At 43.2% G+C, this 143,811-nt stretch overlaps 3 protein-coding genes across 3 annotated transcripts; all 3 read right to left on the bottom strand.

Annotated features, from left to right (window-relative positions):
- Nucleotides 1-12,063: 12,063 nt before the first annotated feature.
- On the bottom strand, nucleotides 12,064-39,337 carry LOC149281764 (argininosuccinate synthase). Its single transcript, XM_089498954.1, has 14 exons — nucleotides 39,230-39,337; nucleotides 37,971-38,039; nucleotides 37,708-37,896; nucleotides 35,261-35,317; nucleotides 34,424-34,498; nucleotides 29,958-30,028; nucleotides 29,721-29,751; nucleotides 25,008-25,098; nucleotides 22,729-22,813; nucleotides 20,817-20,881; nucleotides 16,747-16,878; nucleotides 15,482-15,638; nucleotides 13,001-13,066; nucleotides 12,064-12,115 (listed from the first exon to the last, which is right to left on the bottom strand). The coding sequence occupies exons 1-14, from the start codon at nucleotides 39,335-39,337 to the stop codon at nucleotides 12,064-12,066; spliced, it is 1,248 nt and encodes a 415-aa protein (XP_089355080.1).
- A 5,645-nt stretch (nucleotides 39,338-44,982) lies between these two features.
- HMCN2 (hemicentin 2) lies at nucleotides 44,983-102,999 on the bottom strand. The gene is made up of 87 exons (XM_089498953.1): nucleotides 102,765-102,999; nucleotides 99,142-99,212; nucleotides 98,884-99,042; nucleotides 98,055-98,177; nucleotides 96,922-97,093; nucleotides 96,610-96,716; nucleotides 95,365-95,485; nucleotides 94,699-94,962; nucleotides 94,372-94,516; nucleotides 93,873-93,994; nucleotides 92,847-93,113; nucleotides 92,284-92,425; nucleotides 91,871-91,998; nucleotides 91,425-91,538; nucleotides 91,061-91,210; nucleotides 81,739-81,930; nucleotides 79,975-80,070; nucleotides 79,715-79,842; nucleotides 79,097-79,241; nucleotides 78,699-78,712; nucleotides 78,320-78,479; nucleotides 77,881-78,046; nucleotides 76,459-76,586; nucleotides 73,473-73,745; nucleotides 73,271-73,354; nucleotides 72,980-73,171; nucleotides 72,756-72,886; nucleotides 72,504-72,651; nucleotides 72,204-72,330; nucleotides 69,390-69,544; nucleotides 68,207-68,485; nucleotides 67,573-67,854; nucleotides 67,318-67,426; nucleotides 66,868-67,037; nucleotides 66,422-66,576; nucleotides 66,146-66,242; nucleotides 65,838-65,933; nucleotides 65,490-65,666; nucleotides 65,205-65,356; nucleotides 64,949-65,072; nucleotides 64,608-64,783; nucleotides 64,140-64,236; nucleotides 63,922-64,041; nucleotides 63,672-63,833; nucleotides 62,772-63,053; nucleotides 62,518-62,685; nucleotides 62,297-62,410; nucleotides 61,628-61,714; nucleotides 61,343-61,534; nucleotides 61,079-61,252; nucleotides 60,815-60,928; nucleotides 60,471-60,613; nucleotides 60,210-60,360; nucleotides 59,572-59,787; nucleotides 59,134-59,247; nucleotides 58,857-59,044; nucleotides 58,668-58,764; nucleotides 58,322-58,483; nucleotides 58,125-58,238; nucleotides 57,768-57,967; nucleotides 57,557-57,638; nucleotides 57,316-57,447; nucleotides 57,038-57,181; nucleotides 56,524-56,683; nucleotides 56,178-56,302; nucleotides 55,814-55,997; nucleotides 55,607-55,704; nucleotides 54,285-54,563; nucleotides 53,691-53,881; nucleotides 53,173-53,254; nucleotides 52,900-53,036; nucleotides 52,647-52,788; nucleotides 52,412-52,556; nucleotides 52,195-52,322; nucleotides 50,627-50,797; nucleotides 50,108-50,257; nucleotides 49,530-49,667; nucleotides 49,160-49,281; nucleotides 48,823-49,060; nucleotides 48,552-48,611; nucleotides 48,346-48,465; nucleotides 48,011-48,145; nucleotides 46,821-46,949; nucleotides 46,372-46,689; nucleotides 45,983-46,102; nucleotides 45,697-45,823; nucleotides 44,983-45,343 (listed from the first exon to the last, which is right to left on the bottom strand). The coding sequence occupies exons 1-87, from the start codon at nucleotides 102,997-102,999 to the stop codon at nucleotides 44,983-44,985; spliced, it is 13,389 nt and encodes a 4,462-aa protein (XP_089355079.1).
- A 10,982-nt stretch (nucleotides 103,000-113,981) lies between these two features.
- On the bottom strand, nucleotides 113,982-136,074 carry LOC149281762 (neuronal calcium sensor 1-like). Its single transcript, XM_089498912.1, has 7 exons — nucleotides 136,011-136,074; nucleotides 124,680-124,704; nucleotides 117,351-117,489; nucleotides 115,360-115,438; nucleotides 114,830-114,918; nucleotides 114,354-114,431; nucleotides 113,982-114,080 (listed from the first exon to the last, which is right to left on the bottom strand). The coding sequence occupies exons 1-7, from the start codon at nucleotides 136,072-136,074 to the stop codon at nucleotides 113,982-113,984; spliced, it is 573 nt and encodes a 190-aa protein (XP_089355038.1).
- Nucleotides 136,075-143,811: the final 7,737 nt, after the last annotated feature.

The raw sequence follows: 143,811 nt of genomic DNA, 5'->3' as shown, positions 1-143,811 counted from the left end.
TCCGTAGCTTTCATGTGCTAAACTTCCTATTGCCCCACCTGTGAAAATACAGCTGTCCTCGTCATTTACGGCTTTTTTTTTTTTAGCCCCGACAGCTTCTTGCCTTGGGTAAAGGATGCTAATCTTCTGATAACATCAGATACTTTGTCTCATTACTCTACTCCAGGTAAGTCATAGGAAAGGTAGTTTTCAGTGAAACCTCCTGATCTTTATCTCCTGATCCAAAAATAGGTTTCCCCTTAAAAAAACAGTGACTGTCGGCAGTATCCATTACGAGACCCCCAAGTGCGGTCAAGCTGAGCCAGACCCTTACGGAATAATCTCCCATATACTGCAAGCATATTCCTCGATTTTGATACATTGGATACAAGACCATAATCTAAAATTAGAGGATTTAGGGTCTTAGATGGAATGTAAGAAGGGTAGTATGTAAGTGGAACAGCCTCCCAGCAGAAGTGGTAGAGGCTAATACATATCTCAGCGCATGTTCGGTTTTAGAGCAGTAGAGCCGTATTATCCACGTTGTGTCGGTTATGGTTGACTCGTCGGGGTCTTGAAGACTTCCTTTAAACCCGTTCCGAAATAAACTGTCTGTTGACATAAAAATAAAAAATAAAAGATTTTCAATTTCAAGATGAAATTTTCACAGCGGGGAATCTGTTTTTATTTAAATGTTAAGAACTCGTAACAATGAGGAAAATGAAAGGAATTACACCGAATTGGACGGAGAAGGATAATTACCAGGATATGCCAGTTTGATGAATATCTGACATTACTGTCCAAGAGGTTTCCTGAATCAGATTACTTAAAGTGGGGCGGAAAATGACGGTATCGTTCAAAGCAACCTTGAGAAAATTATCAATTTTAAACAAAAATTAGGTTTTTATTGGAGACGGGTAATGTTCCCCAGGGCAACATGGCATTACTCTAGGTGTTATTGGGTTAAATCAGGATTCAGGACCCTCTGTGATCCCTCTACCTTGTGGACTTTTGGTGGCACAATGGACCTCTTCCACTGCATGACAGCATTACTCTATTTCCCTGACCTATGTATTGTTATTAGAAATGATGCATGCAGAGTTATGACATCATAACCTGGCTCCCCAAGGCTTCACATCAAGAGAAGAGGGAGCAGAGACAAAGCTGAAGGAAAGCATATCAAAGGCATCAGGGAAGAAAAGAGGGGGATCAAGGGAGGAAAGAGGGGCATCAAGGGAGGAAAGAGGGGCTTTTGGGCCCATAGAGGGACTGTGACTCTTAAAGAGGGACACTTGGTGGTGTGAAAGAATTGGTTAGTTTTCCTGCGCTATTTTCAATATATTTAAAGTTATTTTAGAAATAGGCGTAAGAAACCCTACATGACACGGTGAATACTGAAAGCAATAATACCCCAGTAAAAAAAAGAGGAACTGGCCGTGGTTACCATAGTTACAGACTGGAAGTGTGTTGATAGATTTTCTATTACATCATTGCTCCATTATTTTGTGAAAAGTGACATCATATGGCGTAGATACATTTCAGTGTTAATTGTGTAATATTATTGTATAACACTCCTTGCTATTGGCCATATGAATAAGCGGTGACCATCACAATCTACTTCGACAAACATGGGCATCCACAGAACCTTAAGAGTGCAAGTATCTGGAGTCAACCTCAGCGGTGACCTCTGCTCACATGAAGAGATCACGAACACCTGTGTTAAAGGGGGTAGTAAAGGGACAGTAAAAGAAACTACCACTGGAACGGGTAATTCTATACCCCTATGGAACACAATACAATGTATCCCTCAAAAGTAACAATGCAACTGGAATAAATGTATCCTCAGGGTACAAAAACCCATCCTAGATAACACGGGCTGATGTAATAAAGGAACCACCTCATTATATGTGTCCAAAAAAGTTCTATAAACTTTAAAAAAGTTAAAACACCTTCTTCTAATCCAGGCTCCGAGAAAGCAGGTAGAGAACCAGAACCAGAAGCAGAATGTTTAAATTCATTGCATGAATCCCTGCAATCACACAATCTCTTCCCTTTCTCCATACCCCATTCCCTCTAGATTGTCAGCTTATGAGCCCAGTCCTCTTTCCCTGATCTATCGGTCCATCTTTGTCCATGGGAATTGTTGGCGCCAAAAAAAAAAAAAAAAAAAAGGAATAATCTCTCATTAAATTATGCCCCTATTTAAGTATCTGTTCTAATCTAGATCCATTTCTGATGATAGCTGGAGGTGAAACTTTGCTCCCTTAGCCATATATATATATACACCTATCGCTCAAAACTTTGGGGTCTCTTCACTGTTTCCATGGAAAACAAGGAAATTTCTGGCTGTAACATAATTACAAAAGTGATTCTAACCATCAATTAGCCTTTGGAACACAGGAGCGATAGGAGTGATAAAGGGCCATTGGAACACAGGAGTGATGGGAGTGATAAAGGGCCATTGGAACACAGGAGTGATGGGAGTGATAAAGGGCCATTGGAACACAGGAGCGATGGGAGTGATAAAGGGCCATTGGAACACAGGAACGATGGGAGTGATAAAGGGCCATTGGAACACAGGTGTGATGGGAGTGATAAAGGGCCATTGGAACACAGGAGTGATGGGAGTGATAAAGGGCCATTGGAACACAGGAGCGATGGGAGTGATAAAGGCCCATTGGAACACAGGAGCGATGGGAGTGATAAAGGGCCATTGGAACACAGGAGCGATGGGAGTGATAAAGGGCCATTGGAACACAGGTGTGATGGGAGTGATAAAGGGCCATTGGAACACAGGTGTGATGGGAGTGATAAAGGGCCATTGGAACACAGGTGTGATGGGAGTGATAAAGGGCCATTGGAACACAGGAGTGATGGGACTGATAAAGGGCCATTGGAACACAGGAGCGATGGGAGTGATAAAGGGCCATTGGAACACAGGAGCGATGGGAGTGATAAAGGCCCATTGGAACACAGGAGCGATGGGAGTGATAAAGGGCCATTGGAACACAGGAGCGATGGGAGTGATAAAGGGCCATTGGAACACAGAAGCGATGGGAGTGATAAAGGGCCATTGGAACACAGGAGCAATGGGAGTGATAAAGGGCCATTGGAACACAGGAGTGATTGGAGTGATAAAGGGCCATTGGAACACAGGAGTGATTGGAGTGATAAAGGGCCATTGGAACACAGGAGCGATGGGAGTGATAAAGGGCCATTGGAACACAGGAGTGATGGGAGTGATAAAGGGCCATTGGAACACAGGAGTGATGGGAGTGATAAAGGGCCATTGAAACACAGGAGCAATGGGAGAGATAAAGGGCCATTGGAACACAGGAGTGATGGGAGTGATAAAGGGCCATTGGAACACAGGTGTGATGGGAGTGATAAAGGGCCATTGGAACACAGGAGCGATGGGAGTGATAAAGGCCCATTGGAACACAGGAGTGATGGGAGTGATAAAGAGTGATGAACGCCTATGAAGATATTCCATTAAAAATCAGCTGTTTCCAGCTACAATATTCATTTACGGCATTAACATCGTCTGTGCTGGATTTCTGATCCATTTTATGATATTTTAATGGATACAATTTGCCTTTCTTTCAAAAACAAGGACATTTCTAAGTGACCCCAAACTATTGAACTGTATGTGTGTATGTATGTATGTGTGTGTGTGTGCGTGTGTGTTTCTATATATATATATAAAGGAAAGCATGAAAATGAAAGTCAGGGAAGGGGAGGTCAGGCCAGGCTTAATAATATTTCTTAGAAAAATGTTCAGCCAGGCATTAACTAGATGTGGAGAAATCGCTATTCTACATCTCTAAAGAAAACGAATAAAAAAAAAAAAAAAAAAAAGAGAATTTGCTGGAAAAATTGTCCCAGTAGGTAGAATGGCTTTTTAAATGCTGTTGGGGGGGGAATAAAAAGTAAAGTGAATTACTGTGTAGATGACAGCTGCCATTGGCGGAGGTTTCTATTCCATAATCAGGCAGAAATACACTGCACTCGGTGGGCTGACAGCTCTGCGCATGAAAGGGGGGAAGCAGAAGAAAGAGAAGGGAGAGAGGAGTACTTTCTTGCTTTGACAGATGGGAATGTCCAGCCCTAATACCTATAATCCTTTGATTTTTCTTTGGCACCCAATCATTTTAAACTGTAGTAAGTTTTTTTTGGCATCAAACCTTCCCTGGCTGGTGATGAGGGGGCAGCGTATGTTATAGAACGTATTGGGGGAGTGGGGGGGATGTCTGAATTTTAAGGGACTTTGAGCAAAAAAAGAAAAAAAAAAATAGAATGTCATTTTATGCAATACTAAGGAATCCATTTTCTGTTTGTTTTTAAAGTTGTTGTTATACGAAGGTCCGACGACCCATGACAATATGTCGTAATGCGGCCATTATTCAAAAAATAATAGGTTAAAAAAAAATGACTACAAAAATCTAAAATCAATTCAAATTTTTACGCATTTATTAGCTGTGTGGTGCCTTTAAAAAAATCAAGACCCCCCTGTGCACATGCGCATTAAAGGCTCCCATGTTTTTTAGTTAGAGAGCTTTCCTGCCGCTGATTGGCTGCTTCAAGGAGCCAATCAGCGGCAAGAATCGTTGGACGGTTATTTGGGGGAAGGCTAGTTTTTTAAAGTGTTATAAACTTTTTGGAGCTTTGTATGATGATTACACAGAGACATTGAGATTTGGATTGGTACTTTGAATGAGATCTCCGTTTATCTGCCTTCAGGTTCTGTTGGTCAACTAGTAAGATCTCCTCTACCGAGTGTGAGTGAAGCAGTGAGTCCATCACCAACCGGCCTCCCTATGTATCGATGCAGTCTTTCTTCGAAGTCGATAGCTTTTATTGGGCCAGCTTAGAATTTGGAACTGAGACTTAAAGCCACGCAAGTTTTACTTTCTGGACCTCTGAAGTCCCTCGGATGAAACCAATCTGCTCTACAAAGAGAAAGCAGCTTGTAAATAAAAACGTACACGCTGCTTTCTCAGAATTCCAAGTTTGGTGTTTCTTTGATGAACCAAGAAGCTAAATCTACAGGGGGGATTTACTCCTGAGTCGTGTTGTTTAAGCCTCGGCCATGGAACTCCGCACCATGTGTTTAATCGGGATCGTTAACGATATTTGGGTCAATGTTTATGTCCTACTCTAACCGGGACAAATTTTGTGTATATTCCTGTCTCCCAAGGAGGATTAAATTTCCCATTATCCTCAGTGTTACAATTTTCTTATCATTCATTATTAATGACATACATTCATTACCTTTGTCAATACAAATTATATATCGTAATCAATACAGCCTCTCAGTTAATCCTTACCCCATTATATATATATTTTTGAGAGAATGCAGTCATTGGGACAAGACATTATCAGACTTACCAGTCGCTGTTATAAAACAATATTTGAAAATGTATAGATTTTAAATATAATAATACTATTTTATATTTCATATTCTGTTTCTTACTCCATTCCCAGGAGTTCTTGCTCTGAGCCCAATCTACTAAACAAACACCCTATCTCCTCATTATACCGCTTATGGGAAACAATAGAATGGCTCAGTCCTAATCACCCAGTGGACTCTAATGTTTTCAGGCAGCTGCATATTAGCCATTTGAATGAGTTCTCACTCTGAGTCCAATCTACTAAACAAATACCCTAACCCCTATAGGACACAATAGAATGGCTCAGTCTTAATCACCCAGTGGACTCTCTTACTAATGAAAGTCTATGGAGGAGCGGACTTTATTATCATGGCCATAAAGAAGCATGTCAGTGTGGTGACTGGGCAGGGAAAGTCACCCAAAAGTATCATTACATCTAGAACTAACTACTGCAACCTTTCCCTTAACCCGTTTCATTCTCAATGCTTTACCCCCTATTTAAATCTTAATTCTACTTAAAGTTGACCTTTCCCGAGAAATGGAATAATGGTCCCCATCAAGACATGGGTGGGATTGTGACATATTCTATTTAATGGGGCTGCATAAAATGAAAGGTGATGGGCAAATTACCCCCAAGAGTTGACAATCGAATGCATTTTGTGTTTCCAGGTACATATAATGCTGCGTATATTCCGACCCATGTTTTTTGTGTGTGCATGGTGGCCAGTGCTCTCCCAGCACGCGTGTTTGTTTAGATGTGCGCGTGTTTGCGGAAGCGGAGCGCTTGCAGGTAGCTGCGCAATTAGCTAACAAGTGGCTGTTTTGTGTAGAATTCTTTCCTGATGTGTTTTAAGTGGGGTTTTTTGAGTGGAAAATGCCTGTGTGACAGAGACAGACAAAAGGGGAATGCATTAGGTTTTATTGGTCTGCTTTGCACACATCTGACGTTAATCTATTAAGCAAGTTTTACTGAAAAAAAATGCTTAAAAAGAAGAAAAAAGAGGAAATAAAAAGGCATTAAAACGATTGTAGCCGACTCAAGCAATTGGATAATGGGCTGAGAGAGAGACCGAGCCGGAATCAACAGATGGGACCCACTATTCCTTTTTGCGAGATTATAAATATAAAATAATTGCCAAACGATCGTATTGTTACAGACATAAAGTGGAAGAGCTTTTTTATTCCCGAAGCGCTCTCTTTTCTAGTACATCAGTGAACGTCGCTCCGCGCTGAACCTCTCAAGGACGCCACTTTGTGATAAATAAAGAGGTATTTTTATTAAACGGTAAAGTCTATGCATGTCTGACTCAGGTGTTGCCAGCCCCCCCCCCCTCCATCGGATATTACTCCCTCTTTTATTAAGAAGAGAATAACAAATGGAGAGGGCAGCCCCTAACAGGTAAAAGGAGAGGATTCCGTGTAATAATCACAAAGAAAGCCACACATCGTCCCTTCGTTGGTGCGTTAACAGCGGCAGCATAGCAGCAGGGTTAAAGCTTATTTTGGCTTTTATTGAGCCTTTTGATCATTAGAAGGGGGGGGGAATTGCTTAATGCCCCGACTGCCAAAATGAACTTGCGTTAGGGGTTAATCTACTAAACCGTGAGTTGCAGGTGAGCTTTGCCTTCGCTATGCCTTATAAAGGGCCAGTCTTGTTGACCTTCTCTTGCAAAACAAAGGGGACTGAGAGGGCCCTGCCTAATGCATAGTCAAATTTTGATCTATACATGATGACTTTTTTTTTTATTAAAAAGGACATGCATTGGAAGTTTTTATAGTTTTTATAGTTTACTTTGACTCAATAGTCCCGCGCTGTTTAAAAAATATATAAAATAATATATATATATATAGGTATCTATCCTTAAATATCAAGGATTATTTTTAAATATGCTCATTTGACCCAATTTCTCCTGCTACATGTATAATTTTATTAAGGAGTTTACAAGCTCGAGCGATTGGCAAAAAGGGAAGGGGGCAGAATGGGGCTTATTAATTGTCTTTTGTTTATGTGGTTATTTACAAACAAACGATTGTTTTGCGATACATTAGAATCCGCAAAAAAAAGCAACAAATCAAGCGAAAGGGACGTTAAACCTAATAGCCGATGAGGTTATAACGCACGGTTGCTCTTTAGACCCCCATGCAGCCCCTCGTTTCGCCTTATGGATGTATCGATCTGTCCGCATGCAGCCTGGGACTCTCGCAGGTCAGAGGTTTAGGATCACATCTGTCCGGTGGCATCTTAAGGCCGGGCATCTACCCTGTCCGGAGCCTTAAAGGGGGAGACCTGAGTGTAGTCTGATACGGCTCTAGGGGACCGAGGCTGTAGGGCAGAGTGCCTGGGAAGAAGACGGTAAAAACAGATCAATAGCGGGATAGAAAAGCATGGCGTGACCCCGGTGACCCCGCCGACCCCCAACATGCTTAACGTGTGACAGTAAATCTCTGTTATGACTATCTGGGGTAGAAAGAGATAGCAACACAGATCTGGGATACGTGTTTATGAAAGTATGTTAAATGACTCACAGTAATTAAACTGTCTGGATGCGGTTAAGGAATGTCAGCTCTTCAGCCTAGGGATTTCCAAAAGTTCTTTTTTACTTCTTATGATAGGCTTATTTATTTTTGTTTGTGTTCGACGAATACAATAATGTACGTTTATGTATATTTGCTTACGTGCCGTATTGCCAACGACACACAACGAATCAATTTTTTTAGGGATGGGCTAGCCGCGTGTTAGGTGGCTGTCGTTTGTTAAATAGGATCAAGGCATATATGTAGTTTTGGTTACTACTTGGAGGTAGTTAATTCAGGGTAGTTATTGGTTCTCGATCCAAATCTCAAATTGAAAAAAAAAAATCAATAAAAAAAGAAAATACTTAGAAAACTTAATATGTACATTTTATTATAATGGAGACACATTAGACATCTTCGGAAGAATCAAATAAAGTCCAAGATGGAAGCATTTTAATAAAACAAAGAGCGTCAGAATTAGAGGACAATGTGGAAGAATGAGAATATTTTACTTTGCAGAAAGGGTAGTAGATTCCTGGAATAGACTTCCAGCAGAGGCACCACAGGAAAGACATTTTGGGGCTTACAATAAAGACCTGATGGATTTTTGTTTCGCTTGAAACAATTCATTATGAAATTAAAAAAAATAATAAAGTAATGAATTTAGTGAAAAAGTAATTCTAGGAGGGCAGAGCAGGCAATCTAATTGGTTCTTTTCTGCAGTCACTATCTATGTCTCCATGCAAACGATGGAGTGTAAGCTCTTGTGTCTGCCTCCTCTGCTCTCCAACATTGGGAGCTGTCTTTATTAGAACATGGCAAGGATAAGTAAGATCATTCGTTTGTATGTGTGCATTACACATGCACGATCACACGCATGTGCACGCTGACATGTTTTGCGGTTCCAACATGTAACATTGTGTCTTGTTGCGTTAATGTACAGGTTATCAATTCCACCACCAACCATCTTCATCCCTTGAAGACCCCGACGCTCTCCGAGAACCATCGTCGCCTGCGTAACACAGAAGTCCTGAAAATCTTACCTGTCTTCCATATCTGGAAAACAAGCCACCTTTCCCTTTCCACTTGCCCCTGGGGTCAGGAGGGCAGGTGAGAGGGGCTGGGAAATCTCAGAGTCAGATTAGTCCCGAGCGCTGAGTGGCCAGATGGACGCTAGTCTTTCTATGAGGTCCTTGTCATCTCTGTACACTGTAGTGTTGACTGCTGTCCCCTGAGGGGGTCGCTTTGTAATATGTGTGTATGTGTGTATTTACTCTGCTAAATCTCTGATCCCACTTAAAAGAGGGCAACCCCCTCCCAGGATGGCTTGTTCCACAGCCACGCGAATAAAGCCCCCTTTCAAGGAGATGGGTAGCAGAGCCTGAGAAGAGCGCTGTAGGCCACATCTTTGGAATTCAAGCCCATCACGTACAAAGCCACCTTGTTAAACTCATTCAAAGAACAACGTGTGACAGCATCTGTCGCTCCGCATGCTCACGGCCCTATTCCCAGAAATATCTTCTCAAATGCAAAAGTGTCAAAAGTATCATCTAGAACACTAGTTTTCTTTAGCTTTGTTCCAAAAGCAACCGTTTTCTTAGGTTTATGGGCCAGCGATAACTCTATGATCATTTTAATTAGGGAACGGCCAAGAAGATGGACCTTGACCGCCATGTTCTACAGCCCTGGCCTAGAATCTGAGAAAAAGACAGTTGAGGCACCAAGAACCAGATACATTAGAAGACCAACTGCAGACCACATCTGGTCATTATCTTTATTACCCATCGTGAAAAAGACCCCAATATTTACACACAGCAGGACCCTGTACTGGATGGGTCCAATGACGTCCATATGTTCAGCTTTAACGTTCTTTCACCGTAGATTTTAATGAGTGTCTATCCCTTTAAGAAGAAACATCGCTTCACTCCAATGAGCTCAGAAATCTCTGACTCCCGTTCCATAATATTGATCCATCCACAAAATATTGTTTCAATCAATCGGTGGGATTTCTAATTCATCAAACTTTGATATAGAACTAATGATTGCTGCTTTATTGTAATTGATACAGAATTTTTTTTTAACTATATGGGGGGGGGGGTGCTTTTATTTATAAAAGAATATGTTACCGTAAAAGAGTGACCCAGCCTGGTATGCCTACCCATCACACACATTTATACCCAGAGCTCAATCATGGTTTTATAGCCATTAATGCTAAATTGTGCTTAAAAGACCCAAAGACACGCGGAAAAATCCCTTGCGGAATCCCTGGTATGATAGGTCTATTAATTATCTATGTTAATTAACGATACTGCACGTAAAACCATTCCCCTGATCCAAGCTAGCCTTTGGGCCGCGAAGTACCGGAGCCCTGGAGGTTATTAATTAAAGGGACAGTAACCGCTTTATATAATTCCAATGCTGCATTTCGTGCGCTTACAAGGAGAGGGTCTGTAAGGTGCGATACGGGCTCTTTATTCTTTATTTGGCACCCAAGACATTTAATAAATGAACGCCACGCAGAAGAAAGGAGACGGCTTGAGGGTTCTCTAGGAGCCAAAGGGTTAAGTTATAAAGCAGCCATTGAAAAGGTGTTATATGGTTGACTGATTCCACTTTCATAGCAGTTGATTCTGAGTCTGTTGAGCATCGTGTCCTCTGCCCTCCCCACTCTCCTCTTCTGTAAGGACAGTCGAGCCTCCCGTACCGCAGGACACCCGCGGTGCGAGAGCTGCTCAGGAATATTAGCCTCTTCCACTAGAAAGGAGCCATTACCGCCGTGCAATAGACTATCACTTCCGCTAGGAGAGGCCCGCAGATGAGATATTGATCGATGTGACCCCAGCATGCCTGGCAAGCCTACAGATCATCCCGAGATCCTGTCTCGCCGAGGAGTGGATATCAGGACAGGTATCTCTCCGGCTTTTTGTCTCACTACAAAACCCACGACTCACAGCCAGGCAGGGATCTTGTCGGATGCTGGTTGAGAGTCTTGGGATTGGTAGAGAAGCAGAAGCGGAAGAACTATCGGCAAGACCCATTCTGTATGACTCAAAACCACCGCAGGTCTCCTTGTCATATACCTGGTCGCCTCCACCGATCGCAATATACGTCCCTGTACCCGATGGCACAAAATAGAAACATAGAATTTGTCGGCCCCGTTCTTCTGAATTTACCTTGTTTGTAACTAATCTCGTCCTCCAAATATTTAAAGATCTGAGGTTGGATATTTTTATACTTTTTAAAAGGGTAACGGTCACATTCAATCCAGAATATCTGAATCCGTGCCCCCACATCACGTTTTCATCAACAGCATCTGGTAAATCCAATGCATTAAAGTGGGATTCTAACGCAATCTTCCCTTGGGGGGGGATCATGGGAAGTGGCGGGAAAAAGTTTCTATGTATTTTTACTATTTACTATGTATCAATTAGGATAATACGTTTAAATGTTACATTTGACATCATAACACTTGCTTGGCAACAAAAGAAGAAGAAAAAAAGACGTTGGGAGGTTATAATATTTTATTTGCTCTACATTGTGTAGGTCTGTAAAGAAACAGAATATATTTATATATGTATATATATATATATATATATATATATATATACACACACACATACATACATACATACATATATATCTATACATACATACATACATATATATATATATATATAAATTCTCCTACATGGGATTCCTAAAGGGAACGTATGGATAAATTGCTTTAATTGTTAATTTTTTATTCTGGATATGCCGCAGCTAACCTTTTTTTTTTATCGCCTGGCCCAAAAAGGTATGATCCGCGCGTTTCACACCTAAAAAGAGCTAAGAAATAATAAAAGCCCTTAAATACCCCGTGAATGGGAAGTTCATTTTTTTTTTTTTGCCAATTCTTGCGAGCCATTTGAAGAGAATAGCATGACGCGCTCTTCCGCGTGTGCGTGGCTTGACACGAGCGTCGGGAATAGCTGTTTTCTGAAAAGGAGAGGCGGCCGGGGGGTCAGGATTTCTGTGAAAACACGTTGCTAACCTGCGATTTGCCGCAACAAAAAGATCTCTAACAATCACGCACCTCAATCAAAGCAATCGGGTGAGACTAGGAGGAGAAAAAAAAAGATAAAATTGAAATATAACAGAATGTGTCTTCTTATCGCCTCGCTGATTTGTTTTCTAAACGCTTTCATTGTATCGGAGACGTGACCTTCTTCTGTAAGCGGTGATATTCTTTTAACCTGAAAAACCCGGAGGTGGCAAAGAAAAAAAGAAAAGAAACAAAAAAAAAAAAGGCAAATTAACAGATGTCCGACTCAATTGATGTTAGAAGGTCAATGTTGGTTTTTTTAATGAGTGTTGCTCTAAAAGAGATCTATGAAATATAAGGTGTATAGGGCGTGGGGGGGTTATTTCATATACATATTCGCCTTGGAAGGTGATTGTAAATCGCAGATCGTTCTGAAGCTTTTGAATAAACCAATTAACGGAAAATGAGTCTTTTATGTTGATGCAGAAGATGCTTGGAAGATGTTGTCAGAAAAGGCTTTTATAGAGATGGTAAATATATATATACAGTATATATATATATATATATATATATATATATATATATATATATACTGTAGATATCAGAGCTTTTACTGGTTTAACCATTTGAGATACGTTTCCAACAAACTCTTTTTTGGGGTTTAAAACATCCATTTGGCTACTATATCAGCCCCAGTCGCTTAAATAGAAATAAAGCTAAACTTTTCATTAAATCTGGTAGAGAGTAGTGTAATGTCAAGGGAGGGCTAGTAAGGAGGGCAATTAGTAACTACCCCCCCCCCCCCGAGATGTCTGGTTTGGAGATTTTGAGCGCAAAAGTCTTTTTTGGGGCAACTAATAGAGAGAAAAAAACCCTAAAATTATAAAAATAAAAAATATTTTCATCTTTAGGGGGTCAGAGATTGGGAGGTAATGAGAGGGGGTAATACTTTACAAATGATGTGATAGATACCGGGAATTAAGTGAGGGAATGTAAGTATGTATAGTAAGATATAAGGCCATGAAGGACACAGGGATATAGACAGACTATATATATGTATAAAAAGCCACATAATACATAAAGCATTCCTCGTTACCTGACAGCATTAATCTTGATGAATCCAGAAGCATCGGAGGGCTCGTAATCTCCCTGCACATCCATACTGAACGGAAGAGAGAAGGGATCATTTGGTGAGTAAAGAATGGAAGGACGTGCTCAGAGGTGATCAAGTAGATTACCGACCTATTTACATCGACCCACTCTCATGCTTCACAAACTAAAATGGTCTTGACAGCTTTACAAGTTACTAGACAAACAGACTAAATCTTTAGCCTTGTGATAAACATAAGAATGTCTCGGTCTTAATCACCCATAGGGACTCCCTGGCCCATATAAGACTATAGAGGAAATGACTTCATTAGCATTGCCATAAAGCATCAGCTCAGTGCGGTGTTTGAGTAGGGAATGTAACTCAAATGTCACATGACTGGCAACAATGGCGGCCTCCAGGTCTGCAGATCAAGGTGCAATATGGAGGGTTGGAGTCCAATATGGAGGTTTGGAGTCCATGAATCTACACATAATCCACAACCATTCCTTTTCCATCTATCATTCTATTTTTTTTTTTATTTTTCTTTTAGAGAAATAATCTTCTCACCAGCCCCGTTCCATTTTTTTTTTTTTCCTCGCCCCCGTATCTCCACCCCGGCGCGCCGTCAGTCCCCGTTCCCACCCAGCGCGCCGTTAATATCGAACTAACTATTAGCGAGAGACTCGAAACATGGGAATTGCAAAACCAAACTGCTGCATAACCCCCCCCCCGAGAGCTTCTCCAACCCCTCCTCAATATAAATTACCACCATCCTTAAATTGTAGAAGAAAAAGAAAAAAAAAAAGACTTTAGAATGATTTTACCTCCCTTGACGGGAAACTAAAGTATGAAGGAAAAAAAAAAAGAGCGAGAGAGAGAGCAAGAAGAAGCAAAACCGGTGGCTTTTATTTTTGTTCATTGAAGTGATTGTGACCTGCTCTATAATTACGTTACTTTATACCCACTGCGCCGAGGCATTTCCACCCCGTGTTAGTTCTAGCAAGTAGCTTTCTCCCCCTGTTTCCCGTTATTCTGTCATTCAAAAGCTTTCAAACCAGCAATGCAGAAATGAAAAAAAAAAAGGAAAAAAAAAAAGAGAAAATGGTTGGAAACGCGGTGAGTATAAAAGATAAAATTCTCCTGCTCACCCTCACTTTAAGGGGTTTGTTTTTTTTCTCCTCTTTTCACTTTATTCATGGAGTCTCTTTAATGAGGAGGAGGGGGGTAGGGTTTCAGGAGCTTTGGGGGAAAAACAAAACAAAAAAAAGATGGAAGGATAAGGAAAAAAGAAAAGGTGGAAGGTGCCCGAGATAGTCGGGAAAGGAGATTGTTTGAGATTTGCTACCCTATCGCCCAGAAGAATATATATATACACCCCCAAGGCGCTATTACATTTTGGAAATCAAATCCAGGTTTTGATGTTATACTAAAATGAACAGAAATGTAGCAAATTTTATAGGAAAAAATAAAACTGAGATATCGGCGTCAAAGTCCAGTCCTTTCCCGTAATTCTATTTAAGGAACAATGCTATTCCTAAAGTATGGTCGGCCCGAGGCACTCATAGTGGGAACGGTCAGGCTACGGATGCGGTAAGGGGAGACATGTTAACGTTATGGGGTCCTATGCACCAAGAACTCTTAGACCAGCGTCCGTTTCTCTTGGTGGAGAGACATCCCGTGCTTTACACCTGGTAACGACTTCTGTTTTCTGGATAAAGCAGAAAACGTTGCTTTGGTTTCTTTCATTTGCTACCTCTTATCTGGATTGGGGCTTATCCACTAAACAGTGATATTTTTAGATAAGTTATGATAAGACGATGCATTTCATTGGGGAATTATTTACGACCAAACCCAGCCACTTTCTCTTGCAAGAAAGAGGTGATCCCTCATACTACATGCAGTTACAGAAAATGAAACATCTTATCGTAACTCACTGTTTAGCGAATAGACCCCTTTGATACACTGTATGTAGCAACTATGCTGATCTTTAATCGATGGTGAGCCTTATGTTGCCTGCTTCAATGACCGGCATACATCACAGAGTAAGTTCTGGATCACCGCTGTAGATTCAGATATCTTGTCCAGGTTTTCCACTGCCTAACATTGCTTACATTTTGCATAAAAATCTAGAACTGGAAACATTTACACTTGTGTTCTAAACTTCTAGTTTAATGTCCAATGAAATCGTACATCGAGTATCTGATCTAGTGATGCCCCAAACATTGGATTGAATGTTCCTTACAAGCTTCTAGAAGTAGCTAGTGGCCCTGTGACCCAACGTGGCCATCTCCACTCATTCACATGAAGACAAAGTTTATCCATCTATGTCCGGTTATATGAATGTGGTGTCCAAGTAGAGTCATCTCTGAACAGAAACATTATTGTGGCTTGAGGGCTTGCTCACTTTGTTGTAGGGTATATAAAGGATTAAACCACACGATACACCGAATATGAGTGATGGAACCTTCAAGATGGGTACGTTCTTACCTAACAAGTTCTTGGTTGTAGAGGGACTGTGGAGACTCTCTGCCCAGAACATAGACCTGTCCCTTTAGCACGGATACCTGCACCTTGCCTTCTACCAGCTCCTGGGACTTTGAGATACAGTCGCGCACAAAGTCACATTCGGGGCTAAACCAGAAACCTGCGCGGAGAAGAAAAACTAATAATCATCAACAACATGCATAAAGTGAACGAACCCAACATCCCTGTCTGCATTTCTGGAAGGTTTATCCATTTATTCCTAAAGTTTGTTTTTTTTGGGGGGGGGGGTTCGTTCTCTTTGGACGACAGAGAGAAGGATCAGACTCTAAAAGAAACATAATGAAGAACTGTAAAATCTACAATTCTGAGGTCATTCCGTGATCTTGGGATACATTTATTTGTAGCAAGAGTAGGGACGTACAATTAAAAAGGTATCCGTTGAGCTATAAAAAGCCCCCTGATTGTAATCATGACCAACTGGCCTGTTATTGTCTAAGCTGCTCGAGACTCAGAAATGTCTCATTGTTTCTGGAGATGTGTAAACCGCGTATAATGATCCCGCTTTTATTTATTTTTTTAGATCCGTTCCCTTCCCGCTAACTCTTGATAAAAGACGCCAGTCTGTGGGCTGACCTCGCGGCGTTATCAGGGTCAGGAATCAGGCCCCATATGTGCCGTTCTGTGCAGAGGACTCTTGCCAGGTGAGCTCACCTTCCAATGCATTCTCTTAAGGTAACATAAGTCGTCGCGGAGAAGAAAGGCTTCCGCCTTCATTCCCCGGGCACTCGGGGGGAAACGAATACTAAGTCGCATCTGTCCATGAGTCTTTTTTTCCCTAGGGCTGTACTGTCTATCAAAAGGCAGGCTGAACTTTCCCGACTCTAACGCGGGATATTTAAACAAGAGCCTACGGGATAGGGTGAATAACCCCATCATTATAAGGGCCGCAGTGGCTTTAAGTTAATAATCCCCCAAAAATCTAAACATGGCTGCCGACGTTAACCGATTTTCAGGAGTACTGGGGCGAGGTCTACAATTTTTGTAGATCGGGGCCGGAGATAAAGAATATTTCCATGCTTAAGACCATTTTTTTTTTTTTTGGGGGGTATCTCCGTACCTAAAAGTAGATAATTTTCATATTTTAACCGTGTGGCTACTACACAGTAAGAGCAAGGGATTCTGGGGGGAAAAAGGACATGTGACATCATAGACTTTTAACTTTTTTTTGTTGTTTTTCCACGTGGTTTGGCCTCGGAAGGTTGACGTACCGTTATACACCTGTTCTGAAAACCTCTGCGAAAGTTGCTGCTTTATTTTCCGCACCTCTCGGTCCATGGTGAACGTCTCGATGTCTAAGTGAGCTTGATACAGTATGGTTCCAGCCGGCGTCTCGTAGATACCTAGCCATGTTTTTTTTTTTTTTCGGAGGCAAAAGGGGGGGAGGAAAAAGAGAGAGGAAGAAAAAAAAAAAAAAAAAAAGGAGAATAGGATACATGAGGCTCAAATTGCTGGCAAATGACACCATTAATGAGGCTTGTGACAGCAGAACTGTGGTCGGACTTCATTCAGACTCAGCTTGCCGCAGAGTGTATGTGTCATTACCACCCTGCTGGGGGCAAAGACAGACCACTTCGCACCTTGCGGAGAAAATGTCTGGATTTCTCTTTTTTGAAGAGGCTGAAATGACAGGTTTCAGGAACTGATCGCTGCACCGTCGCTAGCCTACCGGACTCCCGCAGAAAGGCTGTAATTAAAGCCAGAGCGAAGGAGAGGAGGCATAGTCGAGAAGGGCCTTTAAATACCAGTTCTCTCTCCTACCCCCCTCCTTATCTCCCCTCCCTTTGCTTCTCCCCCCCCCCCACTACACTCTCACTTTCGCCCCGAGCCTAAGCGGCAAGAAAATAATAATATTTAAAACGAGAAAAGATTGGAGTGCCGGTGGATCTCTGCGTGACTGAGAGCGACGGAGAAAGGCAGAGCTAAAAGTGTCGTCTCTTCCGAGAATGTCTTCTCGTTTAGCTAAATGTCCCCGCTCTTGGTAAGGAACCTCAACGGCGGCCAATGTCATCATCAGCTGCCCAAAAAAATAATAACGTCGATTATATTGGCTAAAAAACCCAACTTGGAAGGCCCTCAGTATGCAAATTAAATAGAAAGTGCCCAAAAATGATAAAGATTTTTTTTTAGAAAAAAAAGATTTTATGGGAATATGAAGAAAAAAACTCGACGATGACATAACGTAGATTTATCATTCAAATTTCACAAACACACACAAAAAATAATTCTCTCACCCCCTGAGAACTCAAACTCCCAATACGGATGATGGGGATTTTAGTTCAATAATAAAAAGAGTGACTTAGCTATTCAACCCATGATCCTTATTTTTTTTTCTGATAATTTCCAATTAATCACCTACCCCAAAAAATACGTAAAAAAAATAAAAAATCAGTGGCAAGTTATTCGGTGACGCCGACGTACTGCTGAATAATGATATGGTTCTTGTTTCATTCTGTATGGTATAGAACATTGGTCTTAGACGATGGATCTCGTTGACGCGGTAGGACAGAGATAACAATTGGCTCCCCCCCACCCCGTGTGTTAAGGGCTACGGTACAGCAACCAAATGTCAACGAATGCGACATTTAAGGGGGTCGCCTGGGGAGATTTCTATTTCCCGTTGACCTGCGTAACATCTACAAAGCTTATGAAGGCCTACGGTGGTGACCGGAGAGCATGCGTTAAGCCAACTGCAAAACCGGCCTGCGGGGTGATGGTTTAGGATCATGAACTCTTCAGCGCCTTGGATATTATTCTCTCTACGAGGCTCCGGAAAGCCACCGCTGAAAGAACCCGGCACGGAATAAAGCGCAGGGGTCTACGGGCTTTGTCAACAACTGGAGCCACTGGCCATCAACTGGAAGCCAAGAATATTCCAGCGAACATGCGCGTTTAGATTCCCTCGCCGTATGGGTCTCTAGTACTTCCGCTGGGAGGCTGTTCCACTTATCTACCACCCTGTCAGTAAAGTAAAAAAAGTAACTAGAAAATACTTAGAAGTATTGATCGGGCCACAAGCACTCTAAACGTATAGCACTCTTAAGGAGTCAAAAAAAGTTAAATTAACCCTTTCTCTTTTATTTTTGTAGCCTAACATATGTTAATTCCAAACGTTCTATGACATTCTAACTTCAGTCTTTTATTCCGAGGGTTAAAAATACAGGAAACTCTCCCCACCAACGCCACCGTAAATCTTTGTTCTTTAGGCGGAATTAAAAGCCCAAACACCGCGGCTGCCTTCTTCTCTCCCACAGATTTAATTTACTTCATTTAATTAGGCCTCCTTCAGAGCAAAAACCATAATTTGATAATGAGGGTGTGAAAAGACACAATATGCCTCAAATCCATTGCAATTTCATCTGCCCCGCGTTCTCCGAATGCAGCGCGGAATATGCGCTCTATTGTTTCACGCTCAGTTACAAAATACCCGCGTCTGCCGGGACACAGTCGCGTCCAGGTGCCCGAAAATTGCTGCTCGCAACTTCTTTTTAACTCCCTTTTTGGCCCCCCCGAGGAGCAAGCAAGATATTTAAAGGGTTAATATCCAAGAACCCCACAGCTCAGCAATTATAGAGCAAGTTTTATGTTTTAAGAATGGAAATTCTATACGGTTACCATTTATATTGTTTTAGAATAAAATACGTAATAATAATGGTAACTGGAAGCAGCCATCTTAATTTTTGCTGCTCGGTGTAACTGAGGCACATTAAAAGAGGTTTATATAATTTGATATATTTTATATCATATATATATATTTATACATATGATATCACTCTTTGAAAAGGATTATATATATATACATATATATATATATATATATATATATATATATATGGACGGAATGATCTCTGAGCTTGCAGAATACTTAAGCTAGAAATCCAAAATGGCTGCCCCCTGAGGCCTCAGTTTAACCATATTTATCTGTCCATGTTGTAGACGTAGGAATGATACCATTAGGTTTTCATTGGTGCACATACCAAGGAACTCTTAAAGTTTACCCGTGGAAGGACAGCAGATAGAAATAGCCACGGGGCATTAAAGAGGATCTGTCACTTTTCACCAAACGCTACATTTTGTTGATTGGTTCGGGCAGCCTTTGTAAGGGACTATTTGGTCACATGTCCTCCGTATTAGGTAATAACGCAGCCCGGAATATCTGCTTTTTCACCCCTAGTTTCTGGATGTACAAATCCACAACGTACCCCAAACCACCCTCAAACTTAAAAGAAAAAAGCCTAAGAGATAACTTTGCCATCAGAAAAATCGCTTTTTTTTTACACTAGCCCCCATTATATATGTTTAGCGAGGGACCACGATGGATCGTTATATCGACTTTTAGACATGCAAACAAAATGGCTGCTCCACCGGGCAAAATGGCTGCCTCCTGCATCTTGTTTTATTTCTCCATAACTTTTCTAACATGTCACATTAACAAAAGGAATGACGGGGGGGAAATGTGGCAATTAACTCTCCCTTCTTTTTTTGTGTATAATTTTCCCTTTATGTGAGGAACATTTTCTCTTCCTCTGACAATTTACTAACAATACTATTTCCAAACGGCGCTCAGCCAGGCATTGTGAAAAGAGATACCGCCGTTTTATTTTGCGGCATATTTATGATTAGACTAATAAACATCAAAGGATTGTGTTTTCACACAAAAGACGGGGGGGGGGGGGTGAGACAGAATACATCTTTTTAAAGCGTGATAGGAAAATTACGTATTTAGGTAACATGTTCCGTTCTGAATGAAATCCGTCTTGCAATTACAAAAGCTGAAGAACCGCAGGTGAAACTGGACCTCGCGCCCTAAGTGCCCCAGACCCCCAGGCGGTCCTGTTGACCACAACTAAAACTCAGAACAATAAAACTTAAAATATAAAATAATGTGTAAAATGTGTCCAAATTTTCCCTCAAAATTGTTAATTAAGGTGAAATGTAAGGATCGGCGCTAGATTGACATGTAGAAGGTATTTGGTGTGGTTGTGATGTGGGTGTGGTTAAATAGATAGCACTACCCACATCAATCAACACACACCCATGGCCCGCCCATCAAATAGACGCCATGTTTATTATGGCCCAATATATTAGCTCATCTGGGCCATGAGCCGTTGTGGGATCTTTACATGCCTAAATTAATAGACATTCTATAATATCACTGATTGATTGTGAAAGTGGTTTGGCTTTTCACGATGTGATTAGGTACCCAAATGATGTAATAAAGTAACCTGACCTAGTGAAAAGAATCCCAAATGACTCCGGGAGATGCAGGAGATTTACTTACCGCGTGATTTCATTCCAATGTATCTGTTCTCCACAATATCAATCCGACCGACGCCATGTTTCCCACTATAAAGACACAGCTGATTAGCAGAGATTCATATATAATAATTAATTAATAATGATTGCAATGAACATAACGGTGACAAGCACCAGAATAACCCAGTCCAGTTACCCATCAATGCCCATAGAGCCAACAAAGCAGGTGGGCTTAATCATTGCCCCATCCACTTCTACCCATTTTGCCATCGCCCTTTTGAACTTAAACCATTCTGGGCCAGCCTTTGGACAGTCAAAAGTTAGCTCAGGATGATGGGAGCTATTGCTCAGCTACAGCTATATCACCACCTGTTGGCTTTGTCTTTACTGTAGACTGTAAGCTCTTGGGAGCAGGACAGTCTTCTCCTTGCGTTCCTTGCGTCTAATCTTACAATGCCACCAAAGCGCCACATAAAGCATTGGTCCACTTAACAGTCCTATGGCATATGTTAGTCCTTGAGGCCAGACATGGAAATACAATCATGTGATCCAATTAATTTTATCCAGCAAGCACTGTGCGGATCCTACTGATGGCACGGAATACACATATCCCTGGTCCTAAAGGGTTAACCACGCAAACATTTTATTCACTGCCAAAAAGTGAAGGTTTAGACTTTGCAAATATTCCATCTTTTAAAACAGCGTTTAAAGTGTAGGCTGTGTTTTCTTTTTATTTTTAACCTTTATTTTATTTTTTTTATTTTTTCTTTCTTACTCTTTTGACGTTTCAGAAGATTATGGACATTTACGGGGAATAAAGAGAAGGGGAGGCAGGTCTTCACAGCTTGATGCATGTGCCTAAAATCCATTACACAAACTTCTGATTTGTACGGAGTGAAACTAAAAAGCCATTAAACATGATCTAATTTATACAGCAAACCCCCCCCCCCCCCAAAAAAAACTGGAGCTTAGCCGGATTCCATCTCCAGAAGGGGGCGCTCATCACCAAACGCCGGAATATTAAATTGGTTTCTGCGGTAGGCAAGGGGGGTTAGGACTAATAAAAACCATGCAGATCCTTCAAGCATAAAAACTACCCTTATTCTAACATTTCAGAATATATCGTAGAGTTCCATAGGTTTAAAAGTACAAAAAATATGTTAAAACTGAACTGTTTAAACCATTTCAATATTTAAATACAATCTGTATGCTTTATTAATGTCATACATGGAGGGTCTTACTGCTTTATAGGGTAGTAGGGCATTGTTAGGAAGAACTAGGCAACTAATGGAACTTGGACAAGAGGTAGAATTAAAGCAACAGTTAGTAAAATTAGTAGCCAATTAGTAAAATATACATCAGCGTTACCCAACTGGAGGCGAACAGGGTGGACGTGTCCCTAAAGGCTTTTCTAGGGTCTCGGCCTGCCGTTGAACTCTCTATACTGTATTATAACACACCAGGTTTTTAATGGGGTCCTGCCCGGTAACATCTCAACCTAAAGACCAAGAGATGTTTGAAGGTGCTGAACGTTTTCCAAGATTGCCTTAAGACTCTTTCCTTCACTGCAGGTTCCTAAGGTCTCATCCCCATAACCACAGGTGGACTCCTCAGTGTCTAAAAGTATTTAGGCATGTCCACCTCGGCTCAAGAGAGCAGACATTGAGCTGAAGTGAGTAGACACTGTTGATGAGGTCCAGCTCTGGAGCAGAAGGTGGACGTTTTAGGAGATGGGTATTCAATCTGACAAAAATAAGACTTTTTGCAGGGTTATCTCCTAACACCTGAGAGAATGTTGGAGTATATTTACTTATCTCATAACACTTCAGAGAATGTTGCAGTATGCATTCTATAAAAAAAATATATTTTTTGGAAGGTTCTGTGGGTCAAGGCATTAGTTGGTACACAGGAATAGAACCATCTGGGAACGGACTTACGCAATCTCATTGAGATAGGAAAACAGTTCCAACGCAGACTTATGTCGTGTTCCGTCCTTAATATTAGTGACTTGCACAGGAACACCTGTGAGAGGGGAGAAATAGAAAAATACAAAGTGGGCGCCAGCAGAAGAGAAAAGACGTTATAGACGGAGAAACCCCCGGGGGACAGACCACTCTCCATTCAACTCTCATTACACCACACACAGCATTAAATGGATGAGACAGATATGAACTCTAAGTAACTTCTTAAATAGCAGGAGGTGGGGGGAGAGGTTACAGATTCAGGGCGAAATAGAAATGGCAATAAAAATACATAGCCCCCCACCCTCTGTCTCTTTACCGTCGTCCCGTCTTTCATTTCATACACTGTGAAATTGCTACCAGTCCCATTACTAATGACATTTCACGGTCTTCCATTGTCTTATAACTCTGTGCCTTCTGTCCCTACACTCGGGGATTTGAGTTTGACAAATGGGAACAGAGGGGGGGGGGGACTGGTGGCCCGGTTGCCCAGTGGTCCGCTTATACCTACCCACCCACCCTCACGTAATGTCTGTAAAGGGCGCCAGATCAGACCAGCTAAAGTTATGGGGCTGTCACCGCTCAATGGGGGTTGTCCAAGTCATCGGGATGTTACGGCCGCTCGGCTTAAAGGGGGATCCCATGAATTAATTATTACACCTTCTACGAGAAAAGGCAGAGAGAGGGTGTGGTGAAGGGTCCATGGGGTGGGTGATTAAAAAAAAAAGACCAGAAGAAGGAGAAGAAGAAGGGAGTATCATTTGGATGGAAAGGGTTTTGGGTAGGAGGGAGAAGACAGACCATGAGAAGAAAAGGCTTATTATAGTTCTGTAGAGTGAAATGAGCAATAAATGTATTAGCATCTGACAAGGGGTTGTTCTGGTACAAAGCAGAGCTGGGCCCGGTTTGCTCTTAATCTCCCATCCATCTGTTCTCCTTATTAACATGCATTGGCCTATTCACTGCCAATCACCTCTTAACAGGCTTCTTTCACTCTCTATTGCTATTAAATGTAATTCTTTGCAATAATGAACTTTAAGCTCCCCTCGTCAGTCTGCAGAACCTTTTTTTTTTTATTCCTCCCCCCCGCGAGTGTCTTTCTTCCAGCGGGTTGGAATCCATCCGTCACTGTTGCCCGAAGCAGGCTGCGCCCGGCTCTCAGCTGCTGATCGTTTTAAAATAGTCAATAATTAGATTAAAACTTCAAATAAATGAAGTGAGGGGCGAACGGAGAATCTTACGGAACAAGGTGAAAGGGGTTCGCCGTGTGGTTTTTTTTTTTCTCCCCTCCTCTGAAAGTAGAGCGAGGCTCTATTTTTCTGGAGGGTTTTTGGGGTAAAAATATGACTATCGGTTAACTACCCTTCGATAAAATAGCATTATTCTATATAGCGGAACCTAATTGTCTAAGGACTTGATACACCTGCGGAGATGATGTACCACAGACTATTCATTTCTAATCTTGGATACATCTTGATTGTTCCTGTTTGTATCTATTTAAATATTTGTAAATTGGTTTATAACTGATGGGGTATTATGAGATTGTTAGGATTTAAAAAAAAAACCATAAAAAATGGCTACGTTGTTTAAAAAGAGTCTTATGGTTAATGCAGAGCTCATCTTTACGAGGAGGTCTCCCGGAATGATTGTAATGGATGGAAGTCTTCAATCTCCAAGTTCTAAACCCTAAACCTTGATTAATTTTTTGTTTACAACCATTCCCCCCTTAAATTACCCTCCACCTCCAAAAGATGGAGATTAAACAGTGTGTTTGGAGGGCCAGGCAATGGGTTCGGAGTTCAAAATCACTCTGGATTACCAATAAATTGAGAATATAGACTAGGACCTCCGCCTTGGAGTTAGCACACCCGGCGTCCTGCTGCACAACGAGACGGTTACAGGGGAGATCTCCCTAACCAGCCTATTTATGCCATGGAGGCTCGGCACAGCCACCATAGACTTCACTAAAAGGCTCTGCGTGTCTTTAAGACACACTGCCCCAGGATATGATGTCATATGTCTACATTCCATTTCTTAAAGGTACGTTTAAAGGTTAGATTTGCGATGCCGACCACAGAGCGTGGCGGCTGGTGATGCTTCCCAAGTTCGGGCCAACGGCGGCTCCAATGGTAAATACATCGCTAGGCTTCACTGGCTAAACCAACATTATATCATCATCAACTACCTAATTCAGGAGTGCTGCCATCTCTCTATTTCTGCTGAAGATAAATGTCTATTTATCATAGAATACATACCTTTCTTGAACTCAATCTCCAAGACATCTGGAACGGCGGGAGATGTGGCCGGGTCTTTCGTTTTCACAAACAGTCCGGCCGGAGCGTGGTTCTAAGAGACACAATAAAAGAGTCACAACATGCCAACCGTCATGACCTCTGAAGGTACAACACGCACATGCAAAGCGTCTGATGGGCAAGCGGGTTAAAGCAGTACGCTCTAGCCCCAGGGAAGCGGACCTTAATCCACAGAGCTTACAATCTAACTTTCAAACTGCTGCACAAGTTAGACCGTAAGAATGGCAAGCAAGAGACAAGCTGGTCTAACATGAACAATCTCTATATGCCGCACATTAGCTCAGGCTGACGGACCGTCGGCAGCTCATAGACATGCAGCACAGTAGCTTATTCTGCAAAGATGGAAAAAAAAATGAATAAGGTTGGGTGACCCCAGCAGGTGCACTGCTGGAACTCATTCATACAGTGTCCTCGAGGTTAATACATCCAGGGGAGCAGCAAGGAACTAGGCAGAAACTCATCTAAAAACATATCAGCCTAATGCCAGCTTTGGCAGCCGTACAATAAAGAGGCGCTTTCTCTCAGCGCTCATCATTCACGGCCTTTCTGGGTTAGTGGCTAAAATCCGCTTTGGCCCATTTGACGGCTCGCTGTCCCTGTCTTGTAGGCGTGCGAATGCTTGTCAATCAGCCTCGCGCCCGACATTCCGAGCAGCGCCTATTTTCACAATGACAGTCGCCTACCCTGTACCGTGGAAATCGAGACAACGGAATGCGGAGCCCGACTTAATAGGAGGAATTAGTTCTCGGACAAATCGGGACTTTATTTTTTCCCCGGCTAAAAAAAAAAAAATGGAGGTATTAAAAAAAAAAAAAAAAGATACGGGTCGGTCATATTTCAATACTCGCCAAACGAGAATCGGGAGATTCTACAACTTAATACGTGATCATTTTAATCCTTGTCGCAGATGAAAGCCTATCTATTGAATCGTTACGTTGAGATGAAGCCTCTTTAGTGAATAACCCCAGACACATGCAGTCTCGGGCAGCTCTTGGAGTTTATAGAAATAGGCAGACACATGAAGAAGCCACCATCTCTGTACTTAGAGCGTCTAGAAGAAGACAGGGAGGCATTGAAGCCCATCTGAAGGAGGTAGCCCCGTAGACGGGGAGAAGTCGGCATCGCTTAGTTTAGTAAGCAACGCGTTTCGCAACTTTTGGCACACGATGTATGGGGGAATCCAAAAAAATTGCTTCCAGGAAGCCTCTTTACATATGCAAATAAACCAATCCCATTCCCGGGATCAAAAAATACCCTTATTATAACCCCACCCTAAAACATGACTTTTATTAGTATGTTTATTAAAAGGTATAACCAAAAAAAAGATTTTTAAAAACACCAGTGTCACCAGTCCTACTATATAAGGTATACGTCACAGTAAAATACTGTTGATGGCTGCTGTCCTAACAACAGAAATAATTCAATTATGACCAGTGACAGAGGCTAATTAAAAACTCAGACAAGTAGCCCCCCTGACATGTTTCGCTCCTCAGAGCTTCATCAGAGATAATAAAGATAAAAAAGAGATAAACCACCGGACTGATCGGTTACACCACAAGCAGACAGGGGGTTTATACCTTTATATACAGAATAATGTATAGAGTAATAACAATCATGGCTGGTGCTTTATATGACAAAGATCAAGAATGTTTTGGATTAAGCAAATGTAAGGATCAAAGCCCAGATGAGTATAGGGCCTCAAGGCCCGGGTATACTCTTTAAATATCAAAAATCAAACTTCTTTACTAGATACTGGAAATCGAAGTCCGTTAGCGTCTAACCCGACCGCGACCAGCTCCGTTACATCAAATAACCAAACAGAAATAGTGTCAATCGCTCTGGCGTTGCCTTTAGAGCAAGCCACGTCGGTTCCTTATTTATTCCCTTTTTCCCCCAAAGCCTTTGGTTGAAATGAGAAGTCACTGCACGCACTGTATCACAAGACTCCTATTTGTCTGACACCGCAGGGGGGCCTCTGCCACAATGTCATCTGGAAAGGAACAGAGGCGAAAGAAAAAAAATGTACCCCCCCACCCAAAAATAATAATAAAAAAAAATAATGAAATAAAAAGGATAGGAAATAAAAAGAAAATATTGGAAATGGGGATACGGGATGAAAAAAAAACAGAGAGAGAAAAGAGTGTGAGAGAAAGGGAGAGGTGGGGACACGTAGGGGCAAGAAATGATGAGGAAATGGGGCATGAATTTGGTGATGGTGTATAGCCGCTTGTGCCTTCAATGGCTTTATTCACCCAGTTGATGTTGTTGTGTCCAATAGTGAATGAACTCTTTCAAAGCTCCATATGAAGTTAAGGCAAGTAAATTTTCAGTCTTTCCATCATTAGAATGCCTCATTGCCCCTCAATTAGGTCTCATAGAGGCAGAAAATGACCCAACCATCTGTTTTTTGGGTCTTTTTTTTTTTTTTTTTTATAATCCCTGCAGATAGCCGGACTCCGCTTTGGGAAGACGAGGTGCGCGGAGAAGACGTGGGGGGGGGGGGGGGACGCGAGATCGAATTGGACAATTTAAGAGAGCGGAGTTTTTTTTTTAGTATTACTATTATTTAGGGTTTTAGATAGCGCAACCATATTCCACAGCGCTGTACAATGGGTATCAGCAAATATCTCTTAAGATATAGAGTGAACTGGGGAAAAAAGAACAAGAAAATGGTTTTTTTTGTGTTCTCAAAGCTAAGAAAATGGTGATCTCCTTTTTTTATTAACAATTTAAGAGCTGGTGGGGCGACACCAATGCATTGCACATCCCACTGGCTCTTAAATAGGTTTCTGCATCCACATTTAACCCACATCTTGTGTAATTATTCCAGTATGGCTTTATATTACACCGCCCCCCCCCATTGCGTTCTTAAATAGCCGCAAAATGGTCTTTTGATTGATGGCTTCCTATTGGTCGTAGCAAAGTTGCTATAAAAGTTTCCTTCCAAAGAGGCGTTTATATATATATATATATATAGACAGAATCCATTGCAATCATAGACTTAAGAGTTCAAAAAATAAAATTTATTAATTACTCCCCCCCTAGAAACTCTTTTGAATTTATTGGCTGGGAAGGGTACCGTTACCATGAATCCACAAATCAAATAAGGCTGATATAATTTTACGGTGAGGGTAGTAGATAAATGGAACAGCCTCCAATCAGAAGTGGTAGAGGGTAATACAGTGAGGGGATTTAAACATGCATGGGATCAGCATATGGCTCCTGAATCTAAAACGAGATTAAGGCTTGAGATGGGGGCTGAATAGGGCCGATCTGCCGGCAGATTCTATATATAAGGGGCCACAAGGAGTCTGCACAGCTCTACAATGGTACTGAGCCCCACAGAGTGGGATTAGACAGTAGCCCAGCTGTGTCGCAAATCACGTGAATAGTACATGTCGCGATACTCTAATTACAACGTCACAAATTGGGGTCCATTTCAGCTTTTTACGGTCTGGAATTCCGACATCTGAAATGTTGATGTTTTGATGATAAATCTCAGTTGAAGGCAAAGAGGAAGGAGGCTGGAGATGTGTGAAACTCCACTGCCAGGAAAGGGTTAAGATGCGCAGGCACTTAGGTTGCCAAAATGATCAAAGACTGAAATGTTTATCAAAATATTGGAACAAAGTGGATCCTTCCCTCTCTGACTGTTCACCTCGAGCTCTTGAAGCCTCCGTGTGCCCTTTGGGCTCATTGAGTCTGATTGATAGCGTAATTAGTGCTGATGGATGCTTTAAGTAGCTCTCAGTGGCTGTCAGAGCAGAACAGCCTGCTGTACAAGTTGTCTTGTTCGGAGGGTGGGCGTCCCACGCTACTCCTTTACAAATGTCTTTGCACCAGATTGCAAGCTCCTTGGAGCACGTCACATTCCAGGCAAATCCACAAATGGAGGAACTTTTTAGTGATTTGCCAAAAACCTCAAATAAAAAACCTACTGCTACACCACACACATATACCCCCAAAGACTTAAATACCCGGGGTTATTAATTAAAGCGTGATAAATGTCTCAAATTGTCTCTATTTTTATTATAAATCCTAATCATTAATATAGAATCCAATCCCAATAGGGTCCAACCTCCCTCATCACGCTTGCAGTAGTTGGCTATGGTTATGAGAATTCCACTGCCTTCTTTGCTAACAGTACCAAATTTGTGCTTGAACACAGGTGAGATAGCTTAAAAGAATGTGCCTGATCTAAAGCAGAATGCCTTGTATTTAAGCAGGGATAGAGGTACAGTGCCCAGCTCTTATAGCTAATGGGTAACCGCCAGTTCTATTCTAGAACTTCAATCCACGATGCTCAGCTAGCCATATTCACAGTGATTTTCTTTAGGATACAATGCATCAGGAGAGTTTCAGATCATTATTATTATTATTGCTTTACATAGCGCCATCATATTCCGTAGCGCTGTACATTGGGTAGACTGGACATAACACGTAGTATATAACATAACAATAAGACTTACAGAAACAACAGGCATGGAAAACCTTATGGGTCGAAGGACTTGCAAGACCAGGATTTATAGACAAATGTCAAATGATGATAGGAATTATAGTCCCTCAACAGCTAAAGAACCTGAACTTGATAAATATTGTAGTTATGCTACTGTACGACACACGTGAATATTCCCACATGGACATGATTTGGCTCACCTTTGGGTTCTCAAGAATTCCACCTTCGTAGCTGAAAAGAGAAAAAGAAAATATGACATTAAGTGGGTTATTTTATAAAATGTTGGGGTCCCCAACACAGAAATACAATTCCAAAGGGGAGGCTTGATGTTCACTTTCCATTCTGCAGCCATGTTTCATTTAGAAGGAGTTCTACTAGATCCACACTAATCGTCAGAAGACCACTAAGGGGAGATATTCAGGGGTGTAAGCCGTTACCTGATGTGCATGAGGTTTTCATCCATGCTCCATGGGCTCTTGGGTGTCACGGGCACTGGGATTCCATGTTTCTGAAGGGAACAGAGGAAGAAAGATTTGGTAAGATCAAGAAAGGCAGAGATGTGTAAGAGATGACACAATGTATAGATCAAATCCCTATACTGGAGGCATGTTCTACAACACCAGGCCAGGAGCTGCAGATTGTAACAATGTTCCCGATGAAGATACATCGGTGGGCAAAACAATTCTGATACATTTATGCGAACTTTGGTACATTTGAAGTCCAAATAAATGGTACCATCCATTCAGGAGATCAGCTCAATCCAGCAGGACACATAAAGTAAAACCATAAGTTTTATTCCATAACCAAGTGCAAAAATAGCAACTGTCTTCATCAGCCTGACCTAAGCACGAGGCTACTTTTATACATTAACAGGTGTGGAAAACCCAAGCAGAATCAGCACCGTTTCCCTACGTTCTGATCATTTCCAGAGCGTGATATACATTACTATGATCCCCGTGATCTCCTGCTTTGATTAAGTCCAAGATGCCCTTGTAATTGCCTTGCTGAGTTGTGTACAAGTGTAGAAACTCTAAGTCATTGGATAATGATAAAAATACTTGGTTGATTTTCCCTATCAGAGGAACAATAATCCAGATATCCTTCGAGCTTTGGCTTACGATACAGTGGCTACAACACTCCAAGCTCCAGTAGAGACTAAATCTTCTAGATGTCCTACCATAAAAGCAGATGCTAAGGGCCCTATGGATCTGATCATAGGCTTTACATTCCATTATTCGTATATAATTAACGATACTCATCAATTGTACTTAAGCCCCTTCAAACCTCCCTAAAAACCCCAAACCACCCCTGCCCGCTGCTCCTATGTATATATTACGGATTTTCCCAGTATTTATGGTTTCAGAAAGATTCTCCTCTATAAAGCCACGTCAGCCTTAAAACCTGGAGTGAGAAATTCCAATGCAGGTACCACCTTGTAAGATCAACCACTGCTTGCCCGCGGTTAATACCCCCTTGCTCACTTGACTACAACCCCCATACTTCTCTCCCACCTATCCACCAACATATTTCATGAACATTTCACCCAGGGGAAATTGTGCTGCTCTTGTCTATGCGACCCATTAAAAGCAACGCACTTTCCATGCCATCTAATGGAGAGAGACACGTATGTTCTCTTCGCATGGCTGTATATGGGATCAGTCAATCGTGTGTTGATTCTACATATGTACGCGCATCGAAATTCTCCGATCAAGGTATATAGGTACAGGTGAGCGGTCACTGAATGGTCAATGGATTCCATGCATTCTAAACACCGCCACAGAATGTCTGCGCATTTAATCACGAGTTGTGCACAAAACATTGCACTTCAAATAACATTACTGGTAAAATGTATTCCTCCCCTTATACACCAGACTGGGGAGAAACAAGAGAAAAAAAAGCGAGAGTCCAACCTTATCAACCTTCTCCACTCCAACTGCTTGGAAATACTCAAAATTGCTTTCTGTCTCAGTAGGACTTCTAATCTGTTAACAAACCCGAAGCCGGGGGGAAACGGTGACCAACTAAGGACCTAGGTGGGCCCCCATAGGTGGTCTGGCGTCTTGCTAAGGATGTGTCTCCATCACTGGGCTAGGCAGTGAAGGGTAAGAAATGTCCCGTAAATGAAGGAAACAAAGAAACAATTACTCTCCTTTTCATAGTTCTTTCCTTTTTATTAGGAGCTAACTAATGCCACCCACAACCGCAAAAGGCCCCTGGCTAATGTTTAGCCCGGAGATTGCCGCAGAAGCGTTCAGTCTTATGAGCTTCTCGTTTTATTTCCAGGACACCTCAAGCTGAAATAATAAAGATGTCACAAGAAGTGACTTCATTGTTCCGTCGACTTGTCTTAATTCTAACGCACCGCGGAGCTTTCCTTAAGAGCGATGCTCTGCAACGTCCCCCCCCCCCTCGTTCTGCACCCATACGGATAACAGCGACCAGAAATTCTAACCCAAAGCAGATGGCATATGTGAAATCTACCGCGGATTAATAATCATAACATTATATATATATATATATAAACATATATATATTTTTTCGTCAATTTATATATATATGTATATATATATATATATATATATATATATATTAAAATGACATTAGGATAAATATCTCCAGTGAATACAATAACCACACCGATGCATGTTGGCTTTTCTCATATATTTTTGCTCTTTTATATAGTTTTTTGGTTTTTTTTTTATTATATTTTTTATAGAATAATGTTAATTGGTGGCAACGGTAAAGTCTGGGGTATTTTAAAGCAAATGCCATATTTTTTACTTTTCTAGTATTTAGGGATAGTGTTTTTGGATCCAAGTGTATCAATATGTACGGCTTGGAGGAGAGAAGAGAGAGGACGAGATGGAGACGCGTAAATGTTATTTCAAAGGAGGAGAAATGTTGGAACACAAGGCCATAATCTAAAACTAGAGGGTCAAAGGCTTAGAAGGCGGTTTTACTGATTGGGTGGTAGATAAGTGGAAAGGCCTCCCATCAGAAGTGGTAGAGGGTAATACAGTGAGGGGGTTTAAACATGCATGGGATAGGCAAATGGTTCCTGAATCAATGATTCCACTATTGTCCATATATATATATATATATATATATATATATATATATATGGGTGCATATATAAGGGTGATAGGGTGAAAACTGCCCCTTTAGGGTATTCACTACTGGACGTCTTGCTGCATCTTTTAGCCCAGCATGGCCCCTGTCTGTCCGTCGTTATCCATAAAGGACACACGTCCGCTCCCGATTCCAGAAACACTTATAAAAAAAAAAAAAACTTTAAAATATATAAAATAGTTAAGGGATATTATTAAGTGTAAGATAGAAGTGAATGATTAAAAATTAATAATCTGATATAAATATATATATATTTAATGCTATATATTAGCGGGACGCCTTGATCGCTGGGCTGAATTGGGCAGAACTCCGATGCTCGGGAATTTGCTATATAAGCCTCGGAGCCTTTTCTTCCCGGCGGATAGATAGCCTTTTCTTTTAAATCGGGAAGAATGCTTTGAGATCCTGTTAGCAACCAAAAGGGTTAAAGGAAAGGGGGATAAATAGCCCTTGTGACCACTAGAATGTTACCGGTTAATAAATAGCCCGGGTGAAGTTAAGTGAGAGGCTTTTACTTCCCTGTGGATAGATCTCTGATAAATCTTTAGCCTCGGGGGGATTATGGGACAGTTTGGTTTCATCAGAAGACTGAATACCTCCAATTATTTAGGAAAAGGAGCGGGAGGGGGACATAGGTGAGGGAGCTGGAGGAGCCTCTTAAGAGAAGACAAGGATTTTGGAGATAGCGATCTCTCTAAACCCCCTTCTCATTTACAGAAGGTCCCTTTAAACACTCCAAATGATACTTTGTTTGCGCAAAAGAAAAGAGGGGGGGGCAGAAGGGATTGGGATATATTTCCTTTGAAAAAAAAAATGCAGCTCGGAGGCATGAATCTAAAGAGACTAACGTATCAAAAAGCTGGAGGAACAGAAGGAGAGGTGAGGGCTGGGGGGGTTGGAGAGATGGAAAAAGGGAGCTAGAGTTGATGTAACCAAGAAAGCAAGGACAGGTTGTCCAGTGTGGACCAGAAAACGCAAGTTTGATAACTAAAAGTCTCCAAAATTCCATCTCGATTCACAATGTGGTCAACGTGCCGGTGGGTCCCAAGCAGCTCTGTCCCTGGTGCCATATGTGCTAACATCCCCGGACTAGCATAGAGAATGCTTCATGCTCCAGTGGTTGCAACACTCAGGGACCTTCATTAGTTTTCAAGAGCTTGTTAGCCAATTAATAGCCCTCTTTGTTTATTCTGAATAGGTAATAAACACATGCTCAGGGAATGCCAAAGGGCAAACCTACTTCTGGTGATCCCCCCCACGCACAGACAACGCTTTCAGACACAACCTGCTACATCTGATGGGTTCTCTTTATTATTTAACCTGCAGGGGCTAAGCAGCCGCGACGGGGTTAGTAGTAAATTATACTACATGCCAAACAATGACTTTTATACTAAATGGAGTAAAGCAAGATGGAAACCAGCATTCGGAGAGGCAAAGGCAGTTGTGGTCCAGACTGGTCTATTGCATGAACCAACTCCTTTTGCACGTTTTTATTTTCCTGTCTTTCTATTGTATAAAAACATCCAGTGTAGCCTGTGCAGACTGGGGTCTGCTTTAGCCACAGTAACAAAGAACCATTATTCTCGATTCCTAAGCTGTAGAACGTCTACACTCTCCATCTTCCCTCTGCATTTGGCAGCGTACCAGATGGAACACGAAATGAGTTGATAGTAGCCGGACTATATCGCTGTGATATTAATAGCTGACACAACGATCTCATAAGATAACTCCATCATAAAGATGATGTCATAAGGCAGACAACTGCTTGGTTTACCTTTGCATAATCCATCAGGTCACTGCGGCCCCGGAAACGATTGTAAAACTCGGGCATTCTCCACGGGGCAATAATCTGCAAGGATGAGATTAAAAAAGAAGATTGAAAGGGAAGTAATACAGCAGTAGTGTTCCCTACATCAAGGGCCCTATGGGCTACATAGTCCCTGTGGCTTTGTAGCTGGTAAGGAAGAGTTACATCGGGTCACTCTAATGCATACGCTGGGACCCTTAGTAACTACTGGGAACAGGTCAAGGAGGAATAAAATCTACTTCCTTAAAATCACCACCAACACAGGATTCCTGTTAGGAAGACTTTGGCACAAAATCCAGTCTTTGTATGTCAATTGTATAAAGTGCTCAATGAATAAGGTAGAAAATACTCCATAAGGTTGCCAATAATAAAGGCACCTTTATAATTCTATTTTAAGCAAAAGGCAAAATATTCTTCTTAGAGAGGTTCTGAGGACCAAAAGTCTCAATGGGAAAGAGTGTCCCGAGTAACATAATCACTAGTCTACAGGAAACAGCGCCCCCACACACGCAGAGGCTGTGAAGTGCATTGCACCCAAAAAAGGAGCCTTTAAGGATTTCTCATAGAAGTATGTTCATTTGTCATATAATAATAATAAAAAAAAAACCAGAAACGTTTTATTAATTAGTTAATTAGTCGCACTCTCCTCACTTTCAGTACCAATTACTCAACGCCTGGTTCTAAATTAGACAAGTCTAATACTCTATTAGAGTGGGGTTCTGCATGTAACCTTACATACATTGCTCAGCGCTTAATGTGGCTTTGAGGGGTGGAAAAAAGACATTTTTATTTGCTGTATGTTACCTGGACCTCGGGGTAAAAGGCGTAACAGGTCAGCTCAAATCGAATCTGGTCATTTCCCTGCAAACGTAGAAGAAACAGACAGTTACAGATCAGGAGGATCGCTTCAATAAAACATTTTAATACATTCTCTGCGTTACATTGTTTAATTGCAGGACGACTTTGTGTTGATTCCAAATTATTCCAGAATAAATAAAGTTACTGCCCTGCTTTGTATATGCCCATGGGGTGAACAAACAATTACCTTAAAAACACAAAAATATTGATTTATTTGGAGGCGTTGACAAATAAGCCATTCATTACAATAATAGTTGATCGGCTTAATTTTTAAAAAAAATCTCTTCTAACACCAAATAACCACAAATAGTTGGGTTTTTTTACCAAGTTTAAGTTGGTCTTTGTCTCCCTCTGGTGGCCAAATACAGACATAGGCGCTATTCTTGCAGTGTAGCTTTAGAGACTACCTTGAAAATTTTTTAAGCTTTGAAGGTTTTAGTACCTGGGGTTCCAGGCTAAAAACATAATCCGATCTAAAATAGGGTTCCAGCCCTGTACCCTGAAATGTTAAACTTTTAGCAGTCCAACACAGACTCACCAGCTTCGATAACCAAATGGTTGTAGAACTGGTGCTAGATTAGTGGAACAGCCTCCCAGCAGAAGTGGTAGAGGTTAACAGAGCGAGGGGATTTAAACATGCATGGGATAGACATATGGTTCCCGAATCAAAGACGAGACCAACGATTAAGGTTTAATAAAGATTTTTTAAGGTGATGCAGAAGTTTCAGAACCATTAAATACTAAAGATTTTTGTTACAATTTTTTTCCGGCTTTATTCTCTTTGACTCCGTATCATATTTCTTACTAATTCTTCTTCAAAAAGAACGCTCCCTTTTCCTTTCATCTCAGACTCCACTCCTTAAACGGAGGAATCCCATGGGGGAAATTTTTTTTTTTCTCCTTGAGCATAACCCCATGCGCTGTATACAGTAATAACCCCCCCCAGTGCTGTATACAGTAATAACACCCCCCCCAGTGCTGTATAAATTAATAACCCCTAGTGCTGTATACAGTAATAACACCCCCCCAGTGCTGTATACATTAATAACCCCCAGTGCTGTATACAGTAATAACCCCCCCAGTGCTGTATACAGTAATAACCCCCAGCTCTGTATACAGTAATATAACCCCCAGCACTGTATACAGTAATATACCCCCCAGTGCTGTATACAGTAATAAAACCCCCCAGCGCTGTATACAGTAATAACCCCCAACATTGTATACAGTAATATAACCCCCTGCGTTGTATACAATAATATACTCCCCCAATACTGTATACAGTAATATAACCCCCAGTGCTGTATTTAGTAATATAACCCCCTGTGCTGTATACAGTAATAACACCCCCCAGTGCTGTATACATTAATAACCCTCAGTGCTGTATACAGTAATAACCCCCCCAGTGCTGTATACAGTAATACCCCCCAACATTGTATACAGTAATAACCCCCCAACATTGTATAGAGTAATATAACCCCCTGCGTTGTATACAATAATATACTCCCCCAATACTGTATACAGTAATATAACCCCCAGCGCTGTATACAGTAATATAACCCCCAGCGCTGTATGCAGTAATATAACCCCCAGCGCTGTATACAGTAATATAACCCCCAGCACTGTATACAGTAATATACCCCCCAATACTGTATACAGTAATATAACCCCCAGCGCTGTATGCAGTAATATAACCCCCAGCGCTGTATACAGTAATATAACCCCCAGCGCTGTATACAGTAATATAACCCCCAGCACTGTATACAGTAATATAACCCCCAGCATAATAAGGAGTCGGGGTGTTTTTCTATCGGGAGTCAGATAACAGAGCGAGAACTCAAACAAATGGCTGATATGCAGCTGCCAGAAAACATTATATTATGGGGCGAAAACTACACCTGTTTTAAGATGAGAAAATAGCGCAATATCTTTGAAGACTTATTTTAATCTGATATAAGTAATAAAAAAAACTGCTGGGAGTTCCCCTAACTGCGTCCAAGATTCTGTGATTGAAGCTCTGTAGTTTTGACGATCTGTTATAAAAGGTAACCATGTGGTTTTCATTCATTGTTGAAAAATAATATATTTTTGGAACCACTAAAATAAAACATGTACGGGCTCAAAATGCATTGTTTTAGGGACCGCCCATTGTCCTTAAGGGGTTAAATACAGAGGCCACAATGTATCAGAGACAGAGAAGGTCTACTTTGGTCCATCAAGCTTCTCCTGCTGTAAAAACTCAAACCTTAATCAGTCGTTGGTCTCGTCTTAGATTCAGGAGCCGTATGCCCATCCCATGCGTGTTTAGCCTCTACCACTTCTGCTGGGAGGCTGCTCCGCTTACAAGTGAACACGCCTTCACTCTTTAGTTCTCTGCCCCCCACACCTGCTCTTACCTTGCCGGTGGCTCCATGGGACACGTACTTTGCCCCCTCTCTCTTGGCGATCTCCACTTGCCTCTTGGCAATGCAGGGACGCGCCAGCGATGTACCCAGAAGATACCGGTCCTCGTAGATGGCATTGGCTTGGACCGCCGGCCAGATGAACTGTTCCACAAACTCCTGCCGCATGTCTTCTATGAACACCTGCGGATGATAGTGATGAGAGTTAAAAAAAGAAATAAAGCTACCGTATAATCTAGAATAAGTATTAGTATTACCTTTTTGGCCCCAAGTTTTAAGGCTTTCTTGCGCGCCTCCTCGAAGTCCTCATTCTGGCCGATGTTTGCCTGCACACAGATTTTCATAGTCAGAACCAGACACAGACATCCTCTACCACCTCAACTCCCATCATTCCCAGCAAAATGGGGACCGCTCCCAATAAGAGGTGCTTCCTTCACTCCTGATCGACGAGCGCCTTTTCACGCCGGCTGCCGAGACACACTTAACCCTTTCAACCTATGAGCACTGCTCACAAGTGTCAGTGATGTATATTGTCCATTGTAATGCGACTGGCGGTCCTCGGCGGCCCCCTGTTGTACTTTACGTATAGTGGCTGAACCCTTTAATGACCTATTATGAAGAGTCTATGTAGTTACTCGCCAAACTAATCTAATGCCGGCCCTTATGGAAACCTTGACTTGGCATTATTTAAGGATACGCTTAACTGAGTCACCTGCGTTCAAGCAGGGATATCAACCTTAACATACTGGAAGCAAAAGCACCAACTGGGAGTCTGATATATGATCAAAGCGGGGAGAATAGGAAGGGGTCGGCTCCAGACTGCGTGACCCCGAGAATCTGCCCACCTCACCCTGAGATTGGGGCAAAAACCCTGAGACTCCGGGTTAATTCTCCGTCACTCACAGCCGGCGACCTTCTGCGGGAGGTGAGAAGACAGAAGACCGTCGGCCAAGAAGGAAACTCTTATCGTGTTAGAGGAAGGGCAGGGGTTTGGCCGGGTCACCCCGCGGAATCTTAAGAAAACTCCGTCAGTGATTTGGGGAGAAATATATCAGTTTAGGATGTTTTTTTTTTAAGAGGCTCCTCTAGAACTGGAAGGAAAGAACCGGAATAGGCGCGTAGGCAAAGGAAACGCGCGCACGTCACTTGTAATAATACACACCCCGGGGCAAGCAGCGCGAGCCAGACGCTTCGCAACGAAGGCATTTCTGGACTTGCGTTACCTTCTCACACCCAGCCAGCTGACAGCGCAGCTTCCTCCCGAGACACAAAACCGCTTTCTGGTCAGACCGGGTCAAAAAACAGGTTATTTAACACTAGAATTTCCCGGGAAAAAGGAAGCGGCCGTTCTAAGAATAGGGCTGAATAATATTCTGCGTAAGGCCGGAGTTTTTTTTTGTTTTTGTTTCTTATACATTTTTTTGACAGGTTGTATGACTTTGGTCATTCTCGACACGATCTGAAACGGGTCATCAGCGACAGGAAGTAGCTCACCGAGCAGCAGGAAATAACTCACCAGATAGGCGATGACATCGTATCCCTGTTCTTTCAGCCACAGCAGAATGCAGGAGGTGTCGAGGCCCCCGCTGTAGGCTAGGATTACCGTGCCTTTCGCTTGGGACATGTTGGCTGCGGAAACAATAAGCTTAATAATGTACGGATACGTGTCAGCCAATCCAATTATAGTTTGTACATTTTGCCGGGATCACTTAATTGTCTTGTGGCATAAAAAGCACGCTTTGGTAGGTTGTTGCCATAGAAACCGAAAAAGCATCTGAAAGGTCTTCTAAGTTGTTTTATGTGATTAAACCTTCAGAATTAATACGTTGATTGATCTGGGACCGCCCACCGATGTTAGAGGGACCGCCCGCCGATGTTAGCGGGACCGCCCACAGATGTTAGAGGGACTGTCTGCCGGTGTTAGAGGAACCGCCCGCCAATGTTAGAGGGACCACCCACCGATGTTAGCGAAATCTGCCCCATTCTGAAAATGGAGGTATGGCAAGTGCGCATATGTAGTCAGCGGCCGCTGGCCTTAAAGCACCAGGGCCGCCTAATCATCCCCAGTCCTGCTCTGACGCTCACTAACAGGGGGGGAAAATACCTTTTATGCACAGCCCAGGGGAGGCCGCCGAGGATTACGGCTGTCTGGGCTTCCCCTGTAAACGGAGAGAACATCTCCTCAAAGGCTTTTTAAAATGACAGAAGTAACAACCGAATCGTATTACCTCTGTGACTCCGGGAAACAGATCAATGCGTTTGAAGACGGAACGCTCTGCAAACAAGCAAATAAATAAAATAAATCGGGGGCCGCTCTGGATTCCAGAACGTTCTATCGTCTGCGCGTTTCCTAATATCTAGCAGACAAGCAATTCATCATCCAGGTTACAGATGGGTATAAGAACAAGCATTTCCGTCGGGTTTATTTACTCTGGGAAACAAACACTATTAGCATATAAAATATACAGATCCCACTTCTGCTGGGAGGCTGTTCCACTTACCTACAACCTTCTGAGTAAAGTAAAACTTCCTTACGTCTAAGCCTCGGACCCTCTAGTTAGATTACCGTAGGTGCACTTATAGCATTACTTTTAACATACGTAGCCTGGATCTCCTTACTGCTCCCTCGGAGGTGTGACATCATAGCCCAGTGATGTCAGGGGCTGCGCAAGTGACCGTGGCACAGCTTCTAGCACAACTGAATTCATTTAGTTTTTATTTATTTATATATATATATATATATATATAGTGCCATCACATATAGTAGCGTTGTACAAATGAATCTACTAAAACTAGCTATAACTTGTGTGGCTTGTTTGAAATATTACGGAATTAGTCAAAGGGCGGATGAATGCACGATCCTGCTGGTCGGTATACTACAGATGATGTTAAATATTTACTAACGTACCATAAATAAATAAAAACTTTGGGATTTTGTAACACTAACGGCCTTGAATATTTTGTAAATATTTTTCTGATCGTAGCAAAGCCCCCCCACACCTAACTATTCTCTTAGCGACATGAAGATTCTATTGTAACTTTCATTAAATATATATATATATATTATAATATATTATATGTGAATACGGTATATATATATATTATATATATAGCTATATGGCATTTAAAAGTTTCATGCGGAGGTGGCCCGACAGGTTTTCCTCCGTCTAACTGCAACTCCCATCATCCACAGCCTGGCCAAAGGGTGGCTAAGTGTCACTGGGGTTGTAGTTCCACAGCACTTCTAGAGTTAATATTTAGCTGGAATAATTCCTAAAGCTCCGGTGCATTAACCGTTTAAGAGATGTGGGCGAAAACTTTAAATGGAGCTCATGTGTGATTAATGCGACAGAGTGGCGAGTACGAGCACGCCGGGTTATTAGCGAGGGGCAGTAGGAACTTAACGATCCCGTCTCGGATTCTTAAACCAGACAGAGAGTCTTTACGGCTTCTAAATTTTCCAGCACACAGGGTTAAAGAGTGGCCCCTCGGGGCCAGGTGAGGTCTTCATTGACGGTTGAGGATACGCTGAACACTATCAGGGGCCCATGGGGCCAATGTTAAAACCCCATGTGACATTTGTGATACAACCCCATCCCATGGAAAAAGTTGTTAATGCCCCAGGAACCCTTAATGCCCCAGGCACCCTTAATGCTGTTTCTATAGGTTCTGTGTACTGCAACTCTCATCATGCTCAGACAGACAAAACAAATCCTATTATGCTCAGCCGAAAAGCTAATTCCCAGAAGGATGGAAAACTGGTGGCTCGGCTGTTATTGTCAAACGTAAATAATTTTCAGCCACCATCCAATCTGCCTAGACTGAGATTTCCTATGAATGAGCGTTATGAGTTCCAGCATCCTACCAACTCTGCTTGGCGGTGACTACTTGCACCCACTAAGAATTTTGCATTTTCCTAGAGCTGCTGCCTGACATATCTAGGTCCCGAAAGGCTACTGAGAACCTTATTACAGCTACAAAGCAAACATGGGCCGGAGACGCAGGAGGAGGGCAGAGGGCAATTGGTAGGCAAAGGATAAAGCTGGGAGAAAGGCAGGGGGTAACTGGGAGAGAATGCAAGGGAAAGGGGTATCCCAGGTATATCTTAAAACAGACAGGCAGGTAATGGGTGGCTTTAGAGGTGGGAGACAGGGGGTCTTATGCAGCTGGGAGGGAGGGGGGTTATGGGGTATCAGGTAGCTGGGGTTGGGGGGGTACAGGGGGGGGTTGGGGGGTATGTGGGTACTCACAGTGCTGGCTGCTCTCTGTGCCTCCCGTGCAATCCCAGCTCCTTTACATAGCTGTCACTGCTGGGGAGGGGAGGGGAGGGGGTGGAGAGCTGACGTCATGCTCAGGTCACAGCGTCACACCCTCTGCACAGAGCTGTCATTGCAATACTGGCAGGGACGAGGCCGGGGAGGGGGGGACTGCACATATAGCACGTGCTCTAATTAGGGGTGCTATTAAAAGTCAGGAAGGCCACTCCCACAAACGGGTTTACTAGGGATCTAGTACAGGGGGTATGTATGTAGTATGAAGGGGGCAATTTCCTGGGAGCCACAAAAAGCTCCATTTATACTTTTTTATACTTAAATAGTAACATAAAGGCCTTTTTCTGGGACACAGTAGAGATCATGTCAAGTTAAATATTAGGGCTCAGATCAGAGCCATAAGAAACTTAGTGTTTTAACCCGGTGGATGAGGGGTTCTTCTGCATGAGATCTGGGGCCCTCCGAAGTCAGGGGCCAATATCACTCTCCTCCAGACAAACCCAATACACGGGGGCACGTATCCGATATCTGCATTTTGTTTCGCACAGAATATAGAATTTTGTTAAATATAGTGTTTTTTTTAAGACAAAAAATCACAGAATACACCTGGTGTCTGCAGAGCTTCTTTGGAGCGGCTCTTTGGGTCAGACCCTTCTTCTTATCTCCAAACGGAAAGAATTAGGGTAACCATATATTTGCTGTATACCTCTTTAGTGTATATGCGCCTAGAACAAGAATGATATCACGCCAGACCTTCCATGGACCCCATGTTCAGAACTCATCTCGCCCTCCTGGATTGTCTATTATCGCCCCATAAATGCGACGAGCCGCCGTGTATTTGCCCGTTCAGAGCGTAGGAACATTTGTCTGCGGAGAATCCGTTTTTGGGGGTGTAACGCCTGTAAAAGTCACCTGCGATTACGTAAATTCCCGTTACTGTTATAAAGTGGACAAAGAGCTGGAGAGAGTTGGCCGAGAGCAGCGATGAGGATCACAAGGTTTTGACATCCCCAGCACCGGCCAAAAAAACAGAAAAAAATACGAACGTAGATCAAACGGGACCACATGACGCTGTCCCGGGGGGTTTCGCAATCCATTGAGAATTGGGAAATAAGCAGGTGACTGCCCAGGACACGGGGGCGACACCATAACGTCCTTTCTGATCTTAATATCATTCAAACCCAATCTGATCAACAGCATAAGAGCAGCGAATAGCGGAATTAAAGATTTTACCGCTTTTTTACCACTTTTCCCAAATATGACATTGTATCAGATCATCGTTACACTTAAGAAACGCTTGGAATGGAGTTAAAAAAAACCCAAAGCATTAATTATGTATTAAAAGCCAGATGTGTGCATTCCACTTGTTATTAGCTTTAGAATCGTCATCTGTCCTATGCCAATTTATTATGGCATTCTGGGTTTCACTGCACAGTCTGGTGTCACTTTACAGAGAAGGTGGTAGATACATAGAAGAGCCTCCCAGTAGAAGTGGTAGAGGGTAATACAGTGAGGGTATTAAACATGCATGGGATAGGCATACGGCTCCTCAATCTAAGACGAGACCAACGACTGATTAAGACCAACGGGCAGACTAGATGGTGGTCCTTAAAATCAATGACGACTCAACTTGAGTCGAGAGATAAGCAAAGCCAAGCTCAGAGCTCAAAACGGCATATTTAATTGTATGTTTTACTGTTTTTTTTAACCTTGCGCCGGTGGTAAAAGTCTTAAAAAGCATGATTTATTGGCTTCATTTTTGGTTTTCATGCCCGCTGTTTAAAATCGTGTTTTTACAGGAAAGCTGCCTGGTTTGGGACCCCTATGATTTGTTTTTGGGTTTTTTTGTGTATCTCCATACTTGGTTCTTTAAGCTATACCATTATTATATTTAAATCGAAAAAAAAAAATGCAAAATAACCATGACATGTACATAACAAACACTATAAAAGGCTTTATTGTAATAAAAAAAATAAATAAGCCAAAACATTAATAATAAAATGAATTTTCAGAAAAACAGGAGCCTGATATCTTCTTCATTTACACGTAATAACTATAAAAAAATCGAGCAGTCTGTGATGGTAGAATGTTCATTTTGTAATACAGCTAGATAAGGGATGACTACTTCCAGAAGGCTGTCGTCCCGACACACTAGTGGTTTAACTCGTCCTATGGGGTGCTGGTGGATGTCTTGAGGGTAGCTACAAAAAATGTGGATTATTAATTCTTCTGGAAAGGGTTTGGGGGTCAGCAGCAGCGCCATTTCTAGTACTCCTGTTGGCAAAAGACCTAGGGTGGTAGCCGCACAGACATTGGTAAGGTCACATCTCCAGAAGACAGAGGTCGGAGTCCTTCAGATGCCGTCGAGTGCCCATAAGCCATGTCCCTTGTGGACTTGGTAACGGTGTTAAAATCACACTTGGTTAGCGTTGTAAAGTTAATGGCCGTCCAGTTGTCCAAGTTCTGTTATGGACCCCTTCCTGCAACCCCCGCCCCCCCAGGTTGATCACACTGAGGTGACACAGATGATACATTGTGTCTCTTCCATTCTCAATTGTCTGTCCTGAGTGAAGGCCACTGTCTGTTTGTTCGAAAGTCTCACATGATCGTTTGAGCGAGGCTTTTACATGTCAGCAGGTTTCAACAGCTCTTTTGAAATACCAGGTCGTCTGACTGCCAAATATCCAGCAGTTGTGTACCTTTTATTACTTCACTCACTACCGTCACCCGTTTCTCCCATTTTACCTTTTCCAACCTTTTTTTTTACACGTGTCCTCCTTCCATTTAAGCTCCGAGAGAATGACCTTCTTTCGTTCTGTCCGCTGTGGTGACCTCATCACTATTGGGCCTGCGGTTCAATCTATAGTCTTTGTTGAGATGATGGAAGATGTCTAATTATGACCTGGCATGGAACGTTCACACTGGTTGGCACCAAAGCGCACAATTAAGCATCTCGTAACCCCCCCACACCCACACACACTCAGGTGCTGTTGGGTTTTCAGTAGGGATATGGGGAAACAGAGATAAAAATGATGAAGATGCTTTGATATCGGATCCCCTGCTGTTCGTTGTGCGTCACCGCCTGGACCTTCATTCTGTAAACCCCTGAGTTGTCCAACGGCCTCAAACTGTAGATGATGCCGTGACCTCCGTCATCGCGGATAGCGAAATGGGTGCTGGAGTCCTGCTCAAGAGCGGTGAAGCTAGTCTGGTTTTGGAGAATGCCCCCCTCCGAGAAGGCGCTAAGCCGGATGACATCATGATTGGCGGGAATGCCATAAGGAAGAGTCAGAAGCTTGTATTGAAGGCTGTAGGGTCCACCAGAGCTGCAGTCTGATAGGCAACGCCGATAACAGGTCCTACAGAAAACATGGCAAAGAACGGAAAGCCAAGAATTAATGAAAGAGAGATATTTTCGTATATTTGCTGCAACTTTTGTAACACGCATTGCATGATTTCACGACGGGTTCCATCGATTCATCGGGAGACTCAGGTGAAATCGGTTTGGCCGGTTTGAACACAGAGAACATGGTTTGTTTTAATATCGTCCCAGGTGCGAAAAGAAACTCACAGCTCATCCGCCTAACGCAGGCTGGCAGCTGACACAAAGTATTACCCGCGGCACAAGTAGCCGCGAGGGTATTGTAATTAATTGCGTGTCGCGTAAATCATCCGGCAAACGGCGTTTCCTCAAATGCCCCCGGCTCCTTACCCCGGACTTGGACCTTTTGTGTACGTGGCGGGACACGGAGTATCGAGACACTGATACCCCCCTCTGGTGTTGAAGCACATCTGGTTGGGACCACAGCTGACTCTGTGCTCTGAACATTCATCAATGTCTGGAGGACGAGAGACAATCAAAGTAGCATCACGTTAAATCAAACTAAACCAATCTAATATAAGATCTGGCCCTGCTTGAACAAAGGTTGCTTTAATGCAAAAAACAATCTTGCATTATCGTGTTCTCATGTTCTTGACTTACAGCCCCAGGTACTTACCCTGGCAGTTTCTGTTGTTGGGAAGCAGCCTGTAGCCAGCGGGGCACAAACATTGATAACTGCCCTCTGTGTTTCTACATTCGTGTTGGCAGGGACTGCGCTGCTGGCATTCGTCTATATCTAAACGCAAGGAACACGGAGGTCACCACACTAGGCTTCTGATCTTTGTATCCAATGGTCGGGGGTATTTTTTTTACTTTATTCTGGAAGCGCCGTGAAAGATACGTAGCATTGATCCAGCAAAGTTGGAGTATTGGCAGCGGGGTAATAACACAGACAACAGACAGGGGAACAAACAGAACTAAAGAAAACCACACAAGATAAGGATTAAAGTAGAAGACATTGAGTTGACTTTGGTGTCTTGCCACAGGACTATGGCCCCTTCTCACCTGTACATATCCCATTCCTTCGCATAAACCCATGGGGACAGCGGGCAGGGTTGTTCTGCCCCATCAAGTTGCTGTTTTGGCTGTAGGACAGCCAGGTGTATATATTATTTCCATGGATTCTTCCATTGTTCAGAGCGTTCTCCAGTTGAGCTCCCGCATGGCCAAAGGCTGAGGTGTTTCCAAGCCTCTCCAGCCCGGCGCAGGACCTGCCGTCTCCTAGAAGATTCCTTCCCGGCGGGCACAGGCATTTGTAGCTGCCTGCCACGTTCTGACACTGGTATGCGCAGGGTTTGGGGACCTGCTGGCACTCGTTAATGTCTGGGGGTACAAAGGAAGAACGAGGTTGCGCTTAACATCGTATAGATGTATCATCTTTGCTTAAACTTTTTCAGCTTTTCCCTAAAATCCACTTGTAATTTAAGGCTAAAAAAGATGGTCATTATACGTACCAAGGCAAGGTCTTCCAACACCTTGGGACCTGTAGCCACGGGGGCAAGAACAGCGATATCCACCAACAGTGTTCTCGCAGATCTGGTTGTAGCGACACAGGTGAGAACCATCTCGGCATTCATCAATATCTGGAGAGAGATGAAGAATGTCACATTATATTTCAAAGCGTGAGGATGGCCAGAAGATGGAGTGTAAAGGACCTGGTGTCTTCACTCACCGGTGCAGGCTCCAGCCTCTGAGCGAGTCGTGCCCGCCGGGCAGGTGTCTGTACACTGGTAACTACCGACTGTATTCTTACAGTGTTGCTGGGGTTGGCACACACCTCTCAGGCACTCGTTAATGTCTGAAAGGGATAAACCCCAAATTGAGCGCAGGAGGAATGTATACATTGCTTATAAAGGGACTACTCCTACTCCAGGGGACAAATATTCATCCCAGGGTCTTTGCCTGGCCAAGTGCCCCAACAATATAGAGGCTTAAAACACAACTGGCTGCCAACAGGCTCAGTATATATCCAGACATGTCCAAAATGCTTTTCCTCATATATATGAGGTGGAATATAAAGTAACCGCGGAATATAAATGGGTAACTCCGAGATGGCACTGACCCACACAGCGAGTTCCTTTAATCTGGTACCCGGGATCACAAGCACATCTGTACGAGCCGATGGTATTGAGACATCTCTGCTGGCACGGTGACGACTGGGCACACTCGTCAACATCTAATATACAAAAAGAGGGCTCAGACTGCTTATCGCCAATAAATATATATTATTCATACAATAGGTTAAGGTGATCCATACATCGCAGACAATCTCCAAATCAAGGTATTATTCAAGGAAATCACTATTTTATAAATGGAGTATTGGAAACAGTACACATGGAACATGGTAGTTTTCTAAAACTGGACCTCAAGGGGACCAGATAAAGTTGTGAATGAATGTTGTTAGTAACTGTTGTCAAGTAAGTGAATGGTGCCCTGGAGCTAGAATTGACAGAAGGACATGTCATGTAATAGATAAAATACCGTCTCGTCAATTTTTATTGGATGTCAAGTACCAGAAAGTGTCATTGGGCCCTATTAAGTTGTTTACATACTATAACTCCATCCTGGGGCTGGAATGGCCACGTTGCCTATCTCTTGGGTAAGTAATGGCACTGATAACCTTCCTCACTGGCCAAGGTCTTACCTTCGCAAGCGGTTCCCTCTGAGTTGGGTCGGTAACCAGGCCCACAGCGCAAGAGACAGCGGTATGATCCGGCTGTGTTTATACATTCCTGCCCCGCTGGACATTGGTGGGTTCCCAGGCTGCATTCATTCACATCTGAAAATGAATGAAAAGAACTTGGACTGGTATTCTCACAATGGATTTATACGAAAGTAACCATAATATTAGCCCAGGTACCATAGGAAATCCTAGTTTGGCCACCAGCCTATGGAAATTGTGTTTGGTTTATTATTGCAATGTATGTTTAAACACATAGAATAAGCAATGTGGCACTTGGCATTACATTACAATCTTACCCCTGCAGTTCCGGTTGTCCGATGATAAAGCGTATCCCACCGGGCAGGAGCAGGTGAAACTACCCGGGATGTTGTGACAAGTGTGAGAGCAGGGAGTGTGGCGCTCACACTCATCCTCATCTATAATGGTGTAAAAAAAAAATGTAAGAATTCCAAGGTGACATTCTACCAAATACTCACTATAACAAAGAAGCCTCATCCCCTACCTGCACAGTACGAATCTGCCGACTGTACAAACCCCACAGGGCAGGCTCCACCGTTCACCCCTACGAAAGAAAGTACAGCCGGAGTTATCAGTAACTAGGTTATTGTAGTTTGAAGAATGTCTTATCTTGAATGGAAATGAACGGAAACCGAGCAAAATGAGATTTCGTGTTCTCAACCAGGTCCTACCAAGTGGCACAAAAAACTCAAGTGGAATGAGGCATAGAATTAGGCGCCCAACTGCAACTGGAGAGGTATAAATGAGAGGTTTACCTTCCCGGAGAGAGGCTTTCAGCTGGAAGTGAAGCTCTTCCGATCCTGGAAGGTATGAAGATCTGATGGAGCTGACGTGTACCCGCTGTGTGAGTTTGCGTTGACGACCCAAGGTAGGATTGTACTCTATTGTGTGATTACAACGAAGGGACAGGAAAGTGCCGTCTTTAACAATGGTGGGGGATGTCAAGGCATTTATATGACCAGCCCCTGTCTGTATGTAGGTCTCAACGAACTCCTGCAGACCAGAAAGAGACATGTTTAGGAGAAGACAGGTTATATCCAAAAGCAGGATCTAGTGAAACTTCTTTAACATGGCGTGTTTGGGAACATTTACCTGGAGGACCACATCTGAAGAGGCTACTGTTTCTGGTACAAATCCATTGATGACAATATCAAACCATAAGATCCCGTCGGTATCCAGACCCCGAGCGATGTGCGTGACGCGCAGGAGCTCACCTGAAACATATAGCGGGGAAGGTAGAAATAACAATGGTCAACATAAACCATCAATAATGATATTTGGGTTGTCCTGCTACCCCTCAGGGATCGAATCAGTGCCCAAATCACAAAATGGATAGACGTGGGAGATATGGTCGGCAGTGTGCCCCCCAGGGTCAGCTGCCCAGCGTTTTTAACCCGTTTCACTCTAAAAGGAAACATTTGAAGAAAACCCCTAGAAGGGCAAAACTAGTCTGCGTGTTCACCTGTAGCAAATTCCACTAGGGACTCTTTCCGGAAGACACCTTTTGTCAGAGAGAACCCGTTAACCGCGTTGTCTTGGGGAAAAGCCGCTGTCCAGTAGAGAGGAGCGATCACGGAGACCAGCACCTTCATCAGAGGTCCTATCAAGGAAGAAAGGGTTTCAGTGAATCACGGGTGATTATGCCGTAAACTCCGGTTTCTTGTAACTTGTGAATTAGCACATAGTCGCTAATGTTGGTTTTGCACAATGTAGACGTTACACAGAGGGAGTTTTCATAATATTATTCTCTTGGGTATTCCCTTAGCAGCCACACCTATGGGAACATCTGACATCATTGTCTTTTTTTGAGTGTTGACTTGCCAAGTTTTGATACATTTATCTCTAGTTTTCTCTAGTCTCGTCTTTATACTCATGTTTCTGACCTCTGTATTTCTTGCCTGCTGCCAGCCCTGACTTGCGCGAATCTTCCTGCCCTGACCACTAACTCTAAACTTCTGGAGATATTGAACCATGTCTCAATGGTTAAATGGCCATATGATTGTGCCAGGGTGGTATTGGTAAGAAGACGCTGTCACTTACCCACGCTGGGTGGGATGTTCTCGATGCTGCTTGTGATGGTAGTGGTGCGAGACAAGGGGTCTTCGGTCATGTTGGCGTTGAGAGAGGAGATCCCAAAATCCTGGTCGTTAATTATTCCGATGAGGCTGGCACGGACGCGGGAAGGGACAACTGGCCGAGGATAAAACACAGGGAAGTGGAAGAAAAAAAACTTTTAAAAAGCAAAACACAAATTGGCTTTGATGACAATAAATATATTTGCTGTTGCTCCAAAAAAAAGACAAACAAGGGCCATCAGCTGGAGTTCAAACTGGACGCCATAGAAGTAATTTTCAGAAATGAATACAATTTTATTTTTTCACTTTCCTATGTACATTTTTAGTAAATCTCCAAAGTGAAAAAGGGTTTTTGGGAGGAATCATGCTTTTTTATTAAAGACCTAATTATGAGAACGTGTTAGGTGATACGGTGCATTTGCCACAAACATCGGTCTTTAAGGTCCAACTGCAGACCATGCTCACGTCTTCTTGGAAGTAATACCTTGGCATGGTGGTAGCTGGCAGGCGGTTGTTTCCGCGTCTTTTCCGGCACATGCTTTGCCCCCGTTCTGTGGGGGAGGAGAGGAACAGGAGCGGGTGCGCTGGCGGGAACCTTCTCCGCAGGTTGACGAGCAATGAGACCAGCTGCCCCAGAGTGACCACGATCCATCCACTGTGCGCAAAGAAAAAGGGCGAACTTAGGTGTGATAGCTACAAAAACCGGAAGAACATGGAGCGTGGGGCTACATTGTCTTAAAGGGAGAGATTATTGGCATGCAAACATAGTTCTTCATGAAGAGACTTGAGTAAGACACCCACGGGGATCATATTCCTCTTACAAAATAAAAAAAACAAAAAACTATGGGTATTTTCTAGTTTCTTCCTGGTCCGTATATTTTCTGTAAGCTGCTTCCTTGTCAATGACTTGTATTGAAAAAGAACTCAGATCACTAAATATTTGCATATTCACCTGCGCTGAAATATAACCCTATTATATATCCTTAGAAGGTCTAGGTAATGTGATGTAACACCGCAATGTATATGGAGCGTAACTATTTAAGGAGTGAGGAACGAGGCATTTTACCCTATGAGTGTCAGGGCAACCAGACCGCATTCACAATCCAACGATCAAGTCATGGTTCTCTCTGAAATTATGTTAGTACAATGCCGGCTGGGTTTTTACCGCCAGTAGGACAGGTGGGTTAATAGTAAAACGATTGTAATAGTATAGAACGCATCATTCTAACGTATATACCTGTAGCATACCCAACATTCATTCACAGGGATCTCAAATCCATCTGGCAAGTAAACAGCCATTTTTAAACACTTTTAAACAATAATCCCCAAATTCAACATTAAAAAAAATGAACATTACCTGGACAGAGAGGTAAATTGCAGGTCCTCACATCCACATCTCTGCCAGCACAGGGTCTCCCTCCGTTGGCGGGGGGTGGGTTCTTACATAGCCGGACTCTTTCTTGGACTCCCTGTCCGCAGGTCCTTGTGCAAGGACCCCATTCTTGCCATTCTGAAAAGCCTCCGTTAACTATCAAGACACAGCAAACGCAACCACTTGTAAATAATACCAGGTTCATTAAACATTTTTTAAGTATATCATTCAGACAATTCTTTCTACTTAATGTCAATAAAAACAATGTTATGCTTCTGAGCAGATAACTAATAAACCGTGGGAGAAACCTTGACGATTTGTAAAAATCACCAGGAGCTATCTAAGAAACCTAAATAAATACTAATAAATATTTATTTATTACTAAATAAATAATATTAAAAATAAAAAAATGACCTTTTTATCCTTTACAATAGAAAAAAATCACTCTTGAGGTTTAGTTTTATTTATTAATGGTATGATAACAGTATACCATATACTATATAAAACAATATAAAACAATAAATCATAATAATAATACATAATAATCATAATAATAATAAAACATGTAGTCTAGCATTTGGGTTTAATTTGTTCTTTCAAAAATGTTTGTTTTCCTTTCATTTTTTTTAACACTTGCCCATAAGCAGAATCTGATAAGAGAAAAGCCCTATCCTGATTACCAAAGGCGCGTAGTTCAATGCCCCGACGCGCCAATCCCGCCGTGTTGGAGGCTGTGCAGAGATAGTACCCGGAATCCTGTAGAAGAGTCTGCGGAATGCGCAGGGAGCCGTCAGCAAGGAACTCCAGCCTGGAGATGGAAGTGATAAGTTAGAAGCCATAGTGGTCCTTGTGAAGGCACCTACCATTGCAACGTGTAGGGAGAAGACATTTCTGTACCTGGATGTTTCCACTGAGAGCTTGCTACCATCCTTTGTCCACGTCACAGCGGGTGTGGGGATGCCCTCCACCTTACAGGGCAACACAGCTGTCTGGTTAACAGCAGCGCTCACCACCGACAGCCCAGGCTGAATCAGAGGTGCGACTGGAAGACCAAGCATATGGTTGGGGGTGAGAGAAAAACCCAACAAACCCGCCAACGGGGTTTCTTTCCCCATCAAGTTTAGGTACTCACGTTGAATTTCCACAATGAAGTGCAAACTGGCTTTGCCAGCTGGGTTAGTGGCCACGCAAGCGTATGTCCCGGTGTCTGAGGCCTGAAGGTTATGAATCTGGACGTATCGGCCCTTGGACAAAATCTGCGTCCGACTATCCACCTGTCATAAAGGAAACATTATAGGGACGTTAGAAACAAAAGAACTCGTCCACCCGATGGTTCCTTTTAGATGTGTGTCATATGTTATCTGTTCAACCCTTCACTTCTGTACCTGGAGCTGGACGTCATCCCTGAACCACTGGATGGTAGGCGCAGGATCCGCTGCCACTCTGCATTCCAGTACTAGCTGACCTCCGACGGACACCGAGAGTGAACGGGGCTCATTGGGTCCAACAACGCTGGGGGGGACTGGAGGTGAGAAAGCACCAATTTTTTTTAGGTAGATAAGCAGATAGAAAATTCAGATTTCACAATATGCTTGAACGTAACATTTTATTTTGACTTCACTGATATAGTGAAGCTTTCACTAAAAAGAAGAATTCACCTTTCATCCGCACCCAGACGGCCCTAGAATCCCTTCCGGCTGCGCTGGTCGCCAGACACACATATATTCCGGCATCCTCGGCCTGTGGCGAATAAATCAGACGCGATGGCAAAGCGTTACAATGCGAGAAAAACAACTGAAATATGGAAAATCGCGGTCCCAGTTAAACTGTAAAGGTGTCTGGCTTTTGATGCAATAGGTGAATGTTATGACATCATATTTAGGTTTATAACCCTATTAGAAGGACCATTTACTGTTTAAGTGTCATCGAAACGAGAAGTGTCAGCCCCCTCTCTGGCTTTTAAAGGGTTCTACGCTCGATTCTCTGCTTGGCGGCGGCAGAACCTCATGATCTGGATGTCTCCCAAGTCCTCGTGTGTTTCCTCGTAGTTATTTGATTAGGGCTGACAGATTTTAGTAGCATACAGGATGCTTCTGGTGCCAAAATGAAGCCGTGACTCTCACCTGCTACCTTCCCCACTGGGGTACAGACGCAGCATAGAGTTTAATCAAGATACCTTCATTGCGTCTATCCTGAGGACAGTTCCGTTTCTAGTAATTATGTCGGGGCGGGATAACGGGCGCCCATCCTTTTCCCAGGTGATTTCAGGGGCTGGAATGCCCCCTGCGTTGCACACTAATTCCAGGGGATCATCTTCAACCACCGAAACCTCTGCTGGTAAAGCTGGACCCTCAATCCTTGGAGGTTCTAGAACATACAATGTGAGGGAACATGTTTGTGATAAGTGGGTTTTGGGGAGATCAGACGTCCTGCTGTAATGTGACGCTATCAGCAGACAAAACTGCCTTTGAGTTCATCTGAAGAAGAGACCTCTGTGACGATGGAATGTTGAAGTCTCTGAGTTAGGGTTAGGGAAGACAGAGGAACAAGAAGAGGCAATAGAAGAATTGGAGCTGCAGGAAAATAAGACGCGGTCAACAGAGAAGGTACGGACAGAAAGTGTGAGAGAGAGTTGGTGAAAGTGTTCAGGCCATTTTCGTTCTATTCTATCATTAAGATTCACAATTTGGGGGGGGGTCATCTTATAATAAGGGTCGGTTTCTAATCCAGCAAATACACCAAGTTCCCACGGACTATGATGAGAACTTACCAAGCACAGAGAGACGGAAGTGCTTGCTGACCTTCCCAGCTGCATTCAAGGCCACGCAGGAATAAAGCCCCGAATGCCTCGCGTGGACCGAGTCCAGATGAAGCCGGCTCCCCAGACCATTCGGCAGCAGGTTACTCTGCAGGTTTAACGGTTCTCCGTCCTTCTCCCAGGAAAGCGACGGACGGGGGGTCCCATGGGCTTCACAGGTGAAAGTCACAGAAGCCCCCGTAACCGCCGTCACCTCCTCTGTGCTCTCCGACCTCTCCACCACTGGCAAACCTGCAATTAAAATATCACAGCTGTGCTTTCGCTATATAATGGGGCCCGGACCTTTAATATTATCTTCTTCAGCCTTCACTCATCTCAGAAGAGTCACAAAGCTCTCTCTCCGTGCCAAGACGGAAACGATTACTCAACATAATACATTTTGTTTGATGATTGTTTTTCGTGGAATGCTAATCATTGATACTATTGCTCAGCAAATTAGAAATTCTGCATAAGAAGGAGCTTCGGGTGCTTAATGTGCATTATTCCTGAAGAGACTCCTCCATATACAGTTAAAGAACCCAAGGAGACCAATGTTTGGCCACCTTATCACTCGTACATTTGCACTAAAGTCTTTACTGACACCCATCGCTAGCACTCCAATAAAGGGAACTGCGAAGGTCTATTAAGCTTAAGTTAGATAATAGAGGGTTGCAAGTCCAGGTGTTCAAATTCATTAAGGTCCAACCTTAGCAAGTCGAATTTGCCCCCAAATCATGCATAATTCAATAGAGAGATGACTATTTCAACAAACATAATGACGGTGAGTATAAACTACGAGCTCGCTTGGAATCTAGAGTACTTTATTGATTGAACCCTAGCGGGGAGAGGCATTTGCAAGTCTTAGACTTTCAGCCACCGGTCGACTGCTTTTCTCAGAATGCTCCCTGCGTCAGCTCAGCGTTTTCCAGAAATAAATCCCAACTCTTTCTGTTAATAACTAATATATGAAACTCAGCACAGAGTTAAGGCGGCTTTTTATCTAAAATCTGTTGTCCTCCTTGGTGCCCGGGTTAAGCCAATCACTGCTAAATACTCTTACAGATTCACTCGTGGACTATTTCCCCCCCAGTAAAAGTAAATGATTGGCACAGACTGTGAAAGAGAAATGCCATCGGGAGCAAAGTTTCTCAATATGGGTCCCCAAGTCCACCTGTGACCATCTCAGGAGATCCTGAAAGCACGCACTGTTGGCAACTCATGGGGACTGCAGTTGAGAAGCCCTGGCCCAGGACAATGTATTTTCACAGACGCAGTCCAATGACACCCCTACATACTTTCCACATGCAGGATGAAGCTCTTCTCTGCGGTCCCGGCAGGGCTTGAGGCTACGCATGTATAGGTTCCTGCATCTGAAACTTGCAACTGGGATATACTGTGGGGGGGGGGGAAGAAATGGCAGAGAGAGACAGTGAAACATAATATGTCCAGTGGCTCCATTGAAGGAACTGGAAGAAGGTTGTGGATCTAGCGGATGATCTTACCGGAGGATACGTCCTCCAGAGGAGACTCTCACAAAGCGCGAGGAAGGAAGCTGGATGCCGTCCTTCAGCCAGGTGAGCTGCATGGGAAGGGATCCACTTGCGTGACACTCCAATGTCACCTGCCCCCCTGGAACACCGCTGAGTACCTCCGAAACATTAGATCCTGATTCAAACACCGGAGGAACTAGGAGCACAAAGTTAAAGTATGATTTCCCGGTAAAAAAAAAAAAGGTCAACTTTAGGTGGACTCAAGAGAAGATGTCGATGGTGAGCCACACAAAACATTAACACACAAATTCACGCTATCACCGCCACAAGCATTTAAATTTGGGCTCAGCTAGCGATTAATATCCTTTGACCTCACCCAAAACATTCAGCACAAAAACCTTGGTGTCCTCTCCAGCAACGTTTCGCGCCAAGCAGATATAGTGGCCGGAGTTAGAGGGCTGTAGAGATTTCAGAAGAAGGACGCTGCCATCGTCAGACACCCTGGAGAACAACAGAGAGACATAAGAAATAAGATACAGATCGACAAGGTCAAGCTCCCTGTACACTTTTACTGGCAGTCCTTCTGTAGTCCTGACCGGTCTCCAGTGATTGGTTCTTGCCTTAGCGCCTATATGTTTTTCCTCATTCTGATTGGCCCTTTTAAAGCCCTGATTTGAATAATTAACCGTATTATTGAATATCCGCGAGGCAGCTTGTCTTACTGAACATTTGGCGTCGAGATCGGATCCAGAGGTCTTCCATCTTTAAGCCATAAGATCTGGGGGGCTGGGGTCCCTTCAGCTTTACACTCCAGGGACACCTCTTGCTTTTCTTGAATGTTCTGCTCAATGGGAATCTCCGATCTGAGGATCTTTGGAGCCACTACAATGGGTAAACAGATAATATAACCGTCTCTGATGTTACATACATCGAATTATGACTATTGTATAAACCTTAATGAAAAAACGTCCCTTAGGTTTGTAAGATGTTTCTGCTTTACGTCATAATCAAAGAGTACCACAGGTAAGAACCAGAATTTTGCATAAGGTACCTGACTTGTGATGTCGCAAAGGGGCAAAATCACACACCTCTAAGCCGCTAAGGCAGGGGGCAACTGCATATTAATGCCCATGGTTTTGGAGTAGGGTGTCCAACAAGCTCATATAGGTGTGATGGTCACCTGTGCACATAGTTTTGCTCCAAAGACCAAATGAGTAAATAATTAGCGTGGCTTACCTTGTACCGAGAGGAGAAAGGTTTTGTACGCCTCGGAGAGGTGGTTTTGGGCAATGCAGGTGTACTGCCCAGCATGGAAGGCCTGGATCCGGCTGATCTGCAGACGGCTGCCCCTTATAGACACCCCCTGCTCCACCGCATGGTCTAAAGACAGAGGGTATATTTAATAAATACCTGCATTGTTACAAGATTCATCTATCTATCATCTATGAAAAAATAAAGAAGCGTAATTGTTGCGGGTCCGCTGGGAGTGTTTTCACCACTGACTAAGTACTTACCTAAAGGCTGTCCGTCTTTCAGCCATGTGACTTTGGGAGGAGGGAAGCCTTCAACCTCACAGGAGAGGACTATGGAATTCCCAAGAATCAACTGTATAGTTTCATTCCGTGGATGAGTGATGGCTGCTGGAACTGTGAAGAGAAAAACCGATACATTCTATCTCCCAATTGTCATACATTTAAACTTAAAACCCTTAGGAACCTTAAATCTCCCAACTACTTTCTTAATCATGGTACTCACTCTGGACGATGACTGTAAATGTTAATTCAACCTCTCCAGCAACGTTAGCCACTTTGCAGGTGTAGAGCCCCTTATGGGATGCCTAAGATAGACATAGCATTAGTTATGCGCATCCTCCAAATATTGTGATATCATAGATCAGCAGCTCATTGTACTTTCAGCCAGCTTCAAAGACATGGCCAACATGAGCCATGGAACCATCGATGATTACCTCCACATCCCGGATTTCCAAGTGCTGCCCATTTTTGTGGATGAGGACTCCGCTGTCTTCTGTAAGCAAGTCCCCATCTTTATACCAGGTGACTGTGGGCTCGGGCACAGCGTCCGACTCGCACTGTAAGGTCAGGGTCTCTCCCAGGCGTAGAACGGTCTCCTTTTTGGCGTTAGGAGGCTCTCTGATGCTGGGTGGGACTAAAAAAGTGTATATTATTATCTCAGCCATTCAGATATCCACGGAGCAAAGTTTTTGGAACGTTTTACTCAAGCGTGAGCGGCAAATTAAATCTCCCTCTATGTTTGCAGTAAAATGAGCCATATCTTAATCCAGTTATCCTTATTCTTGACTCACCGTGGATAACAAGGTTGGTTAGTTTCTCGTCAGATCCTGCTGGGTTCTCTACCTTGCAGGTGTAGGTTCCTTGGTTAGAGGGTTGAACACGAGCGATTTGTAGAACCTGACCACCTGGAAAACATTCCAACATTATGTAAGTAAAGCTTTTTTTAAAGAAAAATGTTCAAAGCCGCTATAGAATTGCAGTTTGTTACCTGGCATGAGAAGAAGTTCATTTCCAGGTAGAAGAATTTCTCCATCCTTGTACCAGGTTATCTCAACATTAAGATGTGACTGCACATCGCACACTAGAGAGATGGGGCTGTGTAGGACCGCACTGATGTCTTCCGGGTTGGGTCCGAGGATTCTGGGTGAAACTGCACGCAAAAGAAGGCTCGTCTTCAATTTCCTCGCACGGAACTCAATTGAAACAATGCTTTAAGTTACCAATTTTAACTTCAAAGCCAAATCTTTTTGAACGAGATGGAAGGAAGTATAACCTGACTTTTCTCAATTGAAACTTTTTGATTGGCAACATCTAGATACAATGTATCACCCTACCATGAACGGTCAGCGTGAAGAGTCTCTCCGAGAAACCGGCAGCGTTCTCGGCCAGGCAGACATAGCTGTCTATATCGGATACCTGCGCAGTTAGGATCTGGAGGGTCAAAACCAACGTTGAGTTACTTTTTTTTATTGATAAGATATTATTAGTGATTGATTAAAGTATGATAAGGTTGGCTGTCCCACCTGCAAACGCCTCCCCTTGTCCAGGAGTTGGTATTGATCACCAGTGTTGAGTGTTTGCCCGCTTCTAAGCCAAGTGATGGTTGGCGGGGGAGTCCCTGTGGCCTCGCAGATGAGTTCTGCGGTTTGGTTGACTACAACGGATACCTCCTGGATCAGATCACTTACCCCTCCTATCATCATTGGGGGTACTGCAACAATAGATTGGCAGGTATGGTTATTACTAAACAACATGAGCAGTGGCCCTAATAATAATAGGTACACCTTGTACGATACTTACCGAGTACCACAAGCTCATAGTGCAGTCTGTCCTCTCCAGCTTCATTGGTGGCCTCACACGTGTACTTCCCAGCATGCTCCGCTCTGGCCATGGGTATCTGCAAGATACGTCCCTCTGGAAAAGTAAGGGGGTTAATTAGGAGACGAGGTAAATAATAAAGGACACAAGGCAGCCAAGCTGACAATCTGTCACAATACGATAACATAGCATATCAACATGGTCACGGGAACTTTGACCATTCATTTGCTGCCGGATACAACTTCCATTACAATAAGCATGTGGTTACAATGCAACAGCCGGAGGTGGCTGGATTAAGTAACCATTCCAGACCAAGTGAAGACATTGCTACGGCTTGTTCTACACGCACTTTTGTGACACATTGGTTCAATGGCAAGTATCCTTGGTGACCAATAACTTTGGATGGCAGATGATACTTACCTAACAGCACTAGCAGTCCGTCTGAGGCAGAGATGGGTTGCCTGTCTTTGAACCAGGTTAGAGTTGGAGGAGGAATGGCATTAGTATCGCAGTACAGAGAAATGGGGTTGGCGGCAGCAACCTCTCTGTGCTCCGTCAACTCTTCCTGGTCATCTTCTCTGAAGGAAAGTTCTAAGGCGGCACTGAGGCTTCCGGGCCTGTGGAAAATTGGGGGGACTAACAAAGAGATACACATCATCAGCAGGCAAGACATGCCAAACTTCAGTATGATAACACATTGTCTTATACAGCCGCATTAGAATGTCTTATATGGTATGGAAGTTGTGTTCCCAATTTTGACACATTGGACAAATAATAGCCATTGCCAATGAAGGAATATAGAAACAGTCTCCTGGTGTTGTTCTTAAAAATGATCAGCAGTTTAAACGTACTTTAAGTAAAAGATTTGGTATAACATAATAACGTCCTCTCGTAAAACTCGATTTATAAATGAACCAAAGAGAATTAGTTGGGGCAAGAGGGCTGTACATATGATGCCTAAAGCACGAAGGACAAGGGCAGACAAAAAGTGCAGATATATATATTAATGTGTATTATTTTATTATATATATATATTTGAAAATGTGATTGGCACTAACCCTGTACGTTCACATAGAATTCTCTTTCGTCTTCGCCAGCCACGTTGGTGGCCACACACGTATAACGCCCGGAGTCGGTGATACGGATGGGCTGGATCTGCAGCACCTGCCCTTCCTCCAAAACCTGAAGGGTACCGGCGCTCTCCAGCAGCTGCAATGTGGACAGAAGGAAGGTAAATCAGGAGAAACATTGTAATAAACTATTTGTCACTTTAGAAATATCAGCAGGTGATGCGCTAGATCACTAGAACGAGTTCTGACCTGGCCGTCTTTGTACCAATGCAGACTTGGCTTTGGCACGGCCCGGGACTCACACTGTAGAGTCAGGCTGCTGTTCACTTTAGTCTTTACTTGCTTGATACTCCCGTCTTGGCTGGTGTCATCTCGTTTGATCTGGGGAGGAACTAGAAGACAGAACATAGAACGTAAGAATGACAATAATAGGTAAAAGGCTCCAGACCCCAAAAATCCCATTCCAGGGTAACTTTGCAATCAGACATGAGATCTATTCAAACAAGGTACTTTCATTTATTGATATTAGACTTGTTGGTGAAGTTTTTTCACAGAATATGGATCATGCTTGTTACAAGACAAGGAGAACTCACTGAAGACTTTGACTTCATAATTCCTAATGGCTTCTCCAACCTCATTGGTGACCACGCAGCTGTACTGTCCAGCGTCTTCTTCTTGGGCGTTAAGGATCTGCAACCCATGTCCACCTGGTCAGAAGAAAAGAAAAAAACAAATAATAATTTTTAATAGGCCAACGTATTAATTAAACTGATGCTGATATTCTTGTAACATTATTAGAAGCTTCATGGAATTCTGTTGAGCTCCCAAGAGAAAAGTAAGAGATCAGAGATACCTACCTGGAAGAATTCTCAGGTTGCTAGAATCATGGAATGGTTCTCCATTTTTCAGCCATGTAACAGTTGGAATAGGGAAGCCCAAAGCTTCACAGATTAGAGAGAGCGGGTTGTTAACAAGGACAATGACATCTTCTGTGGGACTTTCATCAAGAGTTCCAGAGATTGTTGGGCTTACTGTGGACAAAAGTAACCGTTACGGGTTTAGTTCATCACCATCATTTCATGAGGGGCAGCTTTAAATATCCATAACGAATTGCCACTTACCCAACACCGTCAAGATAAAGTGTTTTCTTTTTTCTGCAATGGGATTAGTGGCCAGACAAGTGTAGTGGCCAGCAATGAAGACGCTGGCATCATTTATGTAGAGCTCAGACCCATCTTGAGATATCGTAATCCCATCTCCGCTCTGTATGGGCAGGGAATCCCTGAACCAGGTAATCTCCGGTTTTGGGTGACCTAATAGATCAATAAATATGGTCTTATATCCTCTACTTATTGTATATAACACATAACAATGGTTGTCACAGGTATTTCTAGACTGACGCTCACCTGAGACTCTGCATTGAAGCAGGACAGACTGACCGACCTTCACTCTTAAATCTTCGTTTTTCTCGTCATCGTCAATGCTGGGAGGAACTACAAGGAGATGATTTGTTTAAAACATGGATCCAACTTGAGATTCACCAAGCATTAAGATCTTTCACACAGCTGGTATGGTACCCGAGATACCCCTCAAATAATGATGACACCCCAAGCTGATGTTAAACACATCATTGTGGTTTAAGTATTAGGGGAAGGAAGGAGGACATGTTTGCAGCATGGGAGTGCATGGATATAACTGGACAACACCATATTTTATTAAGGTCCACCAGCATTATTGCCATTAATATATAAAGCTGGTGGCAACTGCCTGGTTACCAATCAGATGGGTATATAAATAGAAAGTGAATGGCACCAATGGAAAATGATTAGGTGGCACCAAGTTCCTCAGAATTCATTATTAGTGGGTGCACAAAAGGATAGTTGCTTTTCTGAAGTTGGGATGGTGATATATCCCATTCATTTATAATCAGGAAGTGTAGGGACTTCTCACCTTCCTGGGAAGGGGTAACAGACAAGACAAGGACCTCTTAATTCATAGGGTACAATTCTACCCCCGACAATATGACCCTTGTATTTATACATGAAGTTGAGATAAACAAGCCCAGAATATCTTACCAAGGATATCTACAATGAAATCCTTCTTGGCTTGTCCAGCGGCATTAGACACCAAACAGGTGTAGAGTCCACCATCTTGGATCTGGGCATAAGCCAACTTCAAAACTCGCCCACCTGGCAAGGAAAAAACCATCATAGTATGTGATGTATTAGGAGTGATCTTTTCAATTCTGGGTTTTTAGATTAGATTTAACCAAGAAATATGGGAGTGAGGGTATTACCGGACTGAAGGTGCACGTTGTCTCCCAGGGAGAGGGGGTTGTTGTTTCTGTGCCATGTGATTACCGGAGGAGGGATTCCTGTAGCTTCGCAGGTTAGCATGAAGGTTCCATGCACAGCGACAGATACATTCAATGGTTCTCTCTGCGTGTTTGTGATTTCTGGGGGAACTGAATGCAAATGGAATATGGACGTGATGACACAAGAGTTATGTACTTTGTTTCTTTTCTAAGAAGAACATTTCTGCAATCCTTACCTATCACCGACAATTCATATTTCATGTCCACCTGTCCTGCTGCATTCACAGCCACACAGACATAGCGGCCGGAGTGGGAAGGTTGTGCATTAAGGATAGTCAGCTGCTGACCCTTGTTGTCCAAGACGAGGTCTTGTGTACTTCCAAGAGGATAACCATCCTTTAGCCAAGTCACCGAAGGGGTAGGTTTCCCACTCGCCATACATTCCATGGTGACCCGGTCACCTCTGGTCACTAAGAATTGTTTGGGGACAGGTGTGTTACCTGTGATCACTGGTGTAGCTGATGGGACAGAGGAAAGCAGAATAAGAAGACAATCAGTAACCAAGTGAACAGAGGATAAAAAGCAAGGATCATGTTATGATGGTGTAATGGGTAAAAAAGGAGAAAAGTAAGATGAGATACATACATTTTTGCTATTTAAAAAAAATGGGGTTTTTTTGCACAAAGTTAAAATAAGACGAGGATTGGATTTTTAAGAAGGGATACACTTTTAAAATATAAATTGCATCCCATAATAGAGAAGCAGGTAATATGAGTTATATCATTGTTATATACCAGGGTATTTTCTGACCCTGAAACCTTTCAAATAATTCCCCCAACAGCCAATTTTAAATATTCTTTTGACCGTATTGATAAAGAGCAGTTTTGGAAAAAAAGTTCTTACTGTGGTAGCATTCACCAAAGAACCACTGGAATCCTTCTGATTGGTTCAGATTGGAAACATTATTCCAGAACGGCCTTTTAAATATAAGGCCATATGGTCAAAAGGTTCTAAAACAGGTCAGTAAGCCTTTTGGAAGGATATGAAAAATAAGGGTATCAAAGTAAAGGTACAATAGAAAGCGTAGACTAAAATACATTGTAGCTTGCAGAAAGTAATGATCTGGGGCAGCTCACCATAAACCTCCAGCCAGTAATCCCTCTCACTGCTTCCAGCCTCATTGTTGCACACGCAGGTGTAAAAGCCTTCATCTGCCACCTGAACCTTATTAATCTGCAGCAGCCTGCCACCGCCGGACACCAGGAGGTGCTCAGAGTCCTTCATCTCAAGGGGAGATCCTGGTGGAAGACAGGAGAACATGCTTATTCTTTATATATGATGTTCTCCAAAGGTTTGCCGGTCTCCTTCACCGACCAGAATACTTACCATTCTTAAGCCAATTTAGAGATGGGGAAGGAACCCCATGACATTCGCAGGTAAAGCTGACCGATTGCCCTTCTATCACGGACTGAGGTGAACCAGAGGATCCGGAGAAGGTTGGTGGGACTGGGGAAGGAGGAGAGAAAAGAAATACCGGGAGGTCAGCTGGACCACAAACATTACAGGGAGGGCAAAACGCAAATAACACCACCCAAAATCCTTACCCCAGACGATGACATTGTAGTGCTTCTCCGAACGCCCAGCATCGTTGGAGGCCTCGCACGTGTATCTCCCAGCATCTCGTAACTGGGCACGGTCAACCTACGGTGCAAAAATTTGCCGAAAACGGATGACAGCTGATTGCAAGCCTTTTTTACGCCACATGTCGAAGGGGTAGGCAAAGTGTCTGTACCTAGCACTAGTGTCCATGACATGTCTTGCGGAATTCATGGTTGCTTATGGTGCATTTAGGCAAATGTCCTTCCCAATAAATGTGACCCTGACAGTCTATCAGAGCTTGTAATTGGCCACTAAATCACAAAGCGCCCCCAAATCCTAGAAGTGTAACTTCAACCCAAACTTGTCTGATAAATTCTACATGCTTGATCCCTACTTATGCTTCTAACATCTACGGCTGTGTCTTCTAACGCAACATGCATGTAAAAACCCTACGCATTCCCATTTCTTCTCACCTGCAGGAAGCGTCCTTCCTCAGTGACTTGGATCCCCTGTCTTTTGAGAAGGGGCCGACCATCTTTCAGCCAGCTAATGGTGGGGGGAGGGATGGCTGTACTATGGCACTCGAGAATAAATGGTTGGTTTACACTGGCCGTGGTATTAATCTCTTCTCCCAGGATGCTCGGGGGCACTGCAAAGAAATTACCCATCATACACTCTGAATGACACAAGGATCCAGCTATGTTCAGAAGCAATGACCATGAGGAATGCAATTTGTCTCTACCATGTCTCCCATTGACGACGAATGGCATAAGAAAGATCCAAAGGAATAGCATCAACAGAACATTGTACTTACCATATACCTGTAGATCAGTATCTCGACTGTCTTCCCCGGCAGGATTAACGGCAACGCAAGTGTATATTCCAGAGTCGGACACTTGAACTGCAGACAGGGAGAGCAGTCGCCCCTGCTCCAAAATCTGAAATAATGCGAGAGAAAGAAATACATGGGGTTTTTTTACCAGACAATCCATCAAGTTAACTCAGGTTCCTACCCATCTCAATGATCTGTGACATTACTAATGATGGGGACTGGGATGATGGCTACTGACCTGCAGCCCAGCATGTGCCGTAGACACCGGAACCTTGTCCTTCAGCCACATGACTGTTGGTTCGGGCGCCCCGGTGGCATTACATTCTAACCAGACTCGCTCGTTCACCAAAAAGGTGGCAACATCCGTCAACGACACGATCCTGGGAGGCACTACGTAAAAAAAAAGAAAGCGAGTGGTCTTCACTTCATTCGAGACCCTGATTCAATACAGTCACTATACCGAAAAGATCTTCCCTTTATGGACCTCCAAGATGAAGAACATCTCAAACTTCTAAATTCTCACCATAAACTTCCAGGGTATACAGGAGCTCGCTAGTACCAGCCTCATTATATGCCACGCAGCGATATTCCCCACTGTCCGTGCCGTGAACTTTCTCAAACTGCAATGTTCTGCCCTCGTTTAACAGGGTAATTCCAGGCATGGACGTCAATAGCTGTTCTCCTTTGTACCAAGACACAACTACCAAAGCAGATACAATAAAAATGTTTAAACATGTATACGTATTTATTTATGTATTGTTATTATACACTAAGTATCAGAGTCATGTAATTATGTAATTATCTCTGGAGACATTAATTTTAAAAGAATAGGACAGATTGGTGGAATCCAACGTAGGCAAGACGGCCTTACCGGGAAACGGGCTTCCAGAAACCAGACACTCCAAGGATGCAGGGAGATTTTCCACCGCCGTATGATTCACATCGGTAGGTTCGATATTAGGAGGAACTACAATGAAGAATACAACAAATGACAAATTATAGTGTTCTGCATGTGCAGCAAAGATTTTCAGAGCGTCTGGGTGCCTAGAACAGAGAGGCATCAAGGGAGGAAATGCGGACACAGGGATTTGGGTCTTGAAGAGGGACACTTGGAAGGTATGACATATAATGTAGGAATTCAAAGACTTTCAGAATTCTTATTCAAAGACCGTCACTCACCCAGCACGTTCAGGAACACGTCTTGTCTCCCTTCCCCTGCCGGATTTGTAGCCACACAGGTATAAACTCCCTCGTCATCCAGGGATATGGAAGCGATCTGGCAGTGAACAGAAATAATGGTGTAGGTAGCCGGTTATGCAGTAAGAAGGTGTGAAAGTACCCCGTGCCTGAGTACCAAGTTATTATTCTCATTTTCTCAGTAGAGTGTGAAGCTGACTTTAACGGAAGACGCTTATTTTTTCTGGACACAGAGCTTCTTCAGAGCAGAGGACTCACCTGCAATTTAGGTCCATCTGATGGTAAGACTACGCCATCTTTCCACCAGCTCACAGACGGGGTTGGCGTTCCTGAAACATCACATTCCAAAAGCAGAGATTCCCGGAACGTGGCAGAAACACTACTGCCCCCGATGATGCTGACCACGGGAAGATCTGGAGGACCACAAAAATGTGGATGAGACCATGCAAGAATGTATCTAGTCATCTGCACAATGGTGCGCTGTTACTTTCTGTTTAATCCATTTTATGTTAAATTATTTAAACTTTATGACCTTCAAGCATCTTTAGCTTTGCATCTAAGTTGTGGAATTATGTTTAGGTGTCAGAAGGGGTAAGGAAGTCTTTACTTAAATAAGGAATTCCATTCGGTTGAGGATGGTGGGACATTCTCATCATTCTGTGTTCATCAGGATAAGACGTGGAGATGATCTAGAGGATAATTACCTTGCACGGCCACATCTACTGCTGCTTCTGCTGTTCCGGCGTCACTTTCAGCTTTACACACATATTGGCCACCGTGGATGGGGTGTAGGTGGCGGATAGCTATGGTCCTTCCCTCATCTAAAACCTCTACATCACCCTGATCCCCAATCGGGAAACCATTTTTCAACCACCTGTGGAAGGAGAGCATATTCCTTTCATATATGGAGGAAAACAAGAAGGAAAGAATATAGCCTGCAACAATATACATAATATTATATTATATTAATAATATTATAACGAAATATAATCAATGTCATGAAAAAGACACAAGAAGGTACAATGAACAAAATGCAGAAAAAAACCCATAAAAGCGTAGTGCATAAAATTGCACACTTAGGAATTTAGTGGCTTATTTATCTTTGGCTTCATTATTATGTTTTTTTATGTATCCACCTTAAACCCCATACTCACCAGACCTTTGGAGCTGGGTTTCCATTAACATGGCAGGAAAGAACCAACGGTTCTCTTTCGGTCACCATCATAAATCCAGATCCTTCACCAATCAAGACTTTAGGTGGCACTATTAAAAAAAATACATATTCTAATATGTGAACATATGTTGTTGTTCCATTATTTTTATGTATTGTTTTATATAGCGCCATAATATTCCAAAGTATTGTACAATGGGTGCTGTGCAGTTTTTAAGGTACTAATCCACCAGCTTACCAAGAACCGTGACAGAATATTGTAGGACATTCTCCCCAGCAAGGCTGATAGCTATACAGGTAAATGTCCCCTGCGTGCTTTCATTCACTGTCTCGATGTGTAGGGTCCGACCGCCATCCTTAATCCTCAAACCATCTCTCTCCGACGCCATTAGTCCGTCCTTCAGCCAGGATAAGGTTGGGGGAGGGTGGCCAGTTGCAGAGCACTCTAACTCAAGAGAGTGGCCAACGATGGCTTTAACGGCCACCGGCTTTCCACCTCCACCTTCGATATCAGGAGCAACTGAGATGACACAAACAGTGGATCAGCATTTGTGAAGTCCAGGAGGTCTCATAAAATGTTTTAGCTATCTAATGAAGACTAATATGTAACTAATATATATTGGGATTTTATTTATATGTAATTTGGAATGTTGGGCTTGTCAAGTTGTAGCTCCACAGGCCAAGAGCCAAGACGGATCAAAGATCAAAGCAATGAACACCTAACTGTGGTGTCAACTAGCGAACAGATCTTTAAGAGATGTTTTGCCACAACATTATATATATCATTGACTTGAAAAGCCATGCACCCCAAAATTACAGCTAACAAGTTTGTGGTCCAAGGTTCTTCGGACACTTAAGGTCGTTAAACATACCATAAACCTCCAGACTGTATGATTTCTCAGCTGTGCCCGCGTGGTTACTGGCTCTACAAGTGTATGTGCCGACATCGGACAGTTGCACCCTGCTGAGCTGTAGGCTTCTGCCATTCTCCTTGTAGGCGGCTCTCGAACTGGATACTATGGGACGTTTGTCCTTAAACCATGTTATACTGGGAGCGGGGGATCCGCGGGCTTCGCACTTCAGCTCCACAGAGCCGTGAAGTAGAGAGGTCACCTCTGTTTTCTCATTAGAAGACCAGATCATGGGTGGTGCTGAGAAAAAAAATGAAAGAAAGCAAACTGGATAACTCCCACCACTTGGACAGGGCTAATTCTGTGGCACTCATAAAAATCCACATAAAACATAATATAAAATTATTTTAGTATACTTTGTCTTTTTTTTAAATATGTCACTAATTGCCTACTACCTGTTCTGCTACCATGCTAAATGTGGCATTTGATCCTTTTCCCAACTGCCTGCTTTAAGTATTTTGTTGTCAATACAACATAGTTATATTTTAACAACACAGCAAAGTATATAAAAAGAAAACCCACGTATTTTTATAGATACCATGTGGTGGCAGTATAATACTAAAGTTACCCGAACCCAACTAATGAAAACTCAAGGATAGAATGCCATTAAAAACAGAATTCCAATGTATTTCCAAGAGACCGACCGCTACAAAGAACTGACCTAGACTGGGTCCCTTACGTATGCCGTGTAGGTACAACTTAACGGATGTTGATCTCCAGCCTCCCAAAAATTAAAATAAAGCATGATATTTTTAGTTATGCCCTCAAACTTTTAGAGGTGATCCAACCTTTACACTGCTTCATTCTAGAAGAACCATGATGTTCCCTCTCAGCTACAAAGAAAACCTCTGCCCTAGCAGAAGGTATGTATTGTTGGACAACGTAGATGTTTTCGTCCTGGATGATTAGGTAAATCTTGGCCAAAGAGGCCATTGAAGTCCATCCGCCTTCTAGCGACGGAAAAGTTGGTTGAAAAGTGAAGGTTTGACGATTTCTCCTTACTTTTGAAGGTGTTGAAAGGAACTTGACATGAGCAGCCATAAGGAGAGAACATAAGTTACATCAAATATGTTCCTGGTGTCCTAGTCGCTTGTCAAAAGTTCAATAATAGTTTAAGTATCCAGCTATTATATTAAGAACTTACTGTGAACCTTCAGGTTGAAGTCCTTGACTTGTTGACCTGCATGGTTGAAGGCCAAACACTGATACCTGCCATGGTCGGAAAGCCTTGTTTTATTTACTCGAAGTAGCTGCCCTTCTTCTAAGATCTCAATGTGGGAGTCCCCAGGAGACAGAGGCCTAAAAATAGAATGAACCTCATGAGACTGGAAATAAATTCTGCAAAATTAAATAGAAAAAGGCTTTTGGGCGGATTTACCAAAATCTTTAGTTCTAGACAAATTCTTCACTTTTCCTTCACGCTATTCCGATATGGATACAGGCAAACGTTGTTTTTTTTCTAAACACGATGCTCAAGCTCCGTTGTGAAAAAACCTACTTGCCTAGATTTAACCAAATCTGGCAATATTTTGTAGAAATAACCAGCAGACTTTCTGGTTTCCAATGATTTGTGCGGTTTGGAAGCCTAACGTTGAGTTTGCAACTTAAATTAATAACGGTACAAAATCTGCGTTCCCTGCGGAGGGGAATGTTTTCTGCTTCTCTCTCCACCCTCCATTCCATGTGCTATATGATATGTTTTGTTACTTATCCAGCAGCGTCTTCTAAATGTTGTTTTGACTTCAAGCTGTTGTTTCTAAGGAGTTCCTCCTTTACAGTCCCCATCCCTTTTCTCTTGCATCGCATGCGTCTCTGCAGCTGCCGCGCAAAACCCACCGGTGTGCAGAAGATGCAGAATAATTTTTTTTTTATAACTGTTGTAATTAAATCCTTAACCCCTTAATGACAAAGCCTGTACATGTACGGGCTCAAAATGCATTGTTTTCATTGGGTTTAGGGACCGCCCATTGTCCTTAAGGGGTTAAAGAGAGACCCCATTCCTCCTCCCAGAATTGTTTGGAAGACGGTTGGCTTCATGGTTTGACGTCATTCTTCGCTTTACTAATGAGGATTTTTTGATGATCTAATTCCCAAGTACTAAAGAGGTCGCTTGCTACATCTTCAAACAGATGCCAAGAGGGCAACTAAAAGAGATTTTCAAATTAATAAAAATGAAAGATATTCCTGATTCTACCTGCCAGCGATGCCCCTTGAACTCAGAATCAATGAGTTGTTATATTTTTTATTTTATTTATTTATTGGATAGGTGTTATTTATTTATTTTTAATCTTGTTTATTATTATTATTTATTATTATTATTCATTGATTGATAGAGCTAGATCATATTCCGCAGCACTGCTTTAATATAGACTTTTTTTTTTTTTTGCTTTGTTTATTAAAACTATTAGTATGAATAGGTGATGTTTTCTTGAATGCTTTATTATATTAGGCGCTGGCACATTTTTATATCAAGCTATATTGAATGATAGCAGATGAGCGATGTGCCCCTATGGCCACCCCAAAAAGGTCCATCTTCCATGGGTTCCAACAATGTCTAAGTCACATACCATATGTACTGCGGTCTTATCCTATCGCAAAAGGGAGGAGTCATTTTGTAACCATTGTGTTGCCAAGAAAATTCCCACTAGTGTTAAAAAAAGCCATCTGTAGATAAAAGAATTAAACAAAAGCTGCGATCCAGCCTCCAGAATTACAAGACTATGCAAAGCAGCAAGGAATTGGCAGACAGACGGGAACGTCTCAGTGGTGGCCGCGAGCTGGATAGAATCTTCGCAAAAACCTATAATTGCAGTTAAGTTCCCTGATCCGGATGGGAAATCAGATTTAAGAGATTATTTACGTAAAAAAAAAAAATTTAAAAATGTATCCTAGTTCTTTTGAAAAAGGAACATGTGAAAATACTTGTCGGATCTAAGAAAGTGGCACGGTAACAGACAAAGAAAAAACAGAAACAGCCCCAGGACGTTGACATCATTGTCTCTAGATGCATTACTAATGGAAACATGTGTGGGCCAAACATGCCATGTGTGAGCGGAGCGTGTTTATAGTGGAAGACATAGAATTTTGTTTCTTTTTGGAAAAGAACACCTTGGTGAGTTTTGGCAGAGAAACCTACAGATGGCAAAGATGGAGGTAACTGATACCTCCACGCACACCTCCCAACATTTCAAGTGGCCAGGGACACTTTGGTTTTAGACATGTGGTCAAAGACGTGTCTAGAGGTGCAGGACACCACCAGAATCCCTAATATCTGTTTACCCAAGCAAGATGTTAAGAAGAAGAAAGTTTCATTTCTAAAGCTGCTGTTCCTGTATACGTCATTGGGGCTTTTAGGGCTGTAGAACCCTGTGATACCCTCATACCCAGCAAACATTCCGACCTCCTAGAAAAGACTGGTATTTGGGGGGATCATGGATTTGGGTCCCTTTTCAAAGTGAATGCTCTGGGAACACAAATGCCCATGAATGGAGTAGAGAAACAGTGGATACCCGCTTGCAAACATGATAGTGGACTTGATGTGTTTGCTTCCTGAAACATTGCATTTGTTGCCAAATACGTTTCATGACATTTCATGCAAATTTAATAAAAACAGATGAGATTTGGTATAAATATTTATGAACGTGGGTGGATATTAGGCTGCTCAGAATGACACGTCAATATGAACTGGTTTTTAAGACTGTATATGATTACCCTGTTATTACGTTCCCTTTCTTAGCGCCTAATATGTTATATGCAGGGGGGGGTAGCAATAAGTGCACAGTATTAATATATTCATTGTCAGTTTGTACAGGGGAAATTTCCTCTGTCTGCCATATGACAAGTAATGACAAGCCAAGAGATTGAAGGTGGTGCATGTCTGCACTTCCCATTCCAGCCAGTAGGGGGAGTCAGAGGTTTTTGATTGGTATGGGTAAGAATTGCTCGGTGTGTCACTTACTGTCCGCCTTTTGTCCATTCCACCTGCGGCCTCGGAACACCGGCTGCTCTACAATCCAGCTCGACCTCTGATCCTTCTCGCGCTGTCAAATCATGGATGATGCCAGAACCATAAATCGATGGTGGCACTGGAGATTCGGTACAAACCAAAGTGAAGGAGGAGGGAAAAAAAACATATTTACTTAAGATCTATGACCTGTGTTGGCTCTGATTCTGGAGTAAAAATATATCTCTTTTTTGATCCATACAGTTAACCAAGCATTCGTTGTATATAGAAAGCCACATTTAGATGAGTGCTCACCAAGTATTATGATGTTGAAGGTACGTTGAGCTTCTCCTGCTCGGTTCACCGCACTGCAAGTATATGAACCTGAATCGACCTTGCGAATTCGGTGGAAGCGTAGAGATTGTCCAGCAGCTTGTAGGCTAAGGCCAGGAGCATCAGTAAGCTGGAACACAAAGAAAATGTATTAATAACCCTTGGAATCTTCAGAAGGATCTTATCTTCTGTGACAGGCTCATCAATCAATGAACAGTGAGTCATGATGTTCACCGTTTTGCCGTCTTTCCGCCATGTTAATGTAGGGAACGGGACACCCGTCACTTCACACATCAAGTCCAGAGGCTGATTGGCCATCACCGATATATTCTGGCCTTGTCCATCTTCAAGAATCTTAGGCGGAGCTGAATGTATAGGGGAAGAATTATTGGTTGTTTGGTGACCTCCCAACAAATGTTCCTCCATCAAAATCCACTACAGACGAAAGTAATGCTTACCGTAAACTACTAGTTTAGTTTTCCTCCTGGCAGAACCGGCTTCATTAGTTGCCAAACATACATAATCTCCACTGTGACTGGGCAAAGGGGTCTCAATCAGCAAGGACCCATTGCCTAGCTGGGCCGTTCCTGGGAGGATGCCAGTAAGCATTACTCCATTTTTCAGCCAGCGAACAAGAGGCATGGGAGTTCCTGGAAGACAACTCATACATTTAGCCAAGTCGGAGATATTGCAAAGTGTTTTATGTGTCAAAGCTGGCTCTTTAGGGTGGAATGTGACTTGATACATACCTTGCACTGGGCATGAAAGGATAACTGGTTCATAAGCAGTCTGCTCCAACAAAACATCTGAGCCATCTTCAAAGTTTGGGGGTTCTGTGGAGAAAAATATTTGAAAGTCAAAGGGGAAATAGAAGCCATATTATTCTAATTGAAACTGAAGTGATATGCACTGGTTTGCAAGAGAAGAGCCTCCCTTATGTACAATACTCACCCAGGACATCCAGTCTGAACTCCAATGAGTCCTCCCCGGCACTGCTTGAGGCCACACAGCGGTAACTCCCAGAGTCAGAAAGCTGGACCTCAAGTACACTAATACTTCCATCAGGGCCTGGCAGGGAATCCTGATCGCCAACTCTAACCACCACTCCATCTTTAAACCAGCTGAGCCTTGGCATTGGATCTCCATGCGCCACACAGGGCAGTGACAACGTACGTCCAAGAAGTGCCTTCAGAACCTTGGGTCCGGGATGGACACGTGGTGGAACTAGAAGAAGCATGCGAAAAAAGAGCTTTAATGGTCAGGGTAGGAGAATCTGACCATCCTTCAGAGCATCCATTCATGGCGGAAGCAAAATGGTTAACTTGCAAATACATAAAACAGATGATGGAGAATACCAGATTATTACAAGGCCCTAGAGGATTGTCGAGTCTGTGGTTAGGTGCAAGGCTAAGCTTGTTGACATAGTTATGTCTATCTGCCTCCTGAGCACCTGTACTCGCTGTCTGGAATGGTAAGTCGATGCCGTCACCATCTTCCTCTGATATGTAGAGGCAGTGTCTGCGGGAAGCTATGAAAATTCTCTAAGGAAGTCTGCTCTCCTACACTGTAATTTTTCAAGGAAACACTGAGCTAAGGCGAGACAGATCAGATGCTCGTACTTTAACCATTTCCGTCACTCACGTACTTTGACATCTATAGCCTACAAGGGTAGGATCACATAACCAACGGGCCTGTCAATTCGACTTCCCTACTGCAGACTGATGTATGTCCTTGTTGCTCTTTGGATGTCGGCGGAGCCCTACAACTACATCCTTCCATTGTAACCTTATCAACATACAGAGATAAAACTCCCCCCCCCCCAATTCCCTCAACGTCCACAAAATACGCATGAATGAGCAGAGCTCCAGAACTCACTTGCTTTATCTTGTAGGAAGTGGGAATGCAAAATAAGCGTTTGCAGATTTTAGTATCGGGGAATATCCAAGGCGAAATATTAATTGAAGAAAAAACAATAGTCTACTTAAGCAAAGTATTGTTTTGGTTGCAGCATAATATTTACATCAGCGCTGTCCAACTTGGGTCCACCAGGATAGTTGTGGACCTCAAGCACTCTTCTACTTTTCTGAGTGTACCCAAGAATTGTTGGCATTAATGTCTATGAAGGTTCTGGCTGACCTGGTTTAAATTAGACCTTCAAAGCCAACCTATATAGAGCTTAAAGGTCTACTATCCACCCCATGAAGAGTCGGACATCTGTGCTTTAAACATTCTTGAGCATATGATCCTATATTAACGGGTTCAACCAGCAGATAAATATCTGCTACTCTTGCTTATGATGTTGCGTGGAGAAGACATGAGAGGTGACACAACTGGTAAAACACTGGATGTAATGACATCTAGCGGAACCCTTTACTCATGGTATGTGATCTACAGAGTATGAGGAACCTACTGAGACCTTGGCTTTAGGTCTGGATGCCATCTGTTGCTTAGTTGAGGCTAAACAGTTATCTCATCATTTATCATTTTTCAATTAGTAATGAAAAAAATCAATCGCTGGAAGGGGGTTCTCACAGGGATGGATTCCATTATCTACGAAAATGTTTTATCTCATCGTTTGCTATTATAGTCTGAAGGAGACTTTGCAGATAACATAAATGATAAAGATTGTTCTACTAATAGAATCCAGCTCTTTATCTGTCTTTCCTGCAAATGTGAATCGTAACATATCGCTCTTCAGGAAATCAACGTCATGGGGGAAAACTAGGAGGTAAATGTCTCCAGATGACCAATTTTAAGGATTCTTCTTCTCTGTATATATAATATAGAACTGGGAGGGTTACTTTCATTTTTTGACACAGTGAAAAGGTAGAGGTACAGGAGGAATATCTAAATGTCACCCCATGGAAACCCCATAGAATGTTACTACTGGTATCTGATATCTGATGTCTATACTTCCCTCCTGGCTCCTAAGAAGGTCATGTTGGCTTCTAAGTATGTCTTGCTTGGCTCCTAAGTATGGCTTGATTATTGCTACAAGAAAGTCACCTGTTATGCCATCCGCCGTCTCATTGTACAATCCTAGTAATTGTTCTTGAGTTTGATAGTTAATATCTCATACAGCCTGACTCCTGGAGGAAATACAAGCCGATACGTTTGTTTAGGACGTGAGGCTGGCGGTGGGTGCAGACCAGATGTTTGATAGGTTTGGTTTCTCTTTGGCACGTCTAAGCTTTGGGAAAACATCCCAGGCACCCGGCAGCAACGTGATAATTACACACTCAGCTACATGGATCCCAGCACTTAGCTTCCGTGTAATCCCTGGAGAATCGCGCAGGCAATGAGAACATTTCCTACACCAGCTCTTTGCGTTAAGCTGAAGCCCGTCTCAAAAAAATAACAATCCCTTGTGGCATAAAGGATTATTTACTGTACAAAGGATTTTCCCTTTAAACAACTCTTCTATTATCGTAGCGACAGCAGTGATATTTTGTTCTGATAAGGGCACAGGAAACATTAGAATTAGGAAAAGGATAAAATGTTTACAGTAATGTAGGTTGGCGCTGGGTGAGTTTCCCACACCAAGGTGATGCTTTATGGCAATGCTAATGAAGTCCGCTGCACATAGATGTTCATTAGTCAGATTGTTGGCTCGGTGGATAACAGAGCAAGAACTCATATAAATAGCTAATTTTGTAGCAAACCTATTTTTAACCTGATACTAGTAATAAAACAATTTTGGGGAATTTATGTTCAGGTCTGGGCTCATTTTAGACCCACTGGACGTTCGCTCTTGTTTTACCCCCAACACAAATGTAAAGCTCTCCCACTGCACTTATGTGCTATCTTTTTTAGTTTTTTAATGAAAAAAAAAATAAAAAAATCATTTTCAAGCTTTTATTAATGTATTTGCATTGAGGTTGGCCATTTATGGACCTTTTCCTGCCTGAGTTCAACTTTCGCCCCCTCGCCCATATACCTTGCACCTCCACGCTGTAGGTTAGCGACGTGTTCCCTGCGGGGCTGGATGCCAGGCAAGTATAATATCCGCTGTCCATTACTCTCAGCTCAGAGAGTCTGAGAGACCATGATGGGAGGATGTTATGTCTGAAAAAAAGAATACAACCATCTTCAAGCAAAATCCAAACCAATACGGGGGACTTCATACATTTATGGTATTTCATAGCAGAACTAGACTGCAATGACTTATAATTGCAGCGTGATGATGTCAGAATGACTAATGAAATGTCTTACATCATTTTTTAATGGCATGTTTCGTTTCAGTGGTGATGTCACAGATGGAACATCCACTGTCATATCTTAAAAGAAGGTTGGAAAGCACACATTCTACCCTTTGGCTACTATGTTGCTGATTGTTGAGACCAATCAGAATAAATGTAGTTACTTAAATTCTCTTGAGGTGAAATCCATAAACGAACATCTACTCATCCAATGGAGACCTCGACGGATGAGCTCTTTATTGCACACCTTGCCAAAGCAAATATGGCTCCTCCTGTACTCAACTCCACTTCGTAAAAGAAGGCGTCCCTTTAGGAAAACTCATATTGGATAAATGCCAAGCTAGGACTGTTTTAAGACCTAGTACTTAGGACTGTGGCTTACGGCTTACCACCCAACCCCCATCAAAAGAAGGCACGTGTCTCAATATCTGTTGATCTCATTGAATTAGTCCAAGGGGGTGTAAATGAGTTGAACTGAAACCATTACACAACTCTGTAATGTGATCTTACGATGGGGGGGGTTAGAAAAATATATTACATCAGAAGTTGGAGCCAGTCTGACTGTACGTAGACGTCGTTCGGCATCTAATTTGTGCTGTTTGTGAAGTGCAAGCGGCTCGGTAATGGGAGTTAGACCAGTCTCATTCTACAGAAACCAGTAATGCAACCTCGGCGTCCTTGAGCTCATCTTTTCTGGTCAATGGACTGCGGTGGACCACTGATCTCCAACGAACCGGCTCACGTTGACACCTGGCTCCATCCAGCTAATGGTTTTATATGGCGATGGATGGTTTATAATAAACAGTATCTGCTTTTACCGCTTGTAAAGTGTTACTTTTCTGACCTTTGTGTTAAAAAGCATCTGCTAACTTATTAAAACAGGGTTGCCGGAGTCTAGCCGTCAACGACATAGTTATTATTTTTTATTAACCATTAATTTGTGGAGGGTTTGGTTCTTCGTGGTGAGAGTTCTGGGGAAGCCTAATAGAGATCGATAGCATCTCTGTATGGTAGGAAAAACCTACAACAGGATTAACAAAGATTTGAGTTATCCATGGCGATGGAAATGGAAGCACGCAAGTGGGTATAGCTGCTAATCTCCAGCGGCAATGACTATTGTTAAAGAATATGTATAATAATATATATATTGCGCTTCCTACCTGGAAGAGATGATCGGCAATGGGAAGGAATCTTTTTTCCAAGATACTACAGGCAGCGGCGTTCCATGTGCCTCACACGGCAAATCGATTTCAGAGCCCAAAGCTGCCACCACATGAATTGGAACACCGAGATCATGTGACCCATTCACATTTATTCTGGGCTTTGCTAAACAGGAGAAACAGCAACATGAAACAGCATTCTTCTATAAGGTACGGTCTCTCCCGATCTTGGGTCAACAATGCTTGGTTTATGAACACAAGGTTCTTTTTAGGAAAAAAGAATCATATACATATATATATCAGAATTTTACTGACTATAGAAGTATATATGGTGTTATGTGTTCTAAAAGTGATCTGAGATTGGAAATGCTTCATCAACAAAGATCCACCTTAATGGATGTAGAATGGAATCCAGTCTAATGGACATAAATATACTTACTGTGCACGATGAGTTGAATTTCTTTGCTGGCGGTGCCAGCCGGGTTGGTAGCTGTACAGGTGTATAGACCGGTGTCGGCACCGGATGGCAGCAGTATCGAGAGGCTTCCATCTCTCTTGACATGATAATGGGTGCTCTCTGGGGTCAAGACTTCTTCTCCCTGGTGGGTCACATTTAATAGCCATTGGATGATGAAAATGTGGGGTCATAAAACGTAAGAATTAAAAAAAAAAAGGAAAACCAGAGGATTAAGAGAAAGCGGAACTTTTCAAAGAGTCACCTTTGCCCACGTAACAACAGGACTTGGGTGTCCTCTGGTATCACATGGCAGCATAACCACCCTGCCTTCCAGAGTAGTATGTTCAGTTGGACTAGGTACAATGGTGGGAACAACTGCGGATATAAAAAAGAACTTGATTACCAGCTATCTGTAGAATCATCTTTATGGTCAGAAGTCCTCTGTAAACCTAACCCCATCAGCAGAGGAGTAATTAGCCGCAGCACTCTATATTACACCGAGTAATGACAGTAATTACAGTAATTAAAAACATCAACATGGCTTTAAAACAAAATAAAAATTTTAAATATTTGCTTTCATGATAAGCACAGTAAAAATTGTCGAGGCTTCCGTTTACAAAATCTTTAAACTAACAAATAGTTTGTAGACAAAAGAAGCTGTAAATAAAACCATCGTCCGCCGGCCACGAACAGTTTGTCTTATAATGGTATGTAATATAATAGTATGTAAAGATACTATATTTCCCATCTGTTACCCACCGTGAACACGCAGGTGGATGCTATGATTAGATGACCCGGCGGAGTTGGCCAGTAGGCAGGTGTACTTTCCGGTGTCCTCACTTAGCGCCGGTTCTATGTGTAATGCCCCTTCTCCGTCCACAGAGTGGCGCCACTGAAACTGCAGCTAGTAACGGAAAGAGATACCATATGATAACAGAACCGGCATTAAATATCACACGGCCATTCCCTTCTGGAGTGTATCAAGATAGCAATCTGTTGTTTCCAATGGATCTAATAACCACGGAAAGAAAACAGACACCGTTGTGCCGCTGCTCTAATGATTAGTAGAACAATTAGTATTCATTTAATTTTAGGAGTGTTAAATACCACAGTGATCTGGATCTTTTGTTCGGCTTTCTTTGATATTTTTAGAGATGGCTGTGATGTAAGCCAATACTCTCTGTAAGTCAAAAACACAATCTATAGCTTCAATGGCTTTATATTATCACGCAGCTTGAATTAAGGAGATAAAGTACTTTTGCCATAGTCTTAAACAAGATGGTACCAGAAAGCTCAAAGGAATTCATTGTATGAAGAACATACGTTTTGGAATGTTCTTCTGCTTTAGGCGATTCCAGTGAACGGAGGACAGTTTACCGTTTTTGAGTCTTTCAGCCAGCGTTGGACAGGGGGTGGATTTCCAGCCATGATGGAACACGGTAGAGATGCGGGACGTCCTTCTATCACAGTGACCTCGGAGGTTGTTGTAGCCACCACAGGAGCAACTGATAACACAAACATAAGGAAACACAACCAGTGAGATGCATACTAATATGGTCATAGATATTATAACCATCCTGCTTGAAAGAAGCAGTGTACACAAGGGAGTTCCATCACCGGCCAAGGAGATGACCTACATAGTCCTGTAACACTGAGCAGGATTTCGGCTTGGACCCAACCAAATGGATTTCGTGCCTCACACACATACACCGCAGCATCCTCAGGCCTGGCGACTGAGAGGGAGAGGGAGAGACAAAGAGAGAGAGAGAGGGTGATTGGTAACACCATCAAAAACATGTCCACCCTAACAAGAGAGGGCTAATTGCTACCTACAGAGGGTCAACACTTCACCCTACACCACCACGTAGATAGCAAACAGTACAGTCTTAAACACACAGACAGAGCTTAATCCGTGATATTTACGGTGTAAGCAGATAAGACAAAGACTTACTATTTACAGAGACTTTGAGCGTTTGGCCATGTTGACTCATTCAATGGGTCTATTTGATCAAGGATATGGTGTACAAGTGTCCAAAAAGGACAAACTAGTCTCAAGGAATTAGCTACTTATCTCAAGAACCCTTGAACTAACAACAAACGACAAATGGAGATCAGCAGACACCAGGCTGGATGCTCCACATTAGTACTTTTAGAATTTGAAGAGATAAGTACATGTTACATGTCATCACATGAGTATTATCATCTTCTCTAACAGGCCATGGAGTGATAATAACTGACAAACAACGACAAACTTCTAAATCTGACTGCGGGCACTTGGCTAATTTACGACATATGAGTTGGTCAAGTGACCTCTTGGTGACCACTTCTTCTGGACTTCAAAAAGGACCAAAGTCACCGGGTTGGAGGCACATCATAATGTGCTTCCTATTGAAATCAAAAGCATCTTAGGGGTGGGGGTTCAGTGGTGGCCCTCGGTATAAAAGACAGGACGCCAGTGTTCTTCGCCTGGTTTTTTTATACCACCATGGGCCATAATTAACCTCAATTCATCCCAGAAATCGACATAAAATGGAAAAAACGCATCTACAATGGTAACGTGACCTACCACTACTTCTATTTAAATGCATGTCAGTATATAGTTCGCATCATTTAGATGAAAATTTAATTTTTCTCCCAAAATTGTGATAAATTGCAATAAATCCTTGAATAGTACATTTTCTTCCTCCAGGATCTTCTATATTAATAGATCTTACTTATTTAATCATTTATAATAGTTAAAAGGAATATAAAATATTTAAAAAAGGAGAGAAACCAGGAGAAACCAAGAGTTTCTATGCTGGTCTTTAAGACTTGAGCTGAACAAAACATTTTTTTGACATTAATTTGAGAAGTTAGAAAATCAACTAGGAGAGATCTGCATTATTTTCAAAAGTTCTCACACAGGAATTTTTATTTCCTAAAACCTAAAATCCCCGTGAAATTCTAAAGAGAGATGACAAAGTATTATAATCCGGAATCACAACAATAGGCCCTGCTGGATAAAGGAACCTTTCTCGTATGATCGGTGAGATATTACAATACAAAGTATTGTTCATTTCAACAGAGGTTCTTCTATGAAATGTAAAAGATACATCTGCAATAAGAGAATAGGGAATAATCCAAGAATAATTTTAAAAACACATATTGATTGTTCATACAGAGCAAGGTCTGACTGCGGCACTAAACTTCACTTTTTATTTTTTTGAAAGTGAATAATTTTTGGTTCCTTTTTTTTTCCTTTTTTAGGATAAACTGGATGAATCGAGGTGTGATACGTTGACCTTGATGGTCTTGGTGGACATGGCTCTTGTTGCTGGCTCCTGTTATTTGTAACTTTACTGGCATTTCAAAGAACAATGTCTTGGTTCCCACGGGATGACCAAGGCACATGGGTCTCATACCTTTGATATGGACTGTACTTGCTCCAGGGCTCTCAATAATCTCTGCTGTTTCAGATGGTTCCACCAGACCTTCATCCTGCTTGGACCAGGTTACGTGCGGCGTGGGACTTCCTTCAGCGCCGCAGGTCAGCAGGACACTCTCTCCAACCTCTACTTCAACATCCACGGGGAAGTCGGTGAATTGTGGTGGAACTAGAAAAAAAAATATATGATGTAAAACCCAGTAACAAGATAAAAGCTGCAACATTGTTTCATGTGTATGTTTATGACCACAGAAAGTAAAAAGAATTTGGATAATAACAAGCTTTGCCTTTGGGTTAGATGTTTTATGATTCAGCAACGGCCTAAAAGCAATGAGGGCCTGATTTCTCATAAGACATGCTAAGACCATGGCTTGGATTTTTGGTGTGCAAAACATGTGGGTTATCAAACTAAATATATGTGGTCAAACTACTGGGTAAATCCATATAAAGCCAATTCGGCTTCTCTTGCATGTTTGGGTCATCGCACATGCCTACACGTGTATCCAGTGATACTTGCTCAGCCCATGCACCTCAACCAAATAGTCAGCATCAAACAAGTTCTGGCTTTCAGATGCAATATCTTTATGGCCAACATGAGGACCATGGGCTTGTAGTTCACCATCATCTGGAGAGCAACCTGTTACTTCCACCGCAATACATCTCCTAATGTGATCAGTTGACTATGTAGATGGCCTGTGCTCTCATCTACCTGTATCTTTTATGAACCTGCTCAAACAGGACTTTTAACAACCCTCTGATCAGAAATAATTAGAAGGTAAATCTGGAATGGGAGTTTATAGAAAGGTGACAACCTTGACTGTAAAAAAAAAAAAATCCAAAAATATTTAGTGCCTGAGGGAACACCATCTGCAGGCTTCACTAGCTGAACATTCGTAATGTCAGGACATTTGACTTACACCCAAGATACAAGAACCTTTAGAGAACTCTGAGATCCCTGCTAGTAAATAGGATTTTAGCTACTGGTTCAGAAGACAATTTTTAGTTTTAGTTGAATAATGTAGCAAAAATGTGACAGAACAGAACTCTGTCCAAAGAATGCAGAGAAAGTCCCCATTGACCTCCGTGCTGACCATAGAACCCGCGCGGAATGTTGACAGTTGAAAGTCTTGTTACAAATGTAACACCAAACTCAGCAGAGCCACAAAAGATGACTTTGTTGCAGAGTCCAGGAGTTACCGCCCTGTACACATTTCCTAATAATCGTTCAATTAAATATAAGTTTTCTACAAAAGGGATATTCAACAATCCTCATTCCATGATGTCCTTGATGTCAAAGAAAGCTCCTCAGAATAATTTCATAGCAGAAAATCGTACAAAAAAATCACCTTTGAGACACAGATCTCACTGTCCCTCATTTGTAAGCCCATCTCCATATAATGTGCTGTAACATACCTATAGCTGCAGGCAATATGCTTAAACAGTACGTCTAAGTAGCTCCACTTACATAAAAAGCTACCCAAAGGTCATGGGGGTCACCTATAAAGTGTTGTCCATTAGCCATTTGAACTTCTACCAGATGAACAGGATCAAGGGTAAACCCACATAGAGATCACTGATGAATCTTAATTGAGTCACAATGTTCACAAACACAAACCTGTGACTATGTCCTAAAAATATCAATGAAAACACAGATTACTTTGCTTCTTTTCCACAACTCATGTCATGGACCCCAAAGGTTTACAACATCAATTACCAATAGGTTTTACAACAAATCAGTCCGTAAAATAACTTTTTTTGTACATAAAGAGTCTAGTTTTGCCTCTCATCAGTCGTGTGAGCCATCACACCTTGATCCCTAACTCTTTGGTTTATGTAAAGGCAGAGACAATGATGTCAGCAGGTTATGACATCATTCCACCTGGTTGCCTTTGTCGGCAAGTAAGTACTAGTGTATCAAGGCGGAGGACAGGGGGTGTCTGAGACATATACAGCTTTGTTATGACACTTTAATTGTTTGAAGTATCTGAGCTACCGCGTTCCAATCCATTTTTTCCCCCATTATGTCAACATCAAACACACATCCGGAATAATAAGTGCCAGCAGAATATGCATTTTTAGTTTTAACTTTCCCCAAAACGCAACACCAAATGCGGATGTCACCTATTAACCAGTCCTTTTGTTTTTAACTTTTTGAGAAGGCGAAGAAGTGTTTAAATATATGAATTTTAATTGCACATAATAATTGATTATATTAAAACCTAAGTATTTTTTAAAGGCGCCCCCCCCCCCCCGAAATCATAGTGAATCATACTGCCGGCAAAATCACTTAAGCAATGAACATAAAATCCCCTTATAGTTTAAACTCGTAAGCTATTTCTCAGAAATATAGATTTAATTTTATTTATATTTACCAGATTTCCTTGCCTTTTTTTGGTTTTTTAAATGCAGCGTGGGAAAAATAAACATTCGTCCCCCAAAAAGAAATTATTTTTTCCTTAGTCAAGTTAATTACATGGTTAAAATAGTTTAGATTTTGTGAAGTGACTTGAAAAAGGAATAATGATTCTTGTGGTTTCCTTTAATTTTGCCCGGCTTCAAAGGTTAACCTCCAAATTGCACAAAGCCTCTGGTAGGGAGGGCATTGCTTTGTAGTAACCTGCAGATCTCTGGTAAGCAAGGGGTTACTCTAAAAAAAAAAAAAGGTTTGGGGCAACACAATTTCATTTCCTATAATTATTTTGAAAGGAAGGAACACTCATGGTGAATAAAATCTGTACGGTTGCTAAATAATTAAAATGATTACACTTTCAAGTAGATCACACTCTTGGAGTAACCGTAGACCAGTGATCTCTAATCTTTTTTGCGCCCTTTGGGTATATTTGAGAGTTTTGGAAAGAATAATCATCAACTAAGATCGCTTTTGGAAATCCCTTTTTTTAGATATAAAACGGGTCATTCATAAAAATAAAATCCACAAAAAAAATAAAAGAATAAATAAAAATGTAAAAAAATATTCCTAGAATTCTGATTGTTATTGTTATGGCAACAACAGCAGTGACTTCTTCAAGGGGCTGAGAATTTTTGGGGTCCCTGTTCCGGGGGGGGGGCTCACAACGCCTTACAACGTCTTTAATTAGCAGGCCATGAGACCCTTCAAATATTAACCCTTTAATACTGATTTTGTGACTCTTCAATGTTGAGAACCCAATGTTTGCACTAATAATGGTCCTTTATGGAAACCATGACTTGCCAGATGGTAAAGATATTCTGAGAGTTACCCGTATTGAGCACAGACTTCAGCTGTGATATAAAAAGTGAGAAAAGCATCAGTTGGGACGCTCAAAAACATAGACTTTGGGGGCAGATAAGACCCATCAGTAACGGGTCTCGTAGCCATTGCGGCCATTGTTGAATAAGAGTAGACTATGTAGGAATCAGCTCCAGACTGTGTGACCTTGAAAGTCATTGGATTTAAACTCAGAAAGTTCCTGGATATCTCTCCCCATCACTCTCTTTCATCACCTTTTAACTCCTCATTTCTTCCCCTTCCCCTTGCTTGTTAACGTTAAGTAGGACACCTGGCCGGATGACCTCAAAACCGAAATTGATTAACATAATATGCGTATTCCCTCGGTCCTCTGGATCTTAGTAAGTATATCGACAGGAATTCCCACTTATCGTTACATTCCTCCACTTAGCGCCCCAACACTTATTCCAATCAACTGAAATTCACAGCCATCACACCTTCGCTAAACAGACACATTGTTGCGAATTCTATCACCCACCTCCCAATCCTTTAGGCGGTAAAAGGCCCGATTCATTCATTTAAAAGGACAGTGTTGTGTAAAACATTTTTTACCCTATCACAAATCCACACAACATTGCGACATACTGTTCAGATCCATACATTTGTTAGTTTGCTTAAAACTTTACCATATATGGATTTATTATTTTTATCCTATCTCGCAGCTTTTCTGCAAACCAAAAACCAAAAGTCTTACTATGAATATAAATATCCTAATAATGAAACATTAAACATACTGTCCTCCTCCTGACATATTGACTTTATCGTGATGAGACGATTGAGATCACATGATTTTATAGGAGGCCAACTAAAATGACCCTAAATACCATTAACATGCTTTTTTTTTTCTTTGCCTATATAAAAGTGTTAGCGTGTGTATCGGCATCCCAGAGTTCCATTTTAGAACTCTAGGCAGCCAGTGGGAAACAAGAAAATATTCTATATCCCAACAAATCCTTACAAACCAACATGTTGCCCAAGCTGATGTTCTGGAAGGATCCATGCTCAGACTGAGAGTCATGGGATTTCATTAGAAATCAGTCAATCCAGCCGAATATGATGGCGCTATATAAATAAATAATAAACGTTTGAATACGTAACACATTAACAAATCAAGTAAAATGTGTATAAGTATAAAAAGTGGGTTTTTTTGGAGCTCCTAAATGTCTACGGTGGCTTTATATATCGAAGAGCAGACACACAACAAGAAAACGAATTAGCAGATTTTGAAGAACCAGATATTTTGCAGATAAAGTAATCCATTCCGATTCCCAAAAAGCTCGCCGGCAAGCCTTATTCAGCTTGACGTAGTCTGTTATATATTTTACAAGCGTATGCCCCGGCAGATCTGCTCTATGTCGAAATTTTGACGTTGGCCAGCGAGCCGAAGATCTGAGCCGTTAATCACCGTTCGGCTGTTCTATTACACAGAGGCCGTGGAATTTCTCAAAGAAAAGAGCACTGGACTTAGCGGAGGAAACAGGAAGGAACAGGACTGAAGGATGGGGAAAAGATTAGCCGAAACATAACATTAAGGAGCTTGCAAACGGTTCTCCTTGTTGAAAATGGAAAACTTCCTTTTGGGGAGGGGGGGCAGGGAACCCAACAAAAGCTTCAAGGAGCACACTTTAAAAGGCTAATTATATCAATAGTTAAACGCTGTGGGTAACAAATGCGCTCGACAGGCTCCTGGAACCTCTAATTCCTATTATATTAATTGCAACTTGAAAACAATGGCAGACGGAACTCTAGACACAATGTAACCGTGTAAAACGCTTCTAATCTGTTGTTGGTCTCCATGGCAAAATAAATGAACTATGGCAAAGAACAAAAAGTGTCTGTTCTAACACAAATTATACAAAAAAAAAATATAATCAATCTTTAGAATCTAGTAATAAAGTCATATGGGGACAAAACATGTTTTTTTTAGAGTTTAGAGTTCAAAAACGGGAATGGCTACTTTGGGCCGGGTTGTCCGCATTGTTCCTTGGAGGCCTTATTCCTGCCAAAAGGCTTAGGGTTTTTCAAACATGCACGAAAAACAATTAGTAATGATTAATAATGTGTGTTACTAAAGACATATAATGTATCAACCTGAACATTTGAAGTGTTCTGGGGTATCGCTCCAAGTCCTCAAGCTAAGTCTAATCTAGTGCGACCTCGGGGATTCATCATGCTGGGTTCAGTGGAAACTCGATTGCCCATATATTTTTCTCAAAGTCAAAGGGTCAGAAATGGGAAGCCAGTGCAAGTGTAGCTCTTTAGGAAAGACGATAGCTCTTTGGACCCAAATCCCTCTGCCTCCCTATCCTCCTCTGATCCCCTCTTTTCTAGGAGCCACGTGCATACCTAAAGTATTTGGCACCTGGGGTGGCTTTTATATTTGGCTCCCACCACACTTTAAAATGCAAAGACACCCGCACTCATACTTTCTCACACTCTTCCACTCACTCTTACTATCACACACTATCTCATGCTCATTCACTCATTTGTGCTTACTCTCTCACGCTGTCAATGACTCCCTACATTCTCTGCAGACCTCTCCTGTGTCTCTTTCTCCTTTCCCACAGCCCAGCTTCTTTTCTTGAATCTTCTTGTTCTCCAGTCTTCTGTCTTCTTTCTTCTGTCTTCATCCGCTTCTGCCTACGTCTTCTTTCCTCGCAGATTTTCAGAGAAGGTGAAACGTTCCTTCAACTCTCATTCTCTGAGAACCTTTTTGCATTATTCTGGCCTACCGAAATACTTCCGCAAAAGGGCCTCTCGCCCATTCCTCAAACGGAGAGAAAGTGTTCTCAGAGGTTCTGCCCTTTTTGCAGAAGTTCGCCGGGAGGCCTGGTACACAGACAAAGAAAGAAGACACAGGGAGAAGAATAACAAGAAGATACAAGAGGAGAGGAGACACAGAGCTGCAGGAAAGGAGACAGAGACGAGAAGCGGTCTGCGGAGAAGGTAAGGAGGCATTGAGAGAAAGGGAATTTCCTGGAGAATTGGGACCTCTGTGTGGCACCCCCCCTGATGAGTGGCACCCCCGATGGGCCAAAACCACCACTCCCCCCCCCCCAAGTTCACCAGTGCTATGAGCTCAGAATGTTTGTTGGGTATGAGGGTATCGCAGGGTTCCACAGTCCTAAAACCCCCGATAATGTGTATAGAAACAGCAGGGAATGGGTTTATAAATTAAATGATCTCAATGAAATAATCCTCATGTCAATGGACGATGTAGTTGCCCAAAGTACGGACTCCCTGTGTTCTCTCATACGGTTTATAATGCTGTGGGGGAGATTCCTCTCTAAGGCATCCAGAAATATCAGGGGTTAAGACTTCAGGTTAATATAATCCTAGGCATGTGTGAGACTCGATGTTCTTGGTTTGTCTGCAAGGAACAGCCTGCGTATCTGAAATGTTTTAATCCCTCTGTTCGGACAGCGAGCTCCTCTACGCCGCCCTTTCTACGTCAAGGAGGTGGACACGATACCTCAAAGCCCATTGGAATCAAAGGGTTAAACCGGAGGCTGCTCCAAATATACCAGTAAACCCCACTTACCCGAGTTATTTAATGGTCTGTCTGTCTGTCCCATCACATCTGTTTGCCAACATGTGTCGCCGTCCCCTGTGCTACTCATGTGTCAGGGGGCTTTAAATCCTTGTGGAGTTATTAATGTGTCTGTCTGCCCTTTTTTGTGTCTTTAATGGAGCGTTAATGCCTATGTCCCCCGGGGCATCTTTTTTTTTTGCCTTTTATCATGTTCTAACATGTCTGCCATTACAAGTTGTAAACGCTTTCCCAGCTGTATCTTTCTGGACAAGACTCGATAACAAGGAGGAATTGTACTTAACCGACATGAAAGTTTTCTTCTTGGTTGTTTTTTTTAATAGTACATGAAAGCAATGAAAGGCCTCAGCCAACCACATCATTCGGTAACCATGTGTAATCTTTGGCTTAAAGGGCTATATTCACTAAATACTGACTTGTATTGAGAGGAACATTTTACGCATTAGGTACATTGAAAAGCATTACTTACTACATTTAGTGTATAATGATAAGATACCCGAAGTGGGCAAAGCGGCTTTTGGGGGCTGTAGAACCCTCTGAACCCGACATTCTGAGCTCCTAGAAAAGAGGGGGCATCAGGGGAAGACAGGGATTTGCTTCCCAAAGAGGGACTGTCACTCTAAAACAGTGACGGCTGGGAGGTATGCCAAATACCCTAGTGAGTGTCTATGGAAAAAGGGGCTTAGTTGATCTTCTAACTGCACCCCTAATTCAACCAGGCTCAGATCGGCACACTGGGCAAATGCCGGGCGGGTCGCTGGCTGGTCGGGTGCTCTAGTGTACGGCCACCGGCTGTATATGCCTATCCGCAAGCTACGTGACCATAAAAACATAAGGTGTGCTTATATATATATATATATAGATAGATATCCGGACATCAGACCCACTTATGCCATCAAGCAGCCGCTTCCGGTCTCCTCATCGCTAGTCCACGAGCTGTTTAATAAATAAACCCCAATAAAAACCTGCAAGCAGACATCATTTTCACTTAAAGTTGTAGCAAGAATGATAGTATTTTATGATCTTTTGTATCAGTTTCGAAAACATCCCATGGGTGAACATTTAAAATCACCCCCCCCAGCTCTGAAAAAAACCCAAAAGGTTAACATACGCCTATGTTATTTTGGGGTATTTATATACTTTTCGAGGATAATTGTATCTCTTGTGACAAAACCTCCTTCCCCGCTCTGTTATTTTATTGTCTGAGTTATCAAAAAGCAAACACTGTTTGTGAAGCAGGCCTCCCGTTATCAAGAAGTAGACAGAAGGAGTCCGATAGCGCTCCGTTATACACGGACACACGCTCGCACCGGAGCCCCAACGCTCACCGGCCACGCGAGCCCAAAGTCCGCAGGCGTTTCACCAATCGGGAAGTCACATATTGTAATCAGATTCAGTATAGGGGTCAGAAAACTGCTGAGAAAGCCGAAAAGCCAGTATAAGACCCGCAAAATCTAATTTCCAAGTCCGAACTAGAATGTGTAACAGGTAAGATATCTTGTAGGATTGTAGATGAGACTTTTCTGTATTTAAATGGTTAAAAACAATGTTTTATATAATAAAGAGGTTACATTGTTGGTTCCTATACAAGGTCTGAGAAGACAAGGCAATGGGTTGAGGGGCTCCTGAGTTATAAGAAGATCATTGTAATTATTCTTACAAATGCTTATTAAAGGTGGACGGAGAAGGTTTGGACAAGAAAAGCCACTTAATAGCTCCAAAAGTCTGCGGAAAGGTCTGTAACCATCCCAAGGGCAGCTAAAGGTCAAAAAATTAGCTTCCAGAGAGCCTGAGGTGACAAATCAAGGAAAAATAGAGATAAGGATCATAAATGAGCTTCTATTCAGAAGAAAGGCACTTTGTGCTTCAAAAAGGGGTATTTGGCCCTCCTTTAAACTCTTGGAGAAGAATAGGACCTTAATATACGGAGTCTGTAGCCCAGTGTGGAGGTATTTACAAGACGGCTTTGAACAAGCTGCAGGCGTTCATGGCCACATAATAAGAACGAAGTCTTCACAAAGGCAGAGCCTTCCAAGGAACCCTCAAATTAACGTGTGGGGAGCCATAAGAAAGGTCAAGCCAACGCAATGACAAGCCGAGGGAATGTTATACCGACTTCCGATAGTATATGAAGAACAAGCATCAAAAAGAAATATGTTCTTTAACAAACACAGAGCATTCTCCAGGTGATACAACTATTCTTGGCCCATATGGTTTGGTCATTATGTACAAGCAGTTGACTTCCACATCTGTTTTGGACAGAAGAATGTCCTATCTGTAATTATTACGCAAGGGAACTCTTTGGTCTTGTTCTATACAGTCGATTTTTCTATTGAATATATTAAATAATAAAGTATTCATATATATATATATATATATATATATATGGAAGGCAGAATTCACTTCTATGGACATATAGATCTATAGGATAATCTCCACCTTCACAGCCACCACGAGATGAAGAATAAGAGAAGGACTTACTGCCCACTTCAACGTGGATGACGTCGGACGATGTTCCTGCCTTGTTGGATGCCACACAGGTATACGCTCCTGCATCTTCTACATTCACATCCCGGAGCCTCAGAACTCCTTTGTCGGAGTTGATTAGAGAGCCCGTCAATTCCTCTTCTCCTAAATAAATAGCATGGAAAGGTTTAGAACTCAGGGTACATTCTTCTGTGAATACCGTACATCTTAGAGCAGATCTGGCCGAATAAGAGCCTCCAGCTGTCGGAGGCAATAGTCGGGGGGGGACATTGCTGTCATTTATAGCCATTGTTAGTATTCTGGTCAACAACATAAGAAATGTAGCATCAGCGTTGTATCTAGAGGTGATCTCTGTTACCTTTGTACCATATGAGAAGCGGCGGAGGGAGCCCCTCCGTCATACACTCCAGAACGGCATCCTCTCCCACAGGCACTTGCAGAGACGATTTCACAGCAGTGACCTTTGGAAGTTCTGTAAAAGTTTAAAAAATTTTTTTTTTTAAATAGTGTTTTTAATCAATTTTTAAATACAGAGTTTTTTCTCTACGAGGGCCAAGCACCAGAACGTATCCCTTGAGGTTGCCAGGGTTCAAATCATGAGAGTAATTAACCTGTTTAATTATACATACAGCTACAGATGCTACATACAGAACATTAAGGGGATTCGTTCAAGTTAGACCCTCACAGGCATCCTCAAAAACCCAGTTTTTTTCTTTTTCCTTCAAGTATAGCTTAATCCCTAACTTACGCAAAAAAAAAGAAAAGATGCATCACATCAAATCATTATGTTTACCGCAAACGTACCTGCATAGGTGAGGATTACGGACTGCTCGTCGGTACCTAAATCATTAGAAGCTACACAGCTGTATTTCCCCGCATCGTCTTGGCTCGCATCCTTAATCAGCAGCGTGTGATCCTCGGTGATCGTATATCTGTTTGCGGGAAGAAGCAGGATACATACAATGTAAAAAAAGTATAACAAAAATATTTTTGCCCAATTCTCAAGCCTCCTCCCTGATTTCCTTTGCACTAGTGAACAGTGACATAGAAATCCAACCATCTGCACGGACGTTAACCCTGAATGCAGAAGGCTTTAGGTATTGGTGATGGGACGGTGGTATGAGGTCAAAATTGGATCAAGCGATAGAACTCGATGTAAAAGTGAGTGGCGTGAAACCCAGCCTTTGTCTCCTTATCCAGCATTGTCTGTAACTAACCTGCTGTCGTTGCTGAGAAGGTGGTCTCCGTGTCTCCAGGAGATGCGAGGTTCTGGATGCCCCGAAACGTCACATCTTATCCTTACTGCTCCTCCGAGGGTCAACTGAGTGGCACTTGAGTCAATCTGTATGCGTGGAGGTTCTGGGAAACATCCCAAAAGACAACACTCAGTGTCAGTGGCTTGTGCTCTCGCTGTTCTTCCATATGTACTGTATATGTGTATTTTCAAGACCACTTCATGGTTGCCCTGTTTTCTGGAAGGCCTAATCGATGCAAAATCTGGGTACCTAAAGCTTTATATAGTTCAGCAAGGAATAAATTGTACTTTACGTTCTAACATTTTGTATGTGGAATCTACAATACATTTGAAATACCAGCTAATTCCATAGCCATGTACAGTTTAGTTTAATGGCAAACACAGGCTGGCTGGCATGTTTTGAGGGGTCAAGCATGGACAAATTGTGTCTACTCACAATATAATCCACCACACATCAATCAAAGCTCCTGCGTAAATGATAATGTGGACATTCCCCGTGACCCAGGTGAGCAGGTGACATCTTACCCTGAACAGAGAGCCAGACCGTCGCGGTAGTAGCTCCGTGATTATTGGTGGCAGTGCACAGGTAACGGCCGGCATCGCTTGGCTGGACATTCCGAATCTCCAGGGAAGAGTTTGGTAGGATTCTTAGCCTTCCCTCGTCCAATATTCTCCTATCATATTCCCAGGTGAGGTTATGACGCACGTCTCCCAGGACGTGACACGAGAGGACGGCCAGGTCACCGAGAGAGGCGGTATAGTTACGGAGGACAGAGATGGTAGGTGGAGGCTCTACGACCAGAGGAACAGAAGGTCAGAGGAAGGAAATCCTTGACAATAACAAGAAGCCATATGTATCTAAAATACACATGGACAGCGGCTTGAACAACGCCATCATTAATGAACTGGGGCAGTCGGAGATGGGTTCATGTTGACCCATGTTGTGTCCTCATTAAAGAGGGCATTTGAACATTTTCATCTCATTAACTCAATCTTTAGGAAGTTGCAAAACTTTTTATTTTTATTGTTCCAGCAACATAAGATTCTGAAGAAGACTAGAGCTATTATTTCTGCATGGAGATCAGCTCCATGGGCACCGCATCCCTACCCAGGAACACCTCAAATGTTTTTACGTTCTTGAGAGCAACGCCAATTCATTCATCGATGAAGGCCAGGACATGTCAAAACATATGTCTGGAGATGCTTTATGATAGGGATCGTACAGATTTGCTGATGGAGATCTTTCCAATCTAATGGATAAATAAAGAATACATCTGAGATGCTCCTAAGTGTTGAGCTTTAGCTTTTACCATCTTGTGCCTTTTGTTGGAAACGTTAACTTTACTAACTCTTTCTCTTACTTCAAGTTCAAGACATTTCAGCTTCCATCTCGGGGATGGAAAAATATTGGGAATAATTATACAGATCAGGTGAGGATAGATCCTAGTAGTAAGCTTGCAGACTGAGCATGGTCCATTTCTTACATGGCCGTGGTGGCCATAAATTAAGGTCTTGAAGGTCAAAGGTGTGATGAAATCCTGGTCTACTTACCTGCCACGGACACCGTGGTGAGGGCATAACTTGCGCCTACTTTGCTGATTGCGGTGCACACATAAACTCCTTCATGACGACCGGACGCAGATGGCACCTCCCAGGTGGCATTGCCAGATTCCCTAAAAAAAAAGAAGCAGTAGTGAGCCATAATCGAGATAACACAACACAACATTTATACTTATTCCTAAGAAGCTGTTTCATAATAGATCATGAGGTCCTTAGCCGAGTCGTGGCCAGCCAAATACTGGTTGGTGATCACAAGAGTTTGTCAATATCTGGAATGATACACGTAACTCCTGATCACAACCAGTTGTGGTTCCATCTGAAAATTCCACCCAGTGGCCACAAACTGAACCCACAATTCTTATTACTGCATGTATCATAGTGTTTCATTGTGGCCAGTGTGAGTACTGGAAGTATGAGGTTCTGGAACAAGCGGTAACCCCGCTAAATTCCATTCAGACATTGGAATCGCAATCAGTCCAAATCAACTTACGGGAAAAGACGTTCGTCTCCCAGCTTCTCCCCATCCCTTGAGAAGCGTAGTCGAAAGGGAATGTCACTGACAACAGAGCAAGGGATGACCAGCGGGCGCTGATGATAGCCCTGTATATTAGCTGGCATTGCCACAGCGGGCACATCTGCAAGTGGGTAAGGGAAAAAAATCTCAATTAAATACAACAATGTAATGTAACAATGTAACTGGACAATACTGCGTTCAGTGAGATAATGTGTTACATTGTAGCCCTTGAGACAAAAAGGCGAGAATACATTCAGAAGGAATGAGTTAGAGTCTGCTAGTCGCTTGTGTTATCTCTCACACCTGGTACTATGCTGGTGTAAGCCACATTGGAGAGGCGCTGGAACTGGTGCCCTCCGTGGTCGGTGCCGTGGACCTTCATGAAAAAGCTTTCCCTGGGAGCCTGAAACTGGGGAACCGACCACAACTGCTTGGAGCGTTTGTAGGGTAACCTTTGAGCAGGCAAAGAGAAGTAAGATTCGCCTGAAACACGCATAAGGTCCAGGGCTTCCACTTTTCCCGGTGGAGAAAGTCCGCTGCAGTTGATCAAAGCCGAGATGGGGATTCCTAACACAAGAGGCAGAAAACAAATCTGAATTCCCAATGTTTTTTATTGGCGGACAGAGGACACAACATGCCCACATCAACATTTAGATCCATAGAGAGAAAAGAAGATCCGTTGTCATTTTGACCATCATACAATATTTTTTAGCGTTATTAGTCAGGGACATTTCTTTAGCTCAGCAGAGGTTATATGGGCCACAAACCATTTAAACCATTTTTGGGTGAAGTCTGTGTTTCTGAAGACAGGTCGGTAGGTTTTTTAGAGATCATGATGTCAAAAATTTAATGAAACCCTAGTTTTTATCAAAGTGCTAAAGAACAAAAAACAGTTCTTCACTTTCTTTGCGTCCAGACGTGCCCTATGGACAATGTACAGACGCAAATAGGGAGCCATTTTTTTTTTACCTTGTATTGGACGTTCAATCACTCGAGAAGGATCTATAACAGCGGTCGTGGAAAAAGCTGCACGGAAATCCAGAGTGCTGACCCCCGTGATTCGAACTGTGTGACGGCCACTGCTGCCAATCTGCAATGAGACAATGGGAGGCTGCTGATGAAGACCACGCCGAACCGTCGGCTGATGATTATCACTTACATATACACGTAATGTCAAAAACACGGTACCCAATTACTATGAGTATCTGGAATGCTCTGTGGACATTCTCTATGGTGTAAGATCTTCTGTTTCATGGATAATATTTTAAAAAGAGAACTTATATGGAGAAGTTCTAACTGCGGAACTTTGGAATGTTCGTGACAATTTCTCCAAACTGCAGACTTAGCACCAAAATGTATCTTCGTAAATATCTCCGTGATGTCAGAATTTGGGCTTTTTAATGATGCCTGCCTTCAAAAATAAGCTCGGCCAGATCCATGTGCACTAATCAGGATGATGATGATGATGATGTGCGCATATCGGGTTCACAGCCTCATTAGGGTAACGAGCTGCCAGTCTGACGGAGGGAAATGGAAGCAGCCCAAGGAAACAATAAACAAAATTTCAAGTTGAGTTTATTCCAAAGATCAAGCCAAGCAGGGGGGGGGGGGGTCTGAACGGCCCCACACCTTCACCATGCGCTCATTATAAAAAGTGCCAGGATTTTATTTTCCATGAAAGATCTGAGATGGGTTTTTAGTAGTTCCGGCTTTAACCCTAAATATTCTAATTAAGGCAGAAAATGCCACTTTCTGCCCCCTTTGGTTTCGGCCAAAAGTTTACGAGGTCAGTTACATAACACATGTTTACGGGATGAATGTCGGGAAGAGTTCTTTCCCAGGACTAATTGGTTGAGCCCTTTAAATAGTTTGAAATAAATCGCCTAAATACACTAAAAACTAGAAATTAGAAAGCAACTTAAGATAAAAAAATATTTAGAAAATAATTAAAGAAATGTATTTAAAGTACCAATAAAGTATTAAAAAAAACTCTAAATGGCTCTTTAAAAAACTTTTAACGGCTACGGTGAAATCCTAAGTTTTAAGGACACAAAAAGTGTTTTTAGAATAACTGCCCCCACCTTCACCTCACTTATAACAGGAGCTACTTCAGAACCATTATCGAGCGATCTTCTCCCACTCATGTCTCTCTCGCTTACTTGATTCCGTACTGTAGGACTCGGCTTCGCTCAACACAGAGTGTTAATTTATTACCTTGATAGTCCATATTCCAGGAACCGTTGGCTTCAGGCCTAGGACCAGAGCCGAATTAGGGATTGTTAGCAACTCCTCCAGCCCCTGGCTCACGGAAAGCACTCTTCCTACAGAAGAAGACATGGGTGCGGTTGGTCGGGTGGAAACATTATCACATTGAGCTTCCCATTAAGCAAAGACAGATTATGACAAGGAGAAAAAAAAATGGTCTATGGAGGAAAAAGCAGAATAAAATAACACAGAGCGATATAAACGAGATCTCCTTCAGGATCCAAGGAGCTTTACACTTTAGACAGAAGGAGAATTCCATACCGGTGGGATCGGTGATCTGTATATTAGGGTCCGGCCCGCTCAATGATATGGTCACTTCTTTAAGGCTGGGATCAAATGGGATTTTCCAGTTTCTCTCTCCGGCTGTCTCGTGGTCGGTGGACAGCAGGTGGACCTTGGAAGCCTGGATGGCCTCCTCCACCCATTTCAACACCTAGAAGACAAATACTCCGATGATCAAAGCTAGTCCTGAAATTGTTTGTACCCGGAAGCCTTTAACTCTAAGAAAACTGGAGGTCTATGCTTCAAGATGATAAAGTGTTGATTTTCCAGTATATGTTCCAGAAAGAAACCCCAGTTTACACCGGACGGGTTCCATGCATAAAATAAGAAGGGCAAGTGTGAAATTGTGAAAAAAAAAGAAAATAATTGTCCACCGTCCTTAACTAAACGTATTTACAATATTCCCGTCCGTTAGGTCAATATCAACGGCAATACTAATTTTTCATATATTCTATTAGTTTACATTGGTGCAGAACATGAATTAACTCAAATGGCCCCGTTTTCGGCAGGCGGGAGGAATGGCGGCTACGTAACCGGCTTGCCGGCGAATGAATTAAATAAACATCGATCAACATCACCCATACGTTTAAACAATCCTGTGGGTGGTATGGATAGCTACTTTAAATAAATAACAAAAGAGCTCTCAAGTTATCCGTTGGTAGGGCTTGGGTAAGGGGAATTGAGGATGTGATTATTCAGCACATTAATGTGACCGTGCGAATGAATTAGGGCACTGTCAGTAATCAGAGCCAGATGGGCCAGGTTCAGCCTGCATGAAGGAGACACGCGGGCTTCGGCTTCCCCTCCGTCATAAACAGCAAACAGATGTGAGCTGAGGGGGGTCTGTGCGCCGAAGGTACAAAGCATCTCTGTTTGTAATACAATCACTGCTACAGGGAGACTAAAGCGAATGAGACGGCTCACCTATAAACCGGCCGCAATTTTACAGGGACTGCATCTTCTATATATATTTATACTTTAATGTTAAGGACACAGATGCAGGATGCAGGATCAGAAAATCCTTAAGTTCTCATAAAATACCATGCGAAATGATTGAGAAAAGTCTAAAAACAGAATGATGAAAAAGCCGTAGGAACCCGACAATCACTTACTTCGTTAACCTGCTGCTTGTCCAGGTGGAATATTTGCCCGGAGCTGGTGGCTGCGATCTCTTCATAGACTCGATAGCCCTGGTGACTCCTGTCCCCGCAGTCCCCAGTCAGCACAAAGACCACCTTAAAGACAGCACAGTGATAGAAACTCACGGCAAGCAGTCACGGCAAGCAGTCACGGCAAGCAACCTCATTTCATCTTCGACCGACGCTACGCCAAGAGCGTATAGCAAGACTGCATTGGAAACATTGTTACCAAGCATGAGGCTCTTCCAATAAACAAAATACCTGCCCAGCTGGGAGCGTTGGCGACGATATCATAGTCATTCTAACGGATATTAGTGATATTAATGAGAATTGAAGCCTGGGCCGGATTAGGACTTAAAATGGACCCTGGCACTTTAAGGCCAACGGCTCATAGGTCCCAAGAGCGCAGTCGCTCCAGGATACTCATGGCCGCATCTATCTAGACTTTTATCGGCCTGAATGGAGACATGTAGCTAGCGGGTGGCCACAAGCTACGTTATTACATTGGCCGTCTGTGGTGGACGGGTAACGGGGCACCGTCCAGTGGGGCACTTGCTGGGTAAGAGTGTGTGACTGGATTCAGCAGCCAGCAGCCAACATTAATGTGTATAGAAACAGCAGAACATTTATTTATACATCGATTGAGTAAATAAAAAACAATATTCTTCTTCTAAATGCCCCACTCCGCTACTTAAATATCCATGCATAGGTCGTAAAGTCCCATTAAGCAGTTCTGCCCCAGCCACGTCTCTAACTACTCACAAAGAAAAAATATTGGGAGATATGAGCTCTAGACACCTACTTGAGATTGTTTCAGCTGCAGCAGCTGCAGAGCCTCTTGCTTCTTCCTGTAATCCTTGGCTCGGGCGTCCGTGAACACATAGATGAATGATCCTGGGTTGGATACCTCTACGGCCAACTTAATTGCCCCGACGCTCATCTCTGGGCAGTCTCCACCTCCCTACAGCCACGTAAAATAAATATGAGTACATTTTTTATTCCTGCCCATTGTAATACAAAAAAACCCAGAAGGATAAATAATATAAGAATGATCTAGTACCTGGACATACAGCTCCTTCAGCTCCCTCTTGAATTTTTCGGGGTCTGTCGTTATAGTCATGGGTCCGATCTCTAGAAGGTAGACGAAGAAATGCGTTGGACAGACAGACATGACATTTATTTTTGGCAAGAACGGATACCTTTAGGGTTGTCATTTTCGACAGAGAAAAGGAAGGTTTCCCGGACTAAGCTGGTTGACGTGGGGTTGCCCCACCAGCTGCTTAAAGTTATTAATGTGGAATGGGGTAACTTCTAAATAAGAATTTTGGTTGGATGGTTTAAATTAGGTCTTAGAACCATAGCACTCAGAGTGTTTGCTGGGTATGAGGGTATCGCAGGGTTCTACAGCCCTAAAAGCCCTGATACTGTGTATAGAAACAGCAGGGACTGTGTAAATAAAATCCATACTTTGTGTTCTAAACAATACTGTGTTACCTAAACACCAATCAATAGGTGACCAGGTCACATCAACCATTTTTTTACAAAGGGCCGGTTGACCTCGACCAGGACTTTCCAAACTATTTTGGACTGGCACGGTCAAAATGTATGTATAAGTGTGTGTGTGTTAGTATGTGTGTGTGTAAGTGTGTGTGTGTGTGTAAGTGTGCGTGTAAGTGTGTGTGTGTGTGTAAATGTCTGGGCCCACTCACATAAAATACGTGCTACTAATGTCTCTTAGAGAGCAAGCTCTTGGGACCAGCGTCCATAGGTGTCCACCCACACTGTCGGATGTTCTGGAATGTGTCGTATATCATTAACAAGGCAATGAGGGATTAGTCATGGATTTGCTGCTGTAAATGCAGCTGTTCTGGGGGTAGGATCAGGATGTACTACTCACAATAGCTGATAACAGCCATTAAAATCCTATCCAGCTACATTACTAATTGAGGTCTCTTTGATGCGGGGGGGGTTATTGGGAGACATCGAGGGGAGGAATTAGGAACGAAGGGAACTTTTTAAAACATGGCTGCCATGGAGAAAGTGCCAGAAACAGTGGGGCACCAAGGGGTATTTGGAGGGGGTCCTGGGCCATACGTTTGTTCTGGGCCAGGCATTTCTGATGGCTCCTTGGCATGGCAGCTATGGCATCTATATGTCATGCACTACTTAATGATAATACCTGGTTTAAACTAAAACTCCTATCATCCTCAGCTAGAATAGATGATTGCATTTGCACACCAATTCTTGGAAGGGGCCAAGTTGCCCAGATCCAGGGTAAGTAGTGAAATCTACCCCGGGTAGATAGTGAGCAGCAGAAAACCATGAAATGCTGGGGTTTTGGGGCTGTAAAACAAGCAAAATGCTGTTTTCTGCCCCCATTTGGAGTCTGTTTTGGGTTTTTTTCTCCCCATCCCCTGTTTTTAACATATGGTTCAATTATTTCCAGCACTGAGAATGTATTAATGTCATTATATTCCCAGCTGGACGGAGGCTTCCAGCTGCACTCAGCAAGTTTCGCTTTCCAGGGAACATGCGCGTAATACGGCCAGCCTAAGGAGGTCTTATCTGAGACCTGTCTGCTAGTGGACCCCATATCCCAAAATGTACAGCCTTGTCCTAAAAACAGCTGTTTCCCCTCATAAGGGCAGGGCTGCGCCTTTATTAACAATGAAGGAACAACATGAATGGCTTATGGAACGAGAACAGTTAAAGAGTAGTGGATTCATAGCGCAACGGCTAGGGGTGGGTGGCAGATATTAACACAAAAGTAATCATGTTTTTCCTTTCTTTCTTTCTTTTTTTTGTAACACTACTCGGAAAATGAAATAAATGCAGGATTATTTTTCACTGTAACTTTTTGAGAGCGTAAAATTGGCAGGTTTGGGGGTTTTCTTACAGCTGGAGTACCGGGAGCGAATGGGTTAATCAGCCAATGTGTCAAAGGAACAAACAGAGAAACACAAAACACACAACAGCACAAAGGGCTCTGTTTGATCTTTACAATTTACATCTCACAGATCTGAGACTATATGGGGGTTTATCTGCCTGGGCATCTGGCGCTGTATGTTTGTGCAGCTCGCTGTATGTTTGTGCAGCTCGTTTGTGTCAAAGGAACCGATGTTGGTGTTTAGGAAGTCTGATTCTGAATTGTATAATTGTGTAGAAATGTATGTTTGTGCGGGGAAATGTTTGCATATATTTCTAGATTTTTAAATATATTTATTTCTATTTTTATATTTATATATATATATATATATATATATATATATATATATTAGATTTGTATTTATTTATATATATTTATTTATTTTATATTGTTTGTATATATATATATTATATTTATATATATTTCTATATTTTTAAATCTATTTATTTATATTTTTATATTTATTTATATTTTTATATTTATTTAGATATATATTATATTTACATATATTTATATATTTTTATATCTATTTATTTCTTTTTATATACATTTATATATATATATATATTATTTTTGTATTTATTTATATGTATATTTATTTATTTTATCTTGTTTGTATATATATATATATATATATATATATATATATATATGTATGTATATATATTGTGTTCTTTCTATGTGATTGTATGTTTTTTGTTGTGTGGGAATGTATACTTTATAATTCTTATATACTAATCCCCCTTTTTCTTAAACAGTGAAATGACTAATTAGCCGGAGACTCTCTGACTGAGACATAACTCATTGCCAGCTGTGATTATAATCAGAAAAACACATGCAATTGATGTTTTTTATGAAAAAGGGCATCATACGTTTCAATGTTACCAAAACATTCAGCTTTTGTAGTGACATAGTCCCTTAACCCCTTGTGTACCCCAGGGGAGTGCAACAGTAGTACTGCGATGTCTTGTGCGCTCCAGGTGCTAAGAAGGGGTTAAATATCTACAAAATTCTTTCCATTTCCTAAATAAACTCCTTAAATCTTGCGAAAGCTCAAATTATTATTCTAAGAGGGAGATTTCGAGAAGCCGACATATACCGCGGCACAGCACTGTGCGGCTGAGATGCCATAAAGACTCGTGTTCCGATGTAGCAGGGCATCATTTTACTCGCCATTGAAAGGCACTAAAAACATACACTCTGCCAAAGTCTATCTGTGGTTGAACTTCAGCCATGCCAAGCAACTCTAAATCTACTATGTAAGTCCCTACAGTCTACAATATGCTGTTATATAACGATATCCAATTCCAAAGAACAAAAAGCAACTGGAGAACAGAGAAAGACTCAGAACCGGCCGATAAATAGTTAAAAGCACATTTTCCCCCTTTTCATTGTATTTTTATACTGTGTTTGTATCATAAAGGTAACTGGAGCGGCTGCCAATTCTCTGGGAACAGACATAAGATAAATTGTATCTTATCTGAGTCTTCTGAATTCCATGATGTTCTGTATTTAACTTTAAAGGTGCTGGAAAACATGAGTAATATGTTTCTACTGCTATGTTTTGTTGTCTTCTCTGGCACGCAACAGGTTAATGATTAGGACAATTGCCTTTATGGGTTCCTATGGATAGCATCAGTGTAAAATATGCTTTATTTAAAGAACAATGGAATGTCGCATAAAATCCGCCCCTGACCGCCATACAAAAACGTCCTGGCCGAAGAGCTTACTATTTGAAGGGATGTCCAGAATCTTACCTGGATCGTGAAATGGAACCAGTACATAACTGCCGATGGTCTTTGTCCTGCGGTTCAGAGTGCGCTCCAAGATCCGGTTGGCCCCTTCGATCACCTGTCTGAGGTCATCGTACATGGAGCCGGTGACATCAAACACAAAGGCCAACGATGGGGCGATGTCATCCTGGACTTCTCCATAACCCACCTGGACCATGAAGAAAGCGAGCAGCAGAACGCGCAGATCCCCAGCAGCCATCCCCCCTCGCCTGAACCCGAGCTCAGAGGGCAGCTCGGAGGTCTTGGAGAAGAAGAGGACCCTGTGGTCAGCGTCCTTAAATCAGGTTGGGTTACTGTGCTCCGGCTGCAGCCCCCGGTCTGTATGATGCTTCTACTGGCAGCCTGGCTTTATAAGAGAACCTGCCCCCACTCTGTCTTACCAAACTTTTTGGGAGGAGAATTTCAGCCCCTTACAGCAAACAAAGAGACCCCTCCCTGCCTCCTGCACAGAGCTGGCCAAGGGTAAACCATGTCTCTGGATACCTGAGAGGGAGGAGGGATGTACAAGAACAACCACCCCCTCCCAATAATCATCGTCCCCTTCTACCATACCAGAAGAGAACAAGCGTCCGAAAAAGTAGCGCGCCCTTCCCTTCCACCCCTTCCCAAAATTCTTTCCTTCTTCCTCTGATTTCCCATGGTCAAAGCACAAACTTCTAATGGACAGAAGTATCCATGGTGAGCGGCGTTATTATTCTATTAATCCCTGTACCCGCTGCCTAGGGCCCGTCGTAATGTCTTGAGTTGGGCTGCCAACCATAGCAAACAACCTAAGGCCCTGCACCGTATATATTCTACTCCTTCCGCCCGCAGCAAAGGTACGAGACAAAAGGTCCTTGTGCTGGAACGTATTTGGTCGTCTGCCAATTACTACTCATATTGTCACTTTCTCCCCCCCCATTGCAGAACTTTTATGAAAGGGATAGGGCCGAGGTCAATTGGAACTCCATAAAAGGTTCCAGAGAAGGGGTCAGTGAGATCAGTTCCTCTTGCTTCAAAGATCTAATTTGCCCCAAGTCCTTGTCCTTCCTTAATGATCGAAGGTTCCAGGTTATTGCGTCATATGGTGGACCCTTAAGTCACTGCTGCTGAGCATATGTGTTTAGAATAGGTACCCTGCCTGTGGCCCTCGTGAGCCCTATGGGCTGTTCATGTTCATTAAGACCCAAGTTAGATAGATTGCACTTCACTTGTGAGTTAGAAAATTCACTATTAGCCAAGTAACATCTGGCTTCAGTAAGAAGTCCCAAAATATTTCTCCAATGGCTTGGACAGAACCTCAAAATACCAGAAGGAACTCACAGACGTTCAAATTTGTGGCTGAAATGTTAAACTTATTATGGAATCCCCCCGTCATGAAAACAATCATTGTGGGTCCAATTTGGCCACTGGTAGTCCAGTACTCTTGTTTAGCTGGTCACATCTTTATAAGCAACAACTGAAACATGGAACATAGGTGAGCCACGATTTCTGTTGACTTGACTTTGATCCAAGTAGGCACCTGTGCTCAAGCAGACACTTCAGGTGTGACATACAAATCAGGAAGGCGGCGTTTGGAAGGCGCTGGTATCATCATTACCGATGTAGGTTCATGAGAAAAAAAAACATGAGAATTTGGAGCTGTGTCAAAATCTGCCCATTGACCCTCAGACTGGACTAAAAGCCCCGATCCAAAGGTCCAAAGCCCGAGAGTTCCCAGTGCTAAAGGCTGAAGCTCTCCGCAAAAAAGGAGAGGGATTGGAGCTGGAAACCGGGGTTTAACGGGGTTACTAAGTGAAGCTCCTTGGATACTATGAGTTTGTGTGACCTCTTGGTCAACATCCATCCATTTGGCCAAGCCAAGCCAAATGGACCCCGGTTATTTTGAAAACGTGGCGTACGTGACGCCTTGTGCGTAAACGGTTCTCCGCGGCCGCCGCTGTATCCCAGGGTGGATCTTTGAAGTGTGATACGGAAACCTCGGCGCCGGGTAACAAATCTTTCCTGGAATGTAAGACTAAGCAAGTTTACAAAAGCAAAAATGTAGATAAAAAGTAAGACGCGTACCGCGTTAGCTACAGAGAACCCATAACTGATAAGGAGACCCTCCAATACGGGTTAAAAGTTACCAAAATGTACGCAAAAAAAATAGCTAAAAATGTAGTGGACGTCGGGGCAGATTTCAAATGATTTCGGCAGATTTAGGAAATTGTTTTGTGAAATAAGAAAAGTGACTCATATCCCAAATTATTCAGTAATTTGATTTCTAGGAAACATTTTTTTTGTGTGTCTGTAACAGCAGAATGCTACAATCACTCTATTCAGCGAATACAGCCCCGCAGTTTAAGATGTGATTAGGGAAGAGTTTAGCTGTGGTCAGAGAACAGATGAGGCATGCTGTACCGTGCTGCTGATCAGTGAACACATGCATTAAAGCTGTCTGTCTCCCCACCGAGACTCACGCACCTCCCAAACCTTTAACTATATGGTTTATCATTAGAAGACGGCCCCTAATCAGCATTACAAATGGCCAACGAGGGACATATTTACTTTGGGGGGGGGGGTGGATGGGGCTTTACATGACTTTTTAAAACATTGTAAGCTATTGATTAGAATTAGAATTTTAATCACAATATTGAATTTAGAAACACATTTTTGCAGTTTGCAGTCCTAGAAAAGAGGGGCATTAGCAGGAGAGGGACAGAGGGATTTGGGTCCCAAAGAAGGACTCTACCATTTAAAGAGGGACACTTGGGAGGTATGCTCTTGAAATAAAATGTATTAATCCCAAATTTCCTATCATTGGATTCACTAAAAGCCACCCATCATCAGTTATAGACTTAGAAGTTTGCTACTGGGTTTCCAAGGAGGTGTTGATGTCAATGGTTACTCTGTTTAGGGGGGTTGTATGGTTGGCCAAGCTTAGCTAAGGATGGACCAAGTCGTCCCAAGTTTTAGGAACATATAGCAGAGGAACCTACTGGCACCTATATAGAGTAGACCTCCAAAATCTAACGGTTCCCATCATTCACCTTATTGTCTCTATACAGATAAGAACACTCAAGGACAAGAAGATGATTTGATACCTTCTACAGAATCCTATAATCTGAGACAGCCTGACGAGGGGAAATGTCATTGGGTGGCCCAACAATACCTCAAGTTTATGCCAGGCTCTCCTAGACCCCTCTAGAGGAATGAAATTTGGGATGATTTATGTGACAGGTTCAGCACATGTGTTCTCCAATCTGGTTCACCATCATTATCCATAGTATCAGTGGCCACTCGAGTTCACAGTGTGGCTTGAGAGCCTTGCAGGTCCTAAGTGACCAAGCAGGCTTGACCTTCACTGGCTAACCCAAACCTTTCATGACACCATCGTCTGGCTGGTCCTGCTGAACTTTCCCTTCAAAGGCCACCATTAACCTCTTGGATGAAGATTTTATCTTCAGAGTAAGTCAAAGGATAATTTGGGGGGCCCTTCATCCAGAAAACACTCTATTTGACCCTTCATGATATTTTTTCTTATTCTCCACTTTACCGTATCATATTCAACGTCCTTTCGAAATAATAGAGGGTTCTTAATAAATAAGGAAATCCAGAAACCCCTCTTTCTGAACATGATTTTCAAAAGGACTTTGTGGAAAAGCCAAGGAGAAGCTTCGGAAGTGACCTTCTAGAATGTCAAAGGCAGGGGGTATCATATCTACCTTAGTCAGAGGAGGCATTCTTAATAGCAGCAAAGACATAACTCGTCCGGACAAGTCGACATCATCTGTAGGGTTGTCCGCAGAGCCTTAGTGTGCTGCGATCCAGATGTTCCGTGTCAACATCAGTTTGTGATTGTGGAGAGTCTACTGCAGAGTTTTGACGAGCAACATAAGTAGACAATACAATCGCCTTTCACCTAGATTAAACCATCTGGGGGCAACACAGGTCATGTGACAGGAGGACCTCTTGCACTGACCCCGAAATCTTTTTCTGCTTTCCAGTCTGAGTCGGCCGTAACACGATCTCATTAAGGAAGCCACAGACGCCCCATAAAACCATTAAATACGGATTAACCCTACCAGCCCTAATGGGGGCAAGAAACGACAGAGATATGGGATCTAACTAGCTAATTATATTTTTGTTGCATGCAAAAAATTGCTTGGCCAATGACCCAAAATCATTTAATTTGGGGAACCAGCACTGATCCTACAGTAACCATTTAATGACCAGAACCTCGGCAGAAAAAGTCACACAATAGTTTTTGTTACAAAATAGAATGTTTGTAGCTTTACTATCTTAGACCAATCTACTTAAACCTTTTTCATACTGTCTTGCGGTAGATAGAATGCCTGAGGCTTTAATCACCCACAGGGACCATGTGACTAATTAATGTCTATGGGAAAGGGACTTCATTAGCATAAACAGGACTTAATTTGCGTTTCCATAAAGAATCAGCACAGTGTGGTGTTTGAGGTTGGAATGTAATAAAAATATCACATAACTGACAACAATGGCGGCCTCTAGACCCGCAGTTAGGCAAAGTTTATTGGAGCAACACGAAACAAACAGTTCTTTTCAGACCTGCAATGCATCACCAGGCACAACAAACACAAATATTTACGATTTTTCGGAGGCCTTTTAAGTTCACGGCCAAGCGCTTTCGAAATGCTTGTTTAGATACACAGTTGCTTTCCCTGCTTTTAGTTTAAAGTGTGATTGTTAGCCCAAAATATCAATTTTAATTAGATTATCCCCAAAAATATCGTAAGGGAACTTAGACATCGTGACAATCCCGAATCCGTGAAGGTGTTCGATGAGTGGAATGGCCTTCCTGCAGAAGTGGTAGAGATTAATTAAAACATGCATGGGATAGACATACGGCTCCTGAATCTAAGACGGCCCAAGGGCCAATGGCTGATGGGGCCGCTTTGCCAGCAGTTTCTGTGCTTCTAGAAAGTATTGGGGGGGGAATACTTTGGGGTTAAAATCTTGCATCTTTATAGATGTAAAACACGAAATTGAACTAGGAGACCCCCTAACCCACCCCGCTCTGTGGCCTTGGTTGTTCAAGTTACCCCCCCCCCCCGTTAACCCCCTCCTGAACTCCCTATCTCCCACTACATGTTCCTGTGATAAGGACCCTTAGAAGCAAACAGTCTCCTCCAGTAAACTCCAATGCAAATTGGTTTAACTTCTCTCTTCTGATCAATGTCCAGTTCTAAAGAACTTGCCCCAAAGAGGGGGGGTGGAGGGGGGGGCTTTAACGGTACGAGATCTCATCAAGGATAATTTGGAATGGCCTCCAAACAATACATTGTGTTTTGTCCAGAGTAGCTTAAAATGTTTCAGTAATTACCTACAAAGCCTTTGTTCTCCGTCCTATTTGTTTCTCTCTCTTCTATTAAGTTACTTAACTTCTTAATCACCAATAGCTTGCTTAGAAACATAGAATCTGCTGGCGGATCGGCCCCATTCGGCACCCCGTCTAGTCTGCCCGTTTCTCCTGCTGTAAAGACTCAAACCTTAATCAGTCGTTGGTCCCGTCTTAGATTCAGGAGCCGTGTGTCTATCCCATTCCCTCTACCACTTCTGCTTGTGGACCAAAAGGAGGACCATCTCTCCGAAAGTGGGGCATTAAGGTAGTTGCAGTCCAACGATAAATCCATCTGTGGAAGACGTTTCACGGTTATGCTTTATTTTGACCAAAAATTGGAAAAATTACCTACAAGGAGAACATCGTGTGAAGCTGAAGGACCACAAATGATGGACGGGCAGTGGCTGCGACTCACATAGTGAGAGCGCCATCCGGTGGTTAACGACCGCGTGGAATAAAATGACATTAAAGAAACGCTACGGCAACGTATTCCAGATTTTTTTAAAGCAAATTCTGGGGAAATTTTTAAGCGATTATATACTAGGGGACTGCGAACATTTCCTTTCCTGGACCAGCCCAAAAGTTTTGCGTTACGTTCAACTTAAATATGCATTTTGTTTTTAAATTGAGCGGCATTTAGATATTATTTATAAGTAAATTCATTTATTTTTAATAATGATAAATGTCTGACGAGGGGTTTTATTGATGTTGACCGCAGTTAATGTTTTTTTGGTGTTTTAAAGTAAAAATCTCAATCTCAAAACCGGCCGCTAGAAACAGGGGTATCCGGTGACCCTACGATAAGGTGGCCATGCGACCTACCAACGTCATGACAGCCATCGGCTGTTCTCCTACTTATAGACCCGCCCAAGGCCACGCCTCTAGCCCTGCCCCCAACCACACCCACCAAAAATGTTTTGGCACTGTAAATGTTGGGGGGGGTATCCTGTGGCACCACCTGCAGAGGGGCTTTATAGTTAGAGGGGCTTCACAAGTCCCAAGAAAGGCTTTTTATTTAGGGGGGGGAGGGGGTTCACATTGGAGCCTGAAATAAAGGAAGCGAAAAAAAAATATATTTTATTAAATACACAGAAAAAAATCATGTATCGCGTTATGCGGACGTGCGCCGGCGTCAAATAAAGGATGCAACGGGTTCTGGAGAAGGCCTTGAACCTTCCAGATCGGGTCCGCAGCCGCCTGACGGCACGAAGGAAAGTATTTGATAATTGACGGAAGCCGCGGTTCTGGAGAGCGTTATATATTATCCAGATCCCATCCGCCAAATTATACTATAAACATCACACACGGGAGAGCCGACCCTGGGTTTTTTTTGGGGGGGGGGTTCCCTCTTTATTTTTTAAAAATATTTTTTTTATGTATACATATTTATAGCGGATACCACATGCAGCTCTTAACACTGAAAAACAATTTCACTCGACATTTTGAATTGAAAGCTCGCACTCATACCCCCCCCCATTTATTTATTTTTTATTATTATGAGATTTTTTTTCATACCGTAGTGTGGAGACATGCGCAAAAAATTTAAATAAATGTAAAAAAAAATCTTCAGCAGAAGCCGCGAACAGACAGGTAGACGGAAAGACGGACGGAAAATATGATGACGTGAGGGGCTCTAGTGTTCCCTCTGAGGTGAGCGATCCAGCACGAAAAAGCAGAATTTGTTCCCTTCTTTATGGTTTTATGATCTTGACGACATTCTGGGTTGGTTGCATGGGATGGTTTGTGAGTCAATGTCATCCTCTACCCAAGTAGGATGCGTGTTGTGACATCATAGCCTGAATGAGAACGTCCTCTGAGGTCATTTAGCGATTGATGAATTGAAATACTTACAGAGAGGAATGTATGCTGACATATTTACATATGGCATGCAACATATCAAGCAGGTTTGGCTTAGTATAGACAAAGGAAGGCAACAGGTAAAGGCTCTGCATGAGAAGGCATGTGGCTGTTAATCACGCATGCGCAGCCTAAGCTGACCCTCAAGATGCCATCAGGTTAGTGCATGCTCGACTGACTGACCAACCATGCATACGCACCTCTTGGTTAGTTTCGATGAGCACTGAATTCTAGTGTGAGTGAGAGAAAATGTGTGAGTGTGAGCGAAAGTGTGTGTCAGAGAAAGACAATAACAGCAAATAATACATTCATATCAGTCTCCAGAACCTCGATAAAAGCCAACAAACGGTTCAACAAATATTTCTCCTCGAGGCTCAAGGAGGCTCTCCTCTCTCTCGAATCACAGATCCCGTTGGCCGAAGATCAAGGCGAGTTATTAGCACAACCCGACACCCTCCGTAGAGGAGAAACGTTCCTGCAATACCGCGGAACAACGGGAGGACGCCGAGAATTTATGCTACGGAAAAAAGAAAAACTGTGCTTGCAACTTGGCCTGGCTCCATTGAGTGATTTCACAAGGATTTTAGTCTCCGCTAGGTACTAGGGTTGGCAAATTTCTCTCCGGCTCCCCCAACATATCTTCACAAGCGGACCGCGTGTGGATTAAATCACTAAAAGCTCAAATACAGCAGAGATATGCGAAAAGGAACAAAAATTTGGCATTTATGGTCTCAAGATGAGAGTCGTCCATGTAATGAGTGGCCCCGAGCGTCATGCATTGCCAAGAATGCCAATGAATTTAGGATTGGCATAGGCCGGCCACGAGACAATTACCCCCCCAAACTACTGTGATTAGAACAGTCTACTGCTTTACATGCAATACCTTGTTTGGCCACAGGAGATGCCCAAGGACCTCAAACTAGATCTTTAGGCAGTATTCAAAACCCAACTGGATCCTTTGTCTGCTCCCTTCAATTTTATATAAAGATAGGCTGGACATAAGAGCTCCTAGGACATGTTCAGTTCATGGAGGTATGCTGCTAGGGCTATAACCTTGGACCTTTTGACTAAGCTTGCCCCAAGTCAAACAGCGGTCTCCATGCCCGTTGCTAAAGGTCAAAAATTCATCTGGCACCACGCGGAGTATCTGCTATGCTTCTGAAGCCATACCTAAGATACGTAATCTTTATAGTACTTACATGATATGCGCACGTAGCGATTTACTTACAAAAAATGCACTGAAATTCCTGGAGAAAAATGTCTTCTGCATTCCAAATTCTCCACTTTCCACATTCTTTTCCAATTGCCCGTCATTTAAATTGGACTCACCTCTAGCAGAAATATCTGTTTTCATTTTTTTTTGTAATTTCTACTGAAATTTATATTATTTGAAAAGGAAAAACGTAATTTTTGGATTTTAGTAAAAAAAATAATTTGACGGATTCTATACATTCCAAAAAAGGAGTTTTTGTTCAAGCTGCCTCCGCAAACCCTCTTTTGACCTCACAGACACCGGATTGTCCCAGGGTACCATATGATGTCTCATTTTGTTGTGATGGACATTTCATGAGTATCGAGTTGCAGCTCTTAAATCGCGTAAGATAAGATAAAAAAAAAATTATAATGAACACTTTTTATTGACAAGGCGTGAAAATATCGGAACCTTTTAGTAGGGCGAAGTGTGACTTTGTGAAGTACGGAGAGGCTAAAATCAATCAAGGGGCTAATTAAACGGATACATGGTTTCCTCACCCATCTGATCAAAGCATGTGACACACAGGTACATAAAAATAAATAAAAAGATATGCTATATATATATATATGTATAAAAAAAACACTTATTCACAAAAAAAAGCATTATTCAGCATCATGTAAAATGAGCCAACCCGTTGAGTGCCATGCTCTGCAGGGCCTGGAAATACACGCAGACGGATCCAGCCTAGTCTTTTTTTTTCCCTTTTTTAAGAGACATTCTAACCCAAGAACAGCCGCCAACATCATTGGAGTCTCTGGAACCCTCCATTCTATGATGTCCTCCTCCACTACCCAAGGGACGGTTCATTAATCATCGTGGAAGAGCCCTGAAACGTTCAGGGAAGGTGACCCAGCAACCCGTAGGTCTTCAAGCGAGAGGGAAGGGCTGGTTCTTCCTTTTTCGAATGAGCAATCCTCCGCGAGTGCAAGAAAACACGAGAAGCTGCAGGCGGGAAACGGGGCAATCGGAGGATTGAAGCGCGTCGGGGACCACGGAGGTACCGGCAGCCGTGGATACTATCCCTGCTCACCGGAGCCTGCCAGAGCCGAGGCGAGGGTAACTCGAGAAAAGGAGAAAGGGGAAGATTTTGAGAGGCGTCCCATCCCCGGTCGAAAATGGGAGTGAAGACGGATAGGAGGAAGGCAAGCTGTATTACTGACGTGGTCTGGTTACACAAGTCCGAAACCCAGGGCGCCTGAAAAAAAAAAAGAAAAATGCCGTTAAGAATCTAAAGCTCAGGTTAAACCAAAACTCAAAATGTAAACATTCGCAATGAGACGCGAGGGGTATATCAGCCCAAAATCCAGAATAAACCCAATAACGGTGGGTATCATGGGGGGGGGATGTGATTTTGGGGCAAAGTGTATTAGAGGTTTTATCACCAAAGCAAAAGATTAAATGAAATTAAAATAATATTTTTATTAAATTATTTAAATAATATTAAAAGAACATATATATATATATATGTTGTTTTAATATTATTTAAATAATTTGAATTTCATTTAATCTGTGTACATATACATACACACACACAAAATTAAATCCTGGAAATAAAAAATTTGCATCTGTTATGGGGCATGAGCGTTATTCCAACATTGTAATGATCTCACAGCGCCCCCTAGTGGCATTACCATCTTTGCATCGTATAAATTTAGTCGCATGATGTCGTCATAGTCCTATCAACCTCCTAACGGGAGGTGAGGGAGCTCTGTTTCCGAGTAACTATCACTTTCGGCGGCTGACACTTTCCCCGCCTGAATATCTCTTGCAAAATTAAGCGTCGCAAAGTTACATTAGTCTATTTATTCCCAAAGGCATTCGCGCCTGCAGCTCTACGAGAGCGCTATTCTAGACAGCTTAGACTGTGAGAAAGAGCTGCGAAGGCGCGCAGGCGGAAGGACGCTCCGATTCCGGTTTATCCTGCGCTGGCAGAAACAACAGGAGGGTAAGGGGTTAATAGCGGCATCCGCCTCCGCAACAGGAGAACGGCATTTCTTTACTGCACCGCGGCAAATACTGCAGCGGAACACAATAGGCGCTGAGAGTGATGAGCTGCCCCCGCCACGGTGTCCCAAATTTGGCATATTTTCTGCTTTTAAACCATGGCTTTTTGCCAAAAACCACAGATGCTTCTACGTTTCCTTCCAATATTTAAAAAACAAAAGCAAAAAAAAGGAGGGGGGGATAGGTATTATTCTTATTTGGTGATGTCATTCCCACAAGTCCCATATTACTCAGCCCATTTCCCCTTCTTTAGCAGATCAGATCTTTTCTGCTCATCATAGAATAGGAGGGCTTCTGGTCTTCACGGACAAAAAAGAATGAAGGGAATGATGCGGTGTCATTCATATACCTCTCGACAATTCCAGTGTCCAAACGGGGACACCTGTGTTGGGGTGTGTGGGTATAGGCAGGGAGGGGTATGGCCAGACCCGGGGAGGGGGGGGATAATTGGGACAATGCCCCCCATGCTCGCCATACCCACACCTCGTGGCTCTCAGCTTCAGAGCATCACAAGGTGGCCAAGTCGGAGCTGTGATAGAGGTCTGCGTCGCAACGCACGGCCCCCCTGGGCCAGTAAGGGTAGGTCAGAGGATCTCCCCAACCAGCCAACATGGACAGTAGGGCAGCTTGGTGGGACATTGCCCGAAAACCAGGACCTTTTCCTGCAAAATGTGGGAGGTACGAGTTCACGAATCTACTCACACACAGCTGTGACCGGAGGTCCCTATACCAGTCCATCATATAGAGATAGCGCCTGCACAATGGAGGGGTCTGCCTTTGATCCTTCTTGAAACTCCTGTAGGGTCAGTTTGCCGTCTGAATTCTGTAACGAAAGTAAAACAGAAACGAGCAATTAGCAAACTGCTTTCTTGTTACACGGAAATCGCACTCCCCAACTTTGTAACATATTCTGTGCAACATTGTATCCTGCCTGCGGCTCTCCCATGTCCTGTTAGACTCCACCATGGCAAGACCTCCATCTGTGCCCCAGGCAGATTATTATTATTTATTGTTTTATATAGCGCCATCATATTCTGTAGCACTGTACAATGACAGACACTTTCACTCTAGAAGGACAGTGACCTCTCACTCGTACCTTGTCCATCATGGCAAAAATCCGATCAACTCTCTTTTCTGGGGTGTTCTCTTCTTCTGGTAACTCAACTGTGTTTCCCTGCAAGAGGCCAACACCAAGTAAAACCGGTAAGAGCCCATATGACCTCATAATATACAAAGATCCAGGTATGCACAGCTAAGCATTATGTTCTGAGACGAGGCACGATAGAAGAAATGTAACAGAAGCAGAAGCATCCAAAGAACAAGACGCTGCGCCCCGTAGCCCCCCCAATAATGGACTGCAAGCACATTAGAATTTCTGAACCTCTGGAACTTGTATCCAGTGGAAATCGTCTAAATTTCATCAACACAAATAAATTTGAGAAGTTAATGGCATTTGCTGCGGAACAGATGGAACCTGTTGAAGGCTGGGAAAAAAAGAAGCTTCTAATGGTACTTGGCTGGAGAACAGCCGAGAGGCTCAGAAGATACATTTCTTCAACAGTCAGTACGTACCACCATCTGATAAATCGCATCCACGATATCCAGCATCTCATTCCGTGTAATGTATCCATCATTGTCCAGGTCATACAGCTTGAAGGCCCCTAGGTGGTGGAGGAGATGAAAGTTAGCTGCAGAAATACACTTTAACCCCACCGAGGATCCTCGGTGAGATGGGGCGCGCTTTCCACCAGACCAGGAGACTCGGTCTGGTATCGTCTTAGATTCAGGAGCCATACGTCTATCCCATGCATGTTTAAATCCCCTCACCGTATTAGCCTCTACCACTTCTGCTGAGAAGCCATTCCACCCATCTACCACCTTCTCAGTAAAGTGAAACCTCCCCTGCATTACATCCAAGAACATTTAAATAAAATGTACAGAACATTTTAAAACCTCTGACACATTAAGATGCTCCACGCGCCCATCCTGATTGCTGCGTCTCGAGTGATCGTAGCAAACGGGTTCACAGCGAGCGCTGCACCGACCCTGCGCCGCCTGCCAAGGAAACTCTCAGTTTAATGAGAAATTGTAATATCACTCACAGCGCAGCTTCTCATCTAGCGTTCCACGGGAAGTGACCGACAAAGCCTGGATAAACTCTGCAAACTCAATACGTCCATCCTGTAGAGATAAAGAACGACGTACCAAATAACTAAACTCCCAAATAGATATTCTTATATCACCTTTCGGGCAGAATTTAATGTTCCGTGTATCAAACCACGTCAAAATGGATCTAGCCACAGCACCTTGATCGCGTAAAGAGATCATTGGTGGGTCTCGGTTTTTGAGATTTCTTCACATCTGGGGGTATATACTTCCCACTGGCTTCTTCTGTCTTCTTTCTTCCTCTGCTTTTCCCCATTATCAGATCCATTGACCAGATCTCCCGGAGTACTTCCTACAAAAGGGGCGGAGCCACGGCAAGCATCATGTGAGGGTGTGCACAGAGGCTCCGCCCTTTTGAGGAAGCGCTCCGCAAAGGCCTGGTCAATGGAGCCGATACCGAGGAGAAGCGGACGAAGAAAGAAGACGAAGAGGCAAGAGAAGAAGCAGAGCACCGGGAAAGGAAACAAACATTAAGGATTATTTATCAGAATGATAAGAGTAATTCCGCTTTACATAAACCATACAAAATAATATACCTTTACAGATCACAAGACTTGATTTACTGTTCTAACCGAAATTAGCAGCGTGGAGTACAATAATGGTGAATACGTTGTTATAATTAATATGGACGTGTTAACGGTTTAAAAGCCAGAGGGGACCAAATTATGCAGATATAACAAAAATATGAAGAGTGACAATTTTTTTTATAGCAGCTCGTCCCAATTTTCCAGTTCTATGCTATTATACGGCTTTATAAGAAATTAGGGTAGAAGGGAGATGAGTTAACTGATTCCGGTGTAGCCCGAGGCTAACATAGCCTATTACTGCGCGACAGGGGAAGGCAAAAATATTCAGCGCGATTTTATCCCCGGTGTCATAGCGACGAGGCTTATTACGGAGAAAGGAGACGCGCTTCGTAGGAAGAAGGCTGTTGGTTTGGAGATCAACCTCTTGAGGGAAAATTGGCAAACGGTAAGAGAATAAGGAAAAGTGCTTGAGATATGACACAGGCCATCTCCTGGAAACAATGAATTTAATGGGGTGCGATAACGGTCAGAGAAGACGATTAGGAGTAATGTCATGTATTAAGATAGCTTCTGACGGATATGTTTTCACAAATTTCTACATTGATGATGTCATAACCCAGCGCAAGGAGCCTTTGTTGGGAGCTCTTTGTGACAAAAAAAAGCACATCACTGTTCTATTACAGCTTATCAGTTTCAGAGTGGAGAATCAGTGGTAAGAGGCCAGGCATTTTGTGGGCATATAGTTAGATGTATGATTAAACAATCACCCCAAATAGGTGCTTATGATCATAAGTGTAATATGTAGATTGAAACACAATCTTTAACTGAAAATGAAACAGCTGTGTAGGAAGAACAAAACTGGGTGAGGAACGGCCAAACTCACTAACATTGCTAAAGACAGTTTAATGTCAAAAAGACAGACGATGGCAACACCCAGCACAGCAACAACCCACAGGGTAGCTACACTGCATCAGCAAGGTAGGTTAAAAAAGTGCAAGTTTACCTATAAGAATTGATGCTGTTTTGAAGGGGGGGTCTCACCAAATATTGATCAGTGTAGATTAAACTATTAATATGTCTATTTTTTTTAAAAAGCTTTCTTACTTTACAGCATTTTTCTCCCCCACACCTGCCTAAAACTTTTGCACAGGACTGTATTATATACAATTGTTATAATATACCTGAACGTGCCACAGTCCCACACTCTGGGTCACTGTTCAAACAATAGGGGAACATGTGACTTGTTCACAGTCCGCAATATTTTCCCAATCTCACCCCCTGGGTCCTGTTATCATATCCCTATCCATATCACTATGACGCTTCCCTTGGTCTCCACCATAACACAGAAGGCAATAATGCTAAAGAGTAAAATGACGAGGAAGGATCTGACTTTGACTTACTTTATTTTCATCAAAAACGTTGAAAACAAACGTTGCAAATTTTGTAGGGTCTCCAAATGGGAAGAACTGTTTGTAAATCTTCTGGAACCCGGCAGCATCCAGCTGACCACTGGGACAGTCTTTGATGAAGCCTTTGTACCTGCAAGAAAAAGGACACTAGGTTAGATGTCATACCTCCCAACTGTCCCTGTTTAGGAAGGCCAGTCTCTCTGTAGGACCAAAGTCCAAGAGCTCAAAATGTTTGCTGGGTATGAGCTTATCACAGGGTTCTACAGCCCTAAAAGCCCCCACAATGTGTATAGAAACAGCAGAAACTGGCTTTATAAATTACTGTAATTAAATAAAAATATTTACTTTCTAAATGCCTTACAAAAAAAAAACAGATAAAAAGTCTTGGTAAATCCTCTTGATTGTAAGCTTGCGAGCCGAGTCCTCTTTACCTAATATATCTGTTTGTCTTAGTCCATTAGTTCTAGTTTTGTCGGACCCCTTGAAAGTACGGACAGTAAGAAGGGCTGCGGAAATTGTTGGCGCTACATAAATAAAATATACTATTGAAGCCCCACCCTTGGCCACACCTCTAACCACACCCCTAAACAAAAAGTGTCCCTTTTTGGCAATTCGAAATGTTGGACGGTACGAGGTTTGTTATTCGACGTAAATATTCAGCAATACGTTACGAGCAGGCAGCAGAGTTCTGTTTAATTTGATGTACAGAGGCTCGGATGGAGAGTAGGGATGTTTTACTTTATTCGGAGGACGGTGGACAGGCCCGGACTGCACATCTAGCACACCAGCCAAACGCATAGAAAAGGCGATTTATATAAAAATATCGCTCATTTCAACCATCTCAGAGCTTCAAAGCAAAGTCTGTATATTCACATACCCGAGAACTTTGAAAAAGAGCCAAGTATGTGACCGTTACACGGAAATAAATCATTTAACCACAATAGCATTAAAATCGCCAGACCGTAAAAGAAAAGCGCCTTGCCGCGTGTCTTCTTTCAAAGGTCCAGCGGCTTCTAAAATCATCTTAATTGGATGTTAATTATGCTAAAGAAATATAGCGCTTTCATCTGACCCCTGCTGGAGCGTCGTTGTGGCACGACCCACCCCCCCTCCAACAATGGCACGTGTCCCGTGACATCAGCGGCACCGCCCACAACGTCAGCGGGACCTTCCATCCACATCCCCCAAAGGGGGGCTCCAGGTAGCCACAGCCAGAAAGTTCCCACGTCCGCCGATGAAAGAGTTTTCATTTCTTTGTGACGGCAACCATCAACCTAACTGCTAAGGTCAGAGTCTTGCACCAGTTCTAAAATTATTTTTATAACCATTAAAAATTCACTTAATAAAAGTCAGATCCTGAACCAATCAGAAACCGAATAGAGGAGAATAAGTTTATTTTTTATTTTTTTTAAGGAGGAGAAATGTTAGAACAAGAGCCCCTAATCTAAAACAAGAGGGTCGTAGGCTTAGATGGAAAGCAAGGAAGTTCTGCTTTATTGAGAGGGTGGTGGATAAGTGGAACAGCCTCCCAGCGAAAGTGTTAGAGGCTAATACAGTGAAGGAATTTAAACATGCATAGGATATAGCTTGCTTTTTTTTTTTTTTTTTTTTTTTTAACTGTTAAGTATAATTTCAGGGGATTATTTAGGATTTTGGGAACGTGACCGATCTACTTTAAAGTTTAGCCCGAAAAAAAGGTCACCGTAACAAATAAAGAAATTACTCCGGGGCCCTTGAGATGCGAAGTCAAGTTCTATACACAACCAGTCGCTTCATATCAGCTGTTCTATTTATTTCATTTCTTGTTACAAGGAGTGTGTTCTAAACGACATTTCAATTCCCTCGGAATCCTAGTTAATAGGAGGATTATACTTATCTAGCAGAACAAGGGATTTGAGGCCATATCATAATTTGTCCTTTTCAGGTAGATAAAATCTGTATAAAAAATAATCAATTTCCTTCAATAGTTTCGTTCTGCACTTGCAAGCAAATCGCTTGGCCTTTAATTGATTGAATTACCAAAGTAAATACCATAGAAAATCATATTTGTCCGATTAAAATATATTCCTGTCCTCTAGCTGGACAGAGACATCTCCGTGTGACACGAGGAGAAGTAGTCTACGGATCTGCGCGTATATATTGGGTGGAAATGCTTATTTTTCACGTGATGGAATAGTTGCCGCAATGCATGTTGTATCATACAAAGTTATGTTTTTGGATCGGCTTTATTTCACACCTGTCCACCGCTATCCTCTGCGAAACTCACTTCCTTAACAAGGGACAAAATGTTTTCAGGATTTTAAGAGTTGGCAGCTCTTTATTAAACTTGTCCATTCTAGACAGACTGCAGACCATGATGCTCCAAGCACCCCCCCCCCCTTTCGTAATGGACTCTGTGAGTATAGCATCAACGTGCGTCTTGGTTCTCTTGAATAAGCCCTGAGTTCACTTGGAATCGCACATTTTTTTGATGAATATAGAATAGTTATCAACTGGCAGGAACTGGTTATGGAATCTTGGACAAACCAGAACCTGTGATGTCCAACTGAACAATCATGAAGAAATGCAAAGTTCCATTTCAACTGCTACTAAGAACCTGAGGTCTCGAAGGTGATGATCAAGACTTATCTTGGCTGAACTTGATAGCTTAAAGTTAGGCAACCCAGATCCTGTTGCATCTAACGTTCGTGGAGATATAGAGAGTTACACCGTAGCTACTTAGTAGGATACTAAGTTGCTGCTAAGAATCAGAGATCTCCTTGAAGTTGATGAGGACTCATCTTGGCTGAACTTGATTGCTTAAGTATCGAGGAACCCTAGGCAGCCCAGATCCTGTTGGCTCTAATTGAACGTTCATGGAGATATAAGGAGTTCCATTGGAACTTGTAGCTACTTAGTAGGTTACCAAGCTCCTGATAAGAGGTCTCATTGAAGGACTCATCTTGGCTGAACTTGGAAGATCTTCAGTGAATGGGTAGCTGAAGCTTTCTGAATAAAACTAATCATTATTGCAGGTAATGTCAATCTAGGCCATCACCCAACACTGTGTGGACTTCTCATCTCGCTGATGTCCCATGACCACATAAGTCAGTCCTCTGACGGACCGGTTGCGACTCAGTCAAGTATTCCCCTGACATTTAGAATTTTGGCTCTCAAAATGTTGACTGGCCTGGTCTCTATGTCCATGAAGAAATCTTATCCTTCAAAAGCACCCTCCACCGCACACCCCTTCCAAATCTTTCGTTCCACCTTCTGCTGCTAATTAAATGAGAAACTGGAAAAATCTCAATTTCACCCCAATTAACACAAAGCCCGTGTTTAAAAATCCAGAAGGAAGGAGAAAAATACTTACATGGTCTGCCAAAACATAGAAAGTGTATGTGTGTGTGTGTGTGTTTATTAGATTGTCCCTCTGTGACACTCTGGTGTCGGCAATTGTAAATTCTGGAAATGTATGTATATTCCGACACGCATCTGTTTATGTTCCGGGATCTAGAACCGGAACACGTTTGTATACGCTCGAGAATTCTCCGGTGTATGTGCAGATTAATACATACACACACCCCCCCACATACTCACCCCCACATACACACCCCAGCGTGCTAAATCAGAGTGTGTCTGCATTATGTATAACACGGGGTCTGTCTGTCTCTTGGCTGTGATGTCTGTAAGTACAGGCATGTATGTGTAAAAGAATGCAGTCACCCCCCCCACATTGTATATCTTTTAGAAAGTGCGTGCGCCAGAATCTGTTTAATGTGTGCCAGTGTTGTGTACAAGTGAATCTAACCCTGTGTGTGTCGGAGAAGGGGGAGAAGCAGATGGAGGATGATTTTTGGTGGCAGGGGAAGGTAGAGATCACATGGTATCAGTAAACACAGCTGTGATCCCAGAACCCCAGGAAGACAACCATTATCTCTTCAAAGGCTTCATTAGAACTTTCAGTAGAGATTCCATTTTAGCTTAATAGGGAGCGAGGGGGAGGAAAACTGCCAAAAACCTTTACCTAGACCGTCCTCGACGGCACATTAGGCCTGGTCGCTCAGGAATTCAGGACGGGGAGGAATAATTAAGCCAATTTCCGGTTAGTTCATAGAAAAAAGGCATATACTTTAATGTTCCCTTGTTTTAAAATGTTCTAGGTAGCGTTTCATCAATAAAAGCTGGAAACGAGCTGCTCCTTTTCTGAGGTCACGGGGTAACTTTTTTTAAAGCTTCCAATCCGATGCTATCATCATCATTATGGAATGTTTAGGTATAATGTAAGGAAGTTCTACTTGGCTGAGCAGGTGGTAGATAAGTGGAACATGCTTCCAGCGGAAGTGGTAGAGGGTAATACAGCGAGGGAATTGAAAACGCATGGGATAGACATACGGCTCCTGAATCTAAGACGAGACCGACGACTGATTCCGGTGTAATGCTTGAAAAGTGATTTTTATCACCATAGCAACCAATGGAATGTTCTCAATCAGCATCTCTTCCAGGCCTGATTTTGGCATTGTGCCGCGGCACCCCTCTGGCACGGTTAGTGTTACAGAGAAGAACGTTTTTTTATTTGGGAAGGGATTTTTTTTTACCCCATTTTCTATTCCACGTAGGAGAATTGACTACGTTCCCTAGAGACCGCCACTGCCATGATGTGTGCGGTAGTCATGGCAACTGGCGAAGCATTCACGGTGTCCTGCAATTATCCGTCTGGCCTGATGCGTTGCCATTACCCTCTTCACCACTTAGACATCATTACCCCGCAGATAATATGAGCGCGTTGCACCAGGGGCGAGTAGAACCGCGCATTAACGCATACCGCCTGCCACCGCCACCGGAAACCGCAGTGCAATTATACGGACATCAGTGATACCGAACAACAATCCGGCGAGAGAGAGACCCCCTCCAAAACACATTAAAGGGCCGCAGACATCATATACAACAGCCGCGTGGTCCCTTTACATTTACCCGGTGGCCCTCCCCCCCCCTTTAAATGCATGGAGAGGGTTGTAGAGAGACCAATCACTGATTAAGGCTTGGGTCTTTATAGCTAGAGAAACGGGCAGATTAGTCGGGGGCCGAATGGGGCCGATCTGCCGGCAGATTCTTTGTTATTATTGAGCTAATATGTAAGAACAAATCGATCGCCCTCCACAGCCGGGCCCCCGAAGGCTGAAGCGGTGAGGGGTTTGGGGAATATCCCGCCGGAAGCTCGGCTCGGAGGTCTCGCAGCAGCTGCGGGTGAATTATGCATGGATTTGGTTCATTCACCCGTCCTGGGCACTGAATCACTAAACCCTGTTACACGCTCGGCTGCCGCTTGCGAGCTCAGCTCTTTCGCACGGCGTCTGAAGCGCGCATCTAAAATTCCCCCTGAAGGCATCCCCCCTGTGCGACAGCCTGGAAAGGAGGTCTCTCCGAGGGGGGGGAAGGGGGGCTACCTGACTTTGCACTTATACTAAAACCTTCTCGCGCCTGACCTTGAACGAGTCTTGGAACGGAGGAATGTTTTAAACGTCCCGATGGATTCTCTGCTGGCCTCGCTTTCTAGAAAAGCTGCAAAAATGTCAATTTTTATTGGGGGACATTTGACACATTTGCGTATAAAGCTCTCGTACGGTTATCTGCGCTGCTTTACTACAGGCCCTAACCTAGGTAGCTCTCTCTACGATTCCGCCTTAGACCACCTACTTTATTGAGATAATCAGATACAAAATATCTTCTGATCTTCTCCTTTCCCTACCAGATGCCCTCCAGGTCAGACCGGCCCTTTGGACCAGCCCATCCCTGAAAGAGACCATGCAGCTATCACGGTTGAAGTGTCTCTTTAAATTACCGAGACTCCCCAGAAAAGACTTCCATATTTACTAAGGGTTACGTCAACATTCTGCAAAAAATATAGAAAAAAAAAAAAGAAAAAAAAAAGATAATAATCCAATCCAGGGGTGATCTGGCGGCCCCTTTAAACACAGACGCCTATTAAAGTACATTATATAGGGTATATGTAATTATAGAGCTTAACATTACATAGTTTCTATATGTACTATATATATATATATATATATATTTTATGGTTCATTTATTCTACCTGCACATTGTTAAAATAACTTACTTTGGGGGACTTAAAAGCGGCTATTTTTAGAATTCTGATTGGATTAATTCCTGGAATTTCCGAGTCTATAAATGTTTTTATCACCATCGCTCAAATCCATTAAGGGTTGGAAGTCTGATGGACACACGAGGCGAATCCTTCTGTGCGTCATCAGCGCTTAAAAAATATCGAGAGTCTCTCGGCGGACGGAGAAACAAATTTCCGCAATCGGCAAAACCCGATGCAAACGCTGGAACATAGAATTTCCATGTTTTAGGAGCGGGTCGGGGGTTAAACGTCTCGGTCACGTTAAGGGAAACATAGGCCGACAGGGTTCCATAGAATTTGCAGGCCGGGCTTCGTAGGCTGCAGCAGGGGATGTAGCGTGGTACATGAGTGCTTTAAAGTCTGCGCATGCTCTGTGATGAGACCCCCAAGAAGAGCTGAGGATCTCTCGAATCCACAAACCCTGTCAATCAAAGTTTTCAGATTCTATTTATTGGTAAGCATAGATGGCACCCTCTGCCCCGGAGGGTCGGCCCCTTGGCCCCCTAAGTAAATCACATGTGCATTAATACATTTTACACACACACTCATGCTTACACTAACACACGTAAACACTCCCTCTCATCCACACTTACACATTCATGCTGGGAGCCATTAGGGTTAGTTTTTGCCCCAATCTCAGGGTAAAGGGGGTAGATTCTCAGGGTCACACAGTCTGGAGCCGGCCCCTTCCTATTCTACCCCGCTGGGATCATATATAAGACTCCCAGATTGCGCTTTTGCTTGCAGTATGTTATGGTTGATATCCCTGATAGACTCAAGTGACCTTTAAACAATGACAAGTCATAGAATACATATGATAGGCTATTAAGGAATTAATATTTAAAGAGGCTCATTTAGAAAGTTCCCAACTTAATGTTTAGTGACCCCCACTGCAGTCGCACGTCCAACCTGTTTGAAGTATTTGGACAGGCATTGGGGGCAAAATGCCCCCCCAAGGGCAGCCCACCCCTGGTTATCTGTATTATAGAGGAATAAAATGTTATAATTCCCTGCAGAGAACCAGGTGGTCCACGTTTGTAGAATGCAGGTCCAATTTAAGAATCATCCGCAGGAACCCCGTACACTTTGCATGACGCATGCGGAACAAGCCACATACCACACACACACGCATACAAACTCCTGACATGTATCTCACTCACTTCACATCCATTAAAGAGAACCGCATTGTAACTTACCACTGCTGCACCTCCTTCTCCGTAACTGCAAGAGAACACAAGAAAGAGATTATTAGGCAATTAGACTGCAAGCTTTTGCACAAAAGAAATGATCTAGAAAATCAACACGCCTCAACGTAAACGTTACAAGCAAACGCGACCCCCCCGCTGCACCGTCTAAACACCAGCTCCGTCTTAAAATGAATCGTTATCCTCGTATGAGGTTCTTAGCAATGAATCCCGGAACATTCTAGAGTTTGGATGACCCGTTGATCCGTTCACTGACAGTAAAGATTGATAGATTTATGAAAGATCCTCCTTTTTGGGGGGATTTCGGAATGTTTGCTGGGTATGAGGGTATCGCAGGGTTCTACAGCAGGGAATGGGTTAACAAATTAAACTTTAATCTAAATGCTTTACATAAATAGCCCTCCATAGGTCACAAAGTCACATGAAGTCTTGTGAAGCCCCGCCCCCAGCCACACCTCTAACCACACCCTCCAAAAAAGGTTCAGGCACCGGCAGCAAGCGCACCCTATGAAGCTCTCCAAGTTACCCGACAGCTTGTTCATACGGCCATCCCTAGTCAGCAAATTTATTTTTTTTTCCATTTTCCCAGAAAATCTTAATGCATCTTCTCTAAATCTATTATCCCAGCGAGGGCGAGGACCTCGTAATATACCAGCTTAGACAGCGAGGTCCTACATCCTTCACAGATTAGCCTGACCTGAACTATAATCCTCTGTCGCAACCCCTCAGAGGAACACGATCAGAATTAAATATATGGAAATCAAAAGACAACTTGTGTTTCGACTGTCCTCATCTGTCTCTTTCATTTGCTCTCTCTCTGTGTCATTCTCCCCTGTCCTCATCTGTCTCTTTTATTTGCCCTCTCTCTGTGTCATTCTCCCCTGTCCTTGAACACACCCGTAAAAATGTCCTTTCTCCACTTTTGGGTGATACAGGTTTCTGCGACGCTTGATTTCACCAGGAGAAGAGTTTTCACATTTGTCTGATCTCCGCGGGGAGTTAGCGCAATCAGGATGTCTATTGTTTGGTTCCCGTTAGCAGAGAATCCTCAGAGTCTTCATAATTAATGTCAGATCATCGAGCAACTGGCAAGACTCTTCCTTCTAGAAAGTCTTACCGACTGATCAAGGTGCGTCGCTTCCATGGATTCCTTGAATCTACTACTGGTGTCCCAGTCAATGTACAAGCGCTACTATATGTCAAGAACAGAAGTTGTCTCTCAATGTCCAAGAAGAAACGAGCTTATACATTGAATGGGAACACCTTCTAGGAGCAGCAGGAAGACCTGCCCTCAAGAATGGTATGATCCAAGAACAACTACAGCAGAGGTAGCAGCCAGGTATTGCAGAACTAAGGTGTCAGGATTCCAAAGGGTCATCTACCCACAGTTATCCCCGGTGTACAAGGTGGAAAGGGGATCTGAAAATGACTGACCATTGTCTACATCCCCGTGACCCTTTCTTATCACAATGACGTCCAACCGAGGAAAACCGGTACAAGAGATATTGACGGGCAATTATATCTCCAATGTCAAAATGAACATCCAGCTGGGCAATAGAACCGGTGCACTTTAGATAATGGCGGCACTATGTTCATTGCTAGACATGGCACAGAACAGATGTGAAGCTATTTCTAATATGCTGACACAACAAGGACGAGAAAGGATAGATCTGCTCATTTTATCAGGGCCCTTGTAGGTTTCAGTCACCGTATCTGAAAGGTGGCTTTCAAAAAGAAGGTCATTTGTGACTCAAAGAAATGTAATATAAATCTGGCAACTTGCCAGGAAAATGGCATATTGTAGAGGTCACCTTGGATATGGACTCTTCATTAATCTCATGATGGTATAGACGATGTCTCCTATCATGATCAGAGAATCTTAGGCTTGTGGATCACAGACCTTCACAATCTCACCTAATCACAGGACCGAACAGCCACTAGCTACTTGTCAACACCTTGGATTGTCCAACCTGGTTTTTGAGGGCCACAGAAGCTTGAGATCACCCTAACTAACATGTCATGAGACAATTAAACATTGTGCGTCATGGAACAACGTCTTACTCAACGAATACTCAAGATGGACATCCCCAAAGTACGAAGAAGATCTATAGAACAGAACGTTGAAAGCAAAAAGCATGTTTATCGGGTTAGTGTGCCACGGCACGGTCGGGTACCGGTAGGCGGTCAATCCTAGAGGAGAACGCTTTTCGGATCACAGAAGAGAACAAGTGACCTTACTGTCTATGGATCTTCAACAACTCAAAATAGACCGTCATGCTAGGCTGGTTAATTCTGGACTATAAATGATATAAAAATTCACCAAATTGCCAAATGTTTAGTCCTACTGGGAATCAGGTAGTTGCCCTTAATGTATTGTATTAAACCAACAATTATCAATTATTAATTACCAATTAATTATCATTTACTTTCTGATCAGCGCCGTATCAGGGACATCGCACGCGCAGGGGGGGGGGGGGGGAGACCAAATACGCTCCCCCAAAGGGGTAAAGGGATGGGGTAAAGGACCCTATGCAACTGATTAATCATTATATGGAATCCTATTATACGGAGGCATTATATTACATCCCGTGTTTGTGAATAATTGGATTGCTTGCGTTAAGCTCGGACCTCTTAATATTTTTTTCATCTCCTAAAGCATAGGGGGGGGGGGGGGGTGTCAGCCCCAGATCATGCGCAGACCTGAATTCACGTAAAAAGCCCCTTTATATAGGAAGCCCCCCTATCCTCCAAGACGTAATAAAAGAAAAAGAAAAAAGATTCAGCTGGGGAGCAGAGATATCGAGGAGGAATTAATCGCTGGACCGCTGGCGTGAGTCAGAGATACCCCGGGAGGAGAGGGGATACGGGCAGCGGGGGGGGGGACAGACGGTAAACCCAGCGAGCCTGTAAAACACGGGGGGTAATCAGCTCGAGCCCAAAGATCGCTGGCAGCAGGATAGGTGGGGGAGGAATAAAAGCAGGTACAAGGACGCTGTACACGCTGGAGGTATTATATCATCACCAATTATTTTTTGTATTTGTGTGTTTTTACAACATTTTGCCCATAATTCCATTTTTCATCAGGCTTTCTATAGTTTTTCTGCCCATCAGTTTCTCGATTTAAAAAAAAAAAATTTGCATTTTGCTCACCGTTAAATACTCAAGCTACAAAACCACAAGTGATTCGCGTGTGAAAGAGACCTCCGAGGTCCCAAAAGCTCATGTGACTTTGTATCTTTTTCTACGTCGGCTCAATAAAAATAAATAAATAATAAATAACAAAACGTATCCGATAGACTCCAAAAAGTGATCTCCCAGATTTCACGGACCTCCAGTTGTTAGAGGCGTTGCTTTTAAACGCTCCCATGGCTTTTCTACTGATCGCCTCCCTGGACGTCAAGGGGTTAACGGAGACAGTAGGCACACAGTCCAGCTAGACCGAAATATTTAACCCCTTCTGTTAAGTACTGCATACACACCCTGGGTGAACAACAGGAACACAGGGTGATCGGAGTCAATACACCAAACAGGGCGGCGGGGACTTTAATCCAGCCCTGTAATGTGCACTTTCCATACGTGTCATTCGATTACCCTATGTATGGATGTATAGGGTGCATATTTGCTTTCTGAATTCCTTTAAAGCAGACGTCTGCGAGAATGAACGAGACGGCGCACCGGACGGAAACACCATGCTTTTCTGTGAATAAAAAAAAACAAAACAAAAAAAAAAACGGACTGTTCGGGGAGGAAAAAAAAAAAAAAAAATCAGAGGGAGAAGACTTGCCGCAAGAGATAGAAAGAGTGGGTGGAAGGGGGCGAGAGACGGGGCGAGAGACAGCCGGAGCGCCTGACGGTAAATTCCCTCATTACGGGAGACGCTTCTCACCGGCAGAGACACCGCGGTGAACTCCATGGAAGGTGGGGAGCGGAGAAGCAATTTCACAAAAAAAAAAAAAGCAATTTACAAAAAAAAAAAACAGTTCTAATTCCCTGTGTAAGAGAGGACGGCAGAACACGGGGCCCCTCGGGGGCCGCCCGGCCCTGACCAGCGGGGAAACAGCCAGACACGGAAATCTGGAATTTTTAGGACAGATGTATTTGTAAATTAGGGGTTTAGACGGACGCGTGGGCCAACGCTCGATCTCAGACGCAGCGTATGCCTGACATAGAAATATCGTTATGAATCACAGGACACATTGCAGCTATCATTCAGTCGACTAACACAATGAAAAAGAAAATGGGGGGGGGGGGCAAGTTAAGGAAATATTGTGAGGCCATGTAGAGCCCAGGGGCAGTGAGCTGGACCCCAACGCATTTCACAGAAGGTTTATTACGTACCAACCGAACGTATTCTTGGGGGATATCTACATCTATTTCTATAAAAAAGCCAATTTTGGTAATGAAGGAGAATCTAGCGTTGGTGGGATCACGTTTGGTCTCAAATGGGGGCCTTTTTTGCTAGCATGATGATTTACAGGCTTCCGGTCATCATAGAAAATAACATTTTTTGGAATTATAATTCATGGCTCTTCTAAGGAAGGAACGCGGAAAAAGCAGGATAACAGAGTGGAATTTTCAGACTCGATGCGGGAAGTTATTAAAAACACAGAAAATTACGAAACGGCGCAAGTGCTGGGAGAACGAGAATCCGCATCTCGGTGCAAGTCACAGATCTGACGTTAAGCGGGACGGCGCCTGCAGGGGATGAAATAAAACATAAAGAGGAGACGCAGCGATAATTAGGTGGGAGAAGTTCTCGGTTTGGCTGCACGGATAACGGGGGGGGGGGGTGCATTTAAAGGGGGCTCAAGAAAACAGTTTTTGCACCATAATCTGCAAATTAGCCATTTGTATGGATTTCTCGCTCTGTTATCTCAGCTCCGATCTACTAGACAAACACCCCGACTCCTTATCATACTGCCTGTGGGAAACACTAGAATGACTCAGTCTAAATCACCTTGTTGGACAGCCTGACTAATTTAAGTCTATGGAGGAACGGACTTCATTAGCATTGCCATAAAGCATCTGCTCAGTGTGGTGATTGAGCCGGGAAAGTCACCCAAACTATCACACGACTGACAGCAACGGCGGCTCCAGGTCTGCAGATAAAGGGGGTTTATTGGAGATAAATGAGATGAAACCAGGTTTTTGTCAATACTAACTATAAATGGACAGTTTGGTGAATCCCTATAAAAGTATGTAATTATAAAGTTGTTTTTATTAATAGTCAAAAATGTAAAAAAAAATAAATAAAAATAGATCAGAAAAGAAACCCTAAAAGGGCTTGGTTGTAGACGGTTTATATGGTGTAAGATCTCCTCCAGGGGTCCCGGCCTGGAACGGAAACGCATCGGGAATGGAGACCCCCCATTCTTGAAGTTCTAAGAAGGACCTGAAGGTTCTAAGAAGGAATGAAAGTCAGTTGTGGGTAGATTAGAGGGACAAAACACGACCGATGCTCGTCTCGCCAGGATAGTTGCCGGCTCCGTCAGGGGCCAAATCGTTTAATGGAATCGCGTCTCGCGCAGGTCTTGGAAGCGTAGATTCAGATCCCTGCACAGCGGTGGGTTTTATGGGCGAGGAGAATGTTTTCCCCGTGGATTGTCCGCTTTAAGCCATCTCGGAATGAAGCTAATTTAACCTTTTCTTGGGGGGTCTGAACCCAATAAAAATAATATGGGGGGGTGCGATCGCGATACACAAAAGAGGGGGGGGGGTTACCCCAATGCAAATATAAATTCCCCAAGAAACCGCCTCGGATTTATAGATCTCCAGCAGGTGGGTGCTGAGGACACCTTATGCCCCCCACTGATAGGGGTTACTCAAGGACAGAGTGGTGACCCTCATCTAAACACTCTGCACCTCATCAGGCGCAAGCATCGTAAATCACGGGGAGTATTTATTTTCCAGGCCGGGTGCATCCATGGATACAATCCTCCCAGCGAGGTCTCCAATTTTCCATGGAACGAGCCGTCGGTCTTCGGGATTATCCGGAACATGCGCGGGGCGGCTCATGTGCGGGTGCTTGATCCCCATAAGTATTGTTGCTTCTAGAACAGAATTTTATGGCTTATTTGTAAGACTCATTTGGTCATCGGTCTTGTCTTATATTGAGGATAACCTTATGCCTATCCCATGCGGCATTAACCTTTACCACTTCTCCTGGAAGCGCGTTCCACTGATCTACCACCCCATCAGTACTTTTTGGAGATTCCCAACATTTCCAATCCCCACCAAAGCGTCGGGATAGCAGGTGCTGAAACGGTTAAGTTTCTGCGGTCTGCGGTGGATTTCTGTTCATGGTGCAAGGACAGATTCCTGCGGGGACCGAGCTTTATCCAGAGTCCTCCCCAAACGCACAGCAAAGGGACCCCCGCCTCGTGATTACGACAGCTGACGGCCCCTTTAATTTTTGGTGGTTCCCCCCCCCACAGCTGCAAACACATTGGGGATTCTGCGCTGCGGGTGGGAGTCCGTTCCAACCCCCGGAAAGCGCTTCCATTGATTTCAATAGGAGCAGTTTCCTGCCACTTCAAGCAGCCAATCAGAGGCAAGAATTGTCGCTCCATAGAGGATGAAGGCAGCTGCAGGGCTGCAGCTTCTACCCCAGGCAGGTATTTTTCTCTCTTTTTTTCAGGATTGCATATTAAGTGCTCACGGGGGGGGGGGGGGGGTTGGGGTTACTCACAGCGCACTTTAATACGCATTCTTCCCTGTAAGGTTACTTAACTAGAGCTATTAAAACTACCTATAAAGGTCAGCTTGTGGAAGCTGGGATGGGAGGCAGTCTGTGGCAGAGCCAGCATTCCCTATTTAACTTCCTGTCCCGATGTTCTCTCCTTTCTCTTCCCCCACCCTGGCCCAATCCACGACAATCGGCAACTTAATGGGGAGGAATAATCACATAGTATATTCTTAAAATTAACTAATTGCATTATCGATCGGATGGCTGGAGCGAGATACTCAAGGGGTGTCCCTCACTGACAGGGATAAAGGGGGACAACCCTGGGGGGAGACCCCGCGTAACAGCTGCATCTTCTAATCCATCTGGCTGCAGCGCATCGTGGAAAGATTGTGGATAGACTGATAAACATTTAGGAACGTTGTAGCAAGTCGGACAAACTCCAATGTTGCAATTGCTGCATGTTTATCCGTACCGATCCCCGATCGTCTCAAATCGATATTCCGAGACTGAAAAACCATCAACGTCACAAAATATTTACACAGACTCCCGATACACAGCATGACATCATGTCAGATGACGGTGTGTACATATACACACACACATATACACACATATACATACACACACACACACACACATATGCATACACACTCTGCTGCTCGGAAGTTTGGGGCCACTTGGAAATGTCCTTGTTTTAAAAAGAAAAGCAAACTTTGTTCATTAAAATAACATGAAATGGATCAGAAATCCAGCGCAGACGGGGTTAATGTTGCAAATGAAGACTGTGGAATAGCGGAATCTCTGCATAGACTTACAGAGGCGCTTTATCACTCCCATCACTCCTGTGTTCCAATAGCCCTTTATCACTCCCATCACTCCTGGGTTCCAATGGACCTTTATCACTCCCATCACTCCTGGGTTCCAATGGACCTTTATCACTCCCATCACTCCTGTGTCCCAATGGCCATTTATCACTCCCATCACTCCTGTGTGCCAATGGCCATTTATCACTCCCATCACTCCTGTGTGCCAATGGCCCTTTATCACTCCCATCACTCCTGTGTGCCAATGGCCCTTTATCACTCCCATCACTCCTGTGTTCCAATGGCCCTTTATCACTCCCATCACTCCTGTGTGCCAATGGCCCTTTATCACTCCCATCACTCCTGTGTTCCAATGGCCCTTTATCACTCCCATCACTCCTGTGTGCCAATGGCCCTTTATCACTCCCATCACTCCTGTGTTTCAATGGCACGTTGTGTTCAGTGATCCAATTTTAAGCTTAAAAGGCTAATTAATCGTTAGAAAAACGCTACGTCGAACCTCTTTCGGACAATTTAAAAAAAATGAATACCAAAGGTTCTGAGGTCTGCCGTTCCACGCCGGGTGGCCAGCGGGTCCCGGGTGTAAAGTATCCATCGCATCCCATCGAGCCGGCCCTCAGCTCACGGAGCCAGCATCGCGTTCCAAGGAACAGAACGAGACGTTAGCAGGGATCGCGGAGAACCCAGAAGCGTTCAGTTCCCGGTGCCCACGCACGTAGGAACACACATGCCTCCGAGGGAGGAGGCTCTGCTGCTTCTTCACAACGGAAAACAGACTCCGCACATGGAAGAGACGTCAAGAACATCACCAGAAGTATCGTTAAAAATATAACGTTAACCTTTCGGCAGAAAAGTACTGGGGGGGGGGGTACGGCGTGCTTCAAAAAGACGTCGAAAAACGTATATGTGCGTCTAAAACGCGTTCTGGTACAAGAAGTACCGGAACCCCGATCGGGTCTAAGGAGCGCGTAATGATCTATATTTGGAAATCACATTTACGGTTATCACATTTCCAGCAAATCGAGACTCCCTCATGTGAGAAGGATGATGCCATGGATCAGACAGACTTCGTTAACGTATAGACCCGCGCGAGACGCCGTTCCATGAAGAGCTAGACTTTTTGTTTGTAATCCTTCGGAGACGGAGATGTCTAATTGCTTACGTAACGGGATAACCACCTGTCTCCTGATAACACAAACAGCTCTCGATCTTCTCGGCCCGGTGCTATCTACCGGTGAGAGGACCTCGAGGTCTAAAGGGTTCTCTTGTCCTAATCTGTCCATGGGGTTTGCCAGATCACCCACCGGAGACCTACGGGTCCCTCACTGGTGGCCAAGCCGGCAGCTCGGCTCCTTTCACAAAGAACCTGGCTGAGGTTGCAGTTGAAGGACATCAGAATTTTTCCTGAACCCCATTCAGATTCTACGCGCTCCTCAAAGGCTTCCCATCTTAGTGCACATGGGACCTTAACGAAGAAGCGCGTAACAGAGAACCATCCAGAAGATGCTTGCTTGTGGCTCATTATGACAGACGCTGGCCCAGGTCAATTTAAATCCCAGGTCTGGCCCTGGATCTAGGAATCATAATAGCCAAACCTCAACATGTCATGGTCTTCTGCATTGTCCCTTCAAGCCAGTCCCCGATACTCCATTCACGGTTCCCTACGACTACCGTCTCGCCTTCACCTCTCTAGACCGGAGCCCTGCTTTCCGTCTGGAAGCGGATGAGGTCCTGTCTCGTTTCTAAACGCTTCGTCTCCACTATTTCCTCGTCTGCGCAGCCCTTTAAACTTTGCCTGTGGAACTCGGCCGCTCTAAACACACGGCGAGCGAATTCCCATAACGCCTTCCAAATGAATCCATTCCCCCCAACCCACACCCCGCGCCGTACGCTCCTTCTTCTAAATATCGCTCATGGTACGCAGCGCGTTCTAAGCACGGGTGGCTTTTAAAAAGGACAGGAAGCCATATTTTGAAGAGCGGCACCATTTATTAATAAAAAAAAAAACAAAAAAACATTAATAATTCAGTGTATGTTTTACGGGAAAACAAATAATGTTACTGCCCCTTTAAGTGCGTTTTACTCTTTTTCCTAAACTGGAAGATCATTAATTCCCCATCATCTAAGTCATCGGCAGCGGCCGCGCTTGGAACAAACATCTGTTTGATCCGTACGTTCTGGTTAACGTTACACCACCCGTTGTACATCGCTGTGGAATATGATGGCGCTACAGAAAACAATAAAACATGATAATTGCATGTATTTATATAGCGCCCGCAGATTCCGTAGCGCTGTAACAGCCCGCGTGATCGGCTCCCTTTTTTCAGGCATTCCTCTGTTTTCGGAAGTTTAAACGCCTCTGACGTGAGGTTTAGACCAGAAGCCCCCCATTAGACCGATAACAGAGGGTAATACCGAGATCTTAACTGCCCCGCGGTACCCGACATATAAGATTCCCACACTGACTCTCCTTATCTAGGCCTGAAGCGTGTTGGATACGGGACAGCTGCATGGCGTGGAATTGGCGTGTAGCGGGGACAGCCTGTGACCAGCTGTGAACGGGACATGTATATTAACCTTTTCGGCTCTGGGTTGGGGTAAAATATCCTAAACCCTGTGCCAAGCACGACTAATTATTCCTAATACTCGGGCTTTAATGAGACGCAGATGGCACCGCTACGAAATATGCGAATTTAGGGAGCGGAGGATAACCGCGAGCGTCGTCTTCCCTGGATTCCTACGTTACATAAATGGCAACTACCCGAGAGACGTGGATAGCCCCTGCGGGGGGGGGGTATTTAATATACCTCGATGGAAAGGACTCCCTAAGAAGTGAATGCATATACTCAAATACGGGTAGAACAGCCCCATCAGACACGCAATACAGTGCACAGCGGTGAAGGGGTTAAATACTAGAGTTTCTTAACTCTCAGCGCCAAAAAAAGAGATCGGCACTGAAAAGGTTAATCCCATTTGTCTATACCCCCCCCCCCAGTACTATAGACAGAGGGGATCTAGTAATGCCCTGGAACAGAAATGACCCTGCAGGGGGTAACTCTTGGGATACAAAGGGCAGCCCTGGACCTTCTGGGGTCACAAATAGTCTGCGGTGACCAGATGTCCCTTTCAGCTGTGACTCGGCAGCCAAGTAACGGGTATGGAGAGTCCCTGCTGCATGTATTTCCTATAACAGCACCCAGGTGAAGAGAGGGGGTCCTGCTCACCCTAAAACTGCAAACAGTGCAAGACTACAACACCCATCACTCTAAGCTAGCCTGTTACTAGCTGCAGACTCCAATGCCCACTATGCTCATTCAATGGCATGCATATGCGGTAGACTACAACACCCATCATGTTAACCAAGTCCTTGCCATTTAGCAGTACAGTGCAACAATACAACACCCATTATGTTAAGCCATCCATCATCGACCAACTACTGTTGATTCCTGCACCAACATCCATTATTCTCAGGCAGCCTCTTGCCCTCATCTACTGTAGACCACAACACCCACAAAGCACAGTCAGCCATAAGACCACCATGAGCAGGAAGGTACTATGAGCACTGATGGTGTTCGGATGAGCATGATAGGTGTTGGAATCTACAGGATCGCAGTTTAAATGGTTGCCTATCTCCCGCAGTGCACACACACACACCCATTGCTGTAGCCCATGGCTACCACTCCGCATAGAAGCTTCGGGTCCCGTATCTCAGCAAGAGATCAGAAGATTCCAAGCGCAGAATGCCACCTCAAACCACCCCACCCACCTCTCTCCGTGCCCCCCACCCCCGCCAGCGACCCCGACAACACTCACAGTACGTTTTCCTGGTCAGCTCCTCCACCACCTCCGGCTTCAGTTTGCTGTTGGATTTCCCCATTCTTTTACCCTTCTTCTTCTTTTATTCTCTTCTTCTTTATCTTCTCCTTAATGGTTAATTCATGTATCGAAGCCTCCAGGCCCTCCCAGCCTCCCCCCACCCCCAGACCTCAGGGATCTTCAACGAGAGACACCCTGCAGCTAGAGAGACGTCTCCAGACCGGAGCAGACGGCGTCTGGGTGTATGCGAGTGTGCGAGTGTGTGAGTGTGAGTGTGCGCGATCCCCTATTGTGTCTGCGGCTCGGGTTACACTCTTTCCCCCCTCTCTCTCTCTCTCTCTCTCTCTCTCTCTCTTTTCTGCCCCTGACAAAGGGTGAGGCTGGAGGCAGCAGCGGCAGCTTGTGTGGCCCACAGGCCCTGATCTGCCCTGGAACTCCGTGCTTTCCCCCCGCAGGATGAGAAGCCGATGCGCCTGCCCACCGCCTGCCTCCCTAATAGCTCCGCTTCTGCTGTTGTCCCTGGTTACTTGACACTTTCACACATGCCTGGTCCCTCCTCTCCCATTCAGGCTCCTCTCCTCCCCCTCTGATGACACACTCCCTGAAATTGCTTTTCTTTTCCCCCTTTCCTTCTTTTTTTTTCCATCCTCCTTTTTGCAGACCCCCCCCCCCATGTATGATTTGGAGAAGAGGGGGGGGGGGGGTGGAGAGAGACATTTAAACACATAAAGGGATTTAACAAAGTACAGGAGAAGGAGAAATTCTAGAACAAGAGACCAAAATCTAGAAGTAGAGGGTCAGAGGATAAGATGGATTTTAAGAAAGTGTTATTTTAATGAAAGGGTGGTAGTTAAGTGGAACAGCCTCCCAGTAGAAGTGGTAGCAGGTAATACAGCGAGGGGATGTAAACATGCATGGGATAGACATACGGCTCCTGAATCTAAGACGAGACCAACGACTGATTAAGATTTGAGTCTTTAAAGTAGAAAGAACGGGCAGACTAGACGGGGGCCGAATGGGGCCGATCTGCCGGCAGATTCTAGGTCTCCCTGATCGCTGTTATTCGGCTTTTTAGTCCTGATGGCCAATTATTCTAACACCGGTTGGCATTTCGACCTCCAAAATTAATGGCGCTTAACCCTTTGCTTGCCACAGAGAAGCACTGCCCTTTTCCCGACCCGCCGGAGTAACAAAGAAGTGACCGGTCGGCTTCATCCTATTCTTTTGATCGGGCTCCTTGATCTTTTTTTGTTTTAACCCTTTAAGAAAAAGGGGTTTTTTTGTGTCGCTGATATGAAGGGAAGGCATGGTGTTAAAAACATATTTAAACCGCGATGTATCGGTGCATAGGGATATAAAGTGGTGCAATCACCATAGCAACCAAAAGATTATTCAGAGAACATCGCAAAAGAGTTACTATGAATTAATATGCAATTAAAATAAATAAATATTTCTGAATTTACAGAAAAGGACAGAAAACGCTTAATCAATTTATTTAATATGACTCATGGAAGCAAATTAAAGGAACCTATAGAATGTGAATTCCCACCCTTCATAAATTAACTGAGAAAAAGGTAATTGAGTGATTTTCGCCCAGCCCTATCAGGGTAAGCGTTATATTCTATATGCTGAAAATTATAGAAAAATGCCAAGGCGGAATAAAATTGCTGCTCCAGCGCTGAACTGGTTAATTCAGAACAATTACGGTATATATATATTTTTTTTTTTGTGCAAATATTTTTAAATAATAATAATAATATTTTTAAATAGTTTTTTTCCAACAAGCAGCAACGTTTACATATTTTGGATTTATTCTCAGAGGGCCGTCGGCATTAATTCACGCGCCGTGTGGGTGGTCACGGTACACAGTATATAAAAGGGGATGGAAAATATATACATTTATATATATATATATATATATATATATATATATATATATATACACTCCCGCCTGCTTATATACATTAATATATATATACGCCCGCCTGCTTATATACATTAATATATATATATACGCCCGCCTGCTTATATACATTAATATATATATATACGCTCGCCTGCTTATATACATTAATATATATATATATATATACGCCCGCCTGCTTATATACATTAATATATATATAGATATATACGCTCGCCTGCTTATATACATTAATATATATATATATATATATATACTCCCACCTGCTTATATACATTTATATATATATATACTCCCGCCTGCTTATATACATTAATATATATATATACTCCCGCCTGCTTATATACATTTATATATATACGCCCGCCTGCTTATATACATTAATATATATATATATATACACTCCCGCCTGCTTATATACATTTATATATATACTCCCGCCTGCTTATATACATTAATATATATATATATACGCCCGCCTGCTTATATACATTAATATATATATACGCCCTCCTGCTTATATACATTAATATATATATACGCCCGCCTGCTTATATACACTGATTTGTTAATGTGTAAGGAAAAGGTATATCTAAATATTAACCCCTCAAAAGCCCGTCATGAACATTCTATGTAGCCCAACGTGTTACCCCTATGGGTCTAATAGCGGCCCTCATAGAAACCGTCATTATTTAAATTGAGTCACCTGCATTCAAGCAGGGATATCAACTATAACATCCTGGTAGCAAAAGTACCTCTTGGGAGATTTTATATATGATCAGAGCGGGGTAAAATAGGAAGGAGTTGGCTCCAGACTGTGAGAATCTGTCCCTGCTCCCTGAGACTGGGGCAGAATCCTCGGGGTCAGACCCTAGGGGGTTCCCAGGTGTGGTCATGAAGCATGATAGGCGTACGGTGGAGAGCACACCGGCAGCCTGCCCGGCCAAGCATTCAGCTTGATTGGCATAAGGGGGGCGATCAGTAACAATGTTTCCAGGAATGACAGCCCTCTGCCACCACATGAGGTCACGCCGGTACGTACGTGTCATCACACATCGTGAAAACGACTCCGCCGGGCGGCTGCCGCTCTATCATTGTCTCACAGGCCGACCCGGACTTTGCTGTCATCACAAGGTGGTGTTTTTGCTCCCAGTATGTTATGGTGGATCTCCCTGCTTGAACGCAGGTGACTCAATTCAGTGCGTCTTTAGATAATAACAAGTCAAGGTTTCCACGAGGGCCGGTATTTGAGCCATTTGGCGAGTCACTACGTAGAATCCTCAATGTGGGTTAAAAGGCGGAGCCTCGGGGTATGACATCATATCCCGGCGCTCAGCTGTAAGGACGGCGGCACCTACGCCGGAGCAGCCCCGAAATTCAAGTGGATTACGTAGCACCCATTAATGGGTTAATTTAAAGGAGAACAGTCACACTTTGGGCTATTCCAAATATCATTCTTAAAACATAATATCCCATTTTCTTCTGTTTTCTACCTATTAGTGTGTTGGCGGACGGCGGCTATTAACACCGCGAGCGCCTGCGGCGGGTGATAAGCTGTTGTGTGTCGGTGCAGCACCCGCCCGCCGCCACCGCCGCCACTTCTTCAGCACACGCCACGGTTTGCTCTCAGATACGCATCTCGGCGACGAAAACAAAATGAGTTTCTCCGTACGGAGTCCGGCGATTTTTATCGGCGATAAGGAGAAAGTAATAAAAACCCAGCGCCCGCCTGAGCGAGACACCGAAAACGCCGGGAATCTGGAAGACGTCAGGATTGTTATTGTCTTCCTTACCGTGGGGGGGGGGGGGGAGATAATATATATAAGCACTTATGGGTTTAACCATTTGTAGCCCAAAAGACGCTACTGGCTGATAATAGCCATCGGGGTTTGCAGTGCATTATAATCAGTTTCTGTACAAAGTTCGCGGAAGGTTTCCAGGGCAACGGCGTGCCCATCGCCGCAAAACTGGGGTGCAGATTGCCCCTCTTGGGTCATCACCCCACCCCCAAAGCCCTGATCTTTCCATAGACTCCTTTAAAAGGCACTGCACAGCTTTTAAGTCACGGCGCGCCATGACATCATATCCCACTGATGAGGACGGCAGCCGTGGAGGGGCAAACGGGGTAAACAGCGGAACGTCATCGAGCCATCAGGTTATATAACTGTGATCCATCCATGGTGCAAGTCTTATGTACCCCGGTTAAAGCTGCGGTTCCACCTAGACAATTTTATTCTTACATTTGTGGGATTAATCACATAAAAAAAATAAAATTTTTGTTTTCTACGGCAACAACGTATCGGTGTCTACTTCTGTGTCACACGACAAATGATGAATGATGCAAAAGGGTTTGGGCATTCAGACGTACTAGGAACAATCTTTAAGGGTTAAGAAATCCCCAAAATGTATTTTTATTGGTTTAATACGCGTTTATAAAACGTGCATCAATCATTTTATTAGATAATATTCTTATGGGGTTGATTTACTAAACGCCGGAGGTGAGTGTGGCTTGTAAAGGGCTGAGTGGGTCCTTTGGGATGCATTTGTATATTTTTTATGCCCCTGTAAAAGGTCAGAAAAATCGGTTTTTTTTCTTCAAAACATTCTGGGCTCCGTAACAGTAAATTTTTTTTGCAGTCTATACAGAAACCCATAAAAAAAAACCATAAAAAAATAGAAGAGACGCACGGGGCGCATTGTGCTTGAAATGTAATTGCCGGCCTCACCCACGCTTCCTGGCGTGAACCGAAATTATTTCGCAGCCCCCTCCCTGGGCCTGCCATGTTGGCAGGGACATGGAGGAAAGCAGATGTTACCCCAATGCATGGATCTTCCTACCCCCCTTAATTACAGAGGCGGGGGATGGGGCCAGGCGCTGACTGCCAGACCCGAGCTTCTTGAAGGCTGCGGCCAACACGTTTTACCCCGAGGCTGCAGGTTCCAAGAAATTAACACATTGATATACTTGGAACCTCTTTTTACCCCTTTCACCCCTACCTTGGGTGAATGGGTAGATTCCCAGGATCTCGCAGCCTGGACTCTTTAATATTCTAATATATATCACAGCTGCTTGAATACAGGTGGCTTCATTCAAAATATCTTTGCCACCTAATACGTCATAAGGACTGTTAGTAGAACCAACCTCAAGCGATGCTACAGCTCAGTGACCAAGTCAGGGGAGATCTTCTGATCTAACGGCTCACGATCCTCACAGTCACCATAATAATATATATATATATATTATAGTCGGAAAACATTCCTCCCCGTGTTTAAAAGGCCAAAGAAGGCCAGTTTTGTGTTAGGGGGTGTAGTTAGATGTGCGATTGGGGCTTTATTGTCTTATAATGTGACTTTGGGACCGGCTGATAGCTGTATATACATTAAATAAATAATAATAATAAAGAATAATTTATTAATCCATTTCTTGCTCATACCAAGCAAAAGCTTCTAGAAAAGAGGGACATCAAGGGCAGAAAGAGGGGGTTTTTTTTCCCAAAAAGGGACTGCTGTTTCAAAGCAAACCTCCTTTAAATCTTTACATAGCAAAAAACATCTCATCTCCTGTAAATGAGCTCCTTTCTACTCAATCACAACTCCAAATTCTAACAAACCACCGTGACCCGGATTCCATTTGGAAGCGATACGATAAAGAGCTCCGAGAGTGCTTTCTTTTTTAGTATCCCCCTCCAATAGGTTGCTTTTATTGTAATTATGTAGACAACATGGCACAATTACGTAGGTTGGTGTCTGGCTGGGGAGGTAATTAGAACACATTATGATGAACATGAAAACGACGCTTGAAACCTTCGGATTAAAGTGGATCAGTCACCTTCCCTGGCTCTCCATGGGCTCCGTATGCCCAATAAACCAATATAACGGCCTAAAATAATCCGTATACATTTATTATAATTACATATAAATACCATAATGTCGTTTTAACAACCGGTCCGTGGAGTTCTATAATTTCCCATCCCTGCTAAATGCCCCCCCCCCATCAGAAGCCGAAACAAAATTAAAAAGCCAGTGGTTTTGAGCCGTAGATTTAATAATGCCCCGCGATAAAGGAAACCATTCCTTATGAAGACCTTAATGTCCATGACATGACTTGTTGAAGTCCAGGAGAACATATTGAAGCATCCCTCACAAAACCCAGAGTTGTCTTCTCCTGGGGATGGCATCAGAACGCAAATGCATTCCCAGAACGTGGCTACCGATCACCCACTCTGGGCTATTAGGAATGGATACATAACGGTAACTTTAGTGAGCCGGGGCTTTTCATGAACTGAGGTCACATTAGGCCCCCAATCTTTGTGAATGGAAGAAAAGTCTAATTTTTGTTTCCCGTTAAAGCTGGATGTAAAAGCCCAGTCTCTATGGGTATATATTTTCCCGAGCAGCCCTCATTCATGTACCGAAGGGGTATAGAGAGGTGAGCCAAACCCTCTCCGTTACATTCACCAACACAGGAGGGTTACGTATCGAGGTAACGCAGGCCCGTGGCCGACATCCAAACCCACCAGCCACCAGCCGCAACGGTTTCTTCAGCACTAGTATAAGGAAACGTTTCAACACATTGAACATGCTTCATCAAACAGTTTGGTTATTCACGTAGGCGATATCTTGGTCTGCGGAAGGATCCCTCAGCAGGTCAGGATCCGCGGAGGTCCGCGTTACATTTAAAAGGACTCGTCAGGTTCCATGCGACCTTCAGCTGCCGAGTTCCTACGGAATCCAACGAGAAGCCTTGAAGCCCCGTTGATATCGGCGAGGACCCGGCTTAGTCTACAGGCGGCCAGGCTTAGGAGAAACTTGCGACATGTTGTACGTTTGGGACACCTGCCCTGCCGGATAAAAGCAAAGGAGTAAAAGTGCCCCAGGGGCATTTTCTCCTCTTTAGAACACCAGGTGGGCTAATGATCGCACGGCCCGTGTTCTCACATAACTACTAAATACGGCACAACTACAAGAAGCTTAGCTTTGGTTCTGGCCACCAACGTATTACGAGAATAAATCCGGAATGTGTTTTAATAGAATTGCAGGGATTCCCCCCCCCCACGCTTCTCACGGGCACGCACCAGATCGGGCTGCACCGGCCGAAGCCAAGAGGGCCACCGGCCCCGTGTTCCCTCCACACGCTCTGCCTGCACATTGCAGCGGGGAGGAATCCTCCATGACAATAAAATTCATTTATTTGGTTGGAAAGGTGATAGGGAAGGAACTGACTTTTACATACATAGCTGCCAAGTGTCCTGTTTAGGGGGGGGGACAGACCCAATCCAGTCCTGTTTGGTTTAATGGTGGAATAAGTGCTGTTTATAAGGCGATCAGTCGGCGAGAGGAGCGAAAATATATTGTAAGCCGTCCTGTTTAACATCTAACGTTCACAGCTATGTTGACATGAAGTCCCTGGTGCATACATTATTACATGGACATTTAAACAGTAAACACTGTAGGTGACACAGGTCCCTTTAACGGGGCAAATATTTATCCATAATGTCAATAGGGGTAGCGGAAAATAAGCAGAGGGGTTTTTTTTTTTTTAGTTGGCCACGGTGTATATCCACTAAAACCAGGAAAAAAAATTCTATTAACAGATCCTTTTCCTTTTACGCTAGAAAACACGTAACGGGATACCTGCGGCATCTAACATAATGCATGCCGAGGCGCTTCATGCAGGCTCTAAGGTGACAATTCTAACCCTGGCCAACAGTATGCCACTATAACTCCCAGCATCCGGAGCCAGGAAACGGACAGACCAGACTAAGCGATCCCGGAGAACGTAGTATGGGGACATCTGAATCGCCCCAGGGAACCATGATGGTTTTGAGCAATTATTCACAATCTATCTATCTCAAGGGAAAGCGATTCTGTCTT

Source organism: Sceloporus occidentalis, unplaced genomic scaffold (assembly GCF_023333645.1).
Source record: "Sceloporus occidentalis isolate IW3139 unplaced genomic scaffold, rSceOcc1.0.p SCAF_127, whole genome shotgun sequence".
NCBI lineage: Eukaryota > Metazoa > Chordata > Lepidosauria > Squamata > Phrynosomatidae > Sceloporus > Sceloporus occidentalis.
Note: the sequence above shows the minus strand (reverse complement) of the source record. Positions and strands in the feature narration are given on the sequence as shown.

Bases quoted from the DNA above. Each gene is read 5' to 3' on its own strand.
- LOC149281764 (XM_089498954.1), bottom strand. From the start codon at position 39,337: ATGTCCCAAGCGAAAGGCACGGTAATCCTAGCCTACAGCGGGGGCCTC. The intron at 29,752-29,957 runs GTAACGGCTTAC...TTCTCTTTTCAG, and splicing joins GAAAACCTCATGCACATCAG to CTACGAAGGTGGAATTCTTG. The intron at 22,814-25,007 runs GTATGTATTCTA...CCCCTCTCACAG, and splicing joins GGAGATTGAGTTCAAGAAAG to GTGTTCCTGTGCAAGTCACT.
- HMCN2 (XM_089498953.1), bottom strand. From the start codon at position 102,999: ATGGCTGCTGGGGATCTGCGCGTTCTGCTGCTCGCTTTCTTCATGGTC. The intron at 97,094-98,054 runs GTAAGTGATTGT...TTTGTCTTCTAG, and splicing joins ACAAGCAGCAGGTTAACGAA to GTGTTGAAATGGGTGGAGGA. The intron at 72,652-72,755 runs GTGAACATCATG...TTTGTGTTCCAG, and splicing joins GGCGGAAAGACGGCAAAACG to CTTACTGATGCTCCTGGCCT.
- LOC149281762 (XM_089498912.1), bottom strand. From the start codon at position 136,074: ATGGGGAAATCCAACAGCAAACTGAAGCCGGAGGTGGTGGAGGAGCTG. The intron at 124,705-136,010 runs GTGAGTGTTGTC...GTTCTCTTGCAG, and splicing joins GCTGACCAGGAAAACGTACT to TTACGGAGAAGGAGGTGCAG. The intron at 117,490-124,679 runs GTAAGTTACAAT...TTTTTCTTGCAG, and splicing joins GAGAAGGAGGTGCAGCAGTG to GTACAAAGGCTTCATCAAAG.